Genomic DNA, 113,109 nt, shown 5'->3' on the forward strand with positions numbered 1-113,109 from the left:
AGCTTGCATAATAATTGATTAACAAAAACTCAAATTTAAAAAAATAAAATCATTCGACATTAATAGATAGAATTCAATGTTGATTGTAGTTATGTATTTGGTATGCCGTATGCTATATTGTACAACTTTTAGTAATACATGTCATGTTAGTCATTTTAAGGAGTTAATATAGGCAATTTCAACACAGCAATATTATGAAAGTTGTATAATTTCAAGGTGTTTTTGTATTAGTTCTAATGATTATAGACATTTCATTTTTTGGTTTCAACTTTCAAGTAAGTAGCACAACATTAGTTTATTGTATCGATATTCGATATAAATGATATTGAAATTCCAATAACAGCAATGATTGTACTTCAACATATATTATAATAGCAGCCTATGAGATTTGTATAAAACATTAGTGTGCTGTTTATTTAATGTTACTGTATAATTATATATTATTAGATATAATTTAAAAATTGCATTTATCTTATTAATACGTTTTCATATTTTAGTCTTTAGTGATCCCATCGAAAATATACGTATTTACGTATAATGTACACTATATAATACATTGTTGTATGTAAATATTGTTGTAAACGCATGCGAACTGTGAGAATTTAAATCAAATTAATTTTAAAGACAAATTAGATATTATATATATATAAGCTAATGACACAATAAAACATCATTTTGATTGTTGAAAATTATAGATCAGTAATGTAATATATTAAAAACACGATATCACAATATTCATATAATTTTCCTCCAATATTCTCGACACTCATAGCGTTTAATTGAAACACTGCACATAAACATATAATAATATGTAATTTAATATATAAAAAATGAATTAGTCTGTTTTATCGACAACAGAGGCTAAGTATCATTTTATGGTTTGACATTGTTTTATGTGCAAACCAGTTATTTATGTTTCATGGAAAATAAAATGCTAATGCATAAAATATATACACAAAATAAATAATAACATCGCTATGTCCAGTACATAATTGTCGCTTAAGTACAAAATTGAAGTAACCGATGAAATAATGCGTAATACCTATTATGGGATGAACTTCAATGATTTAAAATAGTGTTGGTTTACGCGCACAATGCACATACATGTTGTTATGTGATTATTGCTTTTACTACAATGTTTTTATACTTCAATTTATTATGACAAACAATATTATGATAATCGTTATTCGTTTATAATAATTTTATGTTTCTTTTAATAAAAATCATAATGATAATAACTTATATTTTATGTATTGGTACATATATTATATATATATCTTCGTAAGCATAATATACAGTATACACACACAAATGGGATTTAAGGAAAAACAAGCTAATATGAAAATATAAAATGTATATAAAATATATATACATTATATTTATATATATATATATGTATATATTTATCGATATCTAGTGTCTATATAATATGTATATTGTATATTGTATATACATACATATAAATAAATATATATAATATATATCAATTATAAATGTACAATTCATTAGGAATAAATAATTTTCATTAATTTTACAAAACAGATACGAACAAAAAAAAACTTATAAAAATACTGAGTTGGTATACATGAAAATGATATACATTTGGCCTACATGTACGATAACATTAATATTTATTGTTCGAAATAAAACCACATGTATACATAAAAAAAAAAAAATTTTCTTAAGTTATATATTATAAAATAAAATAATGGAATGTTACTATTTTAAATATAATGAGAAAATATATAAAGATAATTCATTTTATAAATCACAGTCAAAATTATTGCAGGAATGACGTATATAAGTATATTTATTAATAAATTGAGATACATTTAATTTATGAATATAAAAAGTTAATTTTGTTATAAAAAGAAAATACATGCACTTTCAGTAGAAAAGTGTAAATTTAAAACGATATTCTTATTTATAATATTGTAAACGTGTAGTAGTTAAAATTTGTCATGTATTAAAACATTTTATTATAATGTCATGATTATTATTGTGTATGGCACAAGAAATAGATATTATTATAAAATTTAAATTGTTCCTATTGCTATTTGGCAAGTATTCAAATAATATGAATGAAAAACTTCATCGTCATCGTATGGAATTAAAAATAACAATAATATTACTTTAGTACAAATATTACTACGGGTTTTAAATAATAATAATACAAATAATAATATTAATATTAATAATAAAAATAATAATAATAATAATAATAATAATAATAAAATAATAATAATAATAATAAAAATAAAAAAAATAAGAAAAAACATTTTGGCTACCTAAATAATACTTACGTTTCTAATTTGTTTAATTTAATTTAAGTATTATAGGCCTAAAATTCTTAACAAAAATATGTAACACGAATAAATTACCTAGTTTTATTTTAAAATTTATTTTGCTTTCGTACATACACACACTTAGTATATAATTAATATGATAACTTAATAATTAAAGTCCGGTGTCAAGGTAATCTTTAGGAATACCTATAACACGCATATTAAAACGAATACAACATAAAAACTAAACATTTTTATAACAACAAAATAATAATAATATAATATATTTATTTTATAATACACAAAAACGTGACTAAATAATATTACATCGATATCGTTTCGCAACATTATTATAGCTGCAATGTGTTCGTTTCTATCACAGGCCTCAGGACGGAATAGTACACGATAATTTTATTTTATAAATATAGATCGAATATTTATAAACCTACATATGTATTCAGTATCGATATATACGTAATATGTTAGGTATAAACGTGTGTGTGTGTTTGTGTTATAATTAATCGTTTTTAAAAAATGTAAATCTTATTATAACGTAGAAAAATATTATATCATGTACACGGCGTATATAAACTTAAAAATTATAATAAAAAAAAAGTTACACATAAAAAAAAAACAATACTCTTGAATATTTTGATTCGTAAAGCGATTATATTACATTAATATTATTTTTTAATGAGGTTAACTTATCAATCATCACATTAGAAACGATTTCTCCGGGTGGAGAAAAAGATTGGCCGAGTCGTCGAAATAAAGCTCGCGTGTGTGGCGTGTGCGTATCGTACCACACACACGAAGATCGCCTTTATATACGTATAATAATCATAATAATAATAATATTTTGCACGCTATGCGCACAAAACGGATGTAAGTACAACTCCGCGGATGAGGAATACGTCCGATTTTTTCATCGTTCGTTTTCGGCGCGTTTCCGGGAAGCTGTAGGAATGATAGGTCAGAGGTCAATGGTGGTGGTGGTTTTGGACGTTGGTATTGGTATATGATTGGTGGTAAATGGTGGTAGTGTCGTTGGTGAGTGTGGCGATGGTGATGACGGTGACTCGGTGGTGATAGTCGGCCGCAGTCCGGGCTATCTGGACGTGGACCTTCGGCTGCCACCGCCACTGCCTTTAACGGATTGCGTGACAGACGATAACGATTGCGCCGGTTTGGCAGGCGTGGTGTGTGTGTGCTGGTGTTTGGCCAGGTGAGCCTTTTGCCGGAAGCTCTTGCCACACACGGTGCACATGAACGGCTTTTCACCGGTGTGGGTGCGTATGTGAACGTTCACCGAGTACTTGTCTTTGAAGCCTTTACTGCATATGTGACAGTGGTGTAGCGACCGTTCTTTCTTGGCGGGTGGGTGCCCGGCCGGCTGGTCGTCACCTGACACCGAGGACGGTCCTCCACCGCCGGAACCAGCGATTGACGTTCCGGTGCCGCCGCCGGCCGACTGTTTCGTCTTGCCGTTAGCGTGGTGTGAACGACGGTTGTATTTTTTAGCTGGCCGAACAGGCGGGGACGACGAAGATGATGTTGACACCTGTTCCAGTTCCCGGTGGTCCAGCACTACCGTGGCCGGGATTTGCGATATGTTCGCCACCTGCGTTACACAAACGGAATATAACATTATTATTGTCACCATTATAAAATAGGTAAAAATATGTGCGACGATGACAATTGTGGTCATAAATTTAAGGAACAAGAAACAGCCATGAGATATATACAATACATATATATATACTGTATTCATCAAAAGTTAAATTAAAATAAATTCCCAGTTATTATTTTTATGGCCGATAAAAAATATATGTAAAATTCAAATATGTATATTTAAAAAAAAATACAGATAAAATCATCAAAAAAATTATTTTTTGAAATAATTTATGCAAAATAAACTTTTTATTATAAAATATTATAATATATTGGTGTTAACGCCAAATCGATCAGTTTTTACTGAATATATAGTAAAAAAATTTAAAAAAATAGTTTTAGGTATATTATTATTGTAAATTATATACATTTATATCAATGTTATGTCTACAAAATTCAAAGATAGATTAAATGCAAAATATATTTTTTTATATATTGAATGTTTTTTTCTTTATTTTTAAAACATACAATTTGTAAATAAGTGTTACAATAAGCATGCGTGTTAAAAATATATTATGAACGAAAACGGACGTGAAAAATGTAATGTTAATGTCCCGATTAAATTGGTATATTTAATTATTAGAATTCAAAATTAAATGAAATTAAATGAAAATTCATTAAATTTACTTCTCTGAAGATAACAATAATTAATAGTTGGTCGAGTAAGTAAATGGCCAGCCGAAAGGATTTGCATGAGCTGTGGGAGAGCCAACGAGGTATAGGTATAATTAAGTATTATACAATCTAATTGTTTGTGGCCATAAAAGAGATAGTTAATTTTTTTGATTCCCGAGTAATTTTAAAATTTATTTTATTATTATTATCTTTATTTATAAATCGTATTAAGAAAATGTATACCAAAGTATTAAAGTGTTAAATATTAATTCTTAGATCAAATTTAAGTGGCATTAACGGTCAATAATGTCATCAGACTTCTCGAGTGTGCCACTGATTATTGTTATAATTTATTGTGTTTAATTATAACCTACTATTGTACATAGATTATTGTATAGCATTGTTTTCACGTAGCACTTAAGTTTAACTTTTAATTTAAATTAATATATAATACAGTTTTATCAATTTTTATATTAAGAAAATACGACGTCATTTTATATCGGCATGAATAAATATTGTTCACTTATTTTAATTTTTGTTGAATATATTTTCTTACGGTTAATAATAGCTATTTGCGACCAATTATGGCGTTTGATTAAAATCAACATAATCTTAAAGCTATATAATTTTGCGAATATTTGAAGAACAATTATAATAAAGCATTAATATTCGTGATTAAATCTCCATAAGGCGGCTCTATATAAGTAGTGTTACTGTTGCATGTACACGCATTATCAATATACATGTACATTATACATACTATATTTTAAAACCAGCTCACTGCAGGATCATTTATGATTTCGCAAAACGTTTAATGCTAACTGGTTTAAAACAATATTATGTCAGTTATACGTACGTTATAACAACTGCACCTACTATTATATATTAATATAGTTACGTAATAAATATGATTGATATTTGTTTGGTAAATGATGGGATCGATGGCTTCTAAAATGCATAATTATTCGATTTACGTAGGGTTAAAGATCTTCTTGCAAATAAACTGGATGCGTATTTGCGTAAATATACTTTTATAGCTATTTTTTTTTCTTAATCAATGTTAACAGATCGTTTGGAATACGAAAAGACGTTTGGAAAGTAGTTTATACATTTTGAAAATGCATACAAATGATTTATAATTTAAAAAAAAAACAGTCGATATAAGAAAGTATTTATTGTGATAGAGATCTGCAGCAGAAAGGATTTAGTCATTCCTGGTGCTATACGGTCGTAAAAAGATGTATTCAATAATAAACGGCCGTGTTACAATATTGGATTCTGGCGACAAGCCAAAGTTATCTGATATAATATCTATAAATGTTATGGTATGGTAAAAAAGGAATATTTACCTCTGCGGCGATGAAGGATACGAACCCCTGACTAGTGGGGCAGTACTGCTGGAACGACTGAGACATGTCGCTGTCCAGGCCATCGATGTATTGGAAGTCAAAGTCTGGCAAGAGGAGATCATCGACGTTCTGTGCTGAGGCCCCGTCGCCGGCCACCAATAGCGACATCGACGGCATGTCGTCGTCGATCATGACGATCGTGTTGCCGTTGATGCCGTTGCTGCAGTTGCTAGTCGTTGCTAGCACGTCTTGCATATCCACGGTGGATGTCGACGGGTACGACGTGACATCTTGCATGGACTGCGGTCCCGGCGACGAGTTTTGGCTGTCCGACGCGGTCGACACCGATGGTTTGACGTCCTTGTCGCCGTACCTGAGCACACGGATCACACGATTGTTAAGTTACCGTTTCTTAAGCCGTACAATATACAATTTTGTAATACACATGGTTAATTGTATAAAAGTAAACAGAAATACCCCAAAACTACACCGTACTATACGGTATATAAACAAACGACTAAACAAACAAAACTGACTGAATAACGTTTGAACTTGATTCAACGCTAACCTATAACGCATATTTAATATGCGATTAAAGGGCACTCATGGGTAGAGTGTCATGATCAACATTATAGGTTTCAAATTGTATGAGTCGCAAAGTAAATTATAACTTATATAAATGTATTTTGTGAAAAGTACCTATACAATTTATATTAAACATTTTTTAGTTTGTTATTTTGAAAATTTTAATTTTAATTTTGTTTTCAATTATTATGTTTTTCTGGTAAATGAATTAAAAATGTTGAAATATTTTGCGCACAATTAATGAATTAAGTATAATTTTGTAATGAAAGACAAAAAATATAAATTTTTCGTTGAAAACTTTTAAATTTTTCATAATATCGTTGACACATTTTGGATTGACCATGTTATTGTGTTAGTACGTATAGTGAAAAAAATAAACGAATCAGATACGATCATGATTATATCCAAATTATTTTAAAAAGGCTTTAATTTAATGATAGATAAATATTTGATTTTAAATGCAATTTTTAAAGTATTTGTAGACATAGTAAGTATATTGTGAACTGAGCTGTTAATTTTAGTGCTTCGTTGTCTTGAACTATTGTACATAATAGATATAAATATGAAATCTATATTATTATATTATTATGGTGAATTTAAATTATATTATTATAATGTGCATATATCATGTTCTTTTACCTCTGGTGGTGGTTATGATTGGTTTTGCCCAGCAATGCGTTCCGGAGAAGCTCATCACCTGTATACTCTGCAGAATCCTGTTTGATGTAATCCTGCAGCGGTTCTGTTTGTTTGATGTACTCCGTCAACGGTTCCTGTTTGATGTACTCCCGCAAAGAGTCCTGTTTGATGTACCTGCCAGTGCCTACCGGGTCTGTGGACTCGGCGCCGTTCATCGACAAGAGCGTCTCGTCGAAGTTGCTCACCGCGTTGGTGTCCTGGTGGTGCTCGGTGAGTGCAGGCATGCACCACAGTGGTTCGCCGACGCCGCCGTCCGAGTTGTTCACCACTTCCACCGTGTAGATGGCTCCATCCGTGTTTAACGTCCGCCATTGGTCAACTATGTCTGACTTGTCGGCGAACGAGCTGGGCGCGCAGTCCAAGTCAAAACCGTGGTCACCGCTAATAATCGTCTCAAAACTGTTGTTGTTATTGTTGTTGTTGTTGTTGCTGTTGTTATTGTTGTTGTTTGCGAATGTGAATTCGTTGTTGTTCCTCTCTGCATGTGAACAAATACGACATATCCAGATAAGTTCGATTTATAAGAGCATTTTTATACACAATATTATTTATTTAAGCAGTCAGGTGTTATGTATTAAAAAGTAATATCAAACGTACATTATAATATAATATTACACTTTGATAGAACATAGTATGGCATTATGCTATTGTACAATAATGATAATGTCACGTGTCTATTATTATATCATACACAAAGAGTGTACCGTATGGATCCGACACATTACTCAAAATGTCCGTGTTAATATTAATTCGACATAATAATAATGCCCACCTGACAGAGACGGGTCGTTCAGCAAATGATCCACTGACGTGTTGATCCGATGTGATCCGTCGTGAAGGGTCTCCAGGTGGAGCCCAAGCTCCATTAGTCGGAGGCTGTCTCGGTTACCCGTGTCCGGGCCGTTGTCTCCCGAATACAGTGCAGTCTTAAGGTAATCGGTGGACGCAACGTCCATAATATTGTGAAATAGGATTTATGTCCAAACGGTATTCCACCTGTAGGTTGTGCACCCAATCACATTTTCAACGCGGAAACACGCATGTCCGAACTGACGTATGAACAACTGTCGTATGTAAACAAGAGACGAGACGGCAATAATTCAATCTGCAAAACACACACACACATAATGTTATTATTGTAAAATTATAAATTGACGATTGAATGAATACACGACGTAGTACACCGTACACGGAATACGGTAGATTAAATGGCAGTACCTAATGAACGTGATTTTACAAGGAAGACTTACTATAATTGTATATCACAAAATCGCTTTCCACGCAATCAAGTCTAATTTGAATTTAAGGTTAGGTCTATTTTACTTCTCGTGAACATCGATTTCTATATCAATATATTACGGTTATATATTTATTATAATATTATGCGTTACTGGGTTATAGCGCATGTATTCCCTATATTTTAATACTATATAAAACGTATACGATTGAATTTGTAGGTTAAATATGTCTTGACTTTTTGCGGGTTAGAGACGTAAAACAAAAATAAAACGTATTAATGCAATAATGAGTAATGTAATAAACAAAAATGCATGACGATATAATAATATATACGTAGGTGTACTGAGATTTAACGAACCATCATAGAATCTACACAGTTTGAATGTATATAGGTAAAAAGTGATTTGATATGCGGGGATATTATATACCTATGTGAATCGTATATTATGTCAAGTCTTGTTGTAGATATGGAATAAGATAATACTTTTCGTATAAATTGTTTGGTATATCTGTTATAAACCGGATGGAATATATAAAACACATATTATACGTAATGTAATTTTTGGGAAAGTCTGTAAAGAAATGTAAGTACATTTATTATTATTAGTGATCGTGAGCTGTTTGTATGAGATTGCCAACATTTTCTACAGTTATTGCTTATTAAGAATTTTTTTTTATTGAACCCTGTTAATGAATTATTATTATTATTACACGCTATTGATTATAAGTATATAAAAGTTTTCTTAAAAAAAGTATACCAATTAAATATAAATAATATTTATTATTTAATATATATATATATATGTATTAACTATCATAAACCGGCTATTATTGTATACAATTTATATATATATATATATATGTGCATATCTACATACATTTATACTATCGTTCATATTATTATCATATACAATTCATAATTATATACATAACAGTTGTTTAAAAAAAAAAATAAGCTAGCCTAACTACGGTGGCTGAATATAGGGAGGCCAACGGCCCGCATAATTTAGGAGAAATTAATACAGTATTATTAATGAATGTATCTATATGTAGAGGAGGTCAGGAGATATCTATACGTTATAATGTTTCATCGATTTAATATAGAAACTTATTATTTATATTTTTGCATAAATAATATTGAGTATACAATATAATATTATATTTTGTTTTTATCAGAATTATTATGTAAATGTATATGCACTTATATTATCTATTAAAATTTACACAACGTTGTGATATAGTAGTTTATTATATATAATATTGGTATACTTTTTCTGTTGTCGAGTGGGCAGTGAAAAACAAAATGTAAATTTCAAAGAGTTAACTACGCATCCGGATGTCATACACCCGTCAGCAGTGTTCCATAAAATTATTTTACTTTTCTTATTTCTTAATTGTGGTCGGTACAATATAATTGTATTTTATATACACAATTTATTATATTTATGTGATGTCATAACGTCATACAAGCATACAACATACATTTGGTAAAGAACTATTAGGTAGAAAACTAATTACTGGTCGGCAGCACTTGCGACCCATACACAGCCATATAGTATATGTTGTTCACGTACAATAATAATATAGTGTGTAGGTATATATGGCCCGAAGCTCATCATCATAATCAATGGTGAAACGTTTCGTCTGCCACGCCACCAAAACCAGCCGCCTGCCTAGTAAAGGACCCGATGGAAATAATGGCAGAATTTCCGGGTATCGAATTTTTTTTTAAACAAGTCGTTAAATAATTTATCTGACACGATGTTATATTATTTTAGGAGTTTTGCGGTGAAATTTAATCGACCAACAATTTATTCAAAAGATTTATAAAAAAAAAAAATAATTACACCGTATGATTTCAGAAAAAAAAACTATTTAAAATAAAATATAAATACTGATAAAATAAAAAGAGAAAAAAATAATAATGAACGAGACAGCATGGTGCATATTATATTCCGTCCGTCCGTGTATCTTCAGTTGCACAACAGCATATTTTTTGCCACCGGTTCACCGCACTCTCCCGCTTACGGTGAACTCTTATAATAGGTACACATACACGTAGGTGCTATAAGGTGTAAAAAACTGATAATTGATACGTTGGTCATAATTAATAAGTATAGGACCTATAGGTAGGTAGATTATATTATTGTTAATATTTTGAAGTTTAGTTTTAATGTATAAGTAACCGTTTAGGTGACCGGACGGTTGCGTGTTCAGGTCTTATACAGAGTGGTTCTATATTATCATCTATTTTTAATACTATAATTTGATATTTTCACAGGAAAAAAAAAGTTTTTAGACGCGTATAGTACAATATATATATATATCGTCAGACCACTTATACCGTAACAATAATAGTAACAATATAACATTGCACGTTTGTCTGCGTATGTGGGGTAGTAATACTATATAGAAGGTCTATTATAATGGATAGATACGTTTTAGAAGTGCAGTCTGCGGCTATGGCTGTAGCTATTTTATAGCCAACTGATGTATTATAATATATTATATACTCTGCAATGCTGTAGTGATCTACAGGTAACTGCAGAAGCAGATAAGTAATTTTTATATTTATTTCGTTAGTTCTTATGTCGAAACATATCCAGTACATAACGAGTACACACACGCACGTTCATACACACACACACACACACACACACACACACACACACACATATATATATATATATACCATATGAGATACTTGGACACATTTATTATACACGCACACCACCAATACACGAATCGCCCGGGGCCGTAGTAACCTACTTACGGGCGTCGGCTTTTTAACACACGCGCACATATTATGTATATGGGTACGAGCACCGGTGCGCACATTTAATAATATAATAATATTTTCTCGATTCGGACTTACTATTATAATATTATAATTTATTGGCGGGTGTATATTATATTATACAGCGTTATTCGAGCGGGCCACGATGTTGTCGATGGTAAATTGGTTTTCGGATAATATTATAATCAGTTATTGTTTTTGTCCCTTGCTGGTCTACAAACGGGTTAAAATCATGAATTCGATGTTTGTATTTCCCCCCATCCCCCCCTCACCAATTTCGTTATTGTGGTTATTGTTAACGACGAGTGATGACAGAGAAAATCGCGATTTAGCTGGTGACCACAGAGTATAATATTATAATACAAATATACAATATTATATGATATTATGTCGGAAGCATGGCATTTCAATGCTAAATTGCGGAGTGTACCTATATAAATGTATATGCGTGTGCGAGGTGTATATATATATATATATATATGACGGGAAGCATTGGGGAGCTGAGAAAGTTTCGGTGCACGAAGTCGGGACAATATGTGTGTCACGAACACGGCCGGGCGGCGCATGGGGGTAAAATATCAGCGAGGGTTCCATAATGAGTCGTATTATATTACCTTCATATATTATATACGGATTTATGTAACATTGCAAAAATAATAAAACGGCATTATATCAATGCTATTATCACACGCTCTAAATTAAATAGTTTTAGGTAGGTATTGCAAGTTTCTGTATTATAATAATATTATATATACCAACGTCGATATTTTCAAAGAGTAAACTATACAATGTTATAATATATTTGCGGCTGTCGCGTGATGATAAATCATTCGCATATAAATGAAATAGTGTTCATGGACGTTAATGGTCTTTATAAGATTGGCATAATATAAACGTAAAATATTGTACACGTACTTGAATTGAATTACCAAAACTGAATCCGATTGAAATTAAAACCCAACAATTTACTACCTTTATACTTATAGGCAGGTATTCTATAAATTTTAGTGCATAAAAATTCCATTTTATACTTGGCGATTAGTTCTATAAAATTCAGGGCAACATTTAGTTAGAATATCGATTCACAAATGTTAGGTTCAATGAATTTAGTTAAATCGTAATTTCGTCCAAAGAGAAATTCTGTTCGGTTAATTTATATTTATTCTAACATTTGTTTACTGTTTCGTCTATTTCGTTCAATATTGATTTTTTTTAATCGATATTGTATACACATTTTAAGTTTATTTGTTACAGATATCAATTACATGAACTATGAACAGCACGAGTACAGCACGAGGCGCACGGGGGACAGATAATAGCTAACTTTTCTAATTTTAATAATTTGTTTTCTTGTTACTACGTGATTTTTTTTCACTGAGTTAGTGAAGTGGATTTGTAGGTGTGTATATAAATATAATATAACATTTATATATTCTAAATATTTTTTATCTTTGTATGAATTGCCTATTAGTTTCTGACAATATGCTCTCACGAATGTTCAACCCTATTCTGATAAATAATATACTTTTTTCGATCATGTTGTGTAAAAATAGGAACTAGACATAAATGCATACTATCGAATTTTTATGTCCTAATAAGTTTAAATTCAAGTTTAATTTATGAATTTTGACGGTAGGTAATAATATCATTTATTATAACGGTAGACGTAACTTACGTACCTATAATAAAGGTACCTACTATACAATAATATATTGCATATTTAATAATATATTAATATATATAATAAATTATAATAGGTGGTCTAATACTCGTATCATTGAAATAAACAATTCTAAAATATAAGTCGGTAATTGCATAATGTTCATTATTGTCTATAATGGTGTCGGTGTCTGACAAGTTTTACTTGAACTACCGATAAGAATCATCGCAATATCTTTGTTTCGTGGGAAATGATTCAATGGTTGTTCGAAATTAAACCACAGTGGTGTATACATAGATGGGTTAAAAAAAAGCGACAACAAAACAATTGCAGTTTGTATAAAAACGAGTTTGGTGTGTTTCTATACAGTCTACTTGCAATATAGTAAATATCTAATGTATAATATATATATTCCCGATAAGGCGTGACAGAAATATAGTTATTAAATATTCGCAACTATGATATTATTTTTCCCAACAGTTTTTTCTTTCTCGAACCCACCGTTGCAGTATGCCAGTGTGAATAATAATAACTATCAAAATATTTTATATGATATTTGTACGGTGCACAAATCACTAACACTAGACAATAATTGGCAAGGACAATTGAGTGGAAACCGGAGAGAAATTAAACGTAAAAAATAAAAATTGCAAATAATAATACTCGTTAAGGCATCATCAAATACTCATCTACATCATCTACAAACTTATGCATGTTTCAATAGTATATATATAATTATAATTTTGGCTCTCGGTTAAGTCAGTATTTTTTTTTTTTTTGTTTTTTATTAAATATAGTAAATAAATAATGGCACAGTCGGGTGACTGTATCTGATATACGTATATACAAACAGTTTTCGAGAAACCTACGTCCGAAAGGATCACGAACAATACGATATAATATAGCTTTCTAGAAAATTATTATGACGAGAGACACCACAACGGCTGCTGCAGCAGTTTAATGATACACGAGCAAAAGGGAGATCGTTATTAGATATAATACGCATATATGCATTCCTCCACCTAACCTCTAACCACTAACCAGTAACTGGTAAGCTTTTTAATGCACCGTCGGAACATAATAATAATAATATTATACTTGCACATTAAAATTTTATAAATACATCTGATTTCCGATTTACGCTATTATTTTACATATTGTTATTATCCGAGACAGCCACGTCGTGGCAGTCAGAAGATGCCTATTATTATAACACGATAATAATTATTTATTATTATCAGAAATATTATACACGATCATAATAACATTATTATATAAATCATTTTAGCACCTTCGATAACGCCTTCCACCGTTTACGTATATTTAACGGGGTAAGTACCTATGTATTATGATTTGTTTTCGATTTCGTACAAGTTGTGCCTATGCAGTGCTCGGAAAATTTGACAACAATGTTTTTATTATATGTTTACACGTAAGTATTATAGATAATAGAAACCTGTATAAAATATAAAGTGGTTAGAATTTCACGTGAGCCACAACAGTTTTTTCATATGTATATTAGAGAATATATGCAAAATAGAGGGGATAAAAGCATAAGATTAAAACGTATAAAATAATAATCTAAAACTAATTAAAAGATTATATTTTAAAAACTCTCTAGTAGAAGCTTAACTTATGGGTAATTGTTTGAGAATTATAATTTCTGTCAAATCTTATGCGTATATACTCTAAGAGGATGTCATACCCGCATGTGTTGTCTCTGTCTTACGATCGCAAGACATAGCAAATTTGCGTTCAGCAGATTCAATTTTATGCTGTTAGCTTTAATATTAGAATCAATTTACTTATTATCAAACTTAAAAGTAATAATATTATCATAGGCTGTTATTGGTATTTAAATTTTTAAGCGAGTTATAGTGATGTAAAGTATTAAAACTTTAAAATGCTCGTAACTCGCTTAAAAATTAAGATATCAATAAAAGCCTATGAGGTGTCCTAGATAATGTTATTACCTTTAAGTTTAATAATTGGTAAATTGACTCTAATATTAAAGCTAACAGCATAAAATTGATTCTGCTGAACGTAAATTTGCTATGTTTTACGTTCGTAAGACGGAGATAACACGTCAATATGCGGGTATGACGTCCTCTTAATTTTTACATTCATAAGAGAAAATTTTTGTGAGATACTGAAATGAAATTCTGATTTATGAATAGTAATAATATAATGTTCTATGACATAGCACTATACATTTATTCTTTTACACCTGGATAGAGCGTTATATTACTGGGTATCTATAGATAATAATATTATGACCTATAATCTTGGACAGTTACACTGCACCAATCGGTTTCAAAGCCGTTATCATAATATATTTACGGCCATGGACATATTATTATGGTTGTGATAAATTTAAATAAATTCGTTTTCTCGAATATCGGAAAGTGGTTGGGACATTTTATTTTACAAAGATCGAGCGGCGGCGTTCGTGATCTTTCGACGAGACGGTCGGCGCGCGCGTCCAGGCGCTGCAATAATTTCACTTCACAACTGCTGCAGCACTCCCCGGATTCCGCGTGCGCTATTTTCCTCTTGTGATATTATAAAAACATAATAATAAATGCGATATATTAATATGACGTGTACGGTGGTGTGCTCGCGTGTACGTCTAGTAGGAGTACCCGAGAACATAAAAAAATAAAACTGCTAGCAATTAGGATACCGATGAATGAGTAATGTCGCTTATTTTCTCTTTCATCACACACACACACTCACTCACAGACGTTTGCGAGTGGAGCATATAATATAATGTATGAAAAAAAAAACGCAAGGTTGCCAACGCATGCGATATTTTAGCATTTACACACACGCGTACGTATGTATTTATAAGTATTAATATTTCAACCGAAAGCGGTGGCAGCGAACCTGTTTTTTTTTCATAGCCTCGGGTCGCATTTTGCTCTATATATCCAACACACTAAAAATTTAATAATAAATAAATAACCAAACGAATAAAATATATATATTACTATTATATCGGTCGTGTATACGGTTCAGAAGCGGTTGTGTCTAACGATGTATATATCAACGATCGACGCACGAGTATAATATATTATATTATCTGTCGGTACCTCCGAATTATAATAACAGTGGCCAACGCGTAGTGCGCGACTGTGATACCTGTAGACTACTTTATTATGTAGGTAAGCGTTATGTACATAATAAACTCAGAACTCTGTATTTACTATATGATATGTCTATATCTATTATAATATTATTATAGTGCGGATACCGGTGGGCGCAATTGTTGTGCCACGAATGCAATCGTAAAAAATAATAACATAATATTATTATAGCGCCCCGTATATGAGTATACCTGACAGATATTTGAAACTTTTGTCGTTGATCAGACATTATGTTATGCAAATATATTATTAATGATCGCATGCGATTTGAACGCTGTTGTATACATATATGTGTGTATGTATCACTGTACAACACCGTATTCTAATAATGATTAATAACATATAATATAAAACGATGATACATTATTTGCAAAACTTCGTTTCTATATATTTGATGCATTCCATTCAAGCTGTCCAGTCCATTTGCCTGAGAATAATGTGATTGTCTAAGGTCCGCAAATATATGACACTTCAGTTAGGCTCGATAATATACGATTAATAATCACCGTCGAAACTGCAAAATCGTTGTTAAAAATATTCCACTTTAAATTTATTATCAATATCGATGGTAATGATAATAAACATACGAACTTGCCACCCACACGTGGATCCAAGACTCTGCCAAACAATACTCCAGTTATAGGCATTTGAAACAGAATAAATTATTAGTATAAGGATATTCTGTGATCGATAGTAATAAACATTCATTACGCATTACGCTCAGTATACTGTTAACTTTGCGATTTCTCACTCGAAACAGTAGAAACAATATTATTTTATTATTTTAAATAGCATTTAACTATATATTATATACAATGCGCTTTTTTGCGGTAATCCGGACATCGGAAGTGTCTATTATAGAAATGGTCTACTACATATCATTAAGTCCTCTTACAACGATTTTTGAATCAGAGAGACGTGATACTGTGGTGTATGATAGAATAATATTACTATATTAGGTATATGTTTTTCGAAAACAAATCAAATATGTACACCGTTTAATAATGATAATATGACACTACAGATATTTAGTGTCGTAGGTGTCATCAAATATTACAATAATATCATTATCTGTTTGAACATACATGGACCAAACATTATCATTATATTCTCATCGATCGCAGACATCACGAGTTTCATATTACATACCTACCACACCGATCACCTTTGAAACAGAATAATATTATTTATCTTTGATGATCCTGTATATATTATACTATATTTGAATTATCATCGTCATATAATTATCCATATAATTTCGACAAGTTCGATTGTTTTCTAGTATATGTATTCTTTCGTGCAGTTGCAATTAAATTATTCTTCAGAAATCGTATCACACGCGAATAAAATATGTACATACGCACGTAACACGTATTGTTTGATAACGGATCGTAAACGTTTACTTCCTTAATGACTTTAATAATTGACACATTAGGTTATGTGTATTACAATATTACAATATTAATATGGTATGCTATTTTCTGTAGTATGTTTTCACATTTTAATTTCATTACATTATATTCTACAAAAATACTAAACATTTAAAAACACGATTATATACGAATAAAAATAATCATTTTCTCATACTACAATAGTACAACCTAACCTATCTTACGTGTATACTGTATAGTAACTACACACCAATATATAAATTATATAACATACGTATATGGGTCCCGTTGTAGATTTGACAATCAGTGGGTGAAAATAATTTTATTGTAATTCATCCTATATCGTTTTACACACAATGTGACGGTCGCGTCCTCCTTCCGCCGCCGTTGCACTCACCGAGTGGTAAACAAGTCATTATTATCGCAGTTCACCGTGTATGTGTATGTAATATATAATATGTATATACTAGGTATTGTGTCTTTATGTCTTTATAGCAAATTGGCACCATAAAAAAATAGTTATAATGATTTAATCTAAAAAGAAAAATTGAACTCTAGTTTTGTCGGGAGGCAAAACTAATAAACGAGAGAAAATAAATAATAAATTGCGTTCATTGTACTGAGAATATAATATATGTCGGTCCAATACGAAATGACCGGCGTATATTCGTCATTAATATATTGAGGTTAAGGCATTTTAAAACGAACGTATTTTTTTCCTACTCGTGTTCGCGTATAATATTATATATAACGCTTGTCGTAGCTGATCCTTAGCTTCAGTATAACTAGTGGATCGCAATGATTTATTATTTTTTTTTTTAAGATGGACAACGCGTTCAATATTTAGTAAACACACATTTGAAATCCCACACCAACTAAGAACGCGATTATGACAACAAAATAAACCTAATTTATCGTCGATGTCAATCTATCCAGTTTATGGTCTATTATAAAAATAAATATCCAACGATGATTTATAAAATAAGATCGAATTTTAATGCCCTAGTTTTCGTAAAATACTAATGTATGAGCATGTAGTATAATAGTTGCTAATACTACTAAAATTTAATTTATTCAAAACAGGGATTAAATTCATAAATACATTTAGTGGTCAATATATTTTAAAAACAGTATTTATAATACGAGTATAACTGCCATTTACACTCCAATATTTGAATTTTTGTATTAGGTGTAACTATTTTAGATTATAATGTTATAAACTTATAACTAACTGAATAAAGAATAATTCATATTATTTGGCAGTTGATTGGTAAGATCAAATAATATTTGTTATTACAATTTACTATGGAAGGAAAACTTTCTATTAAAATCTTATACAAATATATTTTATTTGAATTGTATTACTGTATAAATGCCACGTTTAGGGACTTCTAATAAGCGATGTCCGGGATATTATGTACACTCCTTTATGTACCGGAATTGCCTATACGATACGCCTGCCAAAACCCTTGAGATTCTATTTTCTGAAACTTAATCGTTACATCACTTTGTGACCCTTTAAATTTATTTCATTAGTTTAAATCCTCTGGTGCAGGCGAATATATACACGACCACAAACGTGACCTAATTTCTAGTGGTAGGTACATTTCTATTATTATTATATTTTTTTTAACAAGAAGCTGCTGACATTGTCCTCAGTCCTCACGAAATTTTCTCGTTATTCATTTGGCCTCATGTCTAGTACTAACAATCAACAGTTTCAATGAAAGAAAAAACTAACAATTTTCATCGTGCATTATTATTGTACCTACTTCTGTTAGCCTTCAATAATGTTTCATTCGTCAAACTCATAAATAATGTGGCTGAGGGCGTTCATTAAATTATTATTACTTTTTTTTTTTTTTGTAAGTTATTGTGAGTAATTTATATTTTATTGTTTGTTTAAACATCTTAATCTATATTTTAATAACGATTTTAACTTTTTACATAGTTTTAATTGTATTCTTAAATTATAATACAATTATTTTCGGTTGTTTGAATGTAATACCATCACTATAAAACTATATCGAGTTGACATTTAAGTTAAAAAATATTGAAAAATAAATGCATTATTTATTGTAAGTTAGTAACAAAATAAATCATAATAATATTGTTGTAAAATATTTTTAAGGAATTCTCCTAATACATTTTTTCTTGTATAAAAATATATTTGAATTTGAAAACAAACATAATATAGGGAAAAAATTAATAACTGTTAATAGTGTACCTATCTGATTAAATCGCATTTTAAGTAAATTAATTATTTAAGCATCTTTGAGTGTTCAAACTAAAAATCACAATGTGAATAAGCTAATAGTAATTTTGTTATTTGTGTACCCAAAAATATGAATAACTTATTTTAAAAGGACGTTTGTACGTTGTACCTATTCAATCGATTCCAATAAATCTCTTCAATTGGAAAGCGCGTTTTTAAAAATTGTAATTATATACGTATAATACCTATAGGTATATAACGTTGTTACAAAATAAGAAAAATTTACAAAAACATCAGTCATCTCTTTCAACCATGTATACAGTTTCATACAGGAAATAATTAGCTGTGCTTATTCAGTATATACTCTCATCAAAAACATAGATAGTAATTAAGAAACCGTTACGAATAGTATTTATAATTTGTTTTTTTTCTTGGAAAATTTAATTTTAGTAAATTAATACGAGAATACTTAAAAGGCGGATCATTGCGAGACCTATGATGGTAAATTTACAACCTTAATCGATATGATAATACGCTGTCTACTTATTTAAATAATAAACTCATCACATCTATGCCCAACGAGATTTTTAACGTTTTGGATGCTTTTTGGAATTTATCCAATTGGTTGTAAAACAAAAACAAAATTGGGTTGTTGTATCAAACTTGTGCCGACAGTTTTTCTACGTTATAGGACCAGCCGGATTTAAGCAGTTACGACAGTTTTGAAATCAAATAACAAATACGCCGTGGCGTGTCACATTTAATCGTAATATCCATACGGGCCACTGCGACCATATTATTATCATAATATTATAACATTATGCGTTTCGGCAACAAACATAACATTTTGCTCTGCCGAAAACCGGTCATACGTATCAAATGGTACAACGGCTGGGCACCGCACATATAAACACAATGTATGTCCATAGATAGTACTAAAATTAACATATAATAGAAATCCGCATAGCATTATTAATAATATTATTGTACTTAGGTGTAGGGGTATGGTGTACGTATATTATAAAAATCAGACGGCTGTATAAAAAAATTAATAAATAAACCGCTATGCCCTCTGCATTTTAAAATCCTATGTGGATTTTCGCGGAGAAAACGCATGGCGACGCTTCAGGTGATTTAAAGAATATACATATTATAATAATCTTATGTATTATACTAATTGCTTTTTGAAGCTAATTTACATGTCGATGGAGCAGTATATTATAATATTATTATTTATCATTATTAACATTATTATTTTTAGATGTACAGTTTAATATTATAATTTACAAGAGTTTGTCGTGACAAAATGTTTTCCATCCGAATAAATAAAATCCGCGACTTTATCTTGTATCATAGATTTATTACCGCAACTTACAGACGAGTTTGTGAATTTTCTTACACATTATTATATTTTTTTTTATATATTTTTTTTTTGACGATAATTGGACTAGAACGTGTATAATATTATCATCGATTTACGTACTTGGTACATCGTGCACCGACTTGGCTCGTCTGAATTATGTGCGTCGATATCCATTAAACCGCGTCTGAAAGAATAAAATAAATAAATAAATGTACGGCCGCGCAACATGTAGGTACATCTCGTGTTGGAAAATCATTTGTTTCTTTCTCTCCTTGACCAGGCATATAATATTATACAGTGAAATATCAAATAACAGAAATTAAGTTTATTGCACTTTACACGAGGAATCCGGACCTGACGAAAATGACCTACAATCTAAACGCTCGTTTATATCGGCTATAATATTATTATTATGTTTTTTAATAGCATGTTCTGCTACAGCTGGTACCCAAAGTCACGATGATGGGTCCCCTGTATCGTTTGGCCGATCATCGTCACTCAACATCTTGCAGTGTGTACCTACCACTGCACAAGTACAGTAAATACTAAATACTAATAATACACATTGTTCAGATGAGAAATAAAAAAAAATATATATAACATTGCAATAGGAACGCATATAATAATATACGGTTATAAAAAGTGGTGAGAAAATCACAAAACCGGTTTGAGTAATTAAGAAATCAGGTAGGTTTTATACATAGTAGAGCTAATATACAGGTGGTACACGGTCGGTACGTGCGTTATGGGATTTCTGAACTAGCGGGCACGCAAAGCGCGATATTATATTTTATTGTTAGTATCTACCTACAACTATTACCATTATACCGGTGAAGCATAAGCTATTAATAATAATAATAACACGGTCTGATTGGCGTTATTATAATATTGTATAGGAAACCGAATTAGGTGAATTATATAGGTACGTTGACCGCGTCGTCCAAAACAGACCGATGCACGGAACTGCCGATCGAAATTTTGGCTGGAAGATTCTCTATTATTATACATAAAACAGAAGAGTTTAAGATTACTAATAATTTATGGATTATGATTTTTAGTTCATTTAAAATGTTTTATTGAAATGACTAGTTAATTTATTATTTAATAAAAAATGTTGGTACTGGTTTTAATTATCTACAATAAAAATTGTTAGTACGAATGCGGGTATAGCATTACTCTGGTATCCAAAAAGAAAATTTGATTTTCCACAGGTTTGGGGATTGTACAAATTTTGGGAATATTATTACAAAAACATACAAATTAAATAACAAATTTTAGTACTGGTTTTGACTATATTTTCCAACTTGCGGATGCCAGCGTAGTGCATCTTGGTTAAAGCTTATTTTTACAACTCATTTAGGTTGTATAATAGAGAGGTTCATATTTTTAAGTTAAGTTTTGGATCACATAAATAAAATATTTCTTTGCCTACTTAAATGGTTGTCATTTTACAAATTATATTACTATATAATCAATGAAATCGTAAAAAATGTTTACAGATATATTATTTTTAAAAGAAATCATACAATTAAATACTTACAAAAACAATTTTATTACAATGATTAGTTTTATGATATTCAATCATGATTTTCTATCTTAATTTTGAACATATTTTTGATAGTAACACATGAAGAGAACACCAATATTAATGATATTGGATTTACGTCGCCTTTAAGCATTCGATTAATTTTTCTTTAGTTTTTGTGTTTACACTTTACAAGTGCACAAAAAAATATGCCCTGAATTAAGAAATGGAAAACCATAAAATTAATTATTATAATAATTGTGTTTGCATTATAAGTTTCAACTGAAGTAAAACGAAAAATGATAAATGGCAAAGTTGGGTAATATATACATGTATATATATATATATATTTATTTATTACTTACGTAAATTTAACATTATAATGTTTTGAGTATAACTAAATAATTTTTTTTAATATGACGCCCACCTAGATGACGTGTTGTCTCCTAACGTGGTAAAACATAGCAAATTTCCGTTGAACGGAACTAATTTTTTATTATTATTAGCTTTAATAATTGAGGGTATTGATTTACTATCAAATTTAAAGGACAAAGGTAAGAACATACGTAATTCGACATCCGTGTTTAAACAATAGTCGTTTTTAAAGATATGTTAGTTAAGCGAATTCTGACTTATGAGTAGTTATATATAGTATTATTAGATTGTAATATTTTATATGTAAATAATGTACTATAAAATTAAACTTCTTTACATTTCATGTAAGAGTACACACTTTTTATCCCTCTATTTTTAGTATATTAATTAAAAATTATTGTTTTAAACCTCTTTGTAATACTAATAATGTATAAGGTTATTCAAAATGATTCATCTGTTGCTAGGTACAGGACTCATAGTTCTTACGCCATATGACCTACTTATTTTAGAGATATGTTTTGATACTGTGTACGTACTACTTGTAAACATCAACCACAGAGGAACTTAAAAATTGGCACAGTGAATTGTAATGGATATGTTGTATAGTAAAAATAGGATTTATTTAACTATCGATTAGATGTAGTTGCGCGTGTAACCAAGAGGAGCCATATAAAAAATGTAGAATTACAGACTTAATCTTAAGCTTAAAATATGTATTATAATTTGAGACCAGATAAATCATTTTGTATAGCCCTGTATAATATCAGTACTAGTTGTTTTATATTTTCATATTATATGCTGCTTCTCTTCTGAACAGCGTTTTCAGAATTAAGAACTATAGCAACTTAAAGAAACACACATAAATGTATAAAATAAAATTTATATCTGTGATAAATAATATTATTGAAAACCAGACTATAATCTTCGAACGAGTTTAGTAATACTAAGTAAACAGGGATGGCGGTCACAAAAATATTTCCATTATAAAATATCGTTTATTAGCTGTTTACGGTCTTAAAAAATCTTATATTTAAATGGGTTTAATAACGGATCTGCACACATATAAACACGTTCTGTCGAAGTATTGTATTTTTATCGGCATTATACTCGAGCAATAGCATCGACGGAGAATCGCTAGCATAAAAAACATTATATATTTTTTAGGTCGATGGGATAATTTATAATATTACAATTTATATTATGACATTACATATATTATATTGAAGAAATTTCAAAATGATCTTACACGCGTAATAGTTAAAGTGTATCCATAATTGTATATATAATAATATGTAGAGTATTCTGCAGTATACGAGTTGCCGAAGAATACGCTTTACTCAGTATTCGATAAGCGTGTGATCGATGCATATTATAATATTATAATCACAATAATATTGGATATTATATCACTGCAGCAGATTGCATCGACCGGTGCAGTTAAAATGCATCATTCGTGTATTTCTATCGATATTCTATACATAATGTGGCATTATATAACGCGATGAGTACCAACGTATCATTTATGCAACCAGATATGCCTTAGTATATATTTTTGTATTTTGCCTATAGTCTATAGAATATTTTGGTTAAATAGTATGATTATTCAATACATGGTTTATATTGAGGTCGACCGAATAAAACCGATCACTTATATTGATATGAAAACTCAAAAAAAGTTTAATGTGTTGGCATACTGGCGTCACTGACAAACGCATTTAAAGATCAAACAAATTTCAGTGGTCCGTATTGTGTATATTTTATTACTGATCACGGAAAATTCACAAAAATTGACTATTTATTACAAAGAGAAAAACGGTAAACCACGCGTCGTTTGCCGTGACGATCGCTCAACATATTCTTATCGTCCCTACGATATCTCTACGCGTAAGCATACATCTGCAATCCCGCAATCATGTCGTGTTTACATAAAGGTATAAGTCGTTTTCCCGTACGACGAGAATACTTCTTGTATTATAATACTTTTTTATGTCTCATTAAAACCATTTACCCGCACATGGCGGATTTGTCTCAAGAATATATTTAAAACAAAACAAAAAAAAAAAACCACCAGACTTTCTCCAGTCTCATTAGCATATAAATAAATCAAAAGGTGCTCAGAAACGGCGGCCAGCCGGCTGCTGCAGTGGAACATGGTTATAATATTATTATTATATCGCCCGCCGCCGGCACCGCTGGTGCGAATACGATAATAATAATAATAATATATTAAAACAATAACGAGACGAGATGGTTTGTTCGCATTAATAAAACAATAAAATTCCGACATAACATATACGCACTTGCGTGACGATTGTCACGGTTTCGTGTCGTTTTCTAAAGCGATACTGCACTCGTATATTATAATATTAAAACGACCTTAAAGAAAAACAGTCAACAATATATATAATAATATTACTATGCACACGACTGCGGCAAACACGCTTTGAAGGCACTGTTGAAAGTGACAAACGTATGGTAGTGGCTGTGTAAAATTTATAAACATCAACCATATAGCGGCGCAAAATATTCTCATTACTCAGCGATATAGTGTCAGATGATTTCGCGTCTTCGCAAAACATCGTTAAGTCCCACCGCAGTTATATATTCACAGGTTCTTGCTACATTTCACATTACCGGCTATGCATTAATTACTATTTAACATATTACCATTGATTTTTTATTATAAATTCGATAGCAATACTTCACCGTATCGTCACATGCGGAAAAGTTTAGTGCATACGACCGTTATTATAATGCTGTAATAGACGTTTTGATTTCGATTTGAATGCTATCAATACATACACCGAAATGATGTTTCTTGAACGCATAGATTAAAATAAAATCGATACGCTGGGCTTCTAATAAAGTTGAACGATATATTTTCTGTAGTTAAATATTTAAAAAATAATCAGTAAATATCCGTTGTTAAGTATTCAAAATGCTATAATGATTATTTCTTTTTTTTTTTTTTGAGCCTGTTGAATTTTAATTCACAACTGTCAATTCTATAGAAGCGTATAGGCGGTAAACCACTGTAGTTCACGTTTCGCAGCTTGCAATAATAGGACTTCCGAATTGTATAATGCTGCAATATTATTGAAAACTACCATGACTACAATTGATAAAATATTTTTTTCAATCTAAACATCAAACCTATATTCAATTATTATTACGACTTTTTATTATTATGATTGTTAAAATAGCTTTGTACCACATTTAGTTCGTTTTTTTTTATAAAGTTCATAGTCAATTGATCGATAGACCCAAATTAGTACAACGTCCTTCGAGATGAAAAGAAATAAAATGCCCAGCATTACCCGAATTTCTTACCCAAGTCCTTGCACTAATATAATATTCGCAAATTTTTAATTGGACCTGTATTGCGAAATTCAGGTGACCATTATATTATAGAGATACACGCCCAACCAACCACGGACACAGCTGACATTTCAATTTCATTTTAATGATTGATGTTTTCTTAATTCGGCCGCCCATTAGGTGAATTAGGAAAAACTTCCTCGCGGGTTGTATCTATACATGTACTCTATACTATCATCATAATTATTGCGGTTGGTTTCTTGGAAATGTAACTAGATAGAGCACAAAAGAATTCATAAGAGGCCAAGGCTGTAACGCAAGGCTGTGTCAAAGTATAGGACTTTTTTAGGCCAGATAAACATATGCACTGACGTTTTCACGAACTGCGTACATTTCGAAATGCTTTTGACAGTACGTATAAAGCTTAACAATATTATGGGCGCATGTAATTATTAAATACATAACCCTAGACATTTTTAACTCTCTCTTGGAAAGAAAGAGAGGATGAGGAAAATATGTGTTCATACATAATAATATTATAAACCCTTGTAAGCGCGAAATAATATTATTTTCCCTACTAGCTGTTTTGACCGAGTGATTATAAATGTAGTTACATTTTTTTTATTTTCGCATTATAAATTCCTGATGCAAAAATAAAATATGAACCATATATATATGTACTATAATTGTCTTAGTCGTATTTATCTAGGAGGTTATATATTCTTCGGTGTCGAGGTCATTAAGTACACGAATTTTATTCCCAGATGTAATGCAGCATGACTAATGCAATATAATATGTATATGTGTATACTCAGGTATTCGAACAGCGCGGACAATGATCAATCGTGACCAGAAAACGCATTGCCAACGAAGAAAAAAAAGTATATCAAGTCCGTGTTCGTGTAAGTGTGCGCGCGCTCGCAAATGTGTGTACCTATATAGACGATTGTGTACTCGCACAACGCTAGACAAACGCGAAATTTTCCCTAGACGTGTGTGTTCATTGTTTATTTCACTTCATTCATGTGTCCGCATTTACCCTTGTAGCCATCGCGATTTAGAAACGCCAAACCCATCTTAGGTACTTACATTTCTTATTATAATAATATTATACCATAGAGATTTCGTCTGCACGAAATCACTACATCTCGTGTAGATCTCTTGATCGCGTCGAACCAAAGCGTTCTGTGCGGAAGTGGCGAACAGCGGAAAATAGAGCAATCAATATTTTAATATAAATTTTAATGTATTATTTATTATGTAGATATGCCATAATTTTATGGTACCTAATGGTCCTAATGTCCCGTCGTATTGGAATATAATCATTGAAATCTACGTGGGCGTATTTAACCGACATTATAATATATCGACTATCATAACTAAGATCCACCGTAGATTCACGATCTCGCAGACAATAATGGGACGCCCAAATGTTTTGAATTTTATTCATCCGATATTGAAATATTGTTTGCAGAGCGTACATAATATGTCAGCCGAGAACACGTATATAATATGCCTATAATAGCAAAAGTGGTTTAAAAATGTGACCACAAATAAGTATTAGATTTAAATTTGCGATTATAAACCATATAAATATATATATATATATTTATGCATACAAACAATATGCACATGGGTATATTATAATTTATAATATTATATACGTACACGATAAGCGACCGGTAAAAATCCAGAGCGGAATTACATGCGCCAAACGCGTTATTGTGGTTTAAAGTATGTGAAAATTAAAAACGCATATCGGAATTTCATATATTATATTTGCATGTGTGTATATATAATGTTATAGTAGCAATTGCATTAAATAGTGCATGATGTAGAACAAAGTTGCCTATTAGCATCGCGCTGTTACAGAATGTGTGCGCGTATAATAAGTAACTTGTATATGAATATTTATTAGCGTTAAATCGTTCGTGACCCATAAAACGGGATAATATCGTTGCAACGTGTGTGTTGTATATTATAATATGATATATGTGTATGAATAGCGCACCAATATTATAATTTGGTTTGTGATTTTCTCGCAACCCCGCGTGTATGTCTGATATGGCAGGTTGTCTGATGATTATAACGTATAGATCAGGTGATTATGGCAATAGCACAGTAACTACTATAAAGCTACAGGATTTTCGTATCCAACACATAGTCCGGTATTTGAATAGTATTATACAAGAGCAAAGATCTGTACAAAGAAAATTACTGTCGGTAACATAATGTTGTATAATGCCAATAATAATTATTGTATCCGAGATGCGAAATCAGGACTTTTTTGATGGGTTATTATAATGTTTTAATTTAAATATAACTTGAGGGGTAGGCGGTTTACATACTATTATCGTCATATTTATCGATTTTCATATTACTTATATCAAATATGGAATAGAACTTATAGAACCATATGACAAGATATATTGTAGAAATCTAAAGCATAACTTTTGCATAAATACAACTAAAAATGGGTGTGTTTTAACATCCAAAATACCTCTTAGCTACACCATTTCAGTGAGTAGAGAACGTTTGGGCCACTTAGTGAGATCTCGTCCACGCAGTGAGAAGACGACTTTCGTCTTTCACTCTTTTAAAAAAAAATAATAATTAATCAGATAAAGGTAGTGCTTATATTACACTATACGCATAACATCGGTCGATTATATACTATGTGTACTGGAGCCTATAGGAGGAATACACGAAGATGTTACGAATGACTACTGATGTTAATGTGTGCATAAAATAAGTTTGAAAACACGCACGAATCGCCCACAGTAATATAGTTAGCGGCCAAGGGGAGTCGGTAAGTATGATTTGGTATTTATTTTAGTGACAATCAACAATAAATTCTATTAAACCAACAATCACATTAGGCAAAACACGCGCTGTATAATATTATATGTACTTGTTGCCATAATGTTTTTGTAGCTGTATAATTGAAGAATAATTATACAAGCAAACGTTATCAGTATAAAAAGAGTAATTTTATTACCACAAATCACTCATTAAATGTTATAATCAAAAAGCATGGTTTTTGAGTATAATTAAAAATTCCAAGCATCGGAATTTGAATAAATTAATTAAGGATAACATCACGGGGGTGATTATGCATGGTGTATCATTCTGTGCATATAATAATATAACCTAAAATGAATGATCGTCGTTATATTTCATATAATATACTATGTAGGCACAGCAAAATATTTTTAAGACACTCCGTTATCTAAAAAACAAATCCCTCCAATACGCACGATGTAAAAACCGTACAGCCCACCAGCATGGTTGGTAGACGTTGGATGCACGCGAGGTCGTGACTCGTAGTGCTCTTATAATTACATATCATAACATAATCGTTCAGGTTATGATGTATTAGTATCCAACAACGATTCAAACAGCGGGAGTTCTGATTAGTATCGATTATGAGTGTATAATATGTTATATATGTATAAAAAAAACCATATTCGTATAAAAAATAATGGTAGGGACTTAAAACTTCCTTTCTTATCCTTAAAAAAAAAACATGTTAAACTGATCATTTTGGAAGATATAATATAATAATATTATGTTAAATGAAAAATAAAGACAATATTGAAATTTAAACGAACATTTTATATATATATGTTTTTTTTTTGGCAGTGCCCAGTGTTTAATGTTTTTTTTAATGTTGATAATTCGACCTTATAGCGGTAAAAAAAAATCTATAAATGTTTATACCTCGTAAAATAATTTAAAAATAATTGTTTTAAAATACAAGTAAATATAGGTATTTAAAAATAATGTTTATTATATTTAATATTCATTAATAATATTGTGCTTATTACCTTTTGATTTTAAAACGCAAGGTCTTTGGTACATATTATTTTTTAAAGGGTAAGATTATGTAAATTGTAAGGTATATTATTCTTATATTTTATTATTTTATTATCTCGATTGGTAAGATATAAATTATTATTACTTGCCAACTTATATAATATGTATTTATACAGTATTTATATAATTAATTAAAATAAATTAATAAATATAATTTAATCTAATTTTGAAACCATTAAGTTAATAAATGTGTTAATTAAATGTAAGTATAATCATTAAATATTGATCCAACATGCATAAGCTGCTATTATTATCAAGTTGGCTAATTAATAAAGCATACTAAAATACAAAAAAATTACATTTGAAGTATTTAGGAAAATTTAATAATATATAACTTTGAAAAAGGATTCTAAATTATTTATTAAAACTCAATTAAATGTAATTGAAGTTTAATGTCTTTATAATTCAGAAAATACTTCATTTTTAGATTAAAATCTTTATTTTTATATATTTAATTAAAAACATATTCGCAAATCTATATGGTGTCAATAATATTAATGTGTAAACTATAATTTAGTGTTATATATTTTTTACCATATTAAATTTACTTTAATATGAATTATTTTAAATTATAGAGACTGCATGTATAAGATTAAAAACAACTTTTTTAATTGATTTTCAGTTTAAGATTTATTTCACCAATTTACGATTAAAATCAACGCCATAACGCCATAAATTAATTTTAAGTTCCATCGATAGACGATTTCTTCACTTAATAATCATGACATTTAATAGTCTAAATATAATTCATCACATGTACTTATTACTAAATAATTATTTATTTAATATAATATAATATATTATAATACATAAATATAATAATAATAAAAAAATATATATCTTTCAGCATACTTATACGAAGGCTGAAACTAAGTCACTAATTACTATCAAGTACTAAAATTTGCTTATTATTTAGTTGAGTTTTTTTAAATACTTTTTCATCAGATTTTTAATTTAACAAAGTGCGAATGTATGATTATTAATTATAATAATATACATTTTTTTTTGTACTTTTTTATATACATTCAAAAATTAATAATTAAATCTAATCTAAAATCTATAATGTAAATGTATAAATCTATTATATTATTAATTATTTGTTGAAGGTTTTATTAATTTCATAATTTTAATAATTCAGTATCTCAAAGAACTGCGAACAGTTGTACTTGATTGCATAGCTTAATTTATAGACGATTGTTGAGACAAGAGGTTTAGTAGTCGTAATAGTTTGACATAATATTTTAATTTCAACAGGAAAAAAATTTCCTATTAACTCAACAAAATAGAATATTGATTGGTATATGTTTTTTATGTCTATTTTTCAACTTAAAAAAATAAATAAAAGTTTCATGGAAATTAGAAAGTAGCTCAAATTCAGTAGCCGGAAGTGATGTTTAGAGTAAATTTTACTCGCATGATAATTGCATATTAATTGCTTGTTTAATTCGTGGGATTTTTAGAATGTTTTAAGATTTATAAAGAAGTTAAATTATTGTAGAAACATTTAGAAACAGTTGAAACTTTTCGACGAAAAAAGATTTTTTATTCTAATATTTAATTTAATGTTATGTAGATATTTTTTATGAAAAATAAGCTGTATGTTTTTTTTTGGCATTAATTTTGATACATTAAGCAAAAAAAGGCCTTACGCTTTACATAAGTGTAGTTATACCAACTGTTTATTTAATTTATATTTAGTAGTTATTTAAATCATTGATGTATTAGAATAACATGTGAATATAAAAATGATGATGAATTTTTGGTACAAAGAGGGCTATAATTCATTAACAATCGAACAGGTGCTTAAACACTTTTTATTTATTTACATGATATTTATAGTTGTATAATTACGAGGAAACCAATAGAATATTACAAGCAATTTTTTAAAAACCCGCGTATATTTCTGTCACTGCATATCATATTGTGCAGGCCAAAATAATGGTAAAAATAATATGTATTTATATACAAGAATAATAAAAATAATAAAACTGGACTATGTGTATTCGTAAATATTGTGCACTAAAAAACTGGTCGTTTTAATTAACCGGTTTTACTTAAGTGCGCTCGTGGATAATAAGTCTACGAAAAATAATTTCGTCCGCCCAGCCATCTTCACATAATATTATTGTGTACATATAAGCTGTTAAGGTATAACATAGTATAACTAACTTGCGATGACAGGTAAAACACATTGCCAATTTTGGTCACCACACCGTATATTATAAATACATAATGTATTATTAATAATATTGATAAGCAACCCGTGTTTTGGTTTTTTTTTTAGATAAATGCGTACAAGCATTATTTGGTAGGGCGGAGAAAAAAACTTTGTGTGTCAAATTCTGACCGCTTACCTGCTGCAAATATGTATATGATGGCTGACAGTCACGTTGATTAAACGTTTTTACGCCTGACGATTTGTTCCACATGACCGGTGAGCTGAAAAAAAAACAAAATTATTATAATGTAATACATTTTTTGTTTTTTTTTCTTTTAATGTTATTATTTCCTACGACTATATAATATACACAGTACACACATTTCGTGTATTATATGTAGTGTAGACAGTAGAGTTATTACAACGCGCAAGATTTCGTCATAACACAACTGTAGAACAATTTAATAGGTAGTCAAACTGCATAATATTGTACGTACATTGTAAACTATACATAGGTACTACGTATAATCAAGTGTAGGTACATGTCAAAAAGCATAAGCCTCAAATATTTGATAACACATATGAAATCTGTAAAAAAATAGTAAAAAGCGATGTAAATGCGTAGGTTAGACTAACCTAACCCAACATATTGCATAGAGCTATAATATATTATACACGTAGGTCTACGGAAATGTATTCAGAGCAGGGTAAAGGGGCACATGACTTTATTGTTCCTAAAAAAATTATCACAAAGCGAATATCAATTATAATATACACTATACAGTGGATTTTTTTTTCAAATTGTACGCGTAACGGAATCAGTTGTCGTATAGTAAGTCTATCACATGAATTATATATTATATAATTATAATCATAATATTCACAATAAACTGCATTGGTGTATGCCTTAAGCGGCTTACGTGCAGACGTATTGAAATTAATATATTCTCTGCTATACAATGACTTTTTAAATATTTATCTACAGCATTTACTCATACTATAAGTAAGCTCAGCTGAGAAAGGTATGTCTACTCTTGGTTTCATTCGAGGATACGAAAAAATCTATTAAATTCGATAATATAAATACGATTTAAGTTAGTTTTTCTTTTGTAAATTACGACTTATTTGATTGTGAATTTCGGACATTCCCGCGGATTCGCTAAGCACCCCAAGTCTCCAATACTTGTAATATTAATTGTCATTTGTATCACCTATTCGACATCTATATAACAGCTATAATGGAACGTTTGGCCAAAAACGTTTCTGTCGCGAGCGCGACATGCAATTCATTATATTATATACGTATAATGATATTAAACTACGTATAGCATCATTTATGACTTTCTAGGAATCCATCGGTCGCGTATTATAATAAATCTCACCGCGACTTGCGATAAAAATCGACATGCGTTTATTATGTGCACGCGTCCGTTTTCGACTTGGGTCACGGAGGCCATCGAAATCTAAACACGCGTAAATGCCAAACGCGTACATATAATATATACCTACTATTATTATTATAACGCCGAGCACTTCCGTCGGACTCGTTGTAACTCCAGTACCGCGCAGATAATAATATGACGTGCATTATATATAAATAGGTATACCTCTTATACAACTATGATTAATGTTTTTAATATTTTTACTCGCCGCTTCGTACATTCGTATCGCGTACATGGTAGTATTATTTATTTTGCGAAATCCGTACCACGCTATACATCATTCTCTAAACAAGGTGCCTACGTTCGAAATTATACATGCCAAATATAATAATATATACATTTATTATATTATTATTTAGATCAACCCAATCGGCCCGCGTTTCTGCCACGTGCCCGTAAGGGTGTTTTAATTTTCAACGTTAGATTATGTTATGAAGCCATGAAGATAGCGTGTCTATCAAATGTATTGTTAAACATACTATGCACGACTCACGAGACTAAATATTATATTAAAATATGTAGGTCAAACGCTCATAATCTACAGACTTGCACGTACACGTATATATATAATATAATTTTGTTTGCCGGCTTATTATTATATGATTTTGGAGTAGTCACATGCATAAGACCATTGCGGGGGACAGACGGTAAGAAAAAAAAATTGCAAAAAAAAACACGTCACTCGCATAGTTCGGGTGACAGGCGCGGAATTTTATATAGTAATGTTATACACCCGGTCGAGTGCACCAGAAGCCCAATTACGCTGTATACATACTCTATGGCACTATAATACATTATGGTATTTATTAAATGTAAAAAACTAAAAACCTAACTCGCAATAAAGTTATTCGCCTCCGGGTAGCTGCACAGCTTTAACAAAACAATTTTTTTTTTATTTATATAAAATATTTATATATCTATAATATCAATCGTACACAGTTTATTATATATTATCCTGAGGCTAGTGAAACTCAGTTCGATGAATAAGAAATTATGTCAAAATTATACGTCATAAATATATTATGAATCGGTGTTCCGGTTTTGTATTATATATATTTAATACCTATAGCTACAGCAGGTATACTATATGTGTGTTTAATAGTAAATTATAATATACTTCAAACGAAAAGTGAATTTTTATTTTCGGTCGAGCAAAATAGTGGTGGCTGATTGACAGGATGCTGGTTTTATCTTTGGAAATGATTAACCAAATCTTTGACTCGATCTATGAATTTTCCAACGGTACAGTGCCGGTCGACCCACTCATTTCTATCGTTTCCTATAGACGGTAACTATTATACTACTGCCACCACCACCACACATACACTACTACTACTACTACTACTACTACTAAAAATACTACTACTTCTACTATAATATAGTATATTGGTCCTATACTAGGTATTATTGTTACTAGGTAGGTAGCTATATATAAATATATTCGGAACGGCATTCACATTCCAATGTCAAAAATAATAACCGAATTGGTTCCGGGCCAAAGACGTATTGGTCTTTGTGTTTATTGATATATTCTATTCAAAATTAAAATAAATATTTAATGTTTACAAACTTATTGACTTTATTAAAAATACAATAAAAATGCTTTTAAAATCTATAGAAAATAAGAATAATAAGTTAATTTATTAATGCAAATACGACCAGTTTTAAGTTTCGGATACTACTGAATTAGACATGTTAATGATCTATAACTGACTATATAACCACTATTAAATTTAATAGAAAAATTCGAATCATATAATAGAGTTCTATAAATATATTATAATATATTGTATACAAAAATATCCCTACCTCGAGATAAATCAAGTGTGTTATAAATGTTAAAGTGAAAATAGTTTCTGTTTAAATGGACCATAAAAAAAACTATCCAATTATAATTTTAATTTAAAATTATACCATTATAATACTTTCAAACATCAACGTCACTAAAGGATTATATAGTAAATTAATAAAAATTGACGGTTTCGTCATAATTAATAATATTAAAGTTATACTCTTCGCGCGTGGCTCGCGTATCGTATCGTATACCATAGAGTGTATTAAAATAAAAAAATAAAACGTTATAATATATTATTATCATTAGGTCAGTTCATTGAGCCAACGCCCGAATGGTTGAAATCATATATAGACGATATATGGTTCTAATGATAATATAAAATAAACACGCGCAACTACCTAATTTAAACTCGAGATTCCGAGGAAAAAAAATTAGCATTTTAGTGATCTATGATGGATTATGATTGCATCGAGAAAAATGCGTTTGAGTTTTAAGAATTAATATTAAATTATGCAAATTCCCACGATTTAAAAAAAATTTGTTTAACATTTAATTTATTTATCATACGATGCATACGCAAATTGAAGAGACTAAAAATATATGCCATTATGATGACCTACATAATATTCGTTTCTGCAACTGCAGAGAAAATATTGTCGGGTATCATGTCTGAAAATTGCTTCATTTGAATTTAAACTGTAAAATACACAATAAAAACACTAAACACCAAATACTTCATTCTTGAAATTTGTTTAAACGTATAAAAGTAGTTTCAAACTGAATAAATTTAAAAAAATATATTCGATTATATTTTATAATATGTTTATTAATAACTTAAATAAATAAATGATAATATCAAAACACTGTCTATAAACAAAATTTAATCGTAAAACAATATTGTCGGTTAGGTGAAAACTGAAAAGCTATAATAATAGTGTTCTGTCGTTTTCAAAACGCTTAAAGGATGTGGCCAATTAAGAAATATTATTACTATGACGGACATGAGTGTTGTAACGGTATAACGTATGTATATTATATAGTCATTATATTTTTAGTTTTAATTAAAAGTGAGGAATATCCAAATTCAGACAGAGCGACGAGATTGGTGAAGTTAATAATTTTATTTTACGAATCGACCATAGGTATATTGAGTTCCAAAGGAGAAATCGTTTACTGCAGCATGCGGACGAATTAAAAACAAAACCGGTAAAAATAAAAAAAACATGGACTGAGGAATTATAGCGACAAATCCCAGTTAATTCGGTATGGTAAATAATGTATTCACATATTATTTATTTATGTGTATAAAAAAGTGACTAATAATAGTTTGACGTTGAGCTCATTATGATTTTCAAAGAACCACCATTGTCTACAACTCTACAAGACTATAAAATATTTCCAATGATTTTTATGATGACGATTAAATTGGTTCTTTTTATCTTTTTTTGCACGAACACTATATTTTGGACAGAAAGAGCTTGTAAAATCTTGTAAAAGTTAAAGTTGCAGCCCTATCAATCGTTTATAAATTAATTTTTAAATAATTATATTAATTAAATCTTTGAATATAGGTATATTTTTTTATTATCAGCACAATCTATACAAAAAACTTGACAGTTTTTAAATTTAGTAATTAAAGAAAAATATGAAAAACACTTGCCAAAAACATAGCAACTGACCAATCCAAATCTTAGATCAACAATTTTTTTAATTATTATCATTATTATACTATACAGTATTAGCTTTTGTTCTATTAATCCATAATTAATATACTTCGTTTGTCCTCATCGATTCCGTGAAATTCTAATAAATTATATTTTATATAATATATAGTTACAGTATTCGTCATGCCGATAACAATTTAGTAACATATAATATTTATACTTTATATAATACATAATATACCTACTAAATACATAAATATGATAAAGAAACATTGAGAAAATTAAGTATTATCAAAAGATGAGATAATAATAAGAACGGTAAACGTGTAACCAAATATAATAAATATATTACGTAAGTCAAAGTTTTCGAAAAAAAATATTATATTATTTACAAAATATCATATTCATTCAACTCGTGGAGCGTAAACAACAGAAATAGCGGGCGCAAGTGGTGCACGAGGTGCGCTATAGGTCAAATTTTTACATCACTTTTTATCTCCAATTTCAAATTATTTTAATATTGTATGAAAATAAAAAGTCCTGAAACAAATTTATAAATATATTATGTAAGTGGGCGACATAGTATAATACATTGATTTGTACGCTTAATTCAGAACTTCGATAATCAAATTTCAATGCATTCGTTATAACACGGAAAAAGTACGTGTACTCCACAAATAGTATTATTAAATTATAATAATATAATATTTTCAATTATGGAAAAAAAAATTCGGTAGTGTAACACGAGCAATTTTTATGTATTTTATTTTCGTTAGAGATATATTAGTTTTAATAACTAGCGTTTGAAGAATTGATTTTTTTTTAATAGTTTTGCAATAAACATAGCTACTATAATAATAAATTACTTAACTAATATTATTTAATATTTATGAATAATGATAAGATTTTTACATTTTTTTCCTACTTATATAGACGGCAAGTTTAATAACAAAGTTGGCTAGATATAATAGTAAGTAAAATAATGTTTACTATAACTTTCCTACATATAATTTTACTGATGAGTAAATTACATGGTATAGATTAACATCGGTAATACAATTATTACAAGTTAACATTTTTGCCTGTGAATTAATAAAAACTAAACAATAATTAAAATATTTTATAGTAAATACTTTAATATATTATAAATATTTTTAATGAATACATAAAAACTAGCTACAAATTACAATATACTTTGTGAAATCTTAAATGTAACCTATATGATGGCTATATGGTTATTATATCATAACACGGTGGGATATAACAATTATATGATTGACGTTAACATCTGACGTAGCCGTACACATTACATCATTGGGAAAACTGCGAAGAGAGTATTAATGTTTTAGTAATACGTATCGACAGTGTTGCTCGATTAGAAATCGTGGCTGATAAGGGTTGAGGGTGGCGGTCGGAGAGCTCGTTTGATCATTATTATTATTTTTTATTATTATTATTATACTCGCGCGCACACTAAAAAAAAGACACACCGTTTATTTATATATAGGTACTACGTGTATAACATAATATATATATATTCGGTATGCGTGTGTGCAGAGAATAGAAAGAAAGAATAAAAAACACGTTTTTTTTCTTTCCACCGCGTCGAGATTCTCCGTGTGTACCAGAGCGTATACGGCGGCAGCGTTGGTCGAGTACGGACCGTGACTGTAGTGATGGTGCATCGTCGGCGGGGGGGGGGGGCGAGTGCGGCGACGACTACGATGGCACGTCCCGTTACCGCCGACACCGGTCGGTCGTCAGTCCGTCCGATTCACTCTGTCTCTGTCTTTCTCTCTTTCTCTAAGTTTTTTTACACACGCGCGCGACTACGTTTTTTATTATTATTATTTTCCCTCAAGTGGGCCGTCGGATTATTATTATAATATTTTATTATAACCACGAACGTGTTCGCCCAAGGACGCGCACGTCTCGACCATATAATATCACACTGAGATTTCCCGTCATCGTTGCGGGCGGCGGCGATCCGTTCTATTATTATTATATTTTTTTCCAATATTATTTTTCCGTACGGAAAAACGTATATGCCGTCGCCGCCGCCATATACCGTTAGACGCGATGATCATCGTGGTCGCGGTCGTCGTCCAAGGACGCGTTCACCAGCCACCACCGCTGCGATGGTTCCGCGCGCGCGTTCAGTCCGATTCGTCGTCCACCGCCGTGACTGGCGATAGGACCGGCAGGGACCCTATAGTTATTGTATCGCTGCCGGTGACGGGCGCGTTGACCTGGTCCTAGTGAAAAAGCGTCTGAATTTAAAAAAAAAAGTCTCTCATATGCTCAACCACGCACACATTGTACATCTGCTGTAGATTAACACGGGAATAATACAGTGCTGGGAGACTTCGATATCCGAGACACTTCTGCAGTTGTGTAAAATGACCAATTGGCCTATATTGGGAAATGCATCGCCCTAACATAATATCCGTACACTATGCCAGGTAGGTTAGGTTAGGTTAACCTATTGCCATAGAGTAAAATTTTAGTAGGAAAAAATTATTAGTCTATATTGTCTAAACACTGTGTACAATGACAAAATACAGATGGTCAATTTAAATAAAATATTAAAACTAACAATATTTGATTTAACAGAGTAATATACCTATATATTTAATTTCGATAAGCAAATAAAACTAAAAGTATTAATATTATAATACGCATGAGTACCTTTTGTAAATTTATAAATGAATCGATATCGTGATTATTAAAACAGGCAATGTACTTAAAATATTAAATTTAATTGAACATATTACAAAAAATAACTAAATATTATAAATTGTTCTTACAAGAATAAAATAATAGGCGTTAAATGTTATTTATTTAGATTTGTTTTTCGATCTCAAAACACGCATTGGAGACTTAAAATAAATCCTTTTTTGCCCCATCATAATATTATTATAGTACAATAATAAGTCATATAAATTCGTCTATACCGGGCTACTCGTCATAATACAGTAGTATACAAATATAATATGATTCGCGACCTTAATTGCCGGATCTGCTTGTATATAATATATACATATGTATGTGTATAGGCACCTTGTACAATCATTAACGTCGGGGCACATTATTTTGTACATATACGTACATGAGTATAGTAGCCGGTAGTACACAATTACTGTATGTATGTATGTGTGTCTGTGTCTGTGTCTCTGTGTGTATTGTAAATACTTACGACATTACACACACAAAGTACCAACGGTGTAGAGTGTGCGCAGTGCTAGCGGCAGGAGACCACCACGCTTTCGTTGAGCGCGCGCCGGACGATGACGCCGAAACAAAAAACATTTACAATTTTATTTATTGTTCAGTCGCATAGGTACCTAAATATAACATTATATTCGTGTTCGGGACGCGACAAAACAATAATTATTGTGCAATGGCGGTGCGTTTGTTCGTTTCCCAAACGTTAAAGTGTACGTCATATATATATATATTATACACCACCGCGCACATAATAATAAGTATGTATTATAATATATATAATATACAGACACTTAATATATAGTCTTTGTGGGAGAGTAGGGGGAAATACCAAAAATTTCCTAAACGACATAATGTAAGTCGTTAAGTCATTATTGAGGAACACGAATTTTCAGTAGGTACGCTTTATCGCCCCTTAATAATATGTTGTATTTCCAATTCAAGTTAATGTTATTTTAGCGTTGGCGATCTAAAAATATGTTTGTTAAAATTCTTAGTTAATTGTAATTCTGATGACATTTATAGGAGCCGGTCATTTGGTATAATATAATATGTATAGCTAAATATTGAGTACAGTGTACACACTAAACAAGACGCGTGGATATTTTATACGCTTAATATCCACTAATGTATATACTGTAGCAAGTATAATAATGTGCCTACTCGTTAAAATTACTATATACATACATATATAGAAGGTAGAATACAATACCTAATGGATTTACATTTGCTAACTGCAGAGATGTGTTTAACATACATTTTATTATAGACCCTCTCCGACATAAGATTTTATTATTATATATTAATTATCGCACAACACGCAAATCACGTTGTTTAAATTCCATGTATTCAAAATTACGTATATACATTATGTATAATATAATATATATTATAATAATTGTGTGCCCGATCGCTAAAATGTTGTACTCTTGTTATATGATAAAAGTAAAAAAAAAATTAGTAAAAAATAAATAAAATAAATGAACTCCATGGTCTCGATATGACTGATGATAAGAGAGGCGTATTTAGAGGAAAGGGGGGGGGACATTCGCCTCGGATGACAAATTGTAAGTCTCTAAAACGGGCGCAACATTAGAAGTTAATTTTTTTAAAGTTTAAGTTTAAGTTTTTAGGAGGGAAAAAGGGCACCAATATATTTTTGCACCTAGGCTACCAAAAACGTAAATACGCCTCTGGATGATAATTTATGTGAACATACTATTGGTACGTTTTTTTATGGTTTATGAAATAATTGTTGCCTAGTCAAAAAAAATACTCTTATTTATTATTACAATATATTATATAATAGGTATATTATTTTATTTACACTAAATATGGACTTGTTTCCGACAAAACTTGGAAGCACTATGTTAATAATATTATTTTATACTATATTAACTATATGGTCATATAGAGTGATAATAATCGACTATATAATATTAGTAGGTAATACAAACGCGTCGGTTTTCTTCGATCGGTTAACGGAATAGGGCAGTGTAAAATCTGAAGTGAGATTTTTGAACTATACTGGAACCAAGGACAGTACAATGATGATGAGAACCGTCTGAATGACGATTTGAAATTTTATAAATCGAGATGGGCGTGGGTTTTATATGGTATATATTATTATATATAAGAGAATAAAAATCGAATATTGAAATCTTACTCGTGTACTATATAATAACGAGTGGTCAAGATGTAAACATAATAATAATATGGAATCGCCGTCTCGTAATTGATTTCACTCTTACGTTCAAATTTTGTGAACTACCATATAATAATATAAATAATATAGTATGAGTAATATAGTATATAGGTATCTAGTGCATTGTGGAATAGTTAAAATTGTGTTTTTTATTTACTATTACTATTACATTATTCTATTCCTGTCAATCCAGTTCACCGTAACATTCCTAATTTACATGTGAATTATAATAAGATGCATATTTAATATATAAATATATAATTTACCCATTCAATAACAATAAACAATATTACCTACATGATAAATATATATATATATATATATATATATAATATATGTATATTATTTTTAAAACCACACCTTTTTAAACAATATTTTATAATAATATGATGATAAATTGATAACTAATAATTTATTAATATGTATAATGTTATGAAACATTCACAAAAATGTTATATTATATCAGCATCTATATATAAATAATATAGTCTCGAGTTTATTTTTAAGTATAAATAAATATATAATAATGTAGAGAACGAATTTTTGGAAATCTGTTAAGAACGTATTTGGTCGATATACTTATGAAATAATACAATAATTATTATTATTGTACCTAATACCTATAGATATTATGATTGTGGGGTGTGACTTACGGACTATAAAATGTCAATTTTATGGTTTATTTAATTTAGGCATTACAAGGTACATACAATAAATAATTGTTTAAAGATATTACGATACCTCGTTTAAAATATATATATATTGATAGAATTTTTAGGTTGCCCAGGAGTTCACAACGATTTGAGTAAATAGGATAAATGACACACGTTATTAATTTATTTTGTTTTTCAATACGTATACTGTGGTAGGATATCTTTCATGAACGAGCTGGACACGCCTAGACATATGACCCGTCATACGTGCATTCCGTTATTGTGGCTGATATTAAAACATATACCTGACAATATGGTTATTAACAAATAATGTCTAAAATTTCTCTCGAAGAATCGTGACGTGTTACTTTGGGTTGCTCGGGAACCGGATCGTATGTGTGTATAATGTACATATAAGAAATGATATAAAGTCGTCCAAAACTACCCATATACCACACACGTTTAACTTGTATTTTCTTTTAAGCATTTAAATATTTAATATATATTGTTATCTTCACAAATGCATACGATGTAATACGATAGCTATTATATAGATAAACAATAAACGCATCAATGGCAATGTGGATCGTTTGGACGGTGTAGATGCTGAAACAAAAAATTTTGCCAGATCAACGGTAATCGCAGGGCTTTGCCTCAGTTGTGGTTTTCGTATTTCATAATCCATCGTAAGCGCACCGCAGTGTCTTGTAGTATTGTATTATAACCCGTCCGTGTGCAATTAATATACCTTGTTACAATCTACCAACGTACTTATGAACCAACACCAGCAGTTGTTATTTTTGTTGGGAGTAGCGTGTGTGACAACTGCCGACGTCCTCTCGTCTACCAAGGGAAACTTAGACACCGAAATCATATCCTCTCGGGAAGTCTCCCGGAGCGAACCACCACCCCAGAGCGAACCATTATCACAAGTCAAACTTCCATTGCGAGACGAACCTTCATCACAGAACCAACTTTCAACTCGAAGTCAACATACGACCCGTGTTGAAAATTCTAGCCGCGTCCCTTGCAGCAGTAGTAGTATTAGAAACGAAGACGTCAACGAGTGCACAGTACCCGCTTCGACTACCGTTAGCGTTGCATCAGTCACCGACGGACTTCGCGATCGAGTGATACAGCTGACTAATGAGCTTAGCAAAGCGGTCGCCGCGATGAATATCGCTCAGCAACACGAACGAAAGCTGGCTGTGTTGGAGAGAGAGAAATACAAGTGAGACGACATTATAATAAGTACAACTAAGTATATAATTGATGTACGTACCGAACGATTTATGTAAATCATCAACCACAGCATGTTTCAGATTTTGGTCTAATATTGTATTATATGTATAGAAAACCAGTATTTAATTAAAAATTGAGTGGGAAATATGATAATTAAAAAAAAAAAACTCTTAAGACTATGTGCGCCACCACCAACATAAAATATTACTTACTTATGCTTCTATATTAAGTCGAGAAAACTAATCAGTGATATTGATTTTTATAAATGACTATGATAATATCGGCAATACATACCAATATTGGTCACTTGTGATCCAATATGTCTAAACGACATGCATGAAGTGAAATTAGTAATTTAGTATATTAAAAAATCTATTTATGTTTATTAAATCAAATTATAATACATCAGATTTACGATAATAATCGTCATAAGCCTTATATAATTATATGTATTGCGTTGTGGTACCCTCAGGCTGCAACAGTATAGTCACATTTGCACAATTTTGTATTATTGTCTTATAGATACAATTGTGATGCAAGACTGAGTGAGTAAACTAAAATTATTTTGGCTTGATTTTGTAAATTTGAGTAAGTACTGACAATTACGGGTCAAGTTCAAAAACATCAGTATGTAACAAGAAATATTACCTATACTAATTTTAGAAAAACGTATGTTTTTTTTAAATTCATCTACTTAAAAATACATTTTGTATTGTTATAATATACCTATTAAACATTATAATCTATATAAAACCAGTAGGTATACTATGAGATAAACGTGAGATACAATTTAAGGAATATAATTGTCAATGTGACTAAAAATTAAATTCGTAGGTACGTACCTCAATTTTTTAATTCCCCGCCTTGCGTGTATTCTATATTACTAATAACCATTATTTAGGTACCTAATATTGTATTACATAAAATCATAGCACTGATAGATCATTACTTATTATTATAATAGTATATCGGGTATAATTGTATAATATAATATCATCATACAATAACATGTCTTGGAAATGTTGCAGCTATGTGAAAGCGGCGTCGGAGAAGGTGCTAGGCCTGGTGGATAACGTGCGGCACGCCGAGAACGTACAAGCCGCTGACACGTACCGGGAACGACAGGTCCAGCAGCGGCTGGCTCGCACCCACCGGACGCTGGGTAGATCGCGCCGCCGTTTGCAAGTGATCCACCGACTGTTGGCCGGCGCAGAAGTGGGTCTGGTGCACTTGGAGAGCAGCAAGATGCTGAGCAAGTGCAGCGCGGATAGCATGAAACCACAGGACACGCAGCACAGCTCCAAGTCACCGTCTTTGAATCACGCATTGGACGTGTAATCAGAACAGTGATAATGTTTTCACTGTACGAGCTCATCTCATACTAAACATAGCATATTGTATTTGCGGCATTAGTTACTCACTGCACTTTCCGGCGTGTGCATAATGATGAATTATCTTTAAGTAGTTTATTTTTATTCTTTTTTTTTTTGCTTAATTAAATCCGACTAATCGACACTTTTCGATTTAGAGTCGTTATAGATTATTATTATTATATCAACGATAGGTCGTTGACGGAATAGTGTTAGACACACACACACACACACACATATACACAAAATGTATACAATAAACCGTAACACACCGCCGCGCCGCCACGTTTCGCTCTATAAATTCTTTTTACACGATTCTCGGAACCTTATTAAAATGTAAACCGTAACGTGTCATTATATATTATTTTTTTTCTTTTAAATAACGTCCATGTACAGCGAAAAGAATAAAACGAACATATCATTATCTTATATATATATATATGTATTTATAATATATATTGTTAAGTCTGTACTCTGTATCGATTCACAAAACGTCGTTGGACCGAAATGCGCGCGGCGACCGCGGTATAATAATATCCATCTGTGGTTACGCCGATCGATTCGTCCGTGTCGACTGCTGATATGACTATTACCATATTGCTGCACTGGGGACATTTAAAATCAGTCGACAAAAACCGTGCACATTATAATATTATTATATAGACAGTATAATATTATATTCTGAATATAATAATAATTATGTTCAAAGTTTATGTAAATCGAGTCCAAATCGATTATAATAGGTATTTGGAAACATATATACTACTCTACAGTGCACATTCATTCACACCCAAAAGTCCCTTATTGTATTATTATTTTATAAATTTGGCAAGTTTTGGGTCATCGTATATTATATAAGAATAAGCTCTTAAACTTTTAAATCACCTTGATCTATCGCGAGATACGTTTCTATATAATATTTATTTCACACGATGTGGTCTACCTATATATTGATGTGGTGTGACACTCTTCTTTCCACGTTCGTCCGTTTGCTAGAATATTAATTGTATGATATTTGCAGGAATTCGTCGTTGGATAGGTGCACGTAGTATAATATGTATCTAGTAAAATATACGGTTTATAATTTCTCCTCATCACATACCGTTGTTTACTAGGCAATAAAATAAAATATGTTAATGTTGATCGACTCAATATGATAAAGCTATTGGCATATTATGTATTATAGATAATAGTTTAATATCGACATATCGACTTATAAAAAATAAGTTGACAAAACGTTAAAAACGACAACAACACGATTTTACACACACACATTATTCGATGGTACCTACATATTATTATATACATAGACCGGTTATATTTCTAGAAAAAAAACGTGTATATTTTAGTAGGTATACCACCACGTGGTAAATCATCATAGCTCAGATACTCGGTAATTACTATACGTCTGTGGATCTATTAAAGGTCTGGTACATGTCGATTTGCTAATGAGAAAAAAATTGACAGCCAGTCGACTGTAGAAAGTGTGGGCAATCCTCTATATTATATCGCCTTCTTTACTGTAAGAAAACAATTTTCGACACGCCGATATAGGTCCGTTTTCTCCTCGTCGTATCAAATTTTCCATAATTATACGGGATTATGAGCTGGAAACATTATGCGAAAATATACGCGTATTACGCCCATGATAGTATTTATTACCTACCAATGAAATTTAGTAAAATTAAAACTAATCGTCGAAAAGGTTATTCTTAAAAAAAAATTGTCTTGTAATTTGTAAAGCTATAATTTTATAATTCCTCTGGTTAATAATTATTATTGAGTATTAATGAATAAAAAATACGAGTTTAGTATAATGTACAGCATCGTGTTTAGATAAAATTATGAAAGTTATTTTTAAAATATATAAAAGACTTAATGAATAGCTTTCATTGAATCCATCTACAATAATAGACTTAAAATTGTCTATACTAATTAATTTATTTATTTATTATGAAATATACGAGATGAGCCTATTTAAAAAAAAATTAAGTAACGGTTTAAAAAATATATTAATATAATATTATTAGCTAAAAAATATATTAAGATTACCTCCATCGTTTTGTATATATATAATAATTAATAGATATCTATAATATAAAATAATAATTGTGTACTTTATATTATAGGTACAATGGCAATGACGTTATACATTTTAATCGTTTTATAAGACGTTTTTCTACGTGCCCGAAATATGTAGTTAAACTGATTATTATTAATTATTTTAATTACAATCTAGTACGTGCCTTAAAAACGCACGGATTGTGGGTGACTACTGACTTGGATTTACTCATACGATAAAACATTGTGCATGCATATACAATAATAAAAAATATACTATACTATAGATATGTTTAAGTAGGTATAAGAAGTATAATCTACCACGTATTATTAAAAGTGCTAGTTTGTTGTCGATTAACGAACAAATCGATCTTCAATTACGGATACCACATATCGAATTACGATGATAACGATTTATAATATTAGTGCTACTGGCTGATTGGAATTAATTGTTATTGTCGTGGTCATCGACCATCGTTACCGAGTTATCACGGTTTCTGCGATTTCTATATAAGTAATTACCTGTATAATATGTAATACGTTACACTGTGATATAGTCTTAACAATCTGGTATATTCTATACCTACATTATCCAACAGTAGGTACTTGTATCATACTGATTCATCGTTTTAGATAATATAATAATATTAAAGTACAGTCGTTAATTAAAATTTTCTCCACAAAACAACCGATTTGATTTCATTTGTAAAAAATCATGTTTCATAATATGCGTCTGGAGCGATATAATATAATAATAAGTATAAAAAAACATTTAGTTAGAAACCCGGAAAAGTAATATAATATGCCGTGAGTATTATCATACTAGAAAATTTGTATAAACATCGTTATGATGTGATATCACATCTATCATAATATACAACGATGACGGGAGGGGAAGGGAGGCAATTTCGTTCGATCAGTTATCGAGATATTGATTATATGTATACAATTTGAAAATACCATATAATATCGACGATAAATTAACAACATGATGGCATATATAGCTGTAAATACGATGATCATATTGTAATATTGTTTTATACTCGAGACTGGTGTCGAAAAATAAATTCAAACAATATTGTAATAAAATCATAGCGGTTAAAAAATACATTTATATAGATATATCTATTTATATATATATATATAAACATGGAATACGATGACTCCGACGCGAGGCCACCGCCGACGACGTGAAACTAAGTCAGTAGGTACTTGAACCGAAGCGGTTTAGAGAGCCGGTTCTCGAGTTCACGATTTTTTTCCCCTTCAGTTCACGCTGCAGACGGACGGAATGGGTTCCGATTTCAGCCGCCTGCACTGCGCCGCCTCTGCGGGCATTAACCGGTCGGAGAAAACTGATGAGGGTGTAGTGAGAGGAGGGGTTAGGAGAATAGAAATGAAAACGCATCGCGTGGTAATATAATAAAAATAATAACATACATTCAAAAATGTTAGGGGCTTCGAGACTCTCGCCTCCCTCTGTGGCTACAGAGTTGAATTCCGCAAAAAAAAAAAAATTCAAAACAAAAACCTCTGTCGTATAAATTAAATTTTGCACATACAATATACAATATACGCATATTATATTATGTATATTATTATTTTACCTATTACAAGATAAAACACGTCGAAACACACGCACACACATGTGTATATAATTGTACATAATATACTTCATTGCAACTGGTATAATATAATATATAATATATATATATATATGCACTTAGTTGCGTAACTTACACTCGGGTATATACCGAATATATACATATATATATATTATATTATTATCAAAGAATGTATACACTTTATCCGACAGACAACGCGAAAACCACCGCACGTCCTGTTTCGTATTATTATTATTATTATTCGTATATAATAGTCGTATCTTGAGGCCAATGGAAAGGTCTGTTACATAGTCACCGTAGACACACACTATATAATATAATATACACATGCGGAAACGTATCGCGTATTCGCGTCGATATAATAATGTATTTAAAATTTAAATATATGTGTGTTTGTATGTGTACTATGTGCACGGCAATAACGTACACGCAATACACACAGTATTCAATGGGTTTATATATTATGTTCAGGCAGCGATATAATAATAATGTTGTTTTTATTTTTCTTCTCACTGTCACTTCGATTCTCCGACGACGATCATATAAACATGTTTGGGCGCGTATTAATATACGCATACGTATACGTAAGATGGTCATAAGAAATTTTTTTTTTCGTTTTAGAAATTTGTTTGCCCGAATAAAAGTGCTGAAATCGCAGTATGGTATGTTTTATTTTTGACACAGAGTTTAGTATATTGTACTTCCAAGTCTCAATAATTCCCAACCCGTTTTCGATATAATAATGTAATGCCTATTATACTATAATATTACTATAACGATGATCAATACACTATTATGGTCAATGGTTATTAGTGGTTGGGCGATTCGATTTACACGGATAATAGCATATTGAACATATTGTAACCGATCTCGTAATTTCTGTAAATTGCGTTTCCCGACCACGATGCTTATACACATAACGCTTACAATGTACTTATACGTATAATATGTTATATTATATCTACTCATATAGCCATATCTATAATACTGAAATTATGTCGAGGATAATATCAATAACGACGTAATAAGTGATGTTGGACATGATATAATTTAATGTGTGTAAGTCCGAATAAGAGTTGTGGGTGTTCACAGATAAAAAAATAAATACAATCGTGTTCTTATCATCGTACATTATTACATTTATTGGTGTCTACATAATTGTTTAATCATTATTCATTAATCACCTATTCTGATTTCTGGATACATGCGGTTATTAAATATTAATTAACTGACATTTATTCATCATCGAATTTAAAGAAAATTTCTAGTATCTTGTTTAAAACCAAAATATAATTAAATAGTAGGTAGTTATATAGATTATAGGTGCTCATTCGCATATATAGTGGATGGGAATTTTAAGTGTTCATAATCCCCCCCCTTATAGAAAAATAAAAATGTGAAAATGTGTTTATAAATCATGCAATATAGGTATATTTTTTTAATACCCCTTCCGCCTGGAATTGCATTTTAAATTATAATAAACAGTAAAGAACTAATGAAATTATATCACTATAACATTTTAAGTGATTACTTACTAATTATATTTATAGGTTTCAGTAAACGTGTATATTGTTAAAAAATTAGTAAAACATTTTAATAATGATTAATTGCGTTTCTTTTAGGCCTCAGCCCACCTTAAATTCTAGATTGAGTCTATTTTTCAACTAAACTGATAGAAGCGTCCTGGGGTTGGTGGTTTTTTTTTGCTTTTTCGTTCGATTAAATTAATTAACTTATTTATTAACCCAGCACTATTGTTTTTCTGCATCGGGAGAAAACGTAAACAATGTTTGATCAGAAATACGCTATTCAAGCAGACACACAAAAACCAGTTGTTTAAGTATGTATGGCGTGTCTAATATTTCCAGGACGTGATCGCGCTGGTAAAACGGCAACATCGCGTCCGGATCCCACGACGACGGCAACGACGACGAAGACTTCGACGCCCAGTTGTTGTATTTCCCATTGCACATCTCTTCAACGACGGCGGTCCAACTCGTGCAGTTTTTTCTTCTCCTCCTTCGCATTACATATATCTGTATTGGATTCTCTATCGGAGATTAAAAAGCTCCAATTGTGTACACGTCGTTGATTATTTTAATCATATTCGTTTATTAAAAATAACCTAACGTAATACGTGTGATACGTAAACGCGCCTCAGTAATATGTCGTTGTATTTATATTAAAATTAAAAATTTCTACACAATTTATCGTTTCACATTTTGTGCTAAACTTCTACTAGATACAGTTGCTGTTATAATATAGTACCATGGTTAATTATTGGGACCATATTATAGTGATCGTATTTATTTTCAATTCGGCGATGCATATACATAACATATAATACATAGGTACCTACATATATATATATACTTTAGATTCACGCACTCGACGTATATACCTTGACTATGCACGATTTACACACGTCGGCGCTCTAGAGAAATTATTTGTCCAAAACGGTTTATCGATTACCGTTGTCGAGTCAGTAAATATTATACTGTATACTCGGCATCGAGAAAAATTAATTATGCTTATACGTACTATTATGTATCAACGGTTTGCACCACGGTAATGTTTTCAGAAATGAAAACGGAAAAAATTACGAGTCTCGGTGGTTGCGATTACGTCGCGGCCTCGAAGAGAGATTAATATTTTCGCCAAGAACGCCGGTTTCTACAGGTAAATGATTTTATCTGTGTAATGTGCATCACGCATTAGTACAATATTATTCGTTCATACAGTTATTTAACACCAGTTTAATTTTCATGCACTATATTATACATATTGTGATATACATGAATGCGATTATTTAAAATATTTTTTTCAGCTATATCTACATAATATAAACACGACGATGGCAGTAAGTATCTCTAGAACTCGATCGAATAATTGATGTACCTTCCTACATTTTCGCTGATTTTCCTAACTCACGTATAATGATGAACGGTTTTCGTTATTAAAAACGCCGCAGCAAATACACAATATTATAATACATATGGAGAGATGTGAAACGGATCGTGAGAATTTTCGTACGCGTGTATATTATAAATATATATATAGCAGGTATAGGTGCACCCGACTCACGGTGTCGTGCAATTATTATTTATTTTCGTTTTTATTTTTTCGTCTTCGGTTGGGGTGGGCGTAACACGAATAATATAAGAGCGAGTCGCAGCACCGTTATAAACCGCGCGATTTTCGACGTCCAAATCCGGACGCGCGCGCGCAAAATGCCAGCGCTCGACGCCGCCACCGAGAAGACTCTTATTTCGTCATGGACTCAGAATCTACAGGAAACCTCGGGTAAAAAAATATCTATCTGGGATAGCATTACTATTATTATCATTATAATAATAATAATTCGGTATGTACTGCCCACGCACGCGTATACAGGTAGGTATATGCATATTTATTTATATATATAGAACCACTATAATATTATAGAATATACCACACCGTGACGACGCTGCACCTCCATCAAGTTTTTGCACGCGACGTTCTCAGGTCGGAATAATATATTATTAGGTATAGTATTATAATACGCCATTGATAAATCACGATTGTGTCGAATATGTATATAGATACAATTATCATTTGGTCGGCTGCTGTAGTAGTGTACTTATTAAGTTTGTCTCGGGTGTGCGAACGATACTATTATAATAAAATCGGGTTAAATATTTTAATAGCCATTATAACAATTAAAGGTGGGTTGTCCGGTCCGATTCCTCTCAGAGTTCGCCGTTTCCAACGTTCCAGAATAATTATAGGTATAGTCCTAGATTTGTTTATATTTTATCGTTTAACTTAAGAACATTGTTTTTTTTATATTATATAGTCCAATTATAGTTGTACTATACTACTATTATAACCTATTTCCTATTTCAACCGACTAACCAAAGAACAAACCATATGCTAATACTAAACTGTATAGCCATTATAATATAGACATTAGACATATATTGCGTATAACACTGAACCAATTAAGTCTGAATATATTTTAGGACTTAAGGTTATAATATTTTATTATACAACGTATAGCACAACATGCACACATTGAAGAATAGGAAAATATAGTACTATATCGGATATTATATATTAAATTAATTTGTAATGCTGTGAACGTTCATAATATATAACATAAATCGTACCTACCTATACACGGTGTTATGTCATCGCTGCAGCAGTGTATAATACACGATAGTTACAGTTAACTATAAATTATAAGCGCATAATGATTTTTACCACGTACGAGTGTAATAAAATATGCATTCCTATGAAATTTGTCGCTCGTGGTTTATCAGATAATAAATCCGAAAGCCTTATTATTATATAAAACAGACTTATGGAAATTGACCAATTAAAATTGTTTGTTGTGGCTATACAAATTGCATTGAAAAAAATCACAGACAACGTGATCTTTATAAATTATTATACCACATTATCGAAACAGTATTACGTGCGATAAATATTTGAAAATTCGTAAAGTTTGATTTGAGATATTTTTTAACACTTGATCGATTTCGAGACGATTTTATCACTTCAAATATTAGGTGCTGTGCATGCCGCCGTCACAGTTGAAAGCCACCACCACTTAAAATAGTGTTCAAGTCTTCACTATAGCACTACCAGACCATTAATAAAAATCAAAGCTTCTCATGGACCACTACGCCATTATACATCGTTTAATCATCAATTCAATTTAATAACTATTTTAATAATCGGTACCTGAAAATTATTCCAAAATATGATTATAATATTATATTATTAAAATCATCGTATATACCTTCTTTCTACTTCCTAATGACTATTATCCGGAATGTAACGAAAAATGATGAACCGGTTTTGACGCAGGTCAATCCCAGAGGTCGTCGGTCTCCGGCTATATGGCAAATAATGATGAAGATTCGAAGGAGAAGAGATTATGAAGAATGAAAAATATCTAAAATAAATAACATTTAATGATGAATAGCAGTGAAATGTGCTAGTGATATGTCTGAAAACCTATACGCCAAGATAAGCAACTTTCCCTTTTTAAAATTGCAATTTTAACGTTTCGGCATTTGCTTGGAAAAAACGCATCATACTATGCGTATTCATACGTTATCACGCCGGACGAACGTTGACGAGTTTAATTAAAATAGATTGAAGATTGCACAAACAAATCAGTCAAGCGAAAGTTGATTATTCATAACATTATAACGTAAATAAATGAATAATATATAATATAGATTTTAACGAGATTTCAAGACACCACCTTCGGTACGGACCTGAAAATTATTGAGATGTGTTATGCAAATATTTGACAGAACATTACATGCTCGAAATATATTATATTATATTATATATATAATGTGTTTGTATACGGCAGTCCAAAAAACCAATTATGTACAATATAGGGGAGGAGTTCACACACGACTTAAACGGTTTTCTAGACAACTGAATGTCCGAGTTCATGTATGCATATAACAATAATGTATAACGTGAGACGTCTTTTTTTTGACGTTTCAAAAGAGAAATGAGTTTCTTTACATACATTATTTTATAAACCACATACACGTATGAACCATTTAGAAAAGCTTATGTATAAAGCCGATGTACTCAAGTAAAAATAACATCTCGTATGTACAGTGTGAGAGAATAACTGATGTATACTATAAATAATATTAAAAATATAAAATATATATAATGAATATACGTACTATATTATAATATGAATTTATTTGATGTATAAATATGGCTATTGGCTATATACCACAACGATGTAGGTATATCAGATCCCGGTAACCTTATATCTTTGCATCCGGCGTTGTGGTTAAGGTGCTTTTTTCGAACCATTCTAAAGGGTTAACCCTACACTTATGTATCTAAAAGCAACATGTGCATGACAACGTAATTTTTTTTTTAAATATAGATATGCGATATGCGTAATATGTATGTGTATGCATCCAAATGCACTCTTGCATCCAATAGAATACTATTTAATGTAAATATATATTTAAAAAAGTAGCATTGCCGGTATATATTATGTACAAAGTACCAATTTAGATATTAATAGTAATTTCACAAAAATGTTATATATTATCTTTAACGTTAGAATCATAATCGATCTATATTATATAATATAAAATAAATATAATATGACATGTACTAAATGTCGCAATGCGGCTATAAATTATTGTTTTCTACAATATTATGTAAATACGTTTAAGTAGAAAAATCATGTAAACGATGACGTCGGATTTTACGGATATCAAACATTATTTTTGATAGTTACTGTTGCAGTTATGGTAAAATTCGGATATATTGCTGCAGTCTGCAGTAACATGCAATCGGTTTATATGGTCCTACAATAATGTATGGTTAATCGTACGAAAATTATTACGCTTCGATAACATTCCGCCGCGCATGTCATATAATAATAATATGTACCTATCTAATAGGTTATATATTTATAAAACTCGCGTTTTTTCGCTTATATATCTATATTATTATCCCCGTCGAATTCTTCAACTGCTGCACCCCGCCGTGCACTGTTCGGTCAGGCACGTTATGATATTAAACCACACGGTGTAACCTAGTTCTTCGAGTCTCACGAACGCGCGCAGATCCGATAAAATGTGAGACGAAGGCCGCGACGGGCGACGTGAATTTGACGCCCGGATTGTCGGATAGGGCGGCGGGCAGGTTGAGGTGGCCCGGGGGATATGAGGCATGAGATAGTGTGCGTCTCGAGTCTTGACACAGACAATATATAATGCGACAGCTAGTATACGTACCTATTTATATTGTTAAAATACATACACAGAGAGGTGTATAATATTATTATATAGTATATACGCCACAGAATCACGGGCGAAATGACACAAAACGGGGCAGCCGCGTTGACGGGAGGAGTCCGGTAAATAAAAAAAAAACAAAATGAAAATAATAATAATAATAATTTACGACGGAAATGAAATCGTGATCGGAGTATAATTTTTTGACTTGGTCGTGATCCGCTCGAGCATGTTCATTTCGTCAGAGGCAATAAATTAACGGGCGTCGTCCGAGGGATATTATATACGCGAACCTATTCGCTGTAGTCATACCGACGATATACACAGTTATATGTGGTTATATTGTCGACCTACAAAAAAAGATAAACTCATGATGCCGCCGCACCGTTTATGGTGGACATATATGACTCATATATGATTTTCACGTCTCGTGTTATTACTATAACATAATCGGGAGATTGCCCAACATTTCGCGCTCTGTCCGATCAACATTATAAATCTTCGTCTGAAAAATGATCTATCATCCTAGTACACCTATTACTTACTTGTTTTAGTGTTAATTTTTATCAATATTGGATTGTTAGAGAAACGTTTCTACCACCTATCATACATACATACATACATACATACATACATACATACATACATACATATGAGTACTATATACATATTATATAGGTATATATATTCAGAATTATAACCCATAAGTTTGGTTAAATTAAGTAGTATCAGTAAATAAAAAAAAAAGATGGTATCAGTTTATAAAATATATTAGTTTATATTAGAAAAACCTAATGCTATTGTAAAAGATAATATTACATATTTATAGGTACGGTACGAATAGTCGCTTTTCTAAGCACGTCCTAATTCTAATTGATATAAAATTGTTAAAATATAAACTGTTACATTGTGCTCACATAAACACATATGCGTACATTATACACACGCTTAATATTATAGTCAATATGCAAATATAATAAATATGTATATTATATTGACTTGCATTGTTTGTCATATCTCTGAGGGGGGGAATGAGTGGGCGAAAAATCGATTTACATTCAGTTACTTTGATATATATATATACCTGTGCAGCCCCGTTTTCAATAACGGCATCGCTGTCAACTAAATAATGATATAATAACACTTCGCCGCTGTTGGTACAGCCCCGCCAATATACAATACAATTTAAAATACGCGATAGCACACAGTTACGTCTATAGGTACCTGTCACCTGTACCTGTATTATACAAAAGTGTTGAACGATTGGTCATTGCCCATATACTATTATGACAATATTATAAAGTCGCGGACGCCTTTTTTTTTGCAATTTATACACCCGTTGAATAAATTTTAAATTTCAAAGTTCAAAGTCAAATGTGGTTACCACTAGAGCGTCTTAAATATCAGATAAAATATAGGTCACTCAAGTACATAACAAATATTATAATGTGCAGCCTTGTACATTAAATGTCTCGAAACGCACAGCTACATCATATTATACCGATTAAAAACGGTTTACGACCGCATAAATGCGACATTAAACTGTAATTATTATTATTATAATTTAATTAACGGTATGAAACGCGTTAAATTGATGACGTATATTATAATATGTAGGTATACCACTATTATACCCGTAGTTATGCGATTTTCTTTGGACAATTTATCGATTTATATTTTAACGATATCAAGTGCATTATATCATTTTAACGATTTTATATTATAATAAATTATTATCGGAAGATTTAGGATAAGAATTTTGCGAAAAACTCCGACGCACCGTTTGGCTTCACTACCGGGTGATGAACTTCATAGAATTATATTGCATATTATTATGTCATTAAATTATTTTCTTCAGCACGAGAGAAGTCGCAATGAACACAAAATGGTCACCATAAATAATTACGATTCGAAATTCGTGTGCATCTATAGTATACGTATATAGTTTCAGTCCTGGCATGTATAATATACACTTTGGCTGCGGTTGCGCCGGCAGCGGGGGGAGAATAGAAAACAATAATCGTGCGGCGGAGGTTGCCGACTCGCGGGTATATACACGGTATATATATATAATATATATATATATACTTTTTACAAGTCGAGAGAGCACCCACGCAACGTATTTTGATTAATCTGGTCCGGGTAACTCGATCTGTCGGGATATACAGAAAACCGGTCCACCGCGGTGGTTAAGTCCCCACTTCGCCTCCTTATAGGACTGTATAAAACATATAATAATATATACCGTGCACCCGCCCCTCCTTCCACGACCGACCGTTCCTCGTTCGCGACCGCTTACCTCCCCGTCATCCGCCATATTATATATATTATAATCTAGTTTTGTACCGCGTATATTATAATAGTAGAACTGCAGTGGGAAGGGGTATGCAAGTATAAGGGGTACGGGCAGATCCGTTTCGACTTCGGGTGTGGTTCCAAGTCACGACGTCACCTACATTTTGTGTACCGACAGTATAATACTGCAGCTACTACTACAATACTATATATTATATACTATAATATTACTTCTATACCTACGCTATTTATTAACAATAATAATTTATTATGGTATTGTAAATTATGATATACATAATAATAAGTACATATATAATAGGAAACGTAGCTTTGATATAGCCGATACGATACACGTTATTTACCAAAATATTGTACGTGCTTATTATTTATTTTCAAACTACAATCAAAAAAAAAAAAAACGTTCGCGGGACGGAAGCTTTTTGGGTCAGCGCGTCGAGTTGTACATTTGTACAGTTGTATCTATACATATTTATTTATTATAGTCTTATAGTTTTGAATACGAATTCGTGGCTCTCGATTGAAAAAATTTCTGCGAAAACCAGTTCTCAATCGGAAAAATTTCGAAATATCAAATGCAGTGGTGCATTAACGCGTGATATTGGTATACTTATATACACGAGTATACCGCTAAGAGGTAGGTAGTAGGTACGAAAACTCGTTGGGTAGCGTACTTTATAATATTTTATTAAAATTTACCAAATATACGACTTTGAACATTTGCATCTATAATGTTCGATGTTGTTACTATTAATATTAGTACACTAGGGTAGTAGGGTTTGATTTACATTTTTCACGTTTAAACATATATAATATGTATAATATTTTCCAAACATTTATTTAAAAGCTACAAAAAATTTGTTCGTACATCAGGCTTGAATTGTATTTAAATGTTAACTTTTTTTTTAAGCGTTATATATCTACTATTATAATATTGATTTAAAATCAAACCTTTTACGGTTTTGTACGATATATACGATGGTTGTCATTCTAAAATATGTTGTTTTTTCACGTGTCTACAAAATAACAACAAATATTATCATAATCGCTATAAGCCTATAACGCAACGTTCAAGGACACAGTGCGGTTTCGGTGATAAACTATTGTATTATTATGGAATCGCGTGATTATAATATCTATTAACGAGAGACTATACGGAGTGCACGATTGTTTCTCTCGGTCAAAAATGTTCATTCCGCGGAACAAAGATCTACAACTACAAATACACAATGACATCGTACGCGTTTACGTATATACTTGGTCATATGTAATATAGTTATATATTTATTATATTATTGTGTGCGTGTGGGTACAAACGTCGCGCGTTTATTATATTATATATATATTTGTAACGGTATACCTATAAACACTGCAGCAGCAACGACCTACCGTCTTCGCTAACACGTGCACACCGCGCGCCGCCACAGCCGGCTTTTCTCTGACCGCTTCGTGAGGCGGCCCCGGTGTTGACGGACCTTAACCGCCGAATAAGAAAATAAAAAACTGTAGGAGAAAAAACAACTACACAAGTAAAAATAAAATTAGACGAAAAAAATAAAGAGAGAAGAAAAACGTTGGCGGAGCGGAACGCATGTTATAGATATATATGTGTATGTGTGTGTGTGTGTGTGTGTGTGTATGTATAAGTGCATGTGTGTGTGCGTGTGTGTGTGTGTGTGTGTGTGTGTCAGACCGCATTAAAAACCAGTTTCCACGGCGCGTCTCAATGTTTAAACACGAGTAACCATTATTATATCAGCCCGGATAATTAGCCCGGATCTAAACACGCGGCTACTAAATATATTATATAGGTACCTTACAGTCAGTCATGATTTTTGTTCAGTCCCATTGTCGTAGATTTTTGTTATATGATCCATACGGGAACTGCCTTGCACGTTCCGGATTTTGTCGTAATATTACTATGAATAATTATATATTCATTATATAGGACACATTTTTTACAATCTTTTATGCATTCATATTAATCCCCAAGGAAATTTAAAAATAATTGTCATTATTAGAAACAATCTTCTTGGGGAAAATTAAAACAACATTGTATAAATGTTTTAAATATATAAAATATAATATGTGTTATATATATATATGTATATGCTTTTTAATATTATTTTTTTTACAATGTATAAATGTTTTTGCATAATTTTTATTTTGTAAAATCACCAAAAAGATTACAAAATAGAATAATGATTGCAAGAATATTTTTATTGGTTTTTATTTATACAAATGACATTAAGACACTTGATTATAAATTAATAAGATCCTATATGCTACGTGATGAAAACCAAAAGATAAGAAATTCGCACATATTATTAATGGATTCAAAATACCAAACGAGTAGAAATTTCAATAAATTCGTTAATTACCATCGGCAGACCGTGAAATATTACCTATAATCTATACAAAACACAATTTTTAACCGGTCAATAAACAATATTTAGTAACAAATGACGGTCCATGACCAGCGTTAAAGTCACATGCAATGGATATAAGAACGCATAATTTCAAAATTTAAAATAACATTTAACAATAATAATAATAAAATAAATATAATTTATTGTTTTGACAGAGTGCAACAACCGTTATAAATTATTATAATTATTAAATGATGTCTTACTCAAGATTTCTTTTTAGGTACACGTTATTTTTTACAGAGCTAAAACACGGCTATTAATTTGTGGTTAGGTGTATATAATAGACGTGTACTTATACGTGTAGTGAGTATTAATTGCGATTCTTAAAAAAATAGTAATAAACCATATCGTATAATGTCTAGAAATGTGTACTGCAGTCTATAACAGTATAACTATATACACACATATATATATATACTAATATAGCAGACAAAATTAAATCCATGTCGTCTATGAACGCCCGTTAACGACTAATTACAGGATATTGTAAATTATATATTCGTTTAATCAGTAAAAACAGCTTTGAATCCGTTGCGCATTTCAATTGAACACAGTTGTAGAGAGAAACAGTGAATAATAAATAAAGTAATTTATACTAAATTCGTGACACGTTTAAATCATACTTCACTTAATCGTTTAAAATAAAATACATTTTCCTTCACTGAATACTCTAAATTACTAATAAGACACATGATAATAGACATTTTAAGGGTACATAAATTTACAACTATAAGACCCACCACTAAATAAATTCGATTTATTAATTTATTTTAAACGTCTAACTCTCAATTTTAAAAATAATATTTATTGTGTCTTATTTAGTGTAGAATAGCCACATTTTTAGTTTTATTAAGTATTGATTAAAAATTAATTTAATATCTATGATTTCATATGAATAATATTTAATAACCAAGCTAATAAATTTAATTTGTTTTTATTTTTATAGCATCAGTAAATATTTATTGTATTTAAAAAATTATTAAAGAAAAATTGAGCTAATAATAATTTGTATCTGCATTTGAAAGGGAACCGCCTACTACTTTATCTACAAGATGCTACTTATGGGGTTATATTTGTGGATATTGTACTAAAATGAATTTTGTGTCGTCATTCGTCGTTATTATTATATATATAAATCGTTACACTTCTACAAACGTAATATATTTTATGAATATTCACTACAGGCGTTCGTTCTTAGGGAATTTTTATAAAATAATTTAGCTAATGATTTAGACCCCAGCGGATAAACTATAAATATATGTAATATAATATTTTGCAATAATCTTTATATTTCAGACAACAATGGGATAAATCTCTTTTTCTAATTCGTTGAATACTACTTGATTGTACAATTGTGATGTGGCTGTGTATTATATTATATATCGTTATAAGCTGATGATAACAAACGATGTACTGTAGCAATCTTGATGAAGAACGAGCATAATATAACGTTATATGACGATACCTTATAGCAGCTATTATTTTGATAACATCGTCGCCGTTTCATTTTTTCTTCTCCGATCATAAAACACGATGATTTCGCGTAGAAAACGCAGATCGTGTCCGTATGTTTTAAAAATTATGAACGCGAACGTGCGCCGGAAATACCTACAAATCTTGTGTAATAAACAGAGACTTAATGAAATATACGTCATGTTATTTTTATATTGTCTGTGTAATAATAGGTATGAATTATAAACTTGGTATAATGGTTTAATTCGCGGTGGAATAATTACAATGTTGCAAAATTTCACGATTGGAACAATAAATTCATCGTATATATTATTATTAACTCTGCAACTGAGCTGCAGACACCATACGTACTACTTCCTAAATCTGACGACGACCCCCGTTATTGGGCTCGAGTGGAATTCTTGTATAAAGATTCTACATTTTTGATTCAGAAAAAACCTGGTACACTGCAGTTGACGTGCAGTTTCATATCGTGAAATCTCCACCGTTCATCGGCTCGATCCCGATTCGGGCGCGAGTAAACGTGACGATCCAGTTTATTTTTTCGACCAGACGAGCGGTGATTTATAATAATACAGCCGTGTGGTTTTTGTATATTATATAGTGTTCGAGATTCGCACACGGAACTCGGCAAATTGGTCCGGGCGAATTATTTTATATATTATTATATTATATAGTATATTGTTATCCATGAGCATCGCGGGTGAAAATACGTTGTGGCGTGCTTGGATCACGACGCGAGTCAGTCTTACCTTTACTTATATATATAAATATAAGATATATAAAAATAAATACACACACACACACGTAAACACTGCGGGATGAGTCGCACACATCCCACGCGCGCTATACGGATGTACCGAGCATAATGGAAAAAAACCGACTCTAAAAACGTATATACCTACATCTTATTGTGTATTGTGTACGTCTGCTGTGTCTTGGCGTGCGCGTATATACAGATGTATATTGTTACAATTTTTTATGTGTACCTATATATAATACTCATACCTACTCTACAGAACCAACTGTAACCTGCACGATATTAGAATGATGCGCGACGTGAAGGATAAAAAACGATTATTATTTATTATGATTATTATTATTATTATAGACCATGTGTTCTACAGCACAGGGCAAAGTCGTGTGAATATGTATGTGTGAGTGTGCTATTGAAGCCGTGTCCAGTGTGTCCACCCATAAAAATTGTAGGTAGGTGACTCATGCAGTCTATCACAGTTTTGGCGATGGACCTATAATGGTGATACCAAACATTCCTATTAGTATGTGTATTTTGAAAACTATGTATTATTATTATTATTACTACAGATGGCAATGATGGCATTTTCCCCATTTGTGTCGATAATATAAATATATTTTTTGTACTTTTCTGGTCAACTATAGCAGAACACACATTCGAAGTTTGTATAATGAACACTCTTTGTACAAAATCTCTTTCTTATTCTCTCTCTATAAGACATTAAGATATATATATTTATAATTAATAAATTATAAATGCTTCAGTAACCAGGTACTTATCTAAATTTAAAAAAATGGCTACTATAAACCATGCATTGTTAATTTACACAGAACGCCAGGACTAATACTTGGTTGTCACTTGTCGATAATATATTTAAGTTATAATTAAATAAGCTTAACTAATTTTTGATTTAATAATTGCTTATGCCTTATACATATTATATATAATATAGTTCAAGCATCAATTAATAAAAATAAACTTATATGTTAGGTTAGGTTAGGTTAGGTATTATAAAAATATTATACATATTCTATTATATACAACCAGTTCGGTCACAGTGCAACACTACTATTGCAAGTTGACGATGTTCAGCATTTATGATATAGTAAAGAAAAAAATCCTAGGAAGTTTCTAGGTCAAATGTGTTCGGAAAAAAAGAGAGAAGCTAAAAGGAGAAAAACTATCATTATCATTATTATACGAATATTTCGTCTATGATCTTTATACGCGTTTCGTACCAAGTCAGACATTAAGTGCACTCCAACGTTGTCAGATCTAATGTCTCGCGGGGGATCCGTTACACGTCAAAATTTAAGCACTCGCTAATTTTAAAATATATATATATATATATACGAGCGCGCGCGCGTTAGCATGTGTACATGAGTACATGTTTATGCGTGTGTGTAAAAACTGTACACTTATGTGATTTCTATATCATAGCGTTTTATTTGCGCCGGCGGTCATGTAGAGATTTCATTCGGAGTAGAGTGAAAAAAATGGCAACGACCTCGGAGGCACGAATAAATTCTTATATCGTGTCAGGGGTCGAATTTCTCCGACAAAGCCGATCGGTTTTAGCCGAAAACAGACTTTCGTAGTAGTTATAATATATAGGTACGTGCGATAATAAAATTTACTATATATGGATATATTAATTATATATACACATATTCAATTTCAATACCTACTATATTACGTGCATAAACTCGCTTCGATAATTAGCGATAATCTTCAGCTCAGACCCGTTATTATGTCTACAATAATCATTATTACATTAATTATGCAATAAACGACGAATAATTTATACCACATATAAAAACTACTTGTTTCTATTAACTACAAAAGCTTTAAGTAGTTAAACATAAGACAATATATCCTCAACTGTACATAATATGCTTCAATTTACTAATATTATGTTACCTATACTCTATACTATATATTTAATTATAAACAATACGGCTTGCGTATTTAATAAATTATAACAAATGAGGTATTTGAACAGCTATAGAAACATAAAATGTTTAGCGTTGAATGTATTAATAAAAAACTTACAAGTACACTTTTTTTTTTATAAAATTTATAAGACAAACAATATATAATTAAGTTTATCAATAAATATTATGAGTATCAGTTTACATCATAATTTTAAAAAAGCAGACACCATAGATGACACTTTAAAAGCAGATTTAGCTAAGGTTGATTATAATTTAAGACAATTGATATTTAAGTAAGATTTAAATTTCTATGAAGTACATTACGTAGATAAATTAATCAACTCTTGAAATATAATAAACATTAATTACGTTTAGCATAATATGTTATAGTGCTACATATAATATTGGATTCAATCAAACCAGGTTTGTGATTTGGGGACATGCGAGCCATTATTATGTATTAATGTTCTTTCATAGTATGATGTGCCCCCACTAACCTACCCCCAGACTTGGGTTTAGTCAGTTCCTCATATATGTAATTAAATTAAATTTCTAATACTCTCATTCGTAGGATAATTTTTACTATAAAATGGAATTAACATTAAAATACTATAAAAATAGGTTATAACAATATGGTAATGTGCGATAGTTATCAGAATTGCAGACGACGCGACGTCGTTAAATATATGTTGTCAATAATAATTTTGTCGGTCGACGACGCGTTACCGGCGGCCCTAGAGCTGCAGCAACAGCGTAATCATAAAGGTTGAAAAACAAGAACGCGAAGGGAAAAGTCTGGTACTTACCCATTTATAATATTATATACACTCGATTCGTTATTTTTTCTTTATGGCATCAGATCTATACCTACTCGTTATATAGATACAGTTACACAAGTAGTATAATAGTATAATAATAATATATATATATATATATATATACAATATACATATATGAATTAAATATAAACCGCGGAGTCATTAAAAACTAATGTCCGAATACGTCTTAAAAAACACAATAATGATTTATACAAGATGAGCCTCGACGAAGTGTCGTTTACTACGTACCTATATATAAACGAGACCACGGCGGAGAAAGAAATTCCGACGAGGTTATAAAGGTGCGTAGAAACCGGTGCCCCGAGGGGTAGCACATTCGGCTCTAACCTGGATACACTCACACACAGACAAACACACACATGAACATGCTGTATACAAGCGTGCATAGCATGTATGCGCAGCATCCGAGAGTATCCTGCAACAGAGATTATACGTAATGCATGTTATGATTCCTTGAGATCGTAAAAAAAAGCCGTTGATATGCATTCGTGTGCGCGTGCGTGGTTTTTCTTCCATACATTGTCCGCATATTGTAGCTCGTGGGCGTAGGTATAAGGTATAGGTACTAAGTACTTATATACGAAACGCAAGAAGAAAAACAGACAATGGACAATCGTAAAAAAAGACGAAAAAAATAACACTAAGGTGCGCATAATATTATAATGATCGAAGCCTTTTTATGGAGAGAAAATACCGCGCGCACGTTATTACTTATTAGCTTCCGCTGTGGTCCCGGAAGTATGTAGCTGCATGATAACAAGACCTTCTATACCACGCCACTTATATATGTATAAATACCTCGTTAAAAGCCTGCATGGTATATACCATAATATAATACCTGCTGTAACTACGCGCATCACAGCCACGACCAGAAATATGATAATATAAAAATAAAATAGCGCGTCATATTATATACAACTTATGAGTGGTGTTCGCACGAAACGTACGAATCGTGACTTACAGCTGCGCGCGTATTACAAATATTGGCCGTCCGTCAATGACAGCCGCAAGAGCACAGCCATTAAAACGGTGCGATCTGAATAAAGAGCAAAATAAAGAGTTGACCGAAAACTGCGTAGCAATAATAATATACATTATTATTTATTATTATTATCACACACATCGCAGTGTTTGTAGACAACTGCGTGGCATGTAACAGGTTTCGTTTATAGACGCTGTCATTAGCGTCATGGTGAGGGAGCCGTCGCAGGCTATATACAGCTAATAATTTTAGGGGGGTCCAAAACGTTATAGCTTCGGAGAAGGAGAATGGCAGTGCAACTATTATCATCTTATATTATATACTTACCTATATGTCCATCGGCGTCGGACATGAATTTTTTTTTGTCACGACCCACATAATATAAGCGGTTTCCAAAAAACGTACATTGTAAGATATTCAATTTATATATAAGCCAATGCGAGAAGTGAGAAAAATATACGCAATAATATTATTAAATAATAGGTACGTATACGCGTCCATGTACGTGGGTACGTGGTGCAGTTGTATTATTATTTTGTGACAAGTCACGCGTTTAAATTATAATCATAATAGACTATATGGTCGCATACCATAACTATATTGCCTATAGGAATATATAACTGCCGATAGAAAAAACTCATTTATCGATATGTAACTATAATAATATCATGCAGAGGGCAGTTCTCGGTAAATTCCTATCAAATCACGTAAAGAAAATGTCCCCAGTGACTTTAACGGTGGAAAAAAATCCTTAGTGACTTTAACGGTGGTTGTCTCAAGACTTTTAAAATAGAGGCTAGAGATTTTTCCATGCGAGTAAATCACTTTGAATTCCAAAGCGAGATTTTAGTTACGTCGTTAAGCATAATTACAATAATAATAATAATTTTGATAAATTGTGTATATTACGTACCGTGAACCAGAAGACGGCGAGTGCGTTTGAGACACGTCGCTAAGTGTAATCCAAAACTCAGATAAAATAAAATTTGAAAAAAAATATGTATTTTCTTACGTCGAGACCGACACTATTATAACGTGTAAGTAGGTATTTACTAATATTATACTACGTGCAGCGTGTGCGTCGAAAAAGGATTTCTTGGGCCGCGTCTTTTGCAAAGTATACGACGCACTTTTAGTAGCAGACAAAAAACAAAAACAAAAAAAAGTTCCGCGCAAAATTTTGAACACACAGCGCGCGCGCACACACTCGGACCACGCGAACGCGGACGACGACGACGACGACGACAACAACGGTTGCAGGTTGGCGGCCGGCGAGACCGTAAATCACACACTGCACGCACGCAGGTAACTCAACTCGACCGGTGGCGCGGAGGCCGCCGCCGCCGCCACGTGAAAACCCGCCGCGAGTCCATCCGCCTCCCACCTGACGACCAATCGTCGTTACCCAAAGACCTAATTCCACCGCCGCCGCCGACTCGGTAGAACCACCGCCGACGCACGCACGCACTCGCATTCTCTCGGCACTTGCACGCACACAACCGACGGGTTCCGTTAAATCTCTCAGCTGCTGCTTCGGCTTCAGGTCACACGCGCGCGCGCGCACACACACACGTCGAATCAACGGCACTATACGCTCGTGTGTGTGTGTGTGTGTGTGAATCGCCGAAACCGCGGTGCTGCCGTCATGTATATATACGCGTTTTATACGTTTTTTAAACTCATTTTTTCGGTCCCCATAATGCGATGTATAATACATATATGTTATGTGAATCTCGTACGGTAAATCGCCGTATAATATGTATATACTGCAGCGTAATGTATAAATATATAAATTACCCGAAGTCTATCGGCTGAACGTGTGCGCTTAATATATGTAGTCGACTTATTTGTTTATCTGTATAGTGTCTACAACATATAATTATTATATATTGTATAAGGTGCTTACAATATGATGTTCAGGTTTTAAAAGTAAAAATAATCGATATTTTTACATTGAAGACAATCTTTAATGCATTACAAATTACCTATATATACACCGACCCAAGAAAAAATTGTTCACAATTTTATATCATAATGTTATAGCAACCGCAACATCATTATACGGTCATCATCTGTTATTGATAATATAATGAATTTATTAAACTTAATAACCAAAATTATTTTTTATCATAGTTATTCAATATATATATATCATAATAATATATTATAGATATAATATGTACGCAGTATATAAATATTTTACTATGTTATACATGATATATTAAATTAAAATGTTAAATATGACTACATAATATAGACATTATACATTAACACCCATCTATGTCCAACCTTAGCTGAAATAAGATATTTAAATAAATAAAATTAACAATAATGTTTTTCTCGATGAAAAGTAAAACGGATATAAATAACACGTTATACGATTTCTAATATTTTTAATTGTAGATAGTAGCCCAATAGGGATTATATTATCGAAGTAATTTTAAGACGCTTTAAGAGGACGTCATCATATCCAAATGTATTTTCTCCATCTTACTAACGCATACCAAATTTTACGTTCAGAGGAATCTGTTTAACTCAGATAGTTGTTATATTAAAGTGAATTAACTTATTATCAAGTGTAAAAGTAAAAATATTACCTAGGACTTCACAAAGGTTTTTTTGATACTTAATTTTAAAGCGTATTATAACTTAGTAAAAATTATAAATTTTGTGTGCAGGGTATTATTTTCTCTATTTGATTATTATCTAGACATATGTGCTGAAATACTTAATGACTGAAAAACAAGATGTTTGCACATCTTATGTAAGAATTACGACCTTTATATAGATTGAATTTTATTAGTAGGTATTTATATATTTATTATCCTGTATCCGCCTAAAGCGATGGTTTTTAAAAAATTATAACGTAGGATAACCATTTATAACACAGAGAACTCAACAAAGTGATGTAGAAATGTATTCATATATTTGAGTGTTTCTTAATAACAGTTTAAAGTATAAAACAATTTTTTTGCATATTTTATTCTTTTTAATTCATATTATTTTGCATAATAGTTTATAAATGTATTTTTGTCTGTGTTTAATTTATCTTTAAAATTGTAGAATTAACCCACACACATTAGATTAATAAATAATTATCGTTTATAGACAAATTATTAAAAATTACATGTCGTTTCTATACCCTAAAATATTATACTACAGAAATATAGAAAAATATAAATAGATATGAACATACGCAGCTATTATGTATTTTGCTATACATGACGTCCAAGTGGTTTGTTTTTCTCGTGACAAGTGACAAACGTTGTAAGACATATATAATGAGAGTCTAACAGTACAGAAAAGGGAGTTGGAACGACGATAGGACGAGAAAAGATTTTAAACATAACATGAGATAATAAAGTATAGGAGAGTCAATTTTCCCACTGAATAGTTTATTCAGTATTTCAGTATACGTATTCGTATTATTTAAATTCGCAACTTGCCTATACGAACAGCCTGCAGCAGAAGAGAACCCATACTTGCGATATGCTGTTTTGTCTTTTGTATAGGTATATACGTTAATCTGGTATAACAACCGTCACCATATCCATGATGATTATCGAACGTGTTCGCAATTTTACCATAACGGGACGTTTTCGATAATACGCCTGTAAGTCGTAATAACTGCTATATAATATGTTGTATACTAATATATATGTATATTGTATGATTGTATAATATATAATATTTAAGTACCTACTATTATAGTATAATATTCTGAAATTGGAAAAAAAAGTAAAGAAATAAGGAATAAAAAAACATAATGTTAAATATTTAATTTTTCATAGATTTTGAAAGACTTGAATTTTTCGGTAGAGGATTTCATCATAGTATAAAATGCATTTCTTAAAATATTTTTCTTCATTAAAAATTGGTATCTGTGCTTCAAAATTTTTATATGATATTAGTTCTATATACATGAAATTTAAATTAATGACTATTACTTTTATGAGTGAATATTTTTTTAAATAATCATATAAACACCATCAAATGTTTATGGATATTAATTAGTACATACATATTATATACCTCAATGATAAGTCAGAGGGACTTAACTTCATTAAGAATATACTTTTAAGTAAATTATTTATTAAATTATACTTATTTTCGAATATTGATTTGTTTAAGTACCCACCTAAATTTATTTTGATAAACCTACTTTAAAATTATTGCTAAGATTTTATACCAACGGGTATAAATCATAATAATACATGCAATATATGCAGTAAGTACTAACTAGTAACTACGTCCTCTATATCCTCTCCGAATTTTTTAAACTTCTTTGGAATGGAATTATAAGCAAACCAGTTATTATAAATTTATATTACATACCAATAAATCGCTTACTCCCTGTGTCCGTGTCGTTTGTACATAGAAAATAATGACTGTCAGAATATACCTATTTATATTTTTAAAAATGATTTACATAAAATATTACTAATTATCATAATAAACTAGAACAATATTTCTAGGAAAAAACTTCATATTATTATCTTCGTTGTTAATTTCTAATAAACCGTCATTATTTTTATAATATTTTTAAAGCCCATATTATTATAGGCGTATTAAAATTATACCCGCACCAGCTACAACCATTTTAAAGGTTCATTGACACAATCAATTTATAATAATATTAATATTATAGATACACACGTGTATATTATAACTTGTGCACTGATTGTTTACGATGCTAGATAGAAAGTGTTCGATAAATTCTCAGTAAACATATGGATTTTTGGTTGTAACACATAAAATCCCGTCATGAATATAGTATATACCTAAATTGAATTTTTTATTTAGATCTCCGTTCTAGTTTTAATATTTTAACTATTTTTATACTTTGAACATAATATTTTAACACATCAGTTACCGCTCGACCGGTTTTAATATACGGCATGTTATTACAGGTTTTTAAAGAACTTTAATTTATTCTTATTATTTACTTATAATTTTATATTTGTTGTCTAATTATAATTAAGCTTTATATAAAGTGGTTAATACATTTTAAATTCCAGCTAAACTTTCTACAAATAACTGATGTAAATTTTTAGTAACCCTGCAGAGTGTTATTATAATTCATGATTTTCAAAATTAAAATGAATACAAGATTTCAAGATATATAATGTTATAGTATTAATATAATAATATTTGTTTTTCTTATGGTATTAAACCTAATATACGAGTACTCACTATTGATGATGAACAGTTGTTACAAGCTGATTTTGATAGTTTTTCTTTGAAAAAATTGGATTTATCAAATATCGTTAATTATCATTCAATCTCTCCAAGTTTAAAATGTTTACATTTACCAACTAGGATTCAATATTCGGCAGTCTTTTCTTATTGCCTCGATAATAACAGTAATCTGAGAGTATATGATGATTGATTATATTACGGATCTTCGCTTTTAGTTAAGCTATAATTTTGACTCTAGTCCACATATAAAATATGTGTGCTGTAAGACCTTTAAAACACTCGGTTTTGTTATGACTTATAAAATTTGCAAAAGAATTTCAGCTGTACATTAAAGTTTTATATTGTGCTCTTGCCCATCCAGTATTGAAGTACGGTTGTGTGTTATATGGAATTTCCATAAAGATGTCAATTCAAGCCAGCTAGAGTAAGTTTTTGCGTTTTACACAAAATGGATTCTGCTGAACATAAATTTGCTATGTTATACGTTAGTAAGTCAACACACTCGGATACAACGTACTTTTAAATGGAAAAATTGAATTTTCTGCACTTGTCTCGAAAATTCGTTTTTAAGTACCTTCAGTTGGGCTTCCGAATTACGCTATTCCTTTTCACGTTATATGTTTTTTCATTGAAAAATTATTTAGTAAATTAGCTACAAATATGATCGACCTAAAACATAAGTGTGAACCCAAATTTAAATTTATGGTTTTGTTAATATTATTATGATCATTCAATTACCAAATACTGTTAAGTTTACTTACATATATATTTAACAACATGTTTGCCAATTTTCATTTGAATATATTTTATTTTCAGCTTACTTTTGTTAATAAAATAAATAAATAATACATAAGGTATACCTAAGTGTAATGTATATATTCATTAAAACCATACATAATTTCTTGTTGATCATTTTATTTAAGCCGATTAAATCTATGTAGGTTAATTTTTAATTCTATATAGTCTGTTGAAATAATCTTGGTACGTTTTGGATAGTAGGAATAAATATATCGTACTGAAAAATTGCAACTTATTTAGAACAATTATTTATACAGGAAAATAATTATTTTTGTAAAACTATAAATTTATATTATTTAATTTTTCTTTAACTACTTGTTTTTAAATAATATTGATACTCAGTGTTTAAGTGGGGTAAAACATAATCGTATGTCTCGATAAATGCTTCTTTATCGAAATATGTGTATGATACTATGATACTTAGTGAATAGTGGTACATATGCGTTATTATCTAAGATATAAGCACACTATTTATTCCAGAAATTCGCGCTCCACCTCTGCAATACTATATTATACCATTTAAACCACTCTTGGTTATAATAATAAAATAACATGCACACGTGTTCCAAATTTGTATATAAATGACTTATATACTATCATATTATACAATATGAATAATAATAATACTTATATACTTATACTTACATTTATATGTCATTCATCTTTTTTATCACTGTTTTACGTTTTACTTGTTTTACTTTTTTCCAAACACAATATAGAGCTATTAAGTATAAAGTATGAATTATTACGTAAATAAATATATTCTAAATAAGCTATATGGTATTTATTTTTTGCTATTTTTATAAGTATTTAACCAGCAATTGATATATAGGTGTTTCTACATCATACTTTGACGCAACACGCGTTATCCGGCGTATGATTCTCAAAAATCAACGGATGGTGTCAGAGGTGATAAGGAAGATCGAGTTCCACTTGTTCGCTAAGTAATATTTCATATAACATTAGTTATGAATATTTTATACGTATACGCTCTCGCGGACCGCAAAAAAAATGAGGTTTGATCGAACACCATGGCCAATTGGATGGAAAAGCGAAGAAAAAAAATGAAAATGGACAGTGATGACCGTTGTAGTATGTTATGAATCATAATTAATGAGTGATGAGTGTTGAATGTTGACTGTTGAGTGATGACCAATTGAAAATATTGCGGTTACCTATAGGTACTTTCCACGAGTATAACTTTCGTGATGATATAGTCTGCACATTGTCATCTTAGTTGAGCTTACTGTAGTTTCCAGTGTAATGAAGAACTATGTGCTTATAGAACCTCAACTTGGAATTTTCCTATGATCGTTCAATGAGATTTTAAAACTATTCGGTTCTACTGAAAAAATTACTTTTGAGGTGACCGCATACCATATTATTATGGTTTACGTGGTACACTCAACGATCTGGTATCCAATATGGTATGTTCTTCAGCCAGTTTTATGAAACTATCACAACGGCTGTTTTTTCCACATCCAGCTACGCTGTCTAATTCTCGATCGCACCATTTTCGTAAATTTTTTTAATTTTCAAATGTTGACACTGTTAATAGTGCTGTGCAGTGTAACGAAATTCCGGCCCACGAACCTCGTGATCTAAAACCAACCATTTTTGCGTCACGGTGATTTTCGTGTGTCCATATTATATTATATATTACTGTGCAGTAACGAAACGAGTTTTCATCGATCAATCTAGAGATTACGAGTTTTCCAAGAATTTATACACCAGGTGGCGTCAAGGTAGGATGCACAAAGTCACCTAAATTATATACAAGTTTATTGGAAGAATAGAGTGTCTCATACGTATCCCAGTCTTACAAACGTTGTTTAAGAAATATTAAAATTAATTCTATTTTCATATATTTCATCATGGGCTTATATGTACATAGGTCTAAAAAATCTGAGGAAAACCTTAGTAGAATTTTCGCGGAATGGGCTTTATGGTGGTTTTTAGTTGAACCCTACAACAGATAAATATCAATTATTACAATAGTTATAATATTTGTACATCAGTCGGCAACCCTTATAGCCATATTATGCATGTTTTTATGTAATGTTTAATATTGTGTAGTGGTTATACCTAACATTTAGTTCACAGACTCACGGACTTACATATTCGAACTTTATTCTCATTTTTAGTACCAACAAATATATAGTTAGTTAACAGTTAGTATTTTTATGATCAAAATTATTAACATTGATTGGCGTGTTGGTACAAGTGCCAACTTGTCTTTTATTACCATGAAGATACGTTTATCCTTCGCTGATAGCGACACCATAGTGCTTCATAACGGCCGGACAGTGACACGGTGTTGAACTGTAGTCACTACTATTTTTTACAGCATATTGTTCATCTTTTCTTTAATAGTAATTCATAAAAATAAAACCAATAATATATTAGTATGCATTTGAATATTCAACATATTAGGTAGGTACTAGGTACCAATATGAAATAATTATAGTTGAAATGCAATATTCTATGATAAATAAAAACTAAACCTGGATATTAGTGCATCCCACATACTATATTATTATATTTATTATAAAATAACATTTTTTTTTTTTATCAAAATGATATACACTTCTAAATATGAAATTACTTCCGTTATATATGCATTAGCTACACGATCTAACTACAGACTTGTAATTATTTATAATTTTAAATAGAATGTTGATTGACTGGTATATAAGTAGTATTAGATATATTGTTATTTAGCGTATAGTTGGTTAGTATACATCACTTGGTTTTTTTTTTTTATAGCCTTTTGTCCATATAATTAAGCTAAAGATTTAACTACTTTAGACACAGGCTACACAGCTAATGTATTTTTAAAGAGATCGCTCACGAATTGATTTTATTAGAAACTCATCAATTTTACTATCATTATCCATAAAAGAATGATAATTATGCATTTAATGTTTACAATTTTGAGAATTTTATGGATTTAAATGTCATGTTTGCATACATTGCTTTTTAATATTTATATTATTTTACCTAAATTACATACAATGAAGTTAGTAGAGAAATATAATTAAAACACTATTCAAATGCTAGTAAAATTAATTTGATAAAATTATAGATGACATTAATTTGAGTTGATTAATTAATTTTTTATGTTTAAATTATATGTGACGTAAAAAAACAATAAATTGTATATTGTATTGTTTTATTTATGCAGATGTATAGAATAATTTAAATATACATAATGGGTATCTTTTATTATATAGTTACTCGTACAAGCTGCGAATACTGAATAAAATGTCAAGGACAACTTTGATTATTTTTTATATACTTTCTGTAAATAATAAATTGTTAAAATATTGTTCAATTTAATCATTTAATATAGGAATTCCGAGCAATACATAATATATACTATGTATATAATAATTTATAAACATACGAATATTAATAATAAGAATTAATCAACCTTGTCTATATTATTACTTTCTGCCAGATGATATTATTAAAAAAAAAAATTAAACATCTAATTTCCGATCGAAACTGTCTATTATGTACAGTGCATATAATAAATAATAATACCTAGCTTGAATCATTATGAATAAAAAATTTTCGAAACACCATCTATGATTGACCTAATCATGCGTTGAACAGAAGAGAAAAAGTTATAATCAACAGACTCCGCATCGGCCATACCAAACTAACGCACGGATACCTAACCTTATGGCAACGGACGAAAAACCATTTTGCATTACTTGCAGAACAGAACTAAATAAAAAACATATATTCACAGAATATCAACAGTATACATAATATGTACTCTTTAACTTCGGCATTTTCAACTCTATAAAGAGCAGCACTCGAGCCTAACACAGATACAAATAAACTAATTTCTAAATTCATAAATAAAAGAAACTTGATTCAAAAATGTAAAATCGTATTATAAATTAGATATACTTTAACTCGGTATAATTAATAACCATTGTTGTTGATGTTAATCAAGAAAAATTATAAAAAAAAAAAAAAAATTTGCGGGTACCCAAAATGGCAAACACTGCAGAGAGACAACACTTTAGTGAACTTCAGCTTCGAAAGATTTTGTCAAATTTGATATACCTATATCTATATTATTTTTTTATCAGAAATCGTGCCATAAGAATTCCATTTATCCTGATATACGTTGCCGTGGTAAAGTGTGGCATTGGTGTGTTGATAATCATGATAATGGTTACTATTGTTGTACGCACCGAGAAACCGGATTAAAATGAGCGCTTTCGATATACACGACTAAAATAGGGCGTGTAAACTGTATAATGTGTGGGACTTGTGGGCTAGCTACACATACTATATAGATAGTTTAAAAACAAGCAGAAACTTTTATCGGAATTTTTAACTAGGTATAGGTATTAACTACTAAGGTACTACAAGATTTCAGGTTTAGGCGTGAAAACCCGTATATTTGCAGATACGATCGATTTTAAAATTAAATTAATTGATTACCATACACCCAAACCAAAGTGTACTCTACAGTACTACACTACTAACTATACATTTTTATTTTAAACTAATATGGTATATATAGATACAATACGCAAAATAAAGATCCTAATATTTTGAAATTTCCAAATAATTATATATGATTACTTGATTTACAATAATATATTATGTATATAGTATATATAATAAATATATATAAAACAAATATGAAATGTACATATCACAGAATGATATAAAGAAATAAAATTATTGTTTAACCGATATTAAACTATTAGGTATTTAGGTTATAAAATTGTTCATTTTTCCATTTATACTATGTTGATAACTAATATTTTAAGTTTAAATATAAGTGTATAATTGCTAGGTGTCAATATTAATTGTAGGTATTTAAATTGTTGAACGTCGGTAATTATTGTATTTTTGATATTATTATTTTAAATAAAAGATGATTGGAGAAACTAAAATTTAAATATTTCATAAATATTAGAAGAATTTTCTTATACAATTTATATTTCTTGTATGCTGAAGTTTATAATTAAAATTATAATTTATAATAACCGGAACATAAAGCAGATCCAAGAAAATCAAACACATTAAAATTTAAAATTGTGTATTATAGTTTTATTCTTCATTAAGTAGGAATAATACAGCTTTTTAATATAAAAGAAAAATAATTTAGCCCTCTAGCTTTCAATTAAATACTTACCGTTTAGATAGAACAATTTATAAGGAGTATATAAAAAGAAAGCAGCCAAACTCAAAAACATTGATACTCTACTTAGATATTTATTGGCGCAAGATGACATTACAGTTTTACTATTATCATACTACTCGCCATTCGGCCATATTAGAAGCGTCTATATTTGTAACAATTGAAGTACCTATAGGTGTAGTATGTCTTGAAAAATCTATAACAGCAAATCGAAATGACACACTTTATAAAATGCCATCATTTTATTAGGTGTTAATATTAATAATAGATATTTATTATTTTTGTATACACGATTTTTATAACAATGCAGCTTGAAAAAAAATAATTATGTGTTTATTATAAGACTCCGTCTAGTTGTATATATTAGTTGAGTTATTACACTGTATTTTTGCTAGTTTTGTTTAATCTTTCTATTCATAAATGTTTTTTTTAAGAAAACATGCGGCAAACCTGTTTTGTAATGCTAATCTAACACTCGCCAGCGCAATACAGTTATGGTTTATGTGAAATATTTGGTAAACATCATTAGGATACCTATACTTAATTTATTATATAATTATGATTAAAACTTTTTTAATGTGAAATATACCTATAGTATTATTTTTACCATAGTAATGATTAAGCTAAATTATACAATGTGTGTTTTATTAGTAGGTACATAGTTATTGTATACCTAGTCAAAAGTCCAAATGAATTCCCTACTTTTTGCGTCCAATTTAATAATTTCATTTTATAAATCAAAGCAAATATGAAGTATTTAAAAAATTTCATTTACATATGTAGATAATTGATTTAGCTATAGGGCAAATATATATAATATAATGCATAACTTCATTAAAAATATGCATATCCCATATCTTATTAGGATTAGATTAATAATTAATAATTATCATAGTATGGTGTTTATGCATTCTTAATTTGATTTTAGTTTTCAATTAGAGTTATCATCAGGTTATGATTTAATAATAGTTAAAAACCCGATACACTTATGATAGATTTTTTGCCCTTATTGTTTCTGTATGCAAATGAAAAGTCTCATTTTAATATCATTATAAAAATGATATATTTATTTTTTAAATACCTATTCTACATCCATATTTTATTATATACCTAGTATATCCATTTTACTATTAATTAATTTATTAGAAAAATTAGAAATGTTATTCCTTCGGTATAACGAATACCTATATTAAATGCAAGATGTTTAGTTTATTTTATATTATTTACACAAAATTATTTGGTTCAAATTAAATTTATTGGACTTTTTATAAAGTTGTCAGACTAACATGAAGTGGAGTTAATTTTATAAAATAATAAATACATTTGACATTTTAATTCTAACCTTTTCTGCGAACGTTATTGTTTAATCCTTCTATATTTCTTACTTGGCCAATGCGTTTCTTTTTCTATTTATCTACTATTGTGAAAATTTACTTTTCTGCATTAAACGAATACACGACAATTCTCATACTAATATCTTTTAAATAATATTTTTTCCATACTTAATAATGTCTTAGTTATCTCAAAATAATTAAAGTATAATGAATTATATTTTAGTAACTTCTAAAATGTGTATGTTAGATTTTTAGCTTCATATTTGATTTTTTTATTCAGTTTAAATAACTGTAAGTTTATAATAAAAAAAAAAGTCCAGCCTATTTTCATAAAGTAACAATTTTATGAAAATAAGCTACTATTTTAATATTAAATTATTTATTAGCTTTTTATCATTTGTTACACCAACAAAATTGAAGTGTTGCTCGATATTAGTAAAAGATAACAATTAAGAATTTTGTATTTACAATATCTTCAAATATTTCTCAGACATGTATATCTTATATATTCTAAATATTATTATTTCGGTCATTTTGGATCATAAATTAGGTTTAATCACTTAAATTAATAAAAAAAAATTTGAATAAATAAGTTATTGTATTGTCTAGTACGGCATCCATTAACTTCTTGATGCATATTAACATGTACATAATACGCGATGTTATGAAAAAAAAATTAAATAAAAAAAAAAGTAGCATAAATATGAGTATTATTTAATTACTTAAACAGTTATTTCATACATTTTACAATATAGAATTTTTTTTTTCTAAGCTTTTTTCAACAAGGGTACCAATAAAATATATTAAAAAGAAACATACCCGACTCTTCACGAGATACTATCACAATATTCTATTTTATGATATTGTTTATTGTTTTTAATTTATGTTCCTTTATAGGTGCATTTACAAATAAGTGATAAAAATAAGCATGTATAAAAAAATCACTGTTGTAGCATATTTTTGCAGGACTGATAATCTAATTTACACGTAGTCTTACTTGTTTAGAGTAAGGCACAGAGGCAGATATTATACATCAATAAAATGACTAAACTTTCATAATAACAGCAAATTAATATTAATAACACGTGTTAAAAAAACTTAATAAAAAAAATGTTAATTCTGATTACAAACATTAAAACTTATTTTCACACATTTGAATACATCTACATGAGTAAAAAAAAAACGAGGAAACAATTGTAATTTAAGATGACGTACCTATTGTTTTATTATGATTGTTTAAATATTATTATTTTATTATTAAGTTTAAAAAAACTATGCGAGTACCTGTACATAAGATTCATATAAATGCCTGATAAAAACCTTACAGTTATTGGAAATGATTATTATAGGTGCCCACATCAATCAATAAGTAATTTATCTTTTTTTATTCTTTGTCGTTGTTGACATATCAATAATTATTATTATTGTTACAAGATCATTAGCGTGGGTACCTCAATAAGTAGTTCATGTTTATGTATTTTATCATTTAAGTTTCTGGTTTGAGCAGTTGAACTGCGGCTTGTAGATACAATGCGGTTTCTTATGGGTTCCCCTTTTCTGTCATAACGTGAATATTAATAACCGCATAACTATTATTATGATAATAATCACGACAAAATTATCCTGAAAAAATCATTCATATATTAATAATTGGAAACAGGATTTTATGCCCTAAAAAATAATCAAAAATATATTTTATTTTTATTTTCTGTCTGCGTGGAGGATTGTCAAAAATTGTGTCAAATTAATTGCAGAAACTAGTGGATTTAAGTGATTTATGACTCATGAGTTTGAAGCGGAAACGTTTATACTTAATTTTGGCAGCTTATTCTACTTTATTTTAAATTTGTTAGGTGTGGTTTGAAATATAGAATAGGGCATTTTTGATTAAACGGAGAATTATGTAATGGAAAATTTGTCTTTTGTTAGTATTAGATTTTTTGGCTGCACCTAACAGTTGAATATCATTTGTTTAAAATCCAGACAAACATAAATAATGATTTATAGAGGATTAATAAATTTTGTTTTTGTTGTAAGTTTGTAGTATTTAAAAAAAAATTATGGAGTGGTTTACGAATATATTTTAGAATTATTCGTTTTTTTTTTTTGTAGTATACTCAGAAAAAAAAATTGGTCAAATCTCTAATAACGAGAGCTGGAGTATAATTTGATTATTTAGACTTTTTATAAATGGTATTATATCTCTTTTTAAGGTGAAAAATAAAATACATATTTCCATGATTTATTATTACTTTCCTTTTGTTTGACCAAGACATGGGGTCTAAAGGGTTTTGTAGATTTTTTTCAGCGTTATAATTGAATTTTTGTGTGAAAAGTAGATAAATGTATTAAGTTTTTTTACTTTCTTATTCAATGTAGCCATTATTGGGTGGCTGATTTTTCATGTAATATGTCCAGTTCGCAATTAATGTATTAGCATTGACCACGCATGCTTATTGTAATACTTAATTACGAATTGTATGTTTCATTAATTAAGTTTAAAAAAATAGATATTTCTTTATATAATATTTTGAATTTCTTAATTATTTACACTAAATATTAGACAAAATAATTTATTATAAAACGTTTTCGAGTTGTTTTTATTTAATATAATAATATCTAATCTGTTTATGATATATTATATTGTATAATTATAGGACGGCAATTGTTCACTTTTTACTAAACTTTCTTTTACAACTAAGTCAAACTTCCAAACATATTAATATTATAATCATTTAATATTCAAGTAGTATAGAGAAGTATACACTCGCATCAAATAGTAAAATATTTAATAAAAAGGTTGAAATATCTTTTTTGATAACGTTGTAATTATAAAAAAATGTAGATTGTATTTTATACCAAATACGGCACTAAAAATAAATAATAGGTGCTTCCAGTTTTTTAATCTCGTAGGAGTATTGTATAGGCAATTCATTGTGCCTATTAGAATACAAAGGCATAAATCGCATAATAATATGCATTTATTGAAGTATATACAATACATTAAAATTATTTTTTATCACTTGCTCAACCTATCGAAATATCCATTGAAAATTTGTAAAATTTATTAATATATTACTTTTTAGTTATTTATTTATTTATGAACACCCATTACTATAATAAAAAATTTTTAACGTTGATATTTTTGTTTAATTTTAACTATTAATTGTTTTAGTTGTTACGTTCATTTCATACATTTATAATAATTATATATTGACATGGAATATTGAAAATATAAGATGTATTCATTAATGTTTTATAATATATAAATAAATATAATATTTTATACTTTAGATATTTCAATTGTCATATTATTAATTTATATTTGATTTCGTAAAGAATTGAACGATTATGTGTTTTTATCAAAATTATAACACTGCATTCATTGTTATTATCTTCAGTTTTTGTTGAATGAAAACATTTATATTAATAGACATCAACAATTTTAAAGGAGTAAAATTTTAATTAAACACACAATTTAATTTTAATAATTAATGTAACGACCAATAATACAATATTTATTAGTTATATTAATATAATGTTACTACCATTTTTATAAATTGTAAAATAATAAAAATAATACACCATACTAATTTAATAATAATTATATTATTTTAATCGTTTTTATATTTATTTTTACATGGATATAGAAATTTTTAGAGTTTAGTAGTTTCTTAGCTACTAATGTTAGGTATCCTTTTACCACAGATAATGCAACATAAATAGCATAACGCTGCACGTGCTTGACAGTATTGATACAATTTTATTAATTTTAATAAGTTTTTATTTTACTCCTCGAGTATTTTTATTTTACTACCAAATATACATATGTGCTATATGTATCATGTATTGTATGTTCCTATTAAATGTTACACTGGAACTCAATAATAAATAACAATATACAATATTAAATATATAATATATAATATATATATATTATTATATAATATATAATAAAATATATAATTATAAAATATAATAACAATAAAATAAAAACTGTTCTTGAATTAAAATAATTAGAGGTTCATAATTTGAAGATTATTTATCACCTAATTCTAGTATTTTAAAACTTCATTTAATAAGAATTAAACTTATAATATTATAATATTATAATACATTTTAAAAAGATTAGTTCTATTATTTTTCTAATGTACCTATTCAGTTTTGCCAATTTTCGTCAGTACCAATGATATAATATTTAAATATTTATGAATAAGTTTTGTAGATCTATATTTTTATTAAAATATAATTTGAATAACAAACTTAGATTTAAATAATTGAATGCATTTACATTTTAAATATTATTATTATTATTATTATTTAATTGTATAATCTTTTATATTATTATTTTTGTATAACTAAAGGTTTTTAATGTATTTTAATGCTTTTTATTTTATATTATAGTATTAATAACTTAATAGTAAATAGTATTTATTTTATAATTCATTTGTTAAACTGTTAAACATTAAAAATTATAAAAATTTGCATTGTTAAAAATATGAAACCATTTATTAATCATTCTGCATTCATAGTTATTTACAAACTAATAGAAACCATCCTAAACATATGAACAAGATAATAGTTATTGATAAGCATTTAACAAAAATTAAGAATAATTTTTACATAAAATGCATATATCCGATAAGAAAATAATAGAATATACATTATACAATTACATACTATTGAACCTGTTTCGGTATTGGTAGTTAATTTTCCATGACGTGTATATAATTTAAATTATTTTATATATTTTTGGGGTTTGTTTGATAGTTTACAGTTTAGTGGTTTGTTTATATAATCCATGATAAGTTATTATCTGTAAAACGATATTAAAAACGTTATTATGACTTTCTCTTGTAGAGCTGCTGTATCGACGCTACTTTAAACATTGAATATTATACATTTTATTTCCTTAATCCCATTTCCTCACAAACAGTACAAACCGAATATAATCTGTACGTCTGTTTTTTCCGGCTGTATACGAGTATAGTTTGAGAATACGTTTTTTCGATTCACCAGTGCGGTACAGATAATTGATAAGTTTGCTGGATAAGCGGAAAAAATCCGTTATCGACTTGCAATCAATGCAACGAACGACGGCGTCATATCTAAGTATCTAATATAATAACATAGGTAAATTATAATACCTATTAATAATATTCAATAAGCTATTACAGCCATGTATAATTCATCCTGTAAAATAAAAATAAAATCAATAGAAAACCGCCGTGATTGAAGATAATAACTTATAACTTATTATATTATTTTTATTTTATTTTATTTTATTTTACGGACAACTGTCCACTTCAACAGCGTAGTATACTAGGTAATAATAATAAAAATAGTGGAGAATAAGACAAGTAAGAGTAACGTTAAAAAGTTTTGAAAAATTGTTAAACCATTTTTCAATAAATAGAAGAAAAACAATATACCTAGGTAATACGTATAAAGACGTCAAAGACTTATTGGGAATCGCTAATCAATAATTATAAATTATTATTATTATGATTATAAATAGTAACAATGAAATAACTCGGCTCAATTTAGAAGGAGAAAAAAATTATAACTTATAAATAACATAATAGATATATGTGGCTTTAGTTATGATTTATTTGTATTAAAAACAATAAAAACATTGATGCTTCATCTTTATAAGTCTTAAATGTTTTTACAATTTAAAACATTTTGATAATATATATATGAGATATGTATTTATTTTTATGTAAGTTACATAAACATATTATATTTTCGTATATATATTTTTTACACATAATATTTCTGTGACAGTGGAAGAAGGTCACATTTGGACTAATTTGAGATTATTTGACTTATGTCATTATAATATTTGATTATATTATTTGATAACTTAGAGCGTTAAAAGTTAAAACAGCCAATTTCTCTGATGCAGTATGACCAACTTGATATATATATTAGCCATTTTGATAAAAGTCGATACTCGATAGACCTATACTAGTAGGTACCTATATATACGTAAATATAATGTGTGTATTTCAACATTTCCAGTCTTGTATAATATTATTTTATAGCTATCACATTTGCGTTCTGAAATCAATCAATAAAGTTTATGATATTATTAGTTACTGATATTATGTGAAATTCTATTATATTATTAGATTTTAATAAAAAAAAAAAGATAATATGTTTATAATAATTATTAAAATTGTGTATTTTAATTTTTAGTTTTTAACCTATGGAAGGTAGTAATAATCATCAAGATATTTTATTAAATTAAGTATGGAAAACAAATTTAGTCATGGTAATTCCAAAACCTTAACATAAAATCCATAACTATTGTTTTGATTATTTTTTTTTTAAATTGCCCCATTTTACAACTAAATTTCCCACTATAATGTTCTTTTTTTAACATTGGCTCTTCTTGCACCATGCCACAGATTTATTTTCTAGAATAGTTTATTGTAAATTGAATTATTATTTCAGTTTAATTCAAATAACAAATCCCTCACACTACCTTTCTATTAAAATGTATATGATTAAAACCACCGTTAAAATGTTTGCATATAATTTAACTTGTTGATTTGATATAATATGTATTATTGTTTTGTTTACGTAGTTATATACCAATATATTGTATTACTGTATATAATATAACATAGAGCGCTATTCAGTAGCGCGCCTTGCAAATTCAAAAAAATCAATCGTCGACCACTGCAGCGTAAGTACAACAGCTGGTACCTAAGTTACCAACGGCAACACCAGGCGCTATTAACCAAAACAGTAGTTATCAGGTATAAATCGTGTATAATGTGTATACCTACTATATCATATTATAGCCTTCGCGTGAAGAGATACATCGATATAAATATTTAATATTAAATAATTTTATGTCTCTCTATCGTAAAGAATACGCGTCATAATCTGTATTAAAATATTTGTGTCCAAAAATATATCCTCTGTGTAGTGCAATGTATGACGAAGAGATCGACGTCAAGGATGCCGAGGATGTCGACAGTGAGTCATCGGATAGCAGTATCGACAACGACAGCAGCAGAGATTTGAGGACACCCAGTGCAAAACAGCGAAAGCTTTTGGTATAAGTTAAAAATAATTATATTATGTTAGGTGATCCAACAATGAGAGGAAGAAGAATTTTATAGATATTAAAAGAATTCCCTTGGCATTTTTGTTTTTTTAGTGATACAGCCTATGTCCTACTTGGTTATAGCCTATAGATAACATATTGAAACAAAAATAATTATTTTAATTACCTACGTAGTATCATTGAATATTAATAATATTATAATAAATTATATGTAGTAAGTGTTGGCGTGTAACAAGTATTATAATGTATTATACTATTGATACTACACAATACACTTGTAATATCAAGCTTTCAAATCCTTAGTAAGATCCGATCATAACTTTTCAAAAATTTTCTCCTGCAGGTTTTAGTTATTGTTATCAACTCTTGTAATACTATTCTGCGTTAATGAAGTTTATGCTATTTTAACCATTGTTATAATAGGTAGATCCAGAGGATGTTCTAGATTATTAAACTAAGAATTGTATAACTAACAACTACTATGTCGGTAGTTTTACTATACATTATTAATCATATTTTAGTATTGTTTAATAATATTACAATGTAATTGATTAAGCTCAAAATAAATTATAAAGTATTATATTACCTACAAATATTTACATATTTGCTAAAAATGTTATGATAAAATTTTGATTTTTCCCGCTTCCTTTTAACTTGGTCATTATTATTATTATTTTACAATGATTGAATTTATAATAACAAATTTATTAATACATATATTATTTAGATAATATATCATATATTTTATTTAAAAAGATGTCCAGCGGTTCAGGTCGGAGGTCCAGGTCTAGACTCCGAGCGGTAGATTACGAAGAAGTGGACGCGGCCGTGAAAGAAGATCCGGACAGTTTTGACGTGCACGAAGCTCAAAGGTAAAATCCAATGTGATTAATTTTTATAGACTTTATTATATCTGTATTAAATGTTAATAATATTCTAATTTGAACGAAATAATCGTGATTATTTTTTTTCTGAAATACATTCTTTAATAATTACGAAATACTCGCGAACAGAAATGGTGTAACACGTTTTTCAATATTGCTGTCTGCTGAAGGTTTATAATGCCATATATATAAATATAATATGTATACATAGTATATACATTATTCATATATATATTTATATAAAGTATAATATTCGTGGACTTACCTACTCGTTAAACATTTTACCTTAAAGTCGTATTAAAGTGATTTTTTTTTCATTTATTCGTAAACGTCTCAGCTAAGACCCAATTAACGGGTCTCATTCATAATCACATTGCCAGATGTTCAGAATGCATTTAATGAATAATGCATTTAATTTTCTAATGTGGTAAATAATTTGATGATTTCACAATACTATTGAAATACATGTACATAATATAACATATGCCAACAAATCATATTTATTTAAATGCAAATACAATAATAAATATATGATTTTATAATAGTATATCCACTACATCCTTTTAAAAAAAAAATAATAATTTGTAATTTTAATATAATATTGTTAATTTTAAATATGTTTCAATATAAATAAATGTATACTGTATACTAGGGACTACAATAAAGACGTCGATCTTCTACACTTGTCCCAAGACATTAAAGACGTATTTAAATACATATCAATGTAAGTACATCATTAAAAATTATGTAAGATCATTATAACAATATTGTGGTCATATAGCATATTATTTAAGAGCATTCGATTCGACCATTTTTTCTAAAGAAAAAAGTTTTGTCCATCGTATACTTAAAACTAGTATGTAATGTAAAAATCTTTAAATTTAATTTGGTACCTACTGGTTTAGTTGATGCCCACCACTTATATTTCTCGTATTTTCAATGTGCTAATAATCTTTTATACAATTTTTCTTTTATACTCCAGATAAGAAAAGGTAAGAAAAACCGCAACACTAAAAAACACAATAAATACAAAAGTATGAAAAATTATATATATGAATAATATTGTATAAAATAAAAATAAAAATAGATAAACTTATGCAGGTGGCCAAAATTTGGATAGCTTTCATTATTTCCTCAAACGGATCGCGTCCGTTTAATTCACTTCGCTAAATAAACTGATATGGCGATAGATCAAATTTTTGTATTTATTGTGTTGTTATTATTATTATTATTATTATTAATTATGTTTAATACCGCGGTTTTTCGTACCTTTTTTATTTGCATTATAAAAGAAAAATTGTATAAAAGACGGTTAACACATTGAAAATACGAGAAATATATGTGGTGGGCATCAAATGAACAAAATTGAAGAAAAAAATAAATAGGTTGGGTAATTGATCTCAAGTAATAGTTTCACACTGAATTAATTATGTTTTTAGATTTTTTATCACATTATTTTACTTAACTTTTAGTGAAAAATATTAGATACTCGTTAATTACAATATGGTGGCAGTGACTATATTAGTTCACAATTGTGATTATCTCTTTTATACACCAGTCACACGACAATAGTCACTTATTGTTACGAGCGCACATTCGCATGACTTGCACGCACACACTTGAGAAATTGCTTAAATTGAACTTCTTAAAAACAGTCTGTATCGAATCCTCAATACATTATATAATATTGTGATTAACTCTTATATTAATTGATGAGTGTCTAGACACGTTTGTCCCCGACAATAACTTTTTTATTATTACTATTTTTTTTATAGAAAAATGATTTAAAAAAATGATTACGTTATTAAGAAGCCATAATTATTATGTTATGAAATTTTGATTTTTAAACTCAGCGTGTCAAAACAACTAAGACACCTAATTTAAAAAGCTGATTTATATAAATATTTAAAAAATCAAAGAACTACAAAAATATACATTAAGTATATTCAATTAATATATTATTATAGTCGAGGACAAGCTCGGTAAGACATCATCATTCATCGCCATACATTTTGGGTAGTATACTCGTAATATGTTCGTAGACGTGTTCCGTTGTAGGTACTATCCTCAGAAGACGAAACTCGAGTTTAAGTTGCAGCCGTTCATACCGGATTACTTGCCAGCCGTTGGTGATGCGGATGCGTTTATCAAAGTGATTGCACCCGATCCATCTATACAGGCGGGCCTTGGTCTAGAGTACTTGGACGAGCCATGCTTAAACCAAAGTGACCCGTGTCTGCTTAATCTACAACTCCGGGCGTCAAGTTCATCATCATCCAAGTCGTTGGTGAGTGGGTGGGCGGCTAATTATTAACACAGCAATATACCCTTTGCCATTTTCAACTGCACTTGTCTAAAAATATAAATGTATATTAATAAGACTATTTATTCAATATTTGATAATTGTATTTACATCAAAATATAATAGCTTGTTCTTCGTATAACATTATAAAACCTAAAAATAAATGACTGAATAAAAATTAAAGTTAATTTTGTTAATTAAAAATGATGTATTATATTGTACTTAAAAATTTTTAAAAACATTTTTAAAACCCTACGAGAATTGACTTAGAAAATTAGATAAGTTATATTATATAATTGAATAGATCACTCTATAAATGATATATTAAACGAATAAGTACAAAATTAATTACGAATATTAAAGTGGTTGTAATGATTCCATCTTGTAAGTTATATACCGCGATTAGTGTGAAATAATGAAAAAGTTACTGTTTTATAATAATAATAGTAGCTATAGTACTTGAGGGTTTGTTAAAGGTGGTGAAAAAATTGGAAAGCGCTGAAAAAAATCCAAAAGTCATCGATCAGTGGATACGTGACATAAATGAATTGAATCGCGGAAAGACTTCCGCTTTTTTTTATTCCAAGTAAGTACTGATAAAGTGATAAATATACTTTATACGACTATATATAATATAATATACGAAATTCTTAATTTGTATATTATATTATATCACGACATATTCCTTAGTGTATACTGATATTTTGTGCGTCAACAGAAAAATGCCAGACGTAGAAACAATAATGGAACCATGGATGGGTGACAGCAATCAGAAGAGCATGCCGGATTTCGAAAATGCAGATTTATTGACTCTTATTGATGAAGTCTGTGGTACGTATATTGATTTTATTTTTAAGGCAAAAAAAATATTGTTATGCATGTAGTTTAAATGCTTAATAGTGTATTATAATACTATAATAGTTATATATTATATTACATCGAATCCTTAAAAATATTGTATTGGGACGCGTAAATAATATTTGTAAGACTCAAATAAAATTCCATTAAAATGTATAATCGATCAATAAATAAGATGTTTTAAATATTACATTATAGTATTATACATATGTATATATTTTTATGATAATGGAGAAGTACGAGTATTATATATTTTATGTGCATAAATATATAAATATGAGGACGTGTGATATCTAGTATAACGTACTAGACATGCAAACATAAATATCATGTTTCTTTTTTATTTGTGTGTACAGTGAATAGAAAACAGGTATCGTTTTAACTTTAAAATTATTTTAATAATATTAAGTGTGTAGTTTTATAATTTATAATAGGTACAATAATATCAGCTACATATTGTGTAAGAGTAGTAACTTATAAAACAATATAAATACTTTATAATAATATATTAAAAGGAACTATCGATTTTATTTAATTTCCACCCACTTCAGTAAAATAGTATACTATTCTGATTGATGGACAGCAAAAAAAAATTGTCAGTAAACAATTTATATAATTATTAAATAATTATATACTATATAATATTGTAATAAAAATGAAGATTTATCACTTTCAAGATGTCACGTGTGTAATCGCTAGCCGTGTACCTAGTATATTACCGATGTTTGTTGACTTAATTTGTAAAGAAACTAGTATATATTATTAAAGCAATAGATTCCGATTCCCGTCGGAAAAATAAGTATATAATTGGTAACCTATTAAGTTCAACATGACTTTTTAATTGTTTATTTTCTACTTCTTCGATCGGTATTATTGTGATTTCGTAGAATTCAAACAACTGTACGCATCAACTAAATCGTGCGATTGAAATTTGTTTCAGATTACTTCGGAATCCCAAAAACCGACACAAAAGTTGAATCTTTACACCTGTTGTTTTCCGTGTACTTGGCTATCAAGAACTCTCGGGCTCAAAACACAACTGTTCTAGCTTCGGACAATAGCAGTTAATCGCATTACTTCTAAACACAAAAGTGTTATTTATAATTTTAATATACGACGGTGTTGTCATTCAGTGAATTGTATGTATATATATATGTAGTATCATTATTTACTTTATATTTTGTATGTGTAATAAAATATAAATATAATATAAATATAACAATCGAGCATAGCTTTAACAGTTCTGTTTCCTAAATGTTAATCGTTTATGGGTGAAAGATCGTAAATAATATTATACAGAATTATTTACCTAACCATAATTCGCCATAAAATAATGATATATATTATAATTACTATCCTTATTATTAAACCACCCCTTCTTGGTATAAAAATCACGTACCTTTCATATCAGTCATCTCGAAATGTTTGCACTTCTATATGATGAGATTATTTTATTATCACACGTAGACAAAAATGGTCTAGTACTGTCTAAACTAGTAATGTGAATCGCAAATCATAAATAATAATTACTGTAACGACTGACGAGATTATGTTCTTTTAGTATTGAAGCAGCATAATCTTAACTATTTTAATTCCATATTCCGTAATATATGTCATTTGACTTTAAAGTGACGTAGATAATAATTGTATTATTTTTTAAAAAAATTCACACGACACTAAATACTGGAATGATAGCCAGTATAGTCACCTTATTGCAGATGTCGACAAATATTACACGCGTATTATCTATTAGTATTGAAGAATAAGTGTTTATACGGTGCATAAACCTATTAAGTGATATTATTATGTCAACGACCAAATAACATAAATTATTACGTAAATAAGAAACAGTTTACCACACCTGCAGCAGCGGGGTAGGATATGCACAGTGCATAGTGTACCAAAGGGGAGGGAACGTGACTAAATGGTCGCGTGGTTAAGGAAACGGAGGGCGTGCATGGGATTTCGATGGCGGGGGAGTGAGAGAGCGCGTGCGCGCCGACGACATACACCCCTTCCCCCAATGCATTGCGGCGGATCGGATTACACGGTATCAACCCTTAAAAACACTAATAATGACAATAACAATAAATGCGTGGGACACGCCCTCCGCAGCGGCGCGTCGGTGCCGTCTGCCGTGCGTGGCCGCGGTGGCGGCGGCGGTGTCCAGTCCCTTCGGACCCTTACGGACGCGCGCACACTTGCAGACATAATATTATATTGAGTACTGACGCCGTTGCCTCGCCATGACCGAATCCGGAGTGGCCGTCCGCAGGCCGCTTTCGCCCAGAAAGTTTTTCGCCATGTTGTACGAGACGGACGCCGCCGCGGCCGCCGAGCACGCCCGTCGTCCACTTCACGGCCGCGCCGGCGACGTCCCGTTGCAACAGTGGTACGGATTGCGACGGCCGTCCGTCCCGGTGCAGCTTGCAGCCGCCGCGGACCCGTCACTACAGCAGCACACCGTTGTGGTCGTCCGGCCCACCGCAGCGTACGTTGAACACACGTTCGCCGCCGGCTTGACCGCTTTCCGTGAGTATATATAATATGTCCGCTTGATGATGGTATACGATGTCGGTATACCGTGTTATATATTTTATGGCAAAATAATATATTGAATTATATTTCTACAGTTGTTTTTATCATATTTTTAGTTATTTACTCTTTTGAATGACAACATACATTTCCAGCTTTGTATTCTAAAGCAGAAAATTATTTGAAATTTTCGATTTATAAAAATCACATTTCGGACATAATTAGTTACAACTGTTATAATTATTTAAAGTTAAAATGAATGGTGTAAACTAGTCATCCAGTTAGTGGCGTACTTAAACATGAATTTTTGAGAGGGGAGGTGGTTATAGTTCTTAAATAAACAATTTGGATGATCAAAAATATATATCTCATAAAAAACTAATTTTTTCTAAAAATTTCGGGGGGTTATCCCTAACCTCCCGCCCGGTTAGTACGCCAATGAATCCAGCAGACCAGTTAGGTCCAGGACTAATTAATATATTGTGGTGTACTTGTGTTGTATCACTTTATTTCGTTCATTTTAACTTAAGTTACTCATAAATGACCCCCAAAATTTGATTTTTACATGTAAAAAAATATTTTATTTTGAAATAAGAGAATTAAAAACGCATATAAGATTAGGTTAAGTCATTTATTGTTATTAAAAAAGTAAAAAATTAAACATTATAATGATAAAAATTGAAAATATATTTATTTTTAGAAAAATGTTGGTATAAGTGTGACTAAACAGATGAATTTGGTTTGAAAAATTACCGAAGTCTTTCCATACAAGAGTTATGTTATATAAAAAGATATATGGTGATTATTTTATCGTAAGTCCACCACTTAAGTTTCATAAAAAAACACGTCAAGTTTTAAATTTTAAGCACAAAATGTCTCTTTACCTAATTGATAAATCATAGAAAAATGTAAAATAATTTATACCGTTTTTCTGAAAAGTTTTAAAAAAAAAAAATTTCACTGCATGTTCACAATAAAATAATTACCTCACATAATCATATATGATTGTTACCGTATGCGGAATATAGAAATCTTATAGTCATTGTGTCAATATACGTCTATCATTCTGATTCATTAATCTTGTCGATAATAATATGATATTATTAAGTAAACGACAGTCCAACGTGATTATCTAAAATTTATTATGTTAGCAATCTAGTATGTAAAAATTGTAAACTGTAAGTAGTGTCTTATCTGAAACACTTGATCTTGAAGCATAACATTCTAATAAAATTATAATTTTTAATATTATTATCATACGGCACAATTATTAGGCAGTGCATGTTAATTTTCGATATCGATTGACGGTGAATTTAAATGGATGTTTACATTTAGTTTAGTATACTTCTTTTATCCAAATTGTAGGTATATTCTTCTTATTTATAAAACTTTTTTTTTTAATATTCGATATTTACTCATAAGTCATTAACATAAAAGTAATTTTCGTTAGATTATGAAATCAATAATTAATTTAAGCACCTAAAATATCACAACGACTAAAATTCGTAGTGTTATTATAGCTAATAATCAGGTATAACTACTTCAAACTATGTGTAATCATCTTTGTCGAAAACACAACAGTTGTCAGACATTGAATGTCCTACATAAAAAAACCATGTGTATTAGTTAACATAAATAATGTTGATTGAAAAATTATATAGTTATTTCATAGATTACATAATAATTTGAGCTAGGTTACAACTAATTGTTTTGAACATAATGGAAATAGGGGGAAAGTATATATAGGTATCACTAATCTACTGTACAGTAGTTGTTAACTAAATTTCGTTATCGAGAAAGCTACTGTAATAATATGTATTTGTTAAATTTGAATGTAATGATAAATTATTGCATTTTAAAAATGATTTTGAGCGATGACAGTCTGTCAGCCTATACTATTACTTTAAGTAGATTTCATGATATGTTTAAATTGCCAACATAGTAATTTATTTTATTATCAATAATATAGGAGGTTGAATTAAATGTTTTCAAAAACATTGCATTTATTATATAATTATTATAAAATTAGGTATAAGGTATATATTTATATGGTAATATCATAGGTATATTATTATTATTAACTTTTGAGTCAATACCAATTTGTGTAAATAGGTTCGTAGTTTAAATGGGCTATAGCATAAAATTAATTTAAATGTTTATGTGTTTATGAAAATATTATTGTCAAATTGTACATTAAATATTATATTAATATACCGAATGTCAACGAAAAGTATTTTTGAATTAACATAACTATAATTGTTTATTCTTAATTTAAAATAATAATAATATACCTATTATATAATTATACCTTACACATAATTTTATAATTTATAATAAATGCAATGTTTTTGAAAACATTTAATTCAACCTCCTATATTTAAATATCTGATTTCATTTAAATATTAACTTAAAATGTATTTATAAAAAAAAAAATAATATTTATATTTTATTTTTTTATTATTTTTTTTATTTATAATCAATGAGTATCCTTATACTAAATGTTCAAACGTTTTAAGCAAGCGATAAATGTTCATCAATATAAATTAAATGTAAAATGCTTATATAATGTAAATGGCTCAAAAATAGTCAAAATATTTTTAAAATTATATCATCTATATAAAAAATGCTAATTATAAACATTTTGTGAACATTTCAAGTATTTACAGTTATTCGTTTATGAGTTACATTAAAAATAGATTTTGTTGAAAACTGGTTTTGCGTAGAAATTCTCGTTTTTTTTTGTTTGTTTTTAAAATAATTTAGAAAAATACTGAGAATTTTTTATTCTTGATCTCCAAAGTATCAACTAGATTTATTTTTCTGCTAGAAAATATATTGAAATTGAAAATCAAAATTTGTTTTTACTTTAAATTGTATGTACATAATACATATAGTAAAAAAAATACAAGCGCTAAAATCAATAGGTACATTCAACGTTTCATTTAGAATCTGAAATATACATTTTATATTTTTTTGAATTTATTTTTATATTTGTATTTTTTAAGGCATTAACTGCGTGGTTATTAGCCTGTAAATCTAAAGTATAATATTTGTAAGTAGTCATGAATATAGTTTTACTTCATTTTACCTCCACATAAATAATAATAATAACCATAAATATTATAAATGTATATTTGTTCATATAGTACATTTAAAATTAAATTATTATTTGCAATTATTTTTTTTTAAATATTCGTGAATTAAAGAAGTCGGGTTGAAAAAAAATATAAAGAAGATTTAGAAGAATTATTATTTGTTTTTATTGATATTTAATACGATAAATCCGATGTCCTATAAGACATACTAATAGTAATAATATAATTCAAAATATTATGCTACTTTTATGTATCATAAATTAAATTTCGAAGGTCCACGCCTAAATGACAGATTAAGGATTTTTTTTTTAGTTACACAACAAAATATTTAATTTTACATCCGTGTACTTGTAGTGTAAATATACTTTTATTTTAAGCACTTTAATATTATAATTTAAAGGTCTATGAATAATGTTCTTGGAAAAAATTTGTTTTGCCCTATACGCACTAATCATTACTATAATTATTACCATTAAAATATATAATACGTTATGTGAAATATTGAAGAATTATATGATAAACAATATATTATTGTAACATATTATTATATTTAATAACTACATTATAACAGTTTAGACTGTAATCAAGTTATTGATAATATTTAAAATTCAAATACTACACTGGAAACTAATACTATTCTAATTTTAATATTAAAAACATATTTGCATGAACACCGTGGCATCATCTACATAATCGATGTGTTTGACAATGTTTTATTACACGTTTTTTTTTTAATAATAAATATATATTTATGGTAATTTGAAGAAAAAAACGGTGTGTATATTAATAATATCATATGTACCTAATGATAATATCGATGCATTAATGATGTCTTCTGTGTACCAATAAAAATAAATACATTTATAGGCAAATAAGATAAACGCGATTAAAGCTGATTTTAATACATAGCGTATTATTAATAATCATAACGATGCAATGCTTTTAGAACATATTATTTTGTCATATGAACATATAATATTATGAGTGCCTATTTAATTTTGATATAGGTAGGTACTCGATATTTACACGTTCATTTACTTCATTATTTGATATATAATACAAGGTATATAGACACAATAATTCTGTCATACAATGTCGCAACATGATAATATTATTATAGTTTATTGTCATACGAATTAAATAATATAATGTGATATGTAACTTAACTGACATATTTTTATCATAACTTGTTGTGTAACACGTATAATGTGTACATGTATAAAAATCTGTTAACGAATAATTCCATTTTTACCCTTCTAGAATATTGTCCCATTGAATGCATATATCTGCAACAGTTTAATATTATTATGAACGTCAACTGTACACAAAAACGATACAATATAAATATGATGGGTATTGCAGTGTTTTCATACACCAGAAGACATTTGCCGTTGTCTACATGACGATATTACGTATATTCATAATTTACCATAATAATATGCGTTGTAAATTGAATTAGTAAATCTATGCAGATACTTTTCTAATGTGAAGTATTCGTGCTGATAAGTTTTTTTGGTATATTATTCTTTACTTGAGTATAACGCGCATCTCAGGTAGGTTTGCGAAGACACGTTCTACAAGCCTGAATGTCGGTAATGTTTATTTCATCTCTGAAATGCTATACATTAAGTCAGGTTATCCTTCACTTTTAATATTATTATAAAGCGAAGAGCTCATTAAATGACGTAGGTGTCTGTAGGTAGAACTCGTTTTGCCCCTTTAAATGCATTTTGTATTACACAAGTGTAATAATTATTATTCTTCATTAAATATAATATTATATACGTATATTTGATCCAGTATATAACATAACATTACAGAAGTCAATCATCTTTAGCTTATTTGAAAAAAAAAAACAAAAAATATGTCCAGGGTTATATTAAAAATTAAGACGCATAGTTTAATGAGGATTTATAATCAACATATTATGTTACATATCGTAATTATCTAAATTAATTATTATGGTATTATTTTGATGTGTATGCATAATTTACCAATTACAAAAATATGGACCATTTCTTTTTGGATCAGTCAATACGCATATTAGGTGCAAATTATAAATATAAAAATATGTTCTACATACATTTAATAATATTAATATTTCTTATGAATTGTTTGGTTATAAAAGGTTAAGTACCTATTAATTAAATCATGATATTAAAATATAAAGAATTACATAGATATATTATATTATTATAATATTGATAGCTGATAGCGTATGTAAAAATTAATAATTTATTTCTTATTATTTAATTAGTTATATGTATCTATTATAGATTTATAGTATTGTAGCAAGTTAATGCAGCACATACGTCGATTAAATATTTTTATTAAATACTTATATTAAGTAATAGTTATATTAAACTGTTTAATTTAAGTTAATACAACTGATATTAAATTGCAGATAATTAGTATTACACGTTATACTATTTTAAGTCTTTTTAAATTGTCGATATTTTAGTTACAACTAATATGAATTATTATTATTTTAGCGAGATATAATAATTTAACATCACTTAAAATACATTAACAAAATTCATGAAAATATTTAAAATAATATTATTTGATACGTGCAAATTATCATAGTTATACAAATTATTCATTATTTTTTTTTATGTATAAATATTGCTCCTGTAAAACTGTAGAAGTAAATAACTTCAAGTACTTTACATATTTTTTAAAATATTTTATCATTATTAAATTTAAAGGATTACATTATATTTCACTAACGTTGGTATGCTTAAATTTTGAAAAATCTTATTTATCTTAATTATTATAATAAAGATTAATGAAATACTAATTGTGTCAGGTGCATAGCAAAGATTATTTATTATAAAATAAGTATTTTAAAATAAAATATATGAAAAATATAATCTATTCTAACCTATCTTAAAGAATCTTTAGCATATAATACATTTTTGGATTATATATTTATATCTCTGAGAGAAGGGGGGATATTTTAATACACAAAACATCCCCTCCTTTGGACTAAATATCTGAACTGTATTACATACTAAATTATCAGTAACGTTGGTTGTTACACAATAATGTGAAATGTAAATAAATTATAATACAATTCACAACAATATTAAAACAAGTTGTATTGTTGCAAAATTTGTTAAAACCTTATTTTATAATTCATATGATAATATATATAATTTAGGTAGGCGTATATTTTTAATGTATCTTATATATGAAAGATAGAATAGTATAAACATTTCTTAAAATTATTAAATTTCAGAATACCAGATGATTATCAATTTTGTATTGTTGGTCAATCATACAAAACTAAGTATTACCTATATCAGTATACTCTAAATGATGCACATAATATAACTATCAACAATATTTAAATACCTACAAATCATATTTATTAAATAAACGTATGTATTTTTTAGGTTTTAAGTTTAAACGTAGGTACTTATGGTAATTGTATACATATATTCCGATAAATTTGTGACGTATTTAAAGATTTTGTAGCTTAAAACTACATAATACTCAGTGTAGAAAGGAAATCTTTCTAATATTGACCCCTATTAGACATACACATGTATACCATATGCCATCTAAAGTTTCTTAAATCACATCTTATAACATATGGAATACGATACTCGGAAGTCGTATAGTTGCCTTGGCTGACTATGACTGGCATAGTCATTATTATATTACAAGTTAATATACGCCGTTTACTGTGTAATAATGTTAGAACACAACAATTAACCCTCATACTTAGCCGCCGAAAATATTTCGTAGGTTTCCTAATCAACTGCCTATACTGCCTACTTGTAAAAATAATAATAATAATAATAATAAATACATTAACACGGTGAACCTATTACATTCGATTATAACACAATTTATAGGTATAAAACGGGTATATTTTAGTATATTGTATGTAATAATAATAAAAAGTAAATAGTACCTAATAAACTAATGTCAATAACACGGAATGTGGAACGTCAAATTGCTGTTTAGACTATGAAAATGGCTAAATTCGATTGACAGAAATAATATACGCACATAGTTTTCTCGGCTAATGCAATATGCTTTAGAAATTTAGAATCACTATAATTATGTCTAACGATGTGTCATGACGTGTAATTGGTTTTTAGTTGAAAGGAGACGACGGAAAGAAGGCCGGGCACCTCGACGGCAGAGGACCACCTTCAGTCCAGAACAGACGCTAAGTTTGGAAATGGAATACAGGAACAACGAGTATGTGTCCCGGAACAGGAGATCGGAATTGGCTACTGCATTAGATCTGTCTGAAACGCAGGTGAAGATTTGGTTTCAAAATCGTAGGGCCAAAGATAAGAGGCTGGAAAAGACACATTATGACCAGCAAATCAGGTGAGATTATATATATATTATTATGAGTTTATATATTAGGTATTATCACGCACATATCAATAAAATATTTATTTAAAACATATCTTCAATTTTTAATCGTTATGTACTTAATACAGAATATTAGAAAATAACCGCATTTAAAAATGTAAATTAAATCAACACATAAAGTAATATAGTCAATAAGGTTTGTTAAAAATGATGAAAATATAACTACGGTTCAAAATGCAAGACTACATGTAGATTATGCAAATATATAAAACTGTATATACTTAACTTTTAATTTTTTAAATATTAATATAAATACAACTACATAAACGCATATTTTGAGAAATGATTCTAAATTGTTTGCCCAAAAATAGTTGAAATCTTGTTAAAAATTACAGATTTCTTTTATTTAAAATTTAATATGTTCATATTCCATCCAATATAGGGATGGACTTTTATCTTTTTAAATCGAAATTGAAGTAGGGATAATTAGATACTAGATAATTTAAATTTGGAGACGTGGGTCTTACTTAAAATTATTTATGAATATTCTAATTGTTTAATTTTTTAGGGTATTATAGATAGTTTAAAAATGTTTTTTTAATTTAAAACATTTTCCGCTTCATTAATAAAATTTAAAAATCAAGTATTTATTTTGCATAGTGACATAATTTTGTCATAAACTAAAATCCAACAAAGATAACTAAGCAATAGATCACCAACGTATGACCATGAATTCTATTAAGATATTTAGACTAGAAATAGACGAGAGGGAATGGTCCTAATCTGGTAGGTCCGTGTGATCAATCAAATGACCGTATAAGACTTTTTTACCACATGTCAAACCCTTTCTCCCACAATTGTATACAGAATAGAATAAAAAATAAAAATATATTAGCTTTAATTTAAAAATTTTAATTTACAAGAATGATGATTAATATTGCGATTAGGTATTGAGATTAATACTCAATAGTAATATCTAGTAGTCATTGTTAACTAAGTTGGTATGTAAAATATAATTTAAAATTAATTTGAAAATAATAATGATTGATTTCTAAAATAGTTTATGTTATAGGTATTTTTTTGATAAATACACGATAAGACAGTTCGTCGCATAACTATTTAGATGAGTGGAAACATAAAATGTAATATTTGATCTGATGATAATATACGCTTCGGAGCCAAAAGAAACAAATTACTAAGGAATTTATAGTACCACCAATATTATTTGGAAAAACATTACATTATAGGAAGTATATTATATAAAATTATATTTAAGGAAGTGGAGAGCACGAAAGCTGAAATTGCAGCATAAGAAATATGAGGAACACGATGATATTGCCATGATAACATACAAAATCTAAATATTTATACTGAACAGCTTCCAATAATATTTTATGATCGGAAAAGTATGGAGATGGCAAATTATTTGATTAAAAAAAAATCAAGAGTAGATCTAATGAAAGATATATAGATAAGACGAAAAGCATTGGCCGTGGTTATTACTTATTACAATTTGATAAATCCAAGATGTTTTAAAGATTTGTTTTATATTATTTAAATGTGTATTGAAGGTTTGGAGTTTATTATTAAGGAAATGCCAAGGTCTTTAAAGCTGATATATTTGTCATATTATATTAAATATTCGATGTATTGATAAGAAATGTATAAAATTATAAATATTGAATTATGCAAAAGCTTATAGCAATAAAACAATACATACAAGTTAATTTATTACATTAAGATATTATATACCTATTGGCTATTAGTTATTACCAACTTAAGTTATGTATTATATTATTAATTATTATATAATATAAATCATAAATAATATTGTTGGTTTAACTTTTAAAATTGTTAACACTTCTTTATCTTTGCTAAACTAACAATAAGGGGTAAAAAAAATTAAATACCAAACTTTAAATCGTACACATAAATCGTATAAACATTATTCTTAAAATAAATCAGATCATACTGGTTAGTAATAGTACCACTGACTTATTAGTCGTTATTTGTTTGAAAAACAAAATCTATGTACACAAGGCGTGGTAAACTAACTTAAATATTTACGATTTAACCAAATTACATTATGTTTAATGATAATGTTGTGTTTTTACTTCACGTATAAACTAGCTAAAAGAATATTAGATTAAACAGTCTTGGGATTTAGTTAAATTATAATAGTTGCATTATTAAATACAAACGTTTTCCGTAATAATGAGACGATAAATAGAAAGTAATAAGTAATTGAAAACAACGTTAAGATTTGCATGGTGCCAGTTTAAATAAATAAATATTAACTATATATAAATATAATAATTTTTGATATAATATACGTATCGTAACCGTTTTGATTTATTTTATTATAGTCGTAATATTGTACATCGTGACTAATTTCCATTACGATCATATTAAATTCCACACTGCAGTGTTGTAGATAGAATTTTTTGTGTTTTGTTTTTTGGGAGAGGGACACTAAATGCTTTTTTTCTATATTTTTTGTAATGCTAAAATACGTACTTATCGCCTATTAATTTATTACCCCTTTGTTCATTAACTATTTATTAAACATCATTTTTTTTCTTGTGACTGTACAGTTATTATGTTAATATTGTTAATAATTAAAAAAATACATTTAACATAACAATGTATTAACATTATTGTGAACCATTACTAAATGTATAACTTAATAAATTAAATTATATTATTACTTTGTGTTGTAAACATGACATTTAATTTTTAATTATTCGAATATTATTAATAAAAAGAATACAAGACCATAACTTTGAACTTGTATAAGTATATACCTAGTATAATATAAAACAAGCCATAGTTAACCTTACATAAAAGGAATAAATACAAATAAAAGAAATTATTATGAAGCAACTAAAAAAATTTAAATGATCAAAAACATAACAAAGGTCACGGTTTGTACAAAAATTTACTATAAACAATTAACTGTGCGATGTCGTTCGTTCGTAGTATTCAATATTCATACGATGTACATACTAAATGTACAGTAAATAAAAAAAAACAGTAGGTAGTCTCCAAGTTATAATATTTTAAATTATAACATTATGTTTTAGGGATTACGGTTATATCCATTATTTATATATACTGTGATTAATTATATTCAATGTTTGTCGGCACCGCGTATTTATAAAAAAAAAAAAATAATATACCTAATTTAATATGGATCATTTATTTTAACATCATACTTAATCAATACTTAATTAATACTTAATCATTACTTCTAACTATTTATGAATACAAATCACGAATAATTTATCAAAGATTCACTTTGAATTTTATAATTTATAAATATATTAATAATATAACTTTAAATTATAACGATTTCAAAAAAAAAATTTCATAGTGGGAGGGCGTGACCCTTAGTGTCCTTCTAGCTGCGGTACTAGTGCACTACCACACCATAACTTCAGACCTAAAGTATGTTATTAATTATTATTCATTGTTTAAACCATTAAACATAGTCATGTATTACCTATATCTTCAGATAGACTTCAGCTGTCTAAAATATATTAAAGATTTAATATAATATGGACTCACTGAAATGATACGAAAATTGGATCAACATCGATATAATATATTATATTATTATGATTGTGTATATGTGAACAATAATAATAGTAGATACCAGAGATATTTACTGTATCAGTATTTCGGTAGAATAAACATGCAAAATACTGCAAATAATGTTGAATCCTGTACAAAATAAACTTTGTATTCAAGCTGATGTGTTAAATTTCCTTACGACAACAATACATCCTTATTTCATCGGTTCGTCTGTAACAATATAAGGTATTGTCACTTGATAAAATATGACGGTCACTACCGTAAATAATAACGTCGCAAACCATACGATAAAATTTAATACTTTGTCGAACAAAAAAAGAAATATCGAATCCGATAACCACAACATTTTAGTAGATTAAAACTGCACACATATAATTTAATGAGTTAAAATCAGACATTTATTTTAAGGTTGTTGTATTCAAAAACTGAATACTTTTTAATGATTTAAAATCATTTCTTAAAAATGTATGTATTTTTAAATGTAAAATGTACCAATTATACAATATACATATATATACAAATTAAAATATATAAAGAAATTACCCTCAACATAATTATTAAGAATTAAAATTAAAATATGTTTTTATTTTATTTTTTTCGTAAAAAAAGTAATTATTTTCATTTTGGGTACTAAGAATATCACAATTTAATACGAAATCAAGGAAAACACGGTATGATAATAAGCTGTATGAAATATTGTTACATTTTTGGACGTAACGGTAGCATATTATAGAACTATGACAAATGTATTTATGATCAATATAATACATTTTTGTATATTTTATGACAGAAAAGACTATAAAGATAGTTCATAGATAACAGTGGATTTATTTAATCCATAAAAAAGGTATAGTTGATGTAAACACACATAATATTATAATTTAATATTCGATCTATAGGAACTTTAGTAAAAATTTGAATATTTTCAATGACTCACTATCATTAAAAACATCATAGCAAAGTGATTTAGAAATGAATTTCATAACAACAAGAGCTTAAACAGTTATTTTAACATACATTTTGTAATTTTTTAACTGTAAATTATATATTTATACATATAGGTGTGCAGGGTGTTAATTGGCACGCCTTGTGATATTCCGTGGGCCGAAACACCTAATTTGTTATTCAAATTCCTCATACACATTAATTGTAATAAATATATCTAAATTACCAAAGTCAAATGTATTGTATTTTGCATATTTTGACAGTTGTTAGCTTTTTAAGGCATTAATAGACCTACATATAAATGATTTTTTTATTATTATTATATACATTACACTTGTTGAATAAACTGGCCGTAATGTCATAAGAGTTAATAGACAATACTATTAGAGTATTAGACAGCCCGCATTTATTGTGTGGTATCTTGATGACTTGGTGAATTTGTACTCACTACCCGTTGTGCCAGTTATCTTACATTCGTCATACATAAAATGTGTGTAGGCTTAAATACAATATAACAGTTTAAAAAATACTATTATAACTCGTTTTAAAATTAAAATACCGAAAAAAAAATGTCAGTAGCGGATAAGGATAACGTTTCATTTTTAACGTGAATACACTTGGTCATAAGATCAATATTTACACTAAATAATATTAAAAATATATGTAAGTGAAATGTGGAACGTACAATTAATATTTCATATGACGAGTGTGGGACAGATACAACGGATTCTCGTGTAATGCACCTCAATATACATATTATTAAGGAATTCGTCGAGTAAACGGCTAGGTAGGTACATAATGTGTAGATATAGTTTACGTACAGGTACACCTGCGACCTATCAGCTCTTATTTTAAATTTTATATGAACAAAAATTATCGTACGATTTACACAATAGGTACATAATATAAAGACACGTCATTTATATTGGCAGCATTTTTGCCCTTTTATTCGTATATAGTCGTATATTTTATTTCGAAGAGAAAAACTACCGTACCTACTGACGACGACAACGACTATACCACATTATATTAATAATATACAACTCAATAACATAATGATTGCGTTGTGTATAATATATTGTTATATAAACGCGCCGCGCGCAAAGCCGATTCGTTTCCGCGTATTTTACCTCGCGCCCGCACAAAAGCACTGTGCGAAAATTAGTCAGATGTCGTAATAATATTTTATTCGCATTATTTTTATTGTTATTTCCACGTTTTTCGCGTACGCCCGCGCGGATTTCACGGTTATTTGCATCGGTGCTCGTCCTTTATTGAAACGGCGCGCGCGTATACATCGCACCAACATCCTCCTCTCCCCGATAGGTACCTACCCGGCACCTTATATTATATCCGTCGTAACGAATCCTAATCAAATCATACAGCTCGATTGGTCTTGTGCACGTCTTCGACAGCTGTTTAAAATGTTAATTATTATTTTATTATGAAGTTATATTGATGTCGGTGATTGTTAGTCGTGCGGTGGCTTACTTTTATACGTCGTATTATGTACGACAAACAATACCCAAAATACACGCACGTGTATCATATTAATACGATAAATTCAGTTTCAAGTTAACGCATTTTCCTCACGGGGAAAATGTTACGGAGTCTGCTCTGAATTATATAATTCGCTAAATAATTGAAAAATAATTAACTGACGATCTTTATTCAAATAAACGAACACATTAGTATGGGTTTTTATGCTTATTCTATTTGGACTAGGTAAATTGGTAAATATTTTTTTAAATAATTTCTAGTCAAAACAATGTCAAGAATAAAATACATTATAAATTTAATATTCTGAACTTCTGAAGCAAAATGTTATTCGCAGTATTCAAATACATAAAATTTGAGTTTTGGACAAGTAGTTTATAATTTACAAGTACTTAAAGTTTTGATGAGCGGAATGGAGTAGCTGGTCTACGGAGATACCCCATAAAATGTTGGTTTACTACTTCGCTCACCAAAACTTTAAACACTTTTAAATTTATATTTCGATTTTTATGTATTGAAATACTCTGAAAAATATTCTGCTTTAGAATATGAAAATTAAAAATGTATATTACCATTCAAAAAATTAAAAAACTTAAAAAATTATGGTAAAAAATGTAATGAAAAAATGTTTTATTAAATTATGCAAAAAAGTGAATAGATTTTTAAATTAATGAGCGTTGTTTGATAAAAAGAATCACTCTGTATAGACGAGGTTAGGTATACATGATACAAGAATTAAATAATACATTTCTAATTAAACATTAATATAATAGTATAACACATAAAAATGCTTAATTTGATAACCAACAATTTAATTGTATACTTACTAATATAATAGTAAATTATAAATGAAATGGTTTTCTGCAGGAAAATTTAATACTTAGCAAATTTTAGTGCAGGTAAAATATGTGACAAAAATGTTCTAGGTTTCTATGAACGATTTAAAATCTAGTTGAAAACAGGAGATTAGGATTTAGGAACGTCAATAGTTAAGTACATACAAAGATTAAAAGGATCATTCATAAAAGGAATCGAAAAATGGCTATAAACAACTAACTTATTAAGGGATATAAAATTTAAGAAGTTTAAAAACATTTGTATACGATCCACGAATTAGATTAAAATCAAAATATGTGATATAGCATTTACCTATTAACTAATAATAGTTTATACATTAAAATTAATTCTACCACCTGGTGAAACTGAGCCCCTTTTCGAGCACATACACAGCCATTTATAACACACAATATATTATAATAATTTATATTATATGTAAAATATAGCTGTTATCTTATTATAATCGTTTTTGTTTTCCAGGCAGATGTTCCAGCAAAATGGTTTCATTTTACCGAAGATTTAACGGCGGGTTACGCGTGGTCAAACATTAACGATATAATACAATAAACCTATACCTCGGAATAATTATCACTACATCGCTGTTAAACCATGCTCTACATAATATATTATATGATATATATTAGCCAACGGCAATGGCGCCAAAATCTCACAGGATGAAAAGTGTGGAATTCGCAAATAAGACAGACGTGTTACGTATATTATTATTATTATATATATTATGCTGTCGTCGTTGTCATCTATCTATTTTATCATTTGAAAAGCAACGAATTTCTCAAATGTCTAATATTATTATTATTATTGTTTACGAGAGATCTCTCTTCGCGTCGTTTATGACTATTTTATTTATTATATTATAATAATAATGTGTAGGTACGAATAGCGAAATTATTACGTACGTTTAGGGTTTTACTATTCGAAACTATAATATTATATTTCGTAAACATACAGGACGTTGTAAACGGACGATTTAAATGCTTGTCGTTTTGGCCACGATAACTGTATGGACTGTATAATATGTATATGTATAAAATAATATTTACAGGATGTTGTTCACGCGTATAAACTATGCAGTTATATTATATTACTATTTATATATACTTTATGTAAATTATATTATACATATTATGTACCTACAATTGTGTTGTATGATGAGGTAATAGTGTTAAGTGTAATACTAACTGTGTAATTAATATCACATAATATGTGTTTAAAATATTTACATATTCTAGTCATATGATATTGTTTTGTATTTTGGAGCTACCGACGTAGTGTACGAATATAATGAATCGAATAAATCAAGTTCACAAATAATTATTAACATCAACCGCGTATCCAAATTATCAATGTTTATTTTTGGCACGTGCGAGTTTATAAGGAAAAAGGCATAACGAGTGGTCGGCGCACATGAGGGTTAGTAAAAGGGGCTGTTTATTAACATCCCCGGCTCAAATCTCAATTGTGCTGTAGAACTAAATGGGAAAGGTGGTCAACTGCCATAATTTAAAATTGTTACCTCTTATTACATATATTATATTATGATCGCATTATTTATAAAATATATAGATAAAACTATTGACGATTTTGCTAATTTCCCAAATGACTTAATATATACCTATTATTTGTTGTAAAAATTGTTTAAATAAATAATAAAGTGATTAAAAAATATTACCTATAGATTTTATTTGTACGTTCCTATGATAACAATTATATTAATAACCAAATATCAAGATTTTATTGGTGATGAAATCATTTGCTTGTATTTTTATAAAACAACATGGTTCAATAATAATACAAGCAAAAGTGCATTGCATATTCAAATAAAAATCACAGCATATTTTTATTTGTAATTCAATGCCGAAGTTCAGTGTGGATATTTTTTATTATTAATTTTTTTTTTAACTTCATGCATTAGAATACGTGTACCTAGTTTTTATAATTGAATAATTGTATAAAGTATTTTTAAAGAAGTTTCAAAATAAGAGACCAAACAAAAACCAGCAGGTTTGTGTTTATGTTTATCGAATGCATTAAAATATATATATAAAAATATAGTATAATGTGGAGTAAGTACTCAAATCAATAACATCACAGAACGTAATAATACTAACGGTTCGAGCAAACGCTCCTTTTTATATATTTTATTGAAGAGGAATTGCACAGGGTTTCTTTGGAAAATAATATTGTGAGCTATACTATTTATACATCATGTATCTATACACCGCGTATAAACGGCTAACATTATGGCGTGTTGCTTTATTGCTGCTGTGTTTTTCTGCGTATAATTATATGATCGCGATGTATAATATGAGAATGGTAGGTAGTTTATAACCGAGACTTGGACGCATTGTCCGGCCGCCGAAGTCGTGCACGAAAGACAATCCGAACTGGTATCGTCGTCTGACCAGTCTGCGTATCTGACACAAACAGAGAGACAAATACGCGGTCTTTTGTATTATTATTATTATTATTATTATTACGAGTATTATATACTTGCGAATGTCGATCCACCAGATGCCCTTGAAGAATCGTCGTATAAATATATATATATGGTGGTTGTATTTATACCATCTTAGATCCACCGAGGCGCACATAGCACACCGAATAGTCCGACACGATTTATATACTGCTGCGGAGTGTAGCTATAAAGAAACTAATGCGATATTCCACTATGACGATTAATTTTTATCTTCTAAGCTATAGAGATTATTTTCGGGGACGTGAAATATACCGTAAGACGTAAATATGTGTATAATTTGTATAACTTGAACTCAACTTCAAATTCTTAATAATTTTGATTAATTGTTCAGACTTCAGTCGTAGATGCATGATTTATATCAGGAATGTGCAACTGAAAGTTATTAGAGGGCCAATTTTTAGAAAATTAAAATTTAGCGGGCCAGAGTATAGAGAGCAAAAAAAAAAGGTCATTCAATATATGCATTTTAATTTAGCATAGACGTCATGGAGTAAAGACAAATGACTTTGAAATTGTATGATGTAATTTTAAAATGTAGCGCGAGTCAGATAAAATAGGTTCGTGGGCCACCAGTTGCCCACCCCTGATTTATATAATTTTAATGTTAATTTAAGCGTTCTAGGACAGATGGTTAGGTTCGGTATAATTATTATTATGTAGGTTCAGAACTTTTTTGGTGTACAAAAACGTTGATCTGTGGACAGAAAAATGTGTTATACGTATTTCGGTAGGTTGGTACTATTATAAATTTAATGATTATTAAAATTATTCTGTTTTTGTATGTATTTTAACGTTTTTATAATAAATTGTAAACGATTTTTACTATATTTTAACGTTTTTCCATAGTAATTAAAAAAATATTTAGGATAAACATAACGAACCTAAAATACAATAGGATATAAAATTCGTAAAATTATAAATTGAGATATTCCATATAAAAATAATTTCAGGATAAAATATTGAAAGAAGAGTTTGTTTTTTGTGCTTGGATAAATATTTTATGTTATATGTTGACAATTTATTTTATTTTGCGTGCATTTTACAAACCAATAATTGAATTAAAAATGTCCCCAGATTAACAGATTAACTATTTAAAATTATTTATTATAAAAGTAATTTTAACTACCTATTAGTTTTAATGTAAAATGTAATATAAAAGTTTGTTCTTAATACATATAAGAATACTAATATAAATTAAATTAATGGTTATAAAGAATTTCATTTTTTGACAATTTAAAAGGCGTAAATTAATTTTTACAATTGTTTAGGACAGTGTTTCTCAAACTGTGGTACGCGTACCCTTTGGGGGTAATCAAAATTTTTTAAGGGTTACAAGTCTAGCCCACATGTAAGTAAGTCTTCAAATGTTTTTATATATATTTTAGTTTAGTAACTAAGAAGGGGTACCCAAAAAAATGTATTGATAAAAAGGGGTACAGTGTTTATAAAAGTTTGAGAATCCCTGGTTTAGGACATTAAATTCTCAGCCCTAATATTATCATACTGTGTACTTGTCCACTGAATACAAGACGCGTTTCCAGAAAAATATTCGAATACTGCAGAGGACATGAGGCGACTTTAACATCCTGCTGCACAAGATGTTGTGTACACGCATCTCGTATATCCATATAGGTATATTTTAATAAAATACGATCTGAGGACTTGCACGCACGGGTGAAATGCAATATATAAATTATACTGCCCGTATAATTAATAGCCGTACGTCACGGGGAACGAGCACGTATAACGACGAATTTATTTTTATACAGTCCAAAGCCGCGTCGGTGTGAATTTTCACGACGTCTCAAATGTGTTTACCCGAGCAACGGATGTAAAGCGGATAAACGCGAATGAGTGAAAAAAATAATGATTTCTTTCGCATATTTTATAATCGTTTGCAGGTTTTCGGGCTGTATACACAAAGACACCATTAATAACTACTCGGACGGTATATACTTTATAACGACGAAACGATCAGCGAATCGGACGACAGCCAACCTAATCTAACGTGTAACGACAGTATACATAATCCAAATCCTAGTTCGTGTGTAATAATATAACGTTATAATGATAACAAAATAGCTAGCCGATTTTCACTTGTACGAAATCCGTGTCGCGACGTAATACGCCACGTAGGCCCATTATCGTGTTGTTTTACTTTTTATTTATCCCGTTACGGGTGACTCGTATTTACCGACCTCCGACAAAATCTGCAACCGCAAAACGGTATCACAACTGTAGCTATATACACATCGATATACGTGCGCGCAATATAAAACTGCGAAACGACGACAGCCACCTGTTAATTGGCGATAATTCACGCGTTATCAAAACGCCCACACATTTGTGCGTAACATACGAGTATATTATTATAATGTATTATATAAACATAATATTGATGCAAATAAGACAGATTTACGTAAAGCCCTCCTAATTCAAAATTTAGTATTCAGTGTGAAGCATTTATAATTTTTAGAAAATATTATGGCCAATTTTCGCCTATGATTATAATAATATACACGTACATTATTACGTATACATCAGTGATGACACGAACTATGATTTTTGAGGGCGGAACAAATTATTTTTTTAATTCAGCAAACCCGATGAATGATATCAATTTTTATTCGAATTCGAACCGAACCGCCGAGCTTTTCAGAATTTGTATCAGACCCCAAACCGAACTAATACCATAACAAATATGTCGACAAAACGGTAACGAAAAAATATTATGTTCACCATAACAATAATATAATTCTATTATTTTATTTATTGTTCTTCTTTATTTGATTCGATTTCCAAACGGAATTATTTTATAGGCATTTAATTATTTTACGGCATTTAATTTGGTTTTAGCATTCACAATTTTTAGTTACATTAAACTCCTCGAGTTCAATTCGATTCGAATTCGCATAATATCATATACATCATTAATAATATAATGCAATAATAGAATTTTTGTCTGTTTCTTTATCTTTCGACGATCAGATCAATTACGTCGGCCAGTATAAAATACGTAGTATAATCTTACGTTAATAGTATTTCTTTTTTATGGATCTTTTGCACATGTCGCATAGGCACGATATTATAGTATAATATTATGTTAATTTAATCGTACTTGCTAATAATATTTAATCCGCACACGTGCAGAGTTCGTATACATTAAATCGTTTGATTTATGTTAAGTAGGTACCTATATTATATAACCACGTATGCAAATATTGCAAATCTATGCGTGTAAATTAAATGTTAATTAAAATTGTTGTAAGTATAAAAAAAATAAAATATTTTATAAAATAATAATAATAACGTTATAGTCTGTTGTTATGTTTGAAACAAATGGTTTTTGAAAACACACAACCTTATTGCTATTTACTTATGCTTATTATAATATTTTAAAAAACAAACAAAAACATTCGACTTTTGTAACTATAGATTCTTTAAGTGATTAGAAAAATTGTTTGATTTACTCGCAATTGTACAAGACGTCGAGACTCATTTAGAATCCAAATCGTATAAGCACAAAACTATCAATTTTTATTTATAAGTAAATATATATTATATAATTCTTGTAAACTTAAATCATTGAG

At 29.4% G+C, this 113,109-nt stretch overlaps 3 protein-coding genes across 6 annotated transcripts; 2 read left to right on the forward strand and 1 right to left on the reverse strand.

Moving 5' to 3' along the window:
* Positions 1-724: 724 nt before the first annotated feature.
* Positions 725-67,866, reverse strand: LOC132920637 (uncharacterized). Of its 2 annotated transcripts, XM_060983168.1 has the most exons (7): positions 67,466-67,866; positions 32,464-32,548; positions 21,136-21,199; positions 7,977-8,309; positions 7,145-7,682; positions 5,921-6,293; positions 725-3,906 (listed from the first exon to the last, which is right to left on the reverse strand). In XM_060983168.1, exons 4-7 carry the CDS (start codon positions 8,158-8,160, stop codon positions 3,394-3,396), a joined length of 1,608 nt encoding a protein of 535 aa, XP_060839151.1. In that variant the 5' UTR covers positions 8,161-8,309; positions 21,136-21,199; positions 32,464-32,548; positions 67,466-67,866; the 3' UTR covers positions 725-3,393. The 2 variants fall into 2 exon arrangements, with proteins under 2 accessions (XP_060839151.1, XP_060839152.1); XM_060983169.1 differs by lacking the exon at positions 21,136-21,199.
* A 17,698-nt stretch (positions 67,867-85,564) lies between these two features.
* LOC132923080 (intraflagellar transport protein 46 homolog) lies at positions 85,565-91,412 on the forward strand. 2 transcript variants are annotated; one of them, XM_060986888.1, is made up of 8 exons: positions 85,565-85,823; positions 85,997-86,126; positions 86,894-87,009; positions 87,674-87,745; positions 89,080-89,308; positions 89,800-89,909; positions 90,042-90,154; positions 91,122-91,412. In XM_060986888.1, the coding sequence occupies exons 2-8, from the start codon at positions 86,001-86,003 to the stop codon at positions 91,247-91,249; spliced, it is 894 nt and encodes a 297-aa protein (XP_060842871.1). In that variant the 5' UTR covers positions 85,565-85,823; positions 85,997-86,000; the 3' UTR covers positions 91,250-91,412. The 2 variants fall into 2 exon arrangements, with proteins under 2 accessions (XP_060842871.1, XP_060842869.1); XM_060986886.1 differs by lacking the exon at positions 85,565-85,823 and having other exon boundaries at positions 85,849-86,126.
* Positions 91,413-92,199: 787 nt separating this feature from the next.
* Positions 92,200-108,708, forward strand: LOC132920803 (homeobox protein rough-like). 2 transcript variants are annotated; one of them, XM_060983480.1, is made up of 3 exons: positions 92,200-92,713; positions 99,924-100,161; positions 107,507-108,708. In XM_060983480.1, the coding sequence occupies exons 1-3, from the start codon at positions 92,428-92,430 to the stop codon at positions 107,571-107,573; spliced, it is 591 nt and encodes a 196-aa protein (XP_060839463.1). In that variant the 5' UTR covers positions 92,200-92,427; the 3' UTR covers positions 107,574-108,708. The 2 variants fall into 2 exon arrangements, with proteins under 2 accessions (XP_060839463.1, XP_060839464.1); XM_060983481.1 differs by having other exon boundaries at positions 92,208-92,713; positions 107,503-108,708.
* Positions 108,709-113,109: the final 4,401 nt, after the last annotated feature.

Source organism: Rhopalosiphum padi, chromosome 2, assembly GCF_020882245.1.
Source record: "Rhopalosiphum padi isolate XX-2018 chromosome 2, ASM2088224v1, whole genome shotgun sequence".
NCBI classification, from domain to species: domain Eukaryota; kingdom Metazoa; phylum Arthropoda; class Insecta; order Hemiptera; family Aphididae; genus Rhopalosiphum; species Rhopalosiphum padi.

Bases quoted from the DNA above. Each gene is read 5' to 3' on its own strand.
- LOC132920637 (XM_060983169.1), bottom strand. From the start codon at position 8,160: ATGGACGTTGCGTCCACCGATTACCTTAAGACTGCACTGTATTCGGGA. The intron at 7,683-7,976 runs GTGGGCATTATT...GTTCACATGCAG, and splicing joins GAACGACCCGTCTCTGTCAG to AGAGGAACAACAACGAATTC. The intron at 3,907-5,920 runs GTAAATATTCCT...TGTGTAACGCAG, and splicing joins TATCCTTCATCGCCGCAGAG to GTGGCGAACATATCGCAAAT.
- LOC132923080 (XM_060986888.1), top strand. From the start codon at position 86,001: ATGTATGACGAAGAGATCGACGTCAAGGATGCCGAGGATGTCGACAGT. The intron at 87,010-87,673 runs GTAAAATCCAAT...ACTGTATACTAG, and splicing joins GACGTGCACGAAGCTCAAAG to GGACTACAATAAAGACGTCG. The intron at 89,910-90,041 runs GTAAGTACTGAT...GTGCGTCAACAG, and splicing joins TCCGCTTTTTTTTATTCCAA to AAAAATGCCAGACGTAGAAA.
- LOC132920803 (XM_060983480.1), top strand. From the start codon at position 92,428: ATGACCGAATCCGGAGTGGCCGTCCGCAGGCCGCTTTCGCCCAGAAAG. The intron at 92,714-99,923 runs GTGAGTATATAT...ATTGGTTTTTAG, and splicing joins CGCCGGCTTGACCGCTTTCC to TTGAAAGGAGACGACGGAAA. The intron at 100,162-107,506 runs GTGAGATTATAT...TTTTCCAGGCAG, and splicing joins CATTATGACCAGCAAATCAG to ATGTTCCAGCAAAATGGTTT.